The sequence below is a fragment of the Lipophrys pholis genome, assembly GCF_963383615.2.
Source record: "Lipophrys pholis genome assembly, chromosome: 1".
Classification (NCBI taxonomy): domain Eukaryota; kingdom Metazoa; phylum Chordata; class Actinopteri; order Blenniiformes; family Blenniidae; genus Lipophrys; species Lipophrys pholis.
Window position 1 is genome coordinate 15,756,531 of NC_137635.1, and position 106,852 is coordinate 15,863,382.

At 43.8% G+C, this 106,852-nt stretch overlaps 5 protein-coding genes across 11 annotated transcripts; 1 reads left to right on the plus strand and 4 right to left on the minus strand.

The window, feature by feature from the left end:
* Nucleotides 1–2,049: 2,049 nt before the first annotated feature.
* On the plus strand, nt 2,050–13,851 carry LOC308113016 (uncharacterized protein). Its single transcript, XM_080468895.1, has 6 exons — nt 2,050–2,287; nt 6,069–8,725; nt 10,346–10,439; nt 10,713–10,762; nt 10,856–10,925; nt 11,354–13,851. The coding sequence occupies exons 2-5, from the start codon at nt 6,074–6,076 to the stop codon at nt 10,901–10,903; spliced, it is 2,844 nt and encodes a 947-aa protein (XP_080325021.1). The 5' UTR covers nt 2,050–2,287; nt 6,069–6,073; the 3' UTR covers nt 10,904–10,925; nt 11,354–13,851.
* Nucleotides 13,852–17,133: 3,282 nt separating this feature from the next.
* Nucleotides 17,134–30,732, minus strand: bsk146 (brain specific kinase 146). Of its 2 annotated transcripts, none has more exons than XM_080468909.1 (5): nt 30,554–30,732; nt 20,213–20,480; nt 19,923–20,125; nt 19,289–19,480; nt 17,134–19,213 (listed from the first exon to the last, which is right to left on the minus strand). In XM_080468909.1, exons 2-5 carry the CDS (start codon nt 20,382–20,384, stop codon nt 18,422–18,424), a joined length of 1,359 nt encoding a protein of 452 aa, XP_080325035.1. In that variant the 5' UTR covers nt 20,385–20,480; nt 30,554–30,732; the 3' UTR covers nt 17,134–18,421. The 2 variants fall into 2 exon arrangements, with proteins under 2 accessions (XP_080325035.1, XP_080325036.1); XM_080468910.1 differs by lacking the exon at nt 30,554–30,732 and adding an exon at nt 26,409–26,462 and having other exon boundaries at nt 17,140–19,213.
* A 536-nt stretch (nt 30,733–31,268) lies between these two features.
* On the minus strand, nt 31,269–63,811 carry LOC308114341 (uncharacterized protein). 4 transcript variants are annotated; one of them, XM_080471147.1, is made up of 47 exons: nt 63,463–63,811; nt 59,661–60,419; nt 59,316–59,508; nt 58,887–59,230; nt 58,629–58,748; nt 58,347–58,544; nt 58,100–58,240; nt 57,396–57,659; nt 56,701–56,881; nt 55,895–56,061; nt 55,655–55,798; nt 54,893–55,071; nt 54,631–54,806; nt 53,964–54,188; nt 53,716–53,825; nt 52,902–53,117; nt 52,536–52,662; nt 52,251–52,464; nt 52,003–52,150; nt 51,257–51,434; nt 50,995–51,172; nt 50,210–50,336; nt 49,292–49,417; nt 48,837–48,987; nt 48,647–48,759; nt 48,409–48,559; nt 48,068–48,316; nt 47,674–47,886; nt 44,861–45,042; nt 44,555–44,738; nt 43,887–44,029; nt 42,474–42,655; nt 40,748–41,007; nt 40,430–40,667; nt 40,183–40,357; nt 39,541–39,667; nt 39,270–39,356; nt 37,708–37,890; nt 37,344–37,603; nt 37,056–37,204; nt 36,139–36,223; nt 35,673–35,787; nt 33,240–33,362; nt 32,964–33,152; nt 32,612–32,768; nt 32,374–32,521; nt 31,269–31,901 (listed from the first exon to the last, which is right to left on the minus strand). In XM_080471147.1, the coding sequence occupies exons 2-47, from the start codon at nt 60,411–60,413 to the stop codon at nt 31,500–31,502; spliced, it is 8,775 nt and encodes a 2,924-aa protein (XP_080327273.1). In that variant the 5' UTR covers nt 60,414–60,419; nt 63,463–63,811; the 3' UTR covers nt 31,269–31,499. The 4 variants fall into 4 exon arrangements, with proteins under 4 accessions (XP_080327273.1, XP_080327272.1, XP_080327271.1 ...); XM_080471146.1 differs by lacking the exon at nt 63,463–63,811 and adding an exon at nt 61,910–61,964 and having other exon boundaries at nt 54,631–54,803; XM_080471145.1 differs by lacking the exon at nt 63,463–63,811 and adding an exon at nt 61,910–61,964.
* An 8,252-nt stretch (nt 63,812–72,063) lies between these two features.
* On the minus strand, nt 72,064–75,727 carry LOC308115457 (sulfotransferase 2B1-like). 2 transcript variants are annotated; one of them, XM_080472993.1, is made up of 7 exons: nt 75,466–75,717; nt 73,563–73,774; nt 73,329–73,455; nt 73,158–73,252; nt 72,904–73,084; nt 72,478–72,622; nt 72,065–72,324 (listed from the first exon to the last, which is right to left on the minus strand). In XM_080472993.1, exons 1-6 carry the CDS (start codon nt 75,602–75,604, stop codon nt 72,513–72,515), a joined length of 864 nt encoding a protein of 287 aa, XP_080329119.1. In that variant the 5' UTR covers nt 75,605–75,717; the 3' UTR covers nt 72,065–72,324; nt 72,478–72,512. The 2 variants fall into 2 exon arrangements, with proteins under 2 accessions (XP_080329118.1, XP_080329119.1); XM_080472992.1 differs by having other exon boundaries at nt 72,064–72,622; nt 75,466–75,727.
* Nucleotides 75,728–77,386: 1,659 nt separating this feature from the next.
* Nucleotides 77,387–102,593, minus strand: radil2b (Ras association and DIL domains 2b). Of its 2 annotated transcripts, none has more exons than XM_080459308.1 (18): nt 102,153–102,593; nt 100,854–101,032; nt 99,871–100,045; nt 98,209–98,441; nt 95,734–96,155; nt 92,887–93,183; nt 92,401–92,805; nt 91,299–91,336; nt 90,991–91,211; nt 90,217–90,329; nt 84,478–84,745; nt 80,903–81,075; nt 79,911–80,055; nt 79,661–79,839; nt 78,671–79,082; nt 78,366–78,589; nt 77,962–78,101; nt 77,387–77,867 (listed from the first exon to the last, which is right to left on the minus strand). In XM_080459308.1, the coding sequence occupies exons 1-18, from the start codon at nt 102,269–102,271 to the stop codon at nt 77,774–77,776; spliced, it is 3,837 nt and encodes a 1,278-aa protein (XP_080315434.1). In that variant the 5' UTR covers nt 102,272–102,593; the 3' UTR covers nt 77,387–77,773. The 2 variants fall into 2 exon arrangements, with proteins under 2 accessions (XP_080315434.1, XP_080315435.1); XM_080459309.1 differs by lacking the exon at nt 102,153–102,593 and adding an exon at nt 101,877–101,934 and having other exon boundaries at nt 77,393–77,867.
* Nucleotides 102,594–106,852: the final 4,259 nt, after the last annotated feature.

Here is a 106,852-nt window from a genome sequence, read left to right on the forward strand (position 1 = left end):
TGAATCACAATTTGTTGACAATATTTTATAACCGTTCCCATAAATATTTATCACTTTACACTGTGAGACAGTCGTACTGAATCAGATATGTTAATATTTTAGAACTTGCAGTGTGAAATGCGTATCGTACCACCCCAACATCGACAGGCACATTTCAAGCTATGAATTATGAACTATGAGAAATCTCTAGAAAATCGTTGGTATAGTTGTAGTTTATTACCAATAACATCAATTTTTCCATTTTGAAAGTCATTCGGCCAATAATGTAATAAAAGATTGTTTTACAGCCATGATTGGAGGAGAGCTGCAGAGTGTCCTCAGTGAATGAATCTTGTCTATAGTATGTCAGTTTTAGATAGAAAAAAAATGCAAAAATGTCCAAGAACTGCAGCCCTGTTCATGTATTACTACATTATTGCCTGCATTTATTTCATTTTGCAAGGATTTTTTTTTTTAACGCTGCTTCAATCCTGCAATGACTTAAGATATTATTGGTTGTTACATGAAGTATAAAGACTTCAACTAATAGTGATAAATAAAAGGTTTCTTTCTGAGTTCAGATCAAAAGGATGACATGAAGATTAATGCAGATGTTTACAATCAAGACTTAACATTTTATTAGTTTAGATGCAACCTCATTATTTTAAATCCAGCCTCTCGCATGTGATTTCAAAAGTGTGGGTTGTGGCCTCCTGGTGGTCCGCAGTGGTACTGCAGTTGGCCCATGATTGAAGTTGGGTATAACGACACAAATATATACTTATCAATATAAAAAAACGTTTTAACTGATACTACTGAGTGATGCAATAGTTCATATATATGACCGATATCCACCCAGTTTGGAGTTGAAGTTGGTTTCCCATTAGAAGGTTCAACACTGGACTGAAGGCAGCGAAGGTAAATGAGGATATACTTTTTATCACTATTAGTTCCGGAAACAGAAAAACTTAATATGAAGATGGACTGAGTTGAGAGAGACTGATGCAGAGTGACATTTGCTCGTCATAATCATGTTGCAGCCGCTTTATGTTGGAAGTTGTTTTTGATTTATTGCGCACTGTCAAAGGCCCCCTGACATACTCCATCACTGTGTGGTACTCTGGACGATCCTCTGCAGAAAAAGGTCAGAGAAAACCATCCCTGTGAAAGTCCCGCCAACTCACATTACCTCAGTGGAGCGAACCAACACCACGAGAGACTCTGGCACCTTTCCCACCACCCCTGAAACGTGTAGCAACAGACACTTCCTTCTTTGAGTGTCAAAAGTCATGACAAGAACAGGTCTCACCACTTGACTCCCATACTGGAGTTCTGTTCTCTGTGCAAACTTGCTCTGTCGTGTCAAGTCACCTGGCGTTAGAGAGCGCGCAAGGGAGAGTACGACTGGAAAAATAAAAATAAAAAAAAAGAATCCATATTACTATTACAAAATACAGCTCGATCGTTTAAAATGTATTATGTCTTCTGGAGCAGAGTTCTGATTTCTTGAGCAGAAGAGACATTTATACAAACAACATATTGGAATGTTTTAGTTTACTTTTGCCAACAAAAGTTGAAGGTTATGTTTTCGTCTGCGTGTAGTTATTTATTTAGTGGTTCGTATGTATGTATCAGTGGTGGCGGGTGGTACATTTCGTAGGTGGGGCTCTTGATTATTATTCAATTTCAGCCTCTGTTAACTTAATTTAAATACAGTGCATTTATAAACATGACAACAATCTTGCCATTTTTAGATTGAGAGAGGCCTAAGTTATGATAATTATTGTACTTTTACCCAGTGAATAGAGAGCACTTATTAGGATGACTCTTTTATTGACATACTTGTAAATAAACATAAGCAGATGCTTCATTAGTCCCTTTTAAAAATGTAATGTGTTTTGGGGCTGGTTTAATTGAAATGTTAGTCTAAGTTTAGTGAAAAGCTAAAGCCAACCTCAGGTGGATTTTCAAACAACACATTACGCGATTTAATTTAAAAAAACAAACAAAAACAAAGCAGCTTATTGACTGGTGCTTTCATTCTGAAGACCGGAAGTGAGACGTGTTCACGTGTCTAACTTGATACGATCAGGAGTGTGTGTGCATGTGTGTGTATGTATGTGTGTGTGTTTGCGTGTGTGTGTGTGTGCGTGTTCCTAGAAAGTGTGTGTATCTGTATTTAATTCGGGGGTCTTTCTTCTCTCTCAACACTTTTCACGGGCTCCCCCCGGAGCCGACCCGCCGCGGACGGAGGATGTCCGGAGGCACGGATTCCTAAAGGCCCGGCTCGTCCTCGCTCTCTGCCCGGGTAAGTGAGTCTCTCTCCGGCGGAGCGGCGTCTCACCTCCGCTCGGTCTTTGTTCCATCCAGCCGGGGCCTTCGCCCCGACGCGCGCCGTCCGCTTTCAACGTGTCGCCGAACTCCATGAAAAGTAGCCCGCAATTTAACAACCGCTCGTTCTACGTTTTGCTGCGACACCTCGTAAACACACAACTTTATTCCTTTTCATTAATGGCAACAATTATTCAATTCGGAGTCGATTCGAGACAACAAAGAAGACGATTTAACCCGGAACGTGTCATTATTTGTTTTTCTTTGGCCGCCGTTCAAACGTCAAACTTAATAAATGTAATAACGAGCAGCGTGTGTCACTCAGCCGTATAAGTTGACCTTTTTCACGCAAAATAATCAACTTTACACGAAGAATGTAACGCCGAATTAAAGAATAGTTGTTTTAAGTCAGTTTTACTTGTAAAGTTGTGTTTTTGTGTATCGTGTGACATTCTGTCCGGAGCGAAAAAAGCTTAAATTAGTGAAAAGTTAAACGCAGTTCTGCACAGCCGGAGCTTAGCCCGGCCTAGCTATAGCCTGCTAACGTGGCTAAAGCTAAGCTACCTGTCGTCAGCGAACCTGACCTGTCAAATAAAGTGTTCCGCTTTCATGTAGCGGGTGAAACAACACAAGAATTCTCTGAATGTTTCCATAAAATCTGATAATCTGTAAACAAGCCGACGTGTCAGTTGTCATTAAACCTCCCTGTTAATGAAAATCAGCATACGTCAGGTTTCTAGCTAATGTCAACCTCAGCAATGTTTCCCCCCAAAAAACATAAAAATATAATACATTTATCCTAAAAAAAAATCGTGAGCAGCTGATTGGCCAACTTAAAACTCAGAGGGATAAAACTGAATGGTCAAAAGTTGAACTTTGACTTAGAGGAGTTTTGGAAGATTTGGAAATCTTCTCTTCAAAGCTTGAAGGAGGTACAAAGACAATATAGGAGGTTTTTCTTTGTTTGTTTGTTTACGTTTTAACCCAAAACTACGGATTTTAAGTCAATTCAGTTAAATACACTTCATCTAGTTGGTTGAATTCATGTAGATTTCGTCTCAAATAATGTTCACAAAAGAGTTTGGAATTAAATCAGAAGAGTCGGACTCCATTCAAATATCGCCACCAAACTTTTCTGGAACGGACAATGCAAAAACGATGCATCTTCTCTTGAGCTGGCTGTGAAAACGCAAAACTTTTCCAAAGCCAAGTATATTCATTTTCACATAAGCACGGACATTTTCAAGCAAAAATGATGCAGTTTCCCTTGAAATGTTATGTCAATGTGAAGTTTTTCTGAAATTAAAATGCCAAAATGACACGTTTTCACTTGGAAATGTTTCCGTACACACAAGAAAGGAAACGAGAATCGCTGCAAAAACGCAGCTGGCGATTTAAAAAAAAAAAAAAAAAAAGTTAATTCAACACTAAACCTCTCCTCGCAACTTTTTTCTTTTTTAACTTTGTGGTCATTTTGGCATTAATAAAATTTTCTACACTCTTTCTTGTCATTTTTATTATTCAACACAATTTAGTCGTGGTCGTAGCCATAAACAGAAAGTTGCCGATAAAAGTTGCATTGTCTTGTGATTGTTGTGGTTCAATTCAACTTTATTTACATAGCGTCAAATGCAACACAGTCATTTTGAGGCACTCTTACAGCAAAAACCCCAATAATTCCACATGAGCAAGCATAAGCCACTGTGGAAAGGAAAAACTCCTTTTTAAGAGGAGAAACCTGCAGAACCAGGGTCAAAGGAAAAACCTGCAGAACCAGGGTCAGATGAGAAACCTGCAGAACCAGGGTCAAAGGAAAAACCTGCAGAACCAGGGTCAAAGGTGGCCAAATTACGAGAACAAATGCAAGTTTTGATGAATTGGTTTGATTTCTTCCTCCTTTTTTTTTCTCACAGTAATTCAATATTGTTTGGATAATGAGTAATTAACATTCTGAATTAATGAAATGCTTTCACTAAAGAACAAAAACACTGAAAACGGTCCTTTATATTACTTTAACATGACGAACAAGAGATTACCAGGTCTACGAATATGTAAGGAAATAAGCTTTACTGAGGCTGACACAGCTTCTATATTTTTAAATATACAGCAATTTTGAAACATGTACAAAAACTAACTTGTCGTATTTTTGATGTTTCTATGACAATTTAGGATCGTAAACATTTTATTACATTTTCGCCTGTTTTGGTACCTGTTTTGGTACCTGATTTTAGTGCGTTCATCCTTGTTTTCCGGCATTTTTCTGATGATTTCGGCAGAAAAGATTAGAAATACTTTATTAATCCTAGAGGGAAATTCCTTTAAGCATTGTTCCACACTGAATAAATATAAAGTTTGATATCAAATAAGGCAGGTTAAAAATTACATAAGTAATTTTAAATGTTATGAACAAGGCTTATCCTGACTAATAAGCACGGAGAGGATGAACTTGACCAAAACAGCAATCACTATTTCCCGGTAGGAGTTTCAGAGTCTTATGGCCACAGGAAGGAACAATATAATTTGTATCTCCTTTCTGAGCAGTTTTGATTTTCCTGCTATTTTTTTTTAAATCTTTCATCTGCGAGCGACACACCAATACGCTGCACCGCTCGTCTGCACACTGCAGTGTGGCAGCAGCAGCCAAACGCATTCATGCAGAAAGTATAACCGGCCTTCAAAAGTACATAAAACACACCACAGTCCCCCCCTACTCTTGTGTAAGAAAGACATTTAGAAACAGTTTGTTATCTTTGTTGATAAAAGCCAACGTGAATGCGGAAATAGAAAAAAAGCTTTTCAACGTCACGGTCTTAATCGCATGACGATTGGTCAAAATTGCTGAAAAGTTGCAGGGATTGGTTAAAGTTGCTGCGAAAAAATGTGGCCTGCAATTGTTGAACTTGCATTAATAGTTGTGATCGCAACATCATGAAATCCTGGAGGGTCTGAGAGACACACAAGAAAACTGACAAACAATCAAGACGGACCTTTTTTTCATTTCCAATGGAAGAAAAAAAAACAGAAAACATTTGACACTGCTGTAGGACACTAATATACTGTGTATGTGGCGAGTGTGATTTTACTCAAGATTCCTTTATAAATTGATTATATTCAAACTGTACCTTCCTTGTATTGACCCAACATTCAGTGATAACAGGTTATACAAATATAACTTCATTATGCTGACAATCTTTTACAATCAATGGAAATGAGGCCACTTTTATGTACAAAATAAGAAATGCAACAGCAAAATTTCTCTTAAGTTCAGATCTCTCAAAGTTTGTTTTATTACACATCTGTCAGTTCTGTACGTCACATTTCTTCTTAATGGGACAGTGAATGAGGAATTTGTTCTGTAGTTCCTCTGGAAAGCAGAACTTGCACTGCTTTTCACGTCAACTTGTATCCAACATCGCAGAATTTCATTTTCATACTGAAGAGAAGTGACATTGAAAGGAAATGTGGTTTAATGGAAGATAATAGGGTTGACATTGAGTATCTAGTACTACATGAAAAATACGAATGCATTCTAATAAATGTTACTTTTAATATTTGACTTATTCCAGATTAAATCCACAGCAAAGTCCCATCCGCCGGCTATTTGTTTCATGAAAAAAAGAAAATCATCAACGAAATAACTGTATTCTACTATAATAATTCTCATTTACAGTATTAAGTATCAAAATCCTCAAATGTTTGGTAGTTGTGGAAAAAGTATCAGTAGGACATTTAGTAAACCCGCTGCTTTTCTGTTGCAGCTGTTATGGAGCAGCCACCCGGGAGCTTCGATGACCTGCAGCCTCAAGACCTCTCGACCTCCGGCCTCCCCGCAGTGATCGACCTGACCAGGAAAAGAGGGGAGGAGCGAGTCCTCAACCCCGCGTCCCTCGACGCCCTGCGGATGGTCGGGAGCCCCGGCTGGTACCCGAACCCCGGGGCCGGCGAACCCGGATTACCGTACTCGGAGAGCGCCTCCTCGGGTGTTGCGCTCCAAGCAGGGGATCAAATTCAACCAGACAATGCCTTCTCGCACACTACAGTCACCCTCTCCTACGTGAGCAGGTCTCACGTCTTCTCTCCTCACAACTCCCTATCTCGCTCGCCCCTGTACAGCGTGCCCCCTATCAGTAAGTTCTCCCTGCACCCTCCCTGTGATGCAGATAAAAGGCTCGGGGAGAGTGGCTATGCACTTAGCCAGCATTACTTGGCTGAGGAGGAGGCGCCCATGGACCTCGCCACCCAGACTGGGCTGTTTCTTCCGCTGTCTCAAACTCAGACTGGAGAGCTTCTGGTCCAGGAGCCTCACGAGTTGAACGGTGGGGTAGTTTCTAGTGATCTGGACATAGAAATGTCTGCACACGGCAATGATGAAGACAGAGCTTCTCTCGAAAAGAACGAAGGCTTGGAGAATGGTCAGGGTGACAGATGGTCCAGTTCAGGCGTTTGTGCCGATTCTTCGCCGGAGACTCCCGCACCAGTCGCAGAGGAAGAGGAAGTGCTTTTCCTCCTGTCGAAGAAAAGCGACCCTGGATCAGAGAGCGTGGGCGCGAGAGACATTTGTTCGTTGCGCAGGGAGTACATCAGTCCTTTGGAGGACCCGGTCTCTCCTTCCGCTACCTCACTGGGTGATGTAGAGGACGTGTTTGTCCTGCCTCAAGCTTCTTGCTCGCCCAGCGGTGACAACTCTTATCTGGAGGAAGTAGTTTGTGACGGCTCCGCTACAGAAGGGGGCATTCAGTCGAGCGCTGGCATTGATGACAATGAAGTAAGATTAGATTCAAGTGAGCAAAAGAAACAGCCCACCAGAAGACGGAAGGCCTTGTTAGCGCCTTTGATTGACCTGACAGATGACGTTTGCCTGTCGGACCTTTCAGAGAACCAAGCAAACATCTCAAAAGTTGTACCTCACGTTAACGGCACCGCAAAAGTGCTGGAGAAAACTTTTACGGCGAGAAAGCTGCCGATGCGTTCTGGAAGAGGGACGCGATTAGAGGCAATAGTCATGAACATAAACTCCAGCAGGTATAGAGTGTCTGGGTGTGTACGTTCCAGTAAGAAAGCCAATGCGTCCCAATCGGCAAGTAGTGATTCGTCTTTCGCCAGTCCTAAAAAAAAGGATTCTCCATCGGTAGTTAAACAGAAAGGCAAAGTCAAAACTTCTCCTTCAGTTAAGACAATAGAACGGAAAAAGTCAAGAAGACGCCAAACTAATCACATTAACAATGACTGTTGCAAAAGCTCTACCTCGGATTCTGAACCCATCAACACTGCTAAGAAGCCACATAGCAGCCCACCTCCAAAACGTTGTACGTTTACAGTGCACACGAGGTCAAAGAAAGCCCCCGAGAGCGTTCCTCCTCCTGTGACCCCGCCACGGACCAGCCCGCTGAGGCCCAAGAGGACCCCCTCGTCGCAGTCAAGTACTCCAGCCACCAAGAACAAATCAAACAAGGAGCCAGAGCTGAAAGTTCTTCCTGAGCCCTCTGTGTCGATTAACGAGGGAAGACCTTCCTCACCACCACTGCCAACAACTTCTCCAAAGAAAAGCCCGGGCAAAGCCAAAAGCAAATCTCCTCGTAGCAAATCGTCTCCCCCCGCCAAGACGAAGGCCTCTTGCACTCCCAGGCGAAGGCGTAAGAGACCGAAACCGAGCCTCGCCTCCTCCTCCATGTTCTTCCCCAAAGAACCGGAGATCAAGCTCAAGTACCTCAGCTACAAGGAGGAGAAGCGGGACACCAGGTTGGACAGTTTTTCTCCGTTCGTCCATGTGGAGCGTAAGCAGACGTCCCCCTCGCTGTGTACTGTGGTCAACTACCCCGATGAGGTGCGGATGCAGCACAAGAAGGGGCAGCAGCCGGCTGCCGGCAGCAGCTTCATTTCTGCGGTGATTCCTAGCACCTCCTGCTTGCGGCTGGGCCGGGTGTCCATGCACAGCCAGCACCAGCGAACTCTCGTCTGCTGCATTTGCGGGCAGTCGGCCAACGCCATGGACCTGGGGGACCTCCACGGCCCCTACTACCCCGAAGGGTACCGGCCAAACACCAAAGCACCGGCGAGCGCGTCTGGCCTCAAAGTGGAGGATGACTACAGTGACTCGGACTCTTCGTCCTACAGCATGAAGGGCCGGGGAAGGAAGCGCGCCGCTCCGCCCACACCGTGGGCCGGCCGGCCGGGGGCTCAGCTTGAGACGAAGGGCGTGTGGATTGGTGAGGGTACCGGCAGCTCGGCGGCGAAGCAGTCCCGGTCCGATCCCGGTTCTGCCAACTTGGAGGACTGGTACAGCCCCCCCGTGCTGCCGCTGGAGCCCTGCGAGCGCTGGCTCCACGAAGACTGCGGCATCTGGTCAGCGGGCGTGTTCCTGGTGAAAGGCAAAGTGTACGGGCTGGAGGAGGCCGTCAAGGCGGCGCAGGAGACGGTAAAGACAGTCACTGATACACAACAGCACACGATCGAGATGGCGAGGAACAAAACGTTACAGGTGTTAAAGCGTCACTGTTGGCCAGGAAACATGAATAATGTGCTGTAGTGCAAGTCGGATTAATTTGAAATCATCAGGAAGACGCAATCATTTGTGTCGTAGTCCAAGAAATACACTGAATCAAAAGATAGCAGACAGCAGGTACACATTGAAGACCACCTCATTTATTTTTATTTACAATCTAATTTTAATCGGTGAAACAGTTTTGGCTCAAACCAGGGAATAATTATGGAGGGAGGCTTTCAGGTACAACCCATCAACAACACTGCAGTCTACGTGTAGAGTCTACTGAAGATTAAATTACGTCCAAAGGTCTGCAACATAACTGAACAACACTGCATATTGATGAAGTGGCTTTTATCCATGTTTCAGGCCTACAAAACAACCGGCATAGAAACATGGGGCTTAACAAGTTCCTGCACAATCCAAAGAGCGTTTTTCTGCTAACGCGCGTTTGATTCCACCACTATTTTTACGGTTATGTCTTAGAATATTGTTGAGTTCGGTTCAGTTCAAACCGCATTTATCCATAAATCTATTCCTGAATCCAGTCACGCTTCATGAAAGTTTTCTCCCGAAATGAGGATGAAAACGAATAAGAGGAGTTTAAAACAAGTAAACACCTTTTTAAAATACACATTTCGAGAACTAAGTACTCGAGTACCAAAAGGGGACAAAACTAAAGCCCCTGCGTAAGGAGAACATGCAAACCCCCAGACCCAACCCTGGAGAGCAATCGTCAACTTTTCATCAATATTCAATCCTTCGAAACGTATGCAAAACTTACTGAAGACACGCAAATGATGAATGTTTTTTAAAAACAAAAAATCCCAAGAATAATAACAAATAGAATGAAGATTTATCAGCGTGATCATTCAGTTTTCATTTTCAAGGAAGCTGATTGGTCAGGAGGTGGTGATTGTACTTATTGTAGTTGATGATCTCAAACGCAAACTTATTACGAAAAGGTTAGTTATGCCGCTTTGGTTACCATGGCGATCAGTCTGTAGAGTCACTGTGCTGAAACGTCCTCTTGAACCCCAAATCCTGCTTTATTATGCGACATACAAACTTTATGTACAATGTTAGTTTGACGGTTGCCTTTAAATACTGAAGCACGCAAGGCTTCTGTCAAAAGAAATCAGAAGACTTCTTTATAAAAATCGACTTGATAAGTAAATGACTGCGACCCGTTCCCACACCAGACAGATTCCCACCAGCTTTTCTCTGTGGAGTTACTTCTAGCAGCTGCCTTGCGATCGTACTCTTCTTTTCCGTCCTCTGGTTCTGTGAAGCTCCATGTTCTCCCTACAGAAGTCACGCCAAACTTCAAAAACTGCTCTGAAATCAACATTTCTGTGAAGCTCGTCTCTTTGTCTTTGATTCCTTCTTAAGCTCTCTTACTAAAGCGCCGGTTCCCTGGTGAATATGGCCTCTTAAGGTTCCACTGTGTTCCCTTGTGAGCTACTTTGATACCGAACCCGAGCCTCCATCTTTGTTTGTTTGGGTGTGAAATCGGTGGAAGTGTCGGTCCTGACCGTTTCATGGTGTTTGCAGGTGTGTTCAGCGTGTCACAGTCCCGGCGCCACTCTGGGCTGCCTTTTCAAAGCCTGCCCCAACAAGTACCACTACAGGTGTGCTCTGGAGTCAGGTGAGGAAAAAGAAGACGCTCGAATGAAAGGATCTATTTTCTCACTTGCACAGGAGAACATTCATGTTCCTTTTGTCGCTTCCCAATTTATCCTTGTTGGACCCGAGCTCGGGTTCTGTGTGAGTTCATGTGTGTCTGTTGGTGTGGAAATGGCTCTTCAGTGTAGCGCTCTCAGCCTCCACTCGGCTTGAAGTTGCACGTGTGGGCGGCGGAAGCGTTCAGACGAACCAGTGGCAGCGTCTTCACCTCCTGTTCTCTTCTGGTTCTCCACAGACTGCGTCCTCATTGAGGAGAACTTCTCCATGAAGTGTAAGAAGCACAAGGTGAGCGGCCACGGCAAGCCGAACTGCACCAGATCTGTCTGCAAGCGCGACGCTCTGCCGGGTTTCTGGTTAATCTGCTGCTTTACCTTCCAGAACAAGACATTCAAAGGTCCTCCAGGGAGCCGGTGGAACGACAGGTGACACTGAGATGAAAACTCCCCAGGTCAGTACTGAAGTTAGCGCCCCGTCCCGTCTTGTAAATGCAGCAAGTCAACTGTCAAACGGTGTGTATCTGGAACTTAAAAACAAAACGCAATCCTGCTCTACAACGTGGAACTTTACCTGAGGAAGTTCCTTTTTACAAAAGACAAATATCAGACCTCAATCACTGCTCGGTCAGAGTGGCGGCCATCTTGGATGAGTACCCACATCTCCTCCAGTGCCTTCACCTCTGTGACGGAAGGAGGTCTTTACATGATTAAAATAATCAGAACTGACTTTACAACACGCCTTCGTGGGATTTTCAGATAGAGAACGAGGCGTTTCACTATCTCAGACAAGCAGCTTTACAAACTTCACGTGGACTCATGAAATGTCTCTTAATGTTTTTACCACATTTTCACTTAGCCTGTGGTTTGCCTTCTCTTCCAGATGATCTCCTCACCTGTTCTCTCCTCCTCCCTGCCGGTTACCATGGCGACAGTGGACCAGAATTATTCTGACTGACAGCTAGCACCCGCCAACCTTAACTTCACCCTCTGCTCTTCAGCTGCACTGTTATTCCAGCGACGCTGTGACCCAGAGGGGAAGAATCGCTCCTCCCGGTCCGGTCCTGACGGCACCCATCAGCCAACAAACACCATGACGGCCTGAGGAACTCTCCAAGTGCTTAATTAGTCCTTCGTAGGGTTATTTATATGGGATCTTTTCCTCTTTTTGTTGAATTAAATATGAGTAACAATCAAAGATATTTAATTTTTTTAAAGATTTTTTAAGTATTTGATTATATCTGATTTATTTATTCCTGGACTGTTTATTCGTATCAGCGCCTTTAGATGGTTTGTGTGTCGTCGTGTTTTTTTCTTAAGTTATTGGTGTAACAGTTTGATGTTGTGGGGGGGGGGCGGGGGGCTGCAGTCCCCCCAGCAGGGGTCCTCATGAAACGGCTCCTCAGATCACCCGCTGTGACGGCGTGTCATCGGCAGCACGGCCGTTGGCGAGCGAGCCGAGCGCGTCTTTGAATGTATCCTCAGAGGAAGCACTTTGTTCCTCGGCTCCAGCTGCAGTATTGGCGTCTTTCAGCCGGCCGTTGTTAGCCTGTCACGCCCTCGCATGGGGCCACAGCTTGGTGAAACGTGGTCTGCGTGTGTGTTATTTGGCTTACAGCACTTTGCCCGTCAGGTCATTTACGTTTGATATGAGGCTCTTTTCCAAGCACATATCGGTTTGTTTACTTATTCGACATCAACTGAGGTTTAAGTTTGGATCATTCAGCTGCAGATTCTGAAGGTAGAACCAGAACGCCGTTCACAAGGAGACCACAGAGGTTACGGTCTAACGCACCGCCTCCAGATCAGGAAGTAGATCCAGATTGAAGGGTGAAAGTTGGAAATACAAAATTGTGAGTATAAAGTCAAAAATGCAAATTTCTGGTTTACAATAGAACACTTCTGAAAAAAGTTTTCTAAAATAGTTAATGCTCTGGACGCTTTGGGGTTCACTGCACTGCGACGTTACTTTGAAACTTTAGCTGGATGTTCGGAAGGCGCGTTGACACGCCGACGTCTCTCTAGAGCGCCCTTCAAGGGTATCCGCTCTCAAACGCATCTTTGTCGTGTCTCTCGGCTGTGCTTCGATGCTGAAGCGTCCTCTAGAGACGCGTCACAGTAACGATGACGCGCCGCCAAGAGATGCAACAATGTTATTGACTCTTAGGCGTAACTTTGTCGTGTCCCTCGGCGACGCTTCATCGTTCCTCTGATGCGTCTCGGTAGGATGTTTTGACGCAACCTTCGCATCTTGGTGATACTTCAACGTTACTGACGCCAAGACATAGATTTGACGTTCCTCTCAATGTTAAGGAGTGTTCTGCGTTGCGTTAACGAGGCTCTTGGCAACACTTTGACGCTACTTTATCATTGAAGCGTCACTGCAATGCTTTGTGTCTCTACAGGACTCTGACGTACCTTTGACTTTATTCTTTGGTTTTAGGTTAACTCTTGAAGTTCCGTTTCTGCATTAACTATTGTTCTCAACTTAACATTTTGACTTCATTCTCAAAATTGTAGTTTTGACTTTGATTGCTGACATGACTTTTCCCGCTTTAATCCCTTTTTCCCGCTTTTTTGAGTTTACTGACATTTCGAATTTTTCATCGTATGAAAATGTATTTTAACTTCAGTCTCAACTATTTGGGTTTTTGCTGGAAACAAGAATTGCTCTTGTATTTAATGCCTGTACCATCGGAGGTCATGAACGTTCTCTCCAGGCCTTATGGACAGTGTTTTATTTCTTCACCATCTTGTGGAACAAAGACAAATCAACTGGAGACGGCTCACATTTACTTTTTTTTTTTTTTTTTTTTTTTAAGAGGCTCTTGTGTTTCTCAGCCATTCTGCTTTTAATTCATTGTTTTGTGGCCCATCATCCACTGTTTCTTTTCCCTCACAGCATGCGTGTTTGTTGTTCCCCATAGGGCCACTAGAGGCAGCGTTGCTCCGTCTTCAGGCCTTTAAGAAGCAACACACACACACACACACACTCACACACACAAAACCTCCACAGCTGCTCTGTTTGTGCCATTTCTGTCCTTTTTAGTTGAATAACAAAACGTACTTTGTTTTTACCAGCAGCTGCATGAAATGCAGATCCGTCAGTAAAAACTGCATTTTCAGTCGGTGTGTGAATCTCGGGGCCGAATCTCTGCCGCTCTGGGTTGATTTCTCTCTGGTGTTGAGCCCATGTGGACTGAATGCATGTGGTGGATGTGGTGGAGATGAGAACCCCCCCCCCCCCCCCCATGAAATATAATCCTCAAACGTCACATTCCAGCTCCTCCTCTGTGTCCATCGTGTCTCTGGTGTTATAATTTGAAGGTTTGTAACAGACTCTGACTGCCAATGTCACATTTCTGTCTGTCTTACTTTAATGGAAGCTCTTTTTTTTTTTTTTTTTTTTTTTTTTTGTACCGTCTTGATCGCCTCGCCGTGTGTCGGAGGCTCATGTAATTGTCGGACATTAAATATTTTGTTGAGCCTTGTTTTTTCTTTGGCGACTCATTGGGAAACGTGGGATTTCTGTTTTCTATTAAAACTTTTAATTTGACCTAAAACTCAGAATATTACGCCAGAATGATGAAACAGAGGAATGAAAAGACAAACATTTCTATGGCCGTTGCTCGTCAAATCGTTGTAGCGCTAGATTTCCTTTTGAGAGGTACATAGTGCCTGAATAGAAACAGTCAAAACCATATGAATGAAAACATTCTGGGTACTTTCTGTCAATGTTTTATCACAACTCAAAAAACCTTAGGTGAAGCTGTGAACATTTTAAATGGGATTACAATTACCTAATTAGTTGCTACATCACTCAGTGGGAGGAAGATGCTCTACAAGCTGGATGTTTGCTCAAATTGGTTAGTGAGAAGGAGAGTCGGTATAATCCAGACATTTGGTCTTGGACGACAGTAATTTATGAACCAATGATGGAAACTAAGCGACAGCTGATATTTATTTTAGGTTACGAATGCTAATCACAGCTAGTCTATACAGGCTAATGCTAATGCTCGTCTGTCTTATTGCTCTGAGTCGGGTGATTGTAAACAAGAGTTTAGTGCCAAAGTCGCCATTTAAACAGCTTTGGTTGAAACCAGTCAGTTCGGTGAGCGGGACGAGAAGTTCAGGTTAGTCGGAACGAGTTCCTCCGTTGTGGAAACTCTCCGGGAGAGAAAGAAACGACAAAGATCCCAGATTCACTCCAACAAGACTTCTGGTTTTATTGACTAAATCTCAGCTTACAGGAAGACAGTTGTATTGCAAAGACGAAACCGCATACGAGTTCTAGTGCCGTGGTCATCTACTCACTAAAACTCCACAAATAAAAACCCAGGGATGCTCGGAGTAATGTCACCGGACAGAGAGAGAGAGAGACACCGAAGCTCCATCACAACACGTCACGTTTATGGATGAGGAGGAGAGGCAGCAGCGACCGGCTCGGACACGCGACGTTCCTAAACTCTTCTTCACCCTTTTCCTGACTGCCGGCTTTTTTTATTTCACTCGGAAGACCTCGACGTGCCGCCGAATATCTTCAAGTTGTGTCAACGACACTGATATTACTCCTGGATGTAGTGACGCTAACTCACTTTGGGCAACTTCGTGGAAACTGTTGAATCATTTACTTAGTTTTGTAGAATTTAGTGACTCAAGATGGTGATAAAAGGATATTTCTCGCCCAAATATGGACGTATATTCTTATATCCATGGAAACGTTACGTAAATTGAAATCAAAATCACGTGTGAACGTTAGCTGGCTACGTTAGCGGCAGGCAGATTTGGCACTTTAAAAGTATTTATCTGTATTTACCAGGAAACAAATATATAATTCTGGAGATGGCTGATCAAATTCAAATTTAAGTGTTTGAATATTATAAAACTGGTTGTTGTTAACGACTGTCGGACTCCATTATCTGTTGTTACCTAAATAGTAACCGGTACTTGGCAAATACTAATTATTAAAGTTTAAACTTTGACGATACATTCTAAAGAAAGTTGTAAAAATGTGGTGACTCAGACACAAAAGAGCGTTTTAAACATGTTTCCGTACAATATATCAATGAAAAGTATATCATATTTGTCAATGAGGTCTGGAGGTAGGCTAGCTGTGGTAGCTACAGGCAGAAAGGGTGCTTTGAAAATAAAATAACCTGCAAGAAATGTGAAAATAGAATCTGAAAAACAATTTCAAAGGAATTTTGTTAAAAGTACATGACGGTTGTTATCGTAAAACTGAGTTATTCTTCTGGACTATAATCAAATTTCTGTCAGTGAAATGAGACGTCGACATTTTCAGTTGGTTTTTCTGAATATTTGATAAGGGATTGTTGAAAAATATTCTAACCTCAGTGTGTCACAAAATGGAACTTTCCAAAAACAAACTCAAAGGTTGTCTAGTTTGCAAGCTAAGCCAGCGTCTGGTAGAAATTCCGTGGGAAAAAATGTGGGAATTGATCTTATTTTGGCTGAAATGATCAGAATTATTGTGTAAAAAGAGTTATTATTTATTACTTTATGTTTTATGTGGACAGTTTAGATAGATTTCATCATTAGTGACACAGAGGTGTTAGCTGGAACCGGTTTACCCCGATTCAGGAAATTTACAAATCTGAAACTTGCCAAATGGTGTGAGCCAGCTGCCAAACTACACACCTATCATCAGTTTTGTAGCAAGTCTTGATTGACCAACTTAACTTGAGCATGTGGCCTCGGTTGATGGTTTCTCTGATTGGATTTTCTTTTCTTTCTTTTGTTTAACGGTTGTTCATTCTAGCAGCCGGCACAATGATGAGGCTGGTGTCAAATTACAAGCATGCGATGTAAAAAAAGAAAAAAGAAAAAAATTGTCTCCCAGAGACAGAAACCAATAGTTATCATAAATCTTCAGTTCTGACTGAAAGAGGTAAACAGAAGCGAGGTTTTATGTGGTGGATTGACGACAGAAGGCTGGCTTTGGAGGCGAGTACTGCGAGAAACGCCATGTACGGTCATGTGAGCGAGTCGCCGGGTGTCACGGCGCCGCTCGCGGCCGGCCGGCCGGGGGAAACAAGCGCGGCCACAGTTTCCTGGATGAGGACTCCTTTGTTCCGGCTGCCGATGAGCTCAGAGATTGTCACAAGACGTGGTCGTCGTTCGGCGGGGGAGGGGCTGAGTTTGGCGATTCCTCGGTTGGGGGGGCGGGCGGAGCGACTGTCGCGGGATGGACGAACGCGACACTACATCTACAGCTGGCGAGCGGGTTTTTCCACGACAGAGCATCGGCACATACAAGTTCATGCAGGCTTATGACTGGAAAGCACGAAAACACGCATTCAAAGGGTTTTTCTTCTCAAAAGTATTGAGGGGTTCGACTCAAAATGAAATTTTTCTTTGCTATTTTAACTTAAATTAAAAAGAATCCAGGCCACGCTACTCAGTTTAAATCGGCCTGTCAGAAGAGAAAATCTTCTTTAATCTTCTCCTGACCTTTGATTGCAATTCAAGCCTCTCAAAACCGTAACGTCCTCATGCTTAGCTAGACTTTTTTTTTTTTTTGGTTGCTGAAGGTGGTGAGATGAGTACACAACATTAATAGCACTACAAATACATCACACTGAATAGAAAGTAATTCTTCAGATTTTTTTCATCTTTTTTTTTGTTTGTTGTTTTTTTTTTTTTAGCCCTAGGGATGTCTCGAGAGATCATAACAGCAAATATTCACTCTGGGACTGAATGCAAGAAATTGTGCTACTGCAAAAAATTCACATCACGACATTTTACATGTTTTTTTTTTTGTTTTTTTTTTTAACCTTGTCGTCTCTTTTTTTTTTGTTTGAGCTACTTGTCATGCAGTTGTTTACAAAAGGTGACTCCTCTGTGACTCTTTTTCTGGGCTGAATTGATCTTTTAAGGGGTTTTTTGCGAACAGTTTCAAAGAAAATGCGTCAAATGAAAACGCTAGCAACGCAAAAAAAACGGAATCATTTTTGGGGGGGAAAGAAAACCCAGCTTCAACAAAAACAGAAGCTATAGAAACAGAACTTTGAGAGCAAGTAGAAAAAAGTCTGTGAAGTAGATATGTTTTTCATAAACATTTGTCATGTCATTTTCCAGAATATACAAGCGTCCACACAGTCCTGTACAGCAGCCCGCCGCTCGTGTCGCGCAGAGAAGTGGATTTATTTCCCCCGCTGCGCCCGAACGCCACACGCGAATGGAAAAAAAAAAAAAACCCAATGAAAGCTACTTTACAAAACACAAAACAATAGAAAAAATAGAGTGTGGTCTTCTTAACAGAGTGAAATAAATAATACAATCAAATCACAAGCAAAAGAAAATCCACTTCGTCTCGATTCACACGGACGTAAACAGACATGAGGACACTCGCACCGTCACATTTTTTTTAGTTACACGTGAAACACTTAAAACCAGCGTTCGCTGTTTTTTTTCCGCCTTTAAATCTTACAAGGCATTTTTTTTTTAAACTCTTCCTAAAAAATAAAAATCCTTTGTCCCTTGGCTTCGTGAAAACTTGAAGAGATCACACAGCGTCCTGCTGCCGCTTTTTCACATTTGTTTTTTTTTGTTCTTTTATTTTTTTTGCTGGAAGTATTGCTTTAAGAACATTTTGGTCTTCTTCTCAGATGGTATCAGTGACAGAATCTCTAATGGAAGCAATTTTTTTCTCTCGCCTTTTTTTCCGCCCCCCCAACACTCGTTGGATTCAAAGTGTAAACGGGGTTTCGCCTCAAGGTCGTGTAAACAAAAACCCTCCTTCGTCGTGGGGAATGTTTGCATTCTCTGGTGAGTCCACCGTGCGTGTGCTCCTCCTTCCCTGGGATGTTTAAAACAGGACACGTGTTAGTACTCTTTTTTTTTTCTTTTTTCTTTTTATTTTCTCCATGCATGCACATCTACTTGGGTGGATGAGAGGTATAAAAGCGTGTAACCGGTGAGTCTGTGACGCTTAGACGCAGATTTCGATGGGCGTGGCCACCAGCATTCGGCCGCCCGGCGAACTGTTCTCCCGCGGCATTCGGTCGTAACTGTTGGTGGACGACACGGAGCTGTTGGTGGAGACAGAGACAAAATGGTGGCCGCCACCTGGCTCCATTATCCCCCCTTTGGCCCCGCTCCCCCTCTCCACCGCCATGGGCGACATGGGAGAAAGGGGCGACAGCGGCGAGCAGGGCGACAGAGTCTGCTGCTTCATCCTCTCAACCAGAAGCTCCTCATCTTCCTCTCCGGATGAAGACGACGAGATGGTGCCGTTCACGTCCCCTCGCCCACCTCCACCACCTCCACCACCACCACCACCTCCTCCTCCTCCTCCTCCTCCACCTCCTCCGCCGCCCCCGCTGTTACCAGATATTCTGTCTCCTCCGACTGCCGTGTTGCCGTTGTTGTTGTCGTTCTCCGCGTCCAGCATCCAGGAGTGGCTGAAGTATCCGAACACCTCCTTGACGGAGCAGCGGCGGTCCTGCTCCACGGACAGCAGCCGGCGGAACATGCGGAGCGCCTGCTCGGTGAAGCGCCTCCACTGCGACGGCACCGTGTTCGTCCTCCTCCTCTGCCAGCGGATGAACTCCTGGTAGAAGGAGTCAGTGGGCAGCGCCTTCTCCCAGGGGAAGTTGCCAGTCAGCATGCAAAAGAGCAGCACGCCGAAGGCCCAGACGTCGGTGCTGTAGTCCACGCAAAAGCCCTCATGGCGCGACACATCGCAGAGCTCCGGCGCTGTGTAGGGGATGGTGCCGCTCACCTGGAAAGGAGAACCCGGCCGGTCATAAAAAGTGTCAAGAAACCGTACGGGTCGAGACGCAGCAGGGATACTCACTCTCTTCACCGGCGAGCCGGCCCGACGTGTCATACCGAAGTCTGACAGCTTGACCTTGCGGCACTCTCGGTCAAAAATGAGGATGTTCTCAGGCTTGATGTCTCTGTGGACCAACTTCTTGCAGTGCAGGTAGTCCAGAGCGATCGCCACCTGGTGCACACAGCGTTTCGCCACCGCCTCAGGAAGACCAATCTGAAGGACCGGGCAGAGGAAGACCAGGCATGAGTTTATGGTCAAGAGAAAACTGAGGTTACATTCAGAATACGTATCTCATGAAACTACTGTTGGTTCCTTTATGGGTCCAATGGTGAAGCTGTATTGCCTTGAAACATTGTTAGAATGAATCTATTGTAGTCATGCAGGACAGATTATCTGCCACTAAAGTGGATAAAGGCGACTAGAACCATTTCTAAATGCATCACTTCAGACTTTTGATTGTGTGCTTTTGATTGGTAGACTAAGGCTTTGAGTCTACAAACTGGCCTATTGAGCTTCCAGCTCTTTATTATCGGCAGATTACTATTAGCAGTGGCAAAATAGTGTCAATTAATTCAAGAAATGAATTGAAAATACACTGAAAGAACTGCTGACAAGACAAAATTTGATAGTCGGGAAGGTGATTTTGAACTGGTACCTGTGGAGGAATGATGTCGAAGAGGTCCCCTGCGAGAGCGTACTCCTGGGCGAACACGTAATAGTCGTCCGTTTCGAAGGCGATGCCGAACATGTTGATGATGAAGGGGCAGGGGGACAGGTAGAGGGAGATGCTGTACTCCCGCAGGAAAGACTTCAGCTTGGTCGTCTTCTTCTTCAGGAACTTCAGTGCCATTTTTGTACCTTTTGGAGAAGACGTGTGACAGAGCTACCTAAGTCCATGTGTCTTATATGTCTGTAACATGTGTGATGTGTCTTTCGACCCCTCACCTCTGATTTTGTGGATTACCAGGTCCACCTTGCCGTAGGTGCCTTTGCCCAGCTCCCGGATGACCTCGTAGTACTTGTTGACCTCCAGCCTCTCCAGGTTCTGAGCAGCGATGAGCTGCAGCTCGTCCAAGATGTCCATGTTGGCTCGGGAAACCAACGGAGAGGAACTCATGCTGGGGGGACAGCTTCAGGGGACGAACCGAGCGGGAAAAAGAGCGAGGAGCCGGAGCTCAGGTGAGACGGGAGCAGCAGCTATCAGCTGGTGTCACTGCAGAGGAAACACCAGAGTACGTAGACTTTAATGAGGTTTGCTCATTGGAACCATTTGGGTGGTGCCCCTAATGTTAAAATAACAATAAAAATATATATATATTTCGAGAAACAAAGTGTAATTGGCTGTGTAACCACATTAAAAAAAAAAATAAAAAATGGCTCATGGTGCTCTTTAGACAGACATGTTGTGTTTGTGTCTTTTTTTTTCGAGGTCGGTGTGTGACAACAACGTGTGCAGGCTCAGATCTGCAGTGATAGTCACTGAAAATGCTAATTATCTGCAGTGAGGGCTTAAGTCATTCGAAATGCTACTCGCCAAGGGGAGGGATGCGAGCTGAGTCACACACACACACACACACACACACACACACACACACACACACACACACACACACACACACACACACACACACACACACACACACACACACACACACACACACACACACACACACACACACACACACACACACACACACACAAGCACGCACGTACAAAAAGCCGATAGCAGTCCTCTCTAGCAAATGCATTCCCTGCTGCAGTGTGATTATTCTTAGTGATTGCTTTCCCTTTTCTTTGCCTCTTTCTGAGCAGCCCAACCTGCCAAATCCTGACCCTCCCTCCAAACCTCCAGGCACACACGTGGAGGAAATATCAGCGTTTGCACATCATCACACACACATACACACACACGCTCATTACATAACCTACAGTTTCTTTCTAATAAGAGACGCATTGGTATATTTGCCCCTTTGCAAATCTTCCCCCCTCATTCAGTTCCCACGAAGGGTTAAATTTCCTCTCTGCCATTTGGCTATGCGATGCAGAAAACCGTTGCGAGTGCAAAGAGACATGAATAGAGAATGACAAAATTTCACATAAAATGCAATATCTTTTTGCTGGCTTTATGCAAACGCCACAAAGTCAATAAGGTAGCGAGCTTCCACTGCAGCGTCACCGATCTGTCGACTCAGGCCTCCGTCTTGAGTTGCTTCTGCCACTCTCACTAAAACACTACAAATCCCCAGTAAAAGAAAGAGAAGCAGTAGCTAGTTTAATAGAAACATTGCAGAAAATGTCTTTCTGCGTTTCTCAGTGAAGTGTCCCAACGGGCCGGATTGGACCGTCTGAAGGGTAGATTGTGGCTCACGAGTCATACGTTTCACACCCTGCAATTAGAGGCTCAAACTACGTGACAAAACAAAAAGCAGCTTAGGTAGATTGTTCACTTTCCAGTGTTCCTCAGTGGGGGTGTAAAATGTGTGTGTGTTTAAGGTGGATGCCAGCAGGTGAGAGAAGCTGAGTCAGTTCGGGTGATAAATGTTCAGACAGGATGTGCTGTGTCCCCGATTTCACACGTGTGTGATACACACACACACACACACACACACATCGAGGACAGGACGTTGTAAACAGAACGGTTCAGTTTCTGCTGCCCTGGATCACAAGTGGACACTGTCGCAATGCAGAACCGTGTGTTTGCATTTTAGTATGTTGAGTCGGCTTCTTGTTCGACGTATCACGTTTCTCAGCTCATGATCTTAACAGAAAAACAGCTCAGAGTTCTTACTGCATTGTTGTAACGTCACTAAGATAATCTGATCGAGGTAGTATTGACGGCACAGCCTGAGCTTCTATCGATATGCAGACGACACTTCTCTTTATGTGTGAGGGCGAATAAAACCAGTCCAGTCTGACAGGTTGCTTGTGCTCCACATTGGCAGTTTGGTTTTGGAGTAAGTACGATTCGCTATTGCCCCTGTGGTCTACTTATTCATTATTTTCTAAATATTTACCACAAAGAGGAAAAAAACATTTACCCTCTTCATAGTGACTAGATCTACTTCACCATTAGACGTCCTTAATGAAATAAAAAAAATAAAAAAACCTTCAAGATAAATGTACTTTGATATCTAACCCAAATCGATCTGCCAACTCTCACTGGATTATCTCTACACTTCAAACCTTAGTGAAAGCCGGTCAACTATTGGAACGGCAACTTTTGGTTTTTGTCTTCAGTTGCACAAGAAGGAAGTTCAGCTTGCATTTGAAAGAAAAACGGCATAATGCCATTGCAGAGAGGAACACTCTCCTGGTGGAATGAGAACTTTGAAGATTACCATGGCTATCTTGGAATAAATGTGAGTCACCAAGCTTGAGGAGGAGGCTGAAGACAAGACAGCAACAGTGTTTTATAACAATCTGTTAATGTGAACGTGGTGGAAAAAGACCCGACAGAACCAGAAGATTGAGATTGTTCTTCTTAGAAAAGAAGTAAAGAGACGTTAAGAGCGAAGAACTCAGAAAATCATTGATGTGAACCGACACTGGATGATGATATTTGGCCAACAGAACAACTTTACAACTTTGTGTGAAAAAGCACAGAAAGTCAGACAGTTCGCTTTAGAAACTCAATCTCGACTAATTCTCTAGACCCAGAGTGCAAAACTTGCAGATATGGGAAATTATGAAATCTGTTGAGAAAACCATCATGACAAAATAACAGCTTACGAGGGGTCGTTCAATCGTACTAGAACGAGGTGGATTTAAAGAGTGAAAACGAGCCAAAAGAGGAGCTGCCAAAGAGGCCAAAACCTGATATCCAGGTCCAAACTGACAGGATCATCAAGGTAAGTAACCTGTCGTCTAAAAGCGATGAAGAGATAAAAAGAATATAAAAGAGAGAAGAAAGCCAAGGAAATGCCTGCCAAAAAAAGAAGGGAGGAGCGTGATGGAGGAGAGAATTATTGAAAGGGTACTTGAAGAGGAAGAAAAAGAGGGAGAAACGTGTCTCACGTCCCTGAACAAATCTACAAAATTATATTGGTCACATTGTTCCACTGCTTATCCAGGGTTTACAAACTGTAAGGACTTCATTTAATAGAGATTGACGTGTTATAAAGTCATCTTTTGATAAAAGTAGTTTTGTAGGTTTGATACTTTTATTGCTATAATCAATAACATACCTAATAATAACTTACCAGTGAGACCGACATTTGCTGAGTCATCATTACAGTCTCATAGTTTTTTCTGTTTTGGACTGAGGAATCAAAGTTGATTTGGATGCTTCGCTTAGAGGCGATAATTTAAACTTCGTTTACTTCAGTCCAATTTATACATTTTATCTCAAACTTTTGACTTGTTGACTTAGTCGTCAGGAAATGTTTTGAACTAAATGGTTCCATTATTATCATATTCAATCATCAATTCAAATTTCACATTAACAACAGAAAAGCTTCTGAAGTTACTGGGTCAGTATGAAAACAGAATCAGAAGACAGAGTTGGGCTTCTTTTTACACATTCACCTAGTCATTAATATATTGACGGTTACATAAAAACAAGGGCTGTCAAACAACCCTGGCTTCATCCAGGCATGGCCGTTCTTAGTCTTTACATGACCCAACTTTCTCAAAAAAAACTCTAAAGATGTTAAAAGTTCCGATGTCAGGTCAGGACTGAGGCTGCCAGGAGGCGAAGCCACATCACAAACTGGATCGTCAACTGACCTGACTGTTTTTACTGGCAACGATAACGAATATTGTTGTGCTCATTACAATATTAGTTAATGTCTATTTGCGCAGTCAGCGGATCTGTTCGGACCAGGTCCGGAGCAATACTGGCCATATCACAACACTGAGAAATCTCAGGACGGTAATGGACTAAAATGCCTGATTACAATAATCCAAGACTTCTTGAGACTGATTCATAGCTCAATGACCAATCAGGAGCAACACACAAAATCACATGACTGCTGTAGACTGACAAAGGAAGAATCACGTGGGATCCCCGCTGAAACAAATACAGTCCTTTCCTCAACCTTGTCCGGGTCCCGGGGAGAGTGCAAGGCTACCCAGGACATTTAGTCCAGTCCAGCTCTACAGAATCTGCTGTTTGGAAAGCAAAACCCAAACTTAATCCATATCCATTTTGGCCATCATCTAAAGCAGGAAAACTAATCAGCGCTTTCATTCTGAACGGTTGTGTAAGCTTGTTTGGCTTCACTGCAGCGTTTCGTCGAATCAGAGATCAGAGAGTGAGTCTGCAGCCCGTCTTAGAAGCAATCTGTGGGCGCGGCGAGAAAAAAACCAGGGAGGGAGCCTCTGATGTGTTAGACACCCCCATCACCTGAGCCAGGCTTCATCAAACACTCCCCGCTGTCAGGTCTGTGTCAGCACCTTCAAGGGATATCCATCCATCCATGTGTGTGTGTGTATGTGTGTATGTGTGTATCTTATTTATATAGATGCAGCCAGATTAGACTCATTGCTGGATGAGTCATCAGGTCAGGATGAGAGCTCACGCTCCATGGGGAGAGGAAGTCTGACATCCCACCGTGTGTGTGTGTGTGTGTGTGTGTGTGTGTGTGTGTGTGTGTGTGTGTGTGTGTGTGTGTGTGTGTGTGTGTGTGTGTGTGTGTGTGTGTGTTAACAATAGAAGTAACTTGATGCACGATTAACTGCACTCCACATGCAGTAGAATACCTGGTAGGAACAGGTGTGAGGCTGCTGATTGGACGGCGGAAATGAGATGACCGTTTGAGATTCTGGGTGTGACGAGTGTTAGAAGGTGAAAGTCTGGTGAAGATCGTTGGTCATCACAGACTTCTCATCAAACATTGAAACCCATTGAAAAACCTCTTCAATACCAGGAGGTCAGAACCAAAAGTGCATAACTGCTGGTTTATCTGTTTTAGGTTTAAAACTGTTTCCTGTTACCACACAATTCATCAGACCCTACTTTACCCAAAGCGGTACCTGCCTCCCGCAGAGCAGAGACGATGCCATGAAGCCAAATATGAGTCGGAATGGACATAGAATGAAATGCTCATAAAGATTACTGAAAATATGACTAAGTGTGGAGCAGAGTACCAGGGGAGTGGGAGTCCCCATGGAGGAGCAGGGGCACGGGGCCTTTTTGGAGTACCAGGGGTACGGGGGTCCACTTGAAGTACCAGGGGCACAAAGCTTTACCTCTATGTGGCAAAAATTGTTAGCTACAGCATGTGACTGATATCAGGTCACCTATTCATTTATACCGAGAGTGAAATCAGGTCAATCGCCCGAAAATTTCCAAAATTCAATAAGAAGCAATATATTGTTAATGATTGTTTGATTTCCATCAGCAACATTCACAAACTGAAACCTAGACATACCCTGAAATCGCCCAAAGGTAACAATGAACCAATCAAAACCATAGTAAAAGTACCTAAAGACCTTTCAGATATTGGTGCCGCTAAGTTATTAGGCTCTTTTTAGCTCACCAGACCAGAAAGATGATTTGCTGCCAAAAACTCTTGACTGCCCCCTGGTGGGCTCCAAAGAAAACTTTTCTCGTTATTTATTAAGAGGGTACCTGTTTCCATAAAAGAACAAAAACAGAGCAGAAAAGACTGAATGATGATCAACATTCCTGATTTACGCTTTAACATTCTCTTGTCAATCAGGTCCAAACTAAGTAGATTCTTAAAGTGAAACCTGAACACTTAACATGACCCGGACTTTAAAACCACACATGGACTCTTTCAAATAGACTCAGACTTGATGTGGAGTCTATAAACTCAGCCCGGATATTTTCATAAATGGTTACAAACACCTTCAATGAGGATCCACCGGAGTCTGGACACTTTCTACCAAACGCCTGGATCGATAGATCGACACCTGGACAACTACAACTGGACCCAGACGCTTTCTACCAGACTTTTTAAACTTATTTGACTTCACCACGACTCCTTAAACAGAACCCGCTTTTAAGAAAACAAGATGACACAGACTCTTAAAACCAAACCTGGAACATTTTCAATCACCTGAACTGATCAAACCACAGCTGGAATCCACAAAACAGATCCAGAACTAGTTCTCGTCTTTCAACCAAACACTTAAACAACTGAGTTTCTGGTAGTTTTCTAGTGAAATCAACACTCACCCCCCTCAGGACTGTTTTCCCTTAAAATTCAACGTCCTCTTCCTCCTCCTGTCTGAGCACTGTCACTCTGTGCCACCAGGTTTAATGCTGTGGTGGTGGCGGTGGTGTGAGGGGGGGGTTACATCTGACTAAATCCCAGTGGGCTTACGCAACCGGCGGGCAGCATGGAGCGGCTGAGCACATCCAGCCTGGCAAGGCGATGATCGCACCCATGCCAGGTGCCCCCCCCCCCCCCCCCCCGCCCATCGATCACAGTGCCATCTTCTTATGTTTCAGTGACCCACTGCTCGTCCTCCAGAATTTTCTAGAAACAGGTACACACTCTTTCATAAATAGACTAGAAAACTGTTTAAAACACACACACAAGTAATACAAATCACATTAATTGAATAGTCTTTGTTTATTCTGTCTATTCAAAACAGCTTTGACTGGGCAGTTTGTTGTTTTGGGGTTTTTGTGCTATTTTTTATTTTTTTTGCTTTGTGTCCAGGAACGATGTAACATTACAGTAATGAAGTTATATACAATACACTTCCTGTCTGTCTCAATGGCACTGCTCCAGATGAAAACAGGATTTTTTTGTCAAAAAAAAATACCATAAATAACACACCCTTCGTCTCCACCTAGTGGACATTTTGAGCAGCAGGACTCAATCCGATTAAACAACTATATTGCTATGAAGCGCATAAGCGTGAAGTGTAAGGTAACATCAATTATCAGTCTTTAACTTTTTTTTTCTCTCTCGTCTCTGTACCTACTGATGTAATAACCACTCAGATGATTGGCCAAAAGATCAAACATGAAATGATTCAAATCCAACCGACTTTTGACCTTAACCAGAGTTAATGGTCTAAAAATGTACATGAAGCTCATTTTAAAAGACCGGGGAGTCAGTGTGGATTTTATACTATCGAAAGGATCAAAAGACACTAATTAAAAAAATGTACGCAAACGAAGAAGGAAAAAGGTCAAGAAATCCTCCTTTTTTAAAATAGAGATGGAGCAGATTGGCGTCCTGCGGACTCCCGAAGAACGATAGGGTAAGTTTGTTGTAAAACGTACTAGAATACAAAAAGTCATTTTACTCATCAAACATCCTCAATTACTGACACCATAAACTACTCGTTCCCAACCTGGGGTTTCCTCAACAGCGTCCAACTGGGAATTTCCCAGTTTTCCACTGGAAAAGTGAAACAGTTCCCAAAACTCAGTGGTGAGTTTTGGGAACTGGTTAATGTGCTTGTAGATAAGAAATATCCTTTCTGAATGGCGTAATCTGGAATACAGCAACGTAGTTAACAAGCTTTAACTGGGAAATGAGGCTTACTCAACTGGTAATTCCCACCGATATCAATGTCCTAAAAGCTCTTAAGACGTCCCGTTATGAACGTCTTAATGAATTTAGCATATTTACCAGTTTTAGACCTGAAAATAGCGTTCACGTGAAGTTATATTTACAATACAAATGTTTCCTAAAACTTTAAAATATTTCATGTATTATGATTAAATGCTAAAAAGAAATCTTTAAGATTCATTGGAACTTGATGATTATACTATATTGATTATGATGATTGGTCATAAAAAAAAAAATGATTACATGTCAGATTAAATCTGCAAGTCGAAGTTGATGCATTGAATATACAGTATGCACAATAATTAAAGCAAATTTACATGAACATGTGTATTTTGCACTATACATATGTGTAAACTTTTACAAAACTAAGACAATAAATAATGGGAATGAGGAATTATAGACATCAATTGAGACATTTGTCCATTTTCTAAGACAGATGTGTTGATTTCCGGTCAGTTTGATGCTTTTCAACAGACTTTCCCATTAAGAAATGACAGTAAAAGACGTTTAACCGACTTTAAAATCGCTACGGTGTTTAAATCTGCAGGAATTCTCGTGAAATGAAGTCATGTCACAGTCTGTGTCAGAGACAAAAGTTAAATCCCCTCACTCCTCACACATTTCAAACAATCGTTCAGCTTTTCCAAAATAAAGCGTCTTTGTTTCCTGAATGAAAGTTTGAGGCGTGGGCGGATTCTCAAAGTAACACCAGATGAGATAGAAGACCGTGTCAGACTTTGATCGGAGGCTGGTTCAGTACTTTAAATTGAGTATAACACGTGATTGAAAAGCATCATATCGACCCAATTCAGGATTTTGACCTTATAAAGACTGAATTTGATCGAATTCTCACTGGATTTTAAACTATTCCATGTATTACTTATGATATAAGCATTAGAGAGCACTAATCTCCCTCTGACTACTTAATTACATATTATATGACTATCATTAATTATTACTTTGAAATGTTACCCGAGTTGGCTAATCAAGGAATAACTCGTGAGACAATCCGCGTAGTTACAACAACGGAAAAAAAGCAGGTTGGAAACATTTTGTGAGAAAAATCAACAATACTGACGTATTTCGTTAGGTCAGTCTGATACAGTAGTAATGGAAGTTTTCCAGGGATGAAGCATCTATCCGTTGTCATATGGAGACATCTAGTGGTCAAACATGGTATGTACCGCTTTATTTCCATATATAGGGCTCATAAGTAGCCAAACAATATAAAAATAGAACTTAAAAGTTTAGGCTCATAGGCCCAAAGGATTCCGTCTGTACTCAACAAAACATCTGAGAATGGAACTGCTGCTGCAGTACCTGTAGTACCAGCAGGAACCATGCAGGGGCAGTGTTGAGGTTAAGCCAATGAAAAGCATCTTTGAGGTGTTTAACGGAATCACACGCCACCCGAGTGTTCCTCTTTCTTTGTCAGCATTAGTCCGACTTCTCTCTAAAAAGACGAGTGTGTAGATGCGGAGCGACGCCCTCTAGTGGACGAAAGTGAAGGCATGGAAGTCGTTTTTCCCTCTACGACACAGAATTATACCATTTAAGGTCATTCATCGTCTTCACTGGTCCAAACCAAGAACTCTGACCAGTGTGGGCAAACAGCAGCCATGTTTTTGTAAATATTTTCACTTGAAAACGCGTAAACGTACCATTATACTGCTTAAATAGAAGGAATAACTGGATCAAAGACACTTGACAAAGGAGAAAACTCACTACTCTAATAGAAATTCCGTTACAAGGCAACTTTGTTTTGCTTCTATAGAAAAAAACAGATACTGCTGATATGTAGTTCTGTGATAATGACCCCCATGTTACTGTTGGCATATTGATTATATGCATATTTATGGGGGGGGGGGTTACATTATATTTATCCAATTTGTTTTGTGAATATTACATTTTGTGTGTTTTTCAAAGAGTTTCATCTTGTCTATTCTTATCAGGAAACAAACCACGTGGGAAAGGTCCAGAATGACAAGGACCGTTAGAACTGTTCACTGAGGGTGAAGGTACCGGTCCATCACAGAGAACTGGTAACCAGAGCACAGGAAGAACATGCAAACACCTGTGAAGCTCTGGAACCGGAGCCCTCCTCACTGTGAGGCGCGAGCACCAACCACTACGCCACCGTGAACGAGCTCGGTGGCGTTCTTCTGAGAAAACGCCCGTCGGTCCAGTTCTGGTTGACCTACATTGATCTGTGACTCATCAGAGTGTGTGTGTGTGTGTGTGTGTGTGTGTGTGTGTGTGTGTGTGTGTGTGTGTGTGTGTAGACCCGACCCACAGCTTATCAAAGTGGGTTTTAAAAGCAGACATGATTACAGTCAGATGAATTAATTACAGGCTGATCTGCTTCCACGTTCACTTCCCGTTCTCCACAAGGTGAGATGATGACTGGATGGATGGATGGATGGATGGATGGAGGGATGGAGGGGGGGGGGGGGGGGGGGGGGGGGGGGTGTCAGATGTAAACATGATGTTCTGGTGCTGATTCCCGGCGCTCTGCGGGCCTGCGTCATGCCGGATCCCACCTGCAATGTGTCCTCGGAGCGCACCGCCGGGGGGAGAGTGGGGGGGGGCACACACACACACACACGCACGCACACACACGCGCATGCATCAGCTGCTGCAGAAACATGACAGCCCCCCCCCCCCCCCCACAAAAAGAAATAATCCCCTCCTCCTTCCAGTAAGACAGGATGCATGGATCAATAACACAAATACATGGTATCGCTCGCACACGCACCCGCACACGCACCCGCACACGCACGCACAAGCTCACCCTTCAGTCCGTCATCCTGCTGCAGCCGCACGCACGCACGCGCACATACTAGAGCAGCCAGCAGCTCACGCGGCGGTCACGGTCCAGCGGTGCGTCCTCGGCGGTCTCGCGGAGCATCCTGCAGCCTCCTCCGGCTCTGCGTCCTATTGTCTCCGCATCGCTCCGTCCTCCAGGAGGGGAGAGGAGCGGAGCAGAGGCCCGCCCCCTACCGGGCACAGCCGGCCAATCAGAGCCAGGCCCCGCCAGTTGCAATGAGTGTCATTCGCTGGATGTGAAAACGGAGTCCCGCCTCCACCTCGGAGATCCAGCCAATCAGAGCGCGGCTCTGCTCGGCGCCGCCGCGGCTCTGTCTCCGTACAGACTACGACGCCTTCATGGCCAGTCGGAAATAACACAACCACTTTCCATCAAATCTGATCATTCTAAACAACTGGACACAAAACAAATAAAAGAAAAAGAAGAAAAAAAGAGACCGTGTCTGACCAAACAAATCTAATGCGACTATAAGGAGTTAGAAAAATACAAGAAAACGAAGCAATTACAAAGAAAAACCAACAAAAAACCTCATCAAAAATATGCAAACACCCAAGAAATACAGAGACAAAAAACAACTACAAAGGAACAAAACAACTACAACAAGACAAAGAACAAAGACGGAGAGACACAAAAACAACAACCACCACCTGTCGTACCGAAGACGAGTCAGAGGCGAGTTCAGGATGCTTCAAGTTTATTTTATTTAAAGGAATGCTCCAGTACAGGTGACGCAGGGAAGCATACAAAAAGAGCTACAAATGTATACAACATTAAAAAAAGTGTACAATATTTGTCATTTAAAAACAATCAACAAGCAGGCAAAACTTAAAAGACGTCAGTGCACGTAGTTTGAACCGTAAAAGGCAGAAGTGGTCAGTGCGGGACGCCGGCGCTGCGAAGACCCTCGGTGCTACACGAACAGGTAGAGACCCACGTCTTTGGTGTGCAGGTGCTGCGCCAGGTTGCGGATGCGGCACAGGCGCACTCTGTGCGAGTCGCCGGCGCTGTAGACCCTGAACAGGTGGTAGCGCTCCTTCTCCTTCAGCGCCAGGTCCAGCTCGTTGGCCGACAGGTGGATGAAGGCCTTCTCCCGCTTCACCGTGGACTTCACCTCCACGAACACCAACGACTCGCCGAAGCTCAGCCGGAAGTCGTACGGCTGCCCGCTCTCGCCGCTCTGGTTGCACCAGCAGACCTCCGTGGGGCGCCGGGGGTCGGCGCCGTCCCGCCACTGGCACAGGAAGGAGTTGACCAGCTTCTCCCCCCACTCGCCGATGGCCGCCTTGTCCGTCTGGTCGTCGGATAAGATCACCTGCGGCAGAGCGGGACGCCAGTCAGTGTCAGGGTCTGCTCTGGCGTTCGTGTTCTTGGTTGTTTTGAATGATTGTTTACGGGATGTTTGTCACACCGGTTTAGTTCAGGAGCCACATCCAGTATTTGGTGACGTTTTGTTTGCTCTGCCTGCTGTTTTCTAGTTTCACAATCATTACTGTACTTCATTCTACTGTGTAAAGTTGTGTTAGAGTAAAAACACATGAATGAAGACAGATCTGTTGCACTTTTGAAAATTTGGTTTGGAGGGTCAGCCACTCGTTTTTACTGTTATTTATTTATTTTTTATCGTTGTGGCGTAAACAGGGACTAAAACAGTTCTGTTTGCGATGCTGTTGACGATAGTGTACATCTCTTATTGAATCAGGAGCTGTGTGTGTGTGTGTGTGTGTGTGTGTGTGTGTGTGTGTGTGTGTGTGTGTGTGTGTGTGTGTGTGTGTGTGTGTACTGACGGTGGTGGGCCTCTGGCAGGTGAGCTCGATGTCCTCCAGCATCGCCTGCGGAGGCAACAGAGGGAAGTCCAGGTTGAGGGGGGGGCGCTGAGCCGGGGCGGCGGCCCCCTGGAAGGTGCTGGGGAGCACGATGGCGTCTGGAGCGGCGCTGAGGAGAGGAGACAGGAAGCGTCAGGTAAACGCCGACATCAGTTCAGGAGATGAAAGTTTGACGGGACGAGGAGGAGCCAGGGCCTACAGGGTGCTCGCAGCGGGACGGTTCTCGGAGGCGTCGGCGGGGGCCGCAGACGGAGGAGGTGGGGGTGGCGGAGGAGGAGGAGGCTGGACAGATGAAGGAGTGGGCGGGGCCAGGATGTCATCTCCCGGCTTGGTGGTCTCTCTCTGCTGACTCAGCTCTGTCACACAGGTAGTTACTACGTTTTCATCGATCACTGGAAACAACTGGAAGCTTTAAACTGAGAACATGAACTCATTTGCTTCGGCACTTTTTTGATTTAGGTCATTTTTATTTTCTTTTTGTGCCAATAATGTATCGATTCCTGCCATTTTAGCTGGAGACGTATTGAAGGAATCTTTTCTTGAGGTGTTACCTGGAGGCCTGGGGGAGCTGGGGGACTCGGAGTGAGCGGGATGTCGGAGGAATGTGGGAGGATGTTCGGAGGGTCTGCTGCTCCTGATGTTCTCTCCCTCGTGGCTGTTCGGCCTGTCGGCGTCTTTCGGAGGAGCCGGAGGAGGCCACATCTTCATGACGGCCTCCACGGCGCTGTTTTCTGTGGGAGCTGCTCACAACCCAAAAAAAAAACATGTAGCCTCCACAACGCCACCGCAGCAACATCTCCCCAGATGTGTTTCTGATGTGGACTCACCTGTGGCTCCGGTGTTGTGGAGAGGCGCTCGGGGCGGCCAGCACACGAGCGTCTGCTCTCCGTCCGCTGATGGTCGCGGCGTCTCTTCCACCAAGCTGCTGGACGGCACCAACCAGGACGAACCTTTTCAACGGACACAGCTTGTGAAGATTCACCGGACGGCCACACAATGTCCACATTTCTCCCGGCGGTAAATCTCAAAATGTTGGTTTGACACAATTTTTGACATTTAGTTTTTATTCTTGACTTTACAACACAAAACCGTCTTGTCACCTAATTTTTCTTCTTTATTCTTGAGATTTTGACTGTGTCACGCTTTTACTTCATGATTGTCTTCTTTCCTTCCTTCATCACAGTTTCTGCTGCTGTTTCCACATATTTGATCATTTATAGTCTAAAATCTGTTGTGGAGCTTGTCAATGAATTACGGTAATAATAATAAAGATTTTTCTGTGGTACTGTAGCTGCATTCTGTTGTCATACAGTGGCACCTAGTGGTCACAGATGGTATCTACAAGTATATTTTCATATATACAAGTCACTTCTTAATAATAAGTCACATCAGGCCAGCTGACAGCTTTGCTGGGGCCCAGGGCGAGATATCTGAACTATTGTCATCCCATCTGTAGAATTTAGTTTACCAGTTGACTTTATCTCTAATTCACATACCATGCCTGGTATGAAGGCCTTTTTTGAGCGGCTTTATATTGTCCAGTCATCAGTTTTTTCCTCGTCTGTTGTGGGATGTGGAAAATGCACAGCCAAAATTATTTGGGAATTCCTTCGCCGTCTCAGAGACTGATGTTCGTTTTGTTATGACACATATGATGTCCACTCTGACTGTGTCGGTCACTTTATTTGGCAAAATGCAGGATCACACAAATCAAGTGTCTGACCGGGTTCTGTTCGGCCAACTCAGGCCCCGTCCACACGAGCCCAAACTTTTTTCATCTTTTGTCTCCCCGCCGTTCCGCCCACACGCTCCCTTAATTCGTCACCTGTAGTCTCGGGTTGCACAACGATGTAGTTCAGGTTAACGCTCTTGATTCAGAGAGAAAAGACTTTGTGCGTGCGTGCGATTGCAAACTGCCTTCATCCGCTGTCGACTCCAGGACTGAAGGAGCAACGATCGCAGTGAAAACACGGCCTGTTTCAGAGAAACTGAAAAGTCTTTGATCAAATTAATCCTCCTTTATGTGTGTGTGTGTGTGTGTGTGTGTGTGTGTGTGTGTGTGTGTGTGTGTGTGTGTGTGTGTGTGTGTGTGTGTGTGTGTGCATGCTCTGCTCTGCTGCAGTTGGGGATCTGCTCCTCTCGCTCTTTGAGCCTTGGCAACAGCTGCTCTTTTATGTCGCCACACACAGACGTGAACACAAACCCAAATTAGCATAAGCAAGAAACACACCAGTTATCTTTCTCCATAGGTGTGTGCGTGCACGTGTGCGTGTGTCTGTGAGAACATTATGAAATGATAATGGGAACGGGGGCAAAGTGTCACAGAGACTTGGAGGCGGTGCAGATGCAGGACTGAGGAGCCGTGAGGATTGATGTTCTGCATCCAGCTGTTTATTCCCAGGCAGCAGATGAGGGGGGTTTTGTTCCGTGTGTGTGTGTGTGTGCGTGTTTGTTTGTGTCGTCCAAATGTTTGATTGTGACCGTTTAAAAATGGCTCCTCACAAACACAACTGCTCCCATTGAACATATTCATGTGATTATACAACACTTGGATCTCACGTCACACTTGGCAACAAATGCCATTAAAACAGTGGGAACGGATCCTGCATGTTTACAATCTTTCTTTATTAATCTTCTATCACGTTTCTTCTCTATTGAGAGAAACGGTCTTCAGTAGAAGCACCATGATTACCGTATTTCCCTGACTAGAAGTAACTTAGGTTGTCTGGCCATGAAGTTTATATCAAGAGAAACGCATTACCGTATTCTCTGTACCATGACTCACACTTTTTTGTAGTTGTTTGGTTGGTGAGGTGACTTTTTATTAAGATAGCTTCACCTACCATCTGTGACCACTCCATGTCACTGTATGACAACAGAAAGGTGCTACAGTGCCACAGAAAATCTCCATTACTTCCATATTTGACTGACAGAGCAAGAAAAATTGTTTTTTTTCTAAAAAGAATTTCAAGTAAAAATTGAAGACAGTTTGTGAGGGACTGGAGAAAAGAGACTGTTACCGTGATGAACAAAATAGAGAAGGCTGATCGTGGGCTAACGTAACAAATTCATAGAAGGTTCTGGAACAAGAAAAATTAAATGTTCTCTTATACCAGTGTAGACTAACCTGCATTTTTGCCAAACATTTTTGAAGGATGCAACTTATAGTCCAGAACTTATGGTAATACAATTATGTCTAGAAGTGTAACAGTCACAGCAGAGACTGTTTAAACGGACATTATGTTATGAAGGTTCTGTACCTCTGTCCAGGCGTTCCTCAGACCTGGGGGGCTCCGGGACCTGCCACTCCTCCTCCTCGTCAGGAAGCTCTCTGATCTCCTCTTTATCCAGGAATCTGTTCAGGGCTCTGGAGTCCTACACACAGTTCAGACCCACAACCTCAGTCTGTGCAGAATTTCCAGTTGAGCTGGGATGTTGTCAAAACCTACTTGCCTTAAAAGAGAGACGCTAATTCTCATATCAAGCCTGGATTAAAGTGGACTCATTAAAATCTTTAATCATTCATTTGTTTTGGGGGAAATCCAGAAGGGATATTCGGGTTGAAGCAATCGGCGCGGTATCAACTGCGTGAGGCGGCTCGGAGCGGCGGCAGCTACACGGGGTAGGTAGTTGGCTCTGTCGCGTTGCAATGTAATAGAAATATGACCTTCCCTCCTCGTCACCCCCCACCCACCCCCATCATCCCGGTGTGGAAGAGTCACTCACGTTGAGCGAGGAGATCAGGCCGCTCACGAAATGCATCAGCTCTTTACTGTGGCTGCTCTCTTTGCAGAACAGTTTCACCAGCTCCCTGAAACACACACACGCAAACACACGAGATTACAAGGTATTGCAGGATGACTTGAAAGACGCGCAGTCAAACAGCTACAGGAGAGAGAATCAAAAGCCGACATCGATAAAAGGAATTAAACCTCGTGGGCTTAAAACGTTGATGGTTTTTTGCAAAAAGTTCTCGACCTGAACAGATTCTTAACGCTCACCGCACAGGGGGCGCTAACCCACTACTTCTACTGCAGTTTATGTTTTTTTTTTTTTATGTATTTAAGACACATGAATGACGGCAAATGATCCAGTCTGGTTACTGTGTTCACTGGATTGGTGTGAGCCTGGTGTCAAATTACAGCCACGTGTTCGGAAATATTTTGTGAGAAGAGGAGCTCATTTATTCATTGTGCATTTTCAAACTTTATGACTGACTGAGTTGTTTGTGCCTCTTTCCACCGGATGGCCGTGCGGAGATACGAAACATTTCAAATCAAAACTCATAAAGTTCTAAATACGTCATGTTGAGTTCAAGTTATTTTATCCAATTACTCCTAATCTCAATCTTACAATTAGAATAAGAGACCAGAACTCTATCTTAACCTAATAGAGCAGTCAGTCTTGATTCTGAGCCTAATCTTGGCTTTGGTTCTTCCTCTGATCTAAACCGAACCTGAATGACGGCGTTAATACTGAACCTTACATTTAGGGTTCAAGTCAAATCTCATTGTGATCTTCAAACTGGTGTTAGCGGTAAACCTAAACTGGGAGCAGAAGTTCAGTAGGAGCCTGAATGCTGACGATCTGACTCTAATACCCAACGGATCTCCATCGACCATGAAGGAGTCTCTGGTCCACACCTGCAGATGTCCAGCTGGGCCGTGAGGTGATCCTTCTGGATGTAGAGCTCCTTGTCGTCCTTCAGCAGACAGATGACGTCCTGCAGCTCCACGGCAGGATCCTCGCCTTCCGCTACGTCCAGCTGGTAGCGGATGTAGAGCCTACCCACCTGTGGAGCGTCATCACAACAACATAAACACACACTTGCTCCACCAGCGTCCACTTTATGATCTGTGTAGAATTCTGCCGACACTAAAGAGGGATGAGCCTCATGAAGCCGAGCTGAGCGACCTGGAAACTCTCCCCACCTGTCCGAAGGAAAGGTTCCTGATCTTGGCCGCGATGTTGCTGTCAGTCAGCTCTACGTAGAGTTGGCTCATCTCGTCGTGGTGGTAGAGGAACCTCTGGATGTACGGGACGACCGAGCGCACCAGGGCCTGCATGGACGAGCACGGCCTGAAGTCCTCCGTCTGGGGGTCCCGCGTCACGCACTGGGAGAGTGCACGGATCCCGCAGATCTCCAGGAACAAGCCACGGTGCTTCTCGTCCCAGAGTGGAGATCGATATCCTGCAGCGATCACAAAGTCATCAGGATCGTCTGCCACCGACGTCAGCATCCGACTTTAGAATTGCATTAGAAAAAAAGGAAAGACTGAGAGAGCAGTGACGTACCGGCGCCCCCAGTCCTGCCCCGGGGGTGTTCCTTCTGCTCTGCTCGCGGCAGGTTGAGCAGACACACCTTGCGAGGCTTGAAGATCTTCTCCAGCTCTTTGTTGTCGCTGATCATGGGTTTACGAGCCAGACTCACCCAGTTGTTGTCCTTGGTGGGGAAGACCCTCTTGTCGGAGACCATACCTTGGCGGAGAGTACGAGAAGGGACAGAATAAGCTCTTGATTTGAGAAATGTGTCCAGACAAGACTTTGCTGGACTGGCGGACACCTCTGAGTCCGTGACCTCGTCATCAGTAAGTAGTCCAGAGGATTTCTGGTGCTTGGAAAAAGAACGTCGGACGCCTTTTGTTAAATAGACCAAACATTCTCGCTCCTCGTTGCCTCGGTTGCTGGTTGCTTTGCCTCGAGGCAGCGGCATACACTCGCTCCTCATTACCGATCCAACAACCACCAGGCGCTGCTCTGCTTCACTGTCGCAGTAAGAAAATCAAATACTCTCATTAGGAAGATTGAAGAAAGGTTGCTGTGATTTTTTTTTTTTCTTTTTTGCCACTTACATCTTTTTTAAACTACTGAGACACAGATGCAGTGAAAGCTGTCATTGGATTATTGTGGTGCTAAAGATAATCTGATCATTGCTATGCGCGCTGTGGTTTAAAGCAGGTGGAAACATGTTTATTCTCTCAGCGTGCTCAGATGTTAGTTGCACGTCACAGTTTTGAGGTACATTAATTGTCTGATCACAGCTGCAGAAGCTGCTGAGCAGATTGCAGTAAATAACTGTGCTGTGTTTTTCAGAGCAGCGGTTTACACCTGTGCCCTTTAAAGCACCTTCACATCACACATCTGCTGCATCACTATTACAGGATTAAGCAAATTTTTTTGCACCGATAAAGAAAACCCCCAAAACTGATTGTCCCCGTCCAAGATTCTCTGATGGGAACGTTTTATTATCCAAGGATCCTTCTGAACTGAAAAAAATAAAAACTAAACTCACCTGCATCTTCTTGTTCTTACGGTTTCATTTTCACTTGAAAACGTTTAAACGGGGCCTTAAGAAGGCGGTAACACTTTTTCACAGTCATCTGTTCAATCAAATATGAATTCCAAAGTATTTTTAGGGAAATTTTCCTCCAAAAATAAAGTATTTTCTGCACTGAAGCAAATGATGGACAGACCAAAATCAACAAATAATATATATAATATAATAAAAACAAACTAAAAGCAGAATGAACCTAATTGAACTATTAAATTGGATAAATAAAGTATTTGAATCTTGAAGTCCATATTATGGCTGAGGGTTAATATAAAACTCTGTAACACGGAGTTTGGGGTGTTCTAGAAGCTGCTGCAGCCACTTCTGCGGCGCAGTTACCTTATGTGACTGCTTGTCCACTTCCACAGCGCTGCGGCAACAAATTCTCCCCAGCCGCTTTTAAAACTTCCGCCGCGCTGACAGGCGGGAGATGGAGCTCAGATTGCCAACAGAAAGTCTGTCAGAGCGGCAGATTGAAGGGGCGGCGAGGGCCGCGCGCTGCGCTGGCCATGCCAGCATTACTCACCTCTCAGAGTGGAGCAGTAGCTGGGATTGAGAGGAGGCTCAGAGATGCTTTCATGCTCGCCCGCTGCTTGGGGCTTACACTTCAGAGCTGGTAAAAAAAATAAAAAATAAAAAATTAGATGTTATTATATTGTAGGACATTGACAATAAAAAGAGAGGCAGACATAACGTTTGCTGAGCTTAACAAGCAGCAGACAGATGGGACGCGAGGAGCTGAGTCACCGGATGCGAGGAGATCGGGGACAAAAGACGGACGGTCTGAACGTCCTTACCGAGTCTGGCGTACAGCACAGACACGTCCTGCAGCACTTCGGCCGTCGGGATGGGAGACGACGAGGAGATCAGCTCCAGCAGTCCCACGTACTGCCTCATGTTCGGACCGGAGTCCACATTCAGCAGCTACGGAACAGACAGCGTGTAAATTAAGGCTTTTTGAACACATTTGAATAAAACCGTGCAAATTCAGGTAGGAAACGTGGTCTCCTAATCAACTGTTCAACAAAAACACAAAGTCGGCACTTTGGTCGCAATGACGATGTCGGCGGCGATCGCTGATAGCTGCGATCTGCTCGTGGAGCTCCCAGTGTCACAGGGAGCGTGATTAATGATTAGATTTCAGCACATATAAATAGCAGCAGATTTGTGTGATTCCAGCAGCTGTCTGAGGAGATTAGGTCTGGCTAAGCACCGCAGAGGACAGGAAAACAGGCCCGCAGGGGAAAGACAGGTGTATGGACACACAAAGGTTTCCCTGGGTGAGCGACTCCGGATGAAGCCTCATGAGAATGTATATTACAAAAAAACTGTAGAATCTGATCAATTTTTTAATGAAAGAATAACATTATCAGGCTAGAACTGTTAAACGGTCTATTTCAGACGGCTACTGTAGCATCAAACCAAACGGAGCGGCTCACCCTGAGGAAGAAATCGTTGAGCGGCCCGTAGAAAGGAGCCAGGACTCGCGGCTCCTGGACGGGGCTGTCCGGCGTTTGAGTCTGCGCTCTGTAGCGCTGGAACATTCCGGTGGCGTCGCTCCAGCACACCTCCTTCAGGTGGAAGAAGCGTCCCGACGTCCAGCCGTTCTCGAGCCTGAGGGAGCATGGGTGTCTGATCTGGCCTCTCGTCTCCGACACAAACATTGCGGTGGAGCCGACGACTTACTTGGTAGTCTCCACAAACACGGCGGGCGTGTGCTGAAACAGCTCCTTCAGGCTGCTCTGGGAGCAGTTGGCCTGCAGGTACGTGTAGACGTTGTGGATGTGCTGGACGGTGGAAGTGAAGCACGCCCCCACCAGGTCGTCTTCGGCCGACCTCGGCCCCCGGTCGTCCGGCTCGGCGTTCACACACCACTTCTTCAGGTAGTCGATGAGAATCTCCACCGAGATGGTTTGTCTCATCCCTGAGGGAGACAGTGAGGGTGCGTCAACGCTTTACAGTAGAGCCTCCGGCTCAGAGCAGCATGGCAGCTTGAGTTTATACCGAGAGCTCTGCTGAACTCGCTGGAGTCCAAGTCCAAGTAGTCCACGTGCGTCCCGAGCAGGTCGGAGACGTCGGGGGACATCAGGTACACCGAGCTCGGACAGAGGTACTTCCTCTCGGGCTGACCCCCCCGCTGGGGGCGGAACGCCGGTACCCAGTCCAGACGACACAGGAAGTGATGGAAGGACGACCGGATGCTTCTGAACGCTCTTCCATCGCCGTCAAGCAGCTGCGCTGTGAGGTACTGAGAGTAGCGATGTCTGCAAGAAGGAAAGAGACGATCCTCTAAACCCACGATCATGTTGAAGCCTGATTCATAGTACTGCATAACACCAGTGCCAGAGAAATAAACAGGAATTTAATTATTAAAGCATGTGACTGTAATAACATTGTTTTTGTTAAACAGACTAAATGGAATGAAATTTGAATGCGGAGGCAGATTGACAGCCAGTGATCACGAATCCTCTCATCATCACATTAAAGTGTCGTAACATTTTCAGCTGGAGCTCGCTGATCTCCAAGTTGCCTTCGTCACAGACGTGTGTGACCTACATTTATCTACACAACTTCACTCCCTCAGCAGTGCCGGAAGATCGAAGCTAAACGCAGTGAGAGAATTCTCCAGTCTCCTCTCAGTGCTTTAGATTCTGCCTTTTATCCTTCCATTCCATTGCAGGGTGAGAACCTTTCAGACGGTTTGTATGAAATGAAGGACAAAATGCGAGTGATGAAGGATGCCACTTTTGAATGGTATGATGAAAAGCTTGATCCCATTTAAAAAGGCCTAAACTATTTAGTTATTGACCATTATTGGTTGGTCTAACGTGAATAATCCACCAAATGACTGCAGACAGTTGATTTTTGCACATGAAGCCTTGTTGTTATAAAACATGCAGGATTCAGACTGTGGTTTGAAATACACAAGACTTCAGCTGTTGAAGAGCTCCTGTGCTGTATTTGTCTTTTTGCCCATAAATGATTGAGCTGGCTGACAAACAGAGGCTGCGAGCATTTCAGTTTGAACACCAACTCTTTCACAAAGGAGACACGCTGATAAAATGCAGGCTCAGAGCATCTTTTGATGCGTTTCTTTTTTCTCTATCTTGAACTGGAAGAACCTCAGTGAAGCGCCTAGAAACTTTCACTGAAAGTATCAACAACAGCTGGTGGCAACAGGCCAGAAGTCCGATGCACAAATAAAGCTGCAGCTGGTTGAATAAGGTCCAAGAAGAGAAAGGGCACTGTTACCTGGAAGAACAAATCTCGATGTTTCTCTCTAATCAGGGATCGACCGCCAAGCTCGACATTTTGTTTATCAATGAAAATGACCCTGTTGTTTATTCACGATGAAAAATGTGCGTGCGTGATTAAGCGCGCTGGGGTGTGACCTCCTCACCGACAGCGATGTCCTCGAGTCGCTCACATTCGCATGAGTCACCAGACGTGACTACACTAAAAGCCCATAAATCCAGATTATTAATCCGATCCCTCCAGGGTCGTCAAACCCAAACAAAACCCTGCCGTGCCACGGCGTTTTTCCCTCTCAAGGAGGAAAGTGTTTTTTATCAGAGTAATCGCTTAATGGCCACAGCAAAGAAATAATGAAAATTACTCCGGTGACCTGAACTAATCCCAGAGCCGTTATGTCCGGCTTCTCGGTTCCCCGAAGTGGATGCGCACCTTTCTAAAAGTGGGACAATGTTTGGACGCTGTGTGAGTGTGTTACCCCGTGTCCCAGTTGGCCTCCAGCAGCTTCAGCAGAGACGTCCGCTGCTGCAGGAGCCGGGAGCCCGGCAGGTCGGCCGTGGCCAGGGCGTGGAACTCCTCGCAGGGGTAGTCGTCGATCACGTAGCCCTCCGCTGGTTTCTGATGCCACATGGTGCTTTCCCTCGACCAGGGGCTGGAGGCCTGGGGGGGGAGGGGGTGGATTCCAGATCATTCTTTTCAACGGTTCTGGTTACATCCTTTATATTCTCCCTCTGTCATCTTTCCAAAGCAGAAAACGTGTCGTACAAGAGATCTGATCACGTCAAACCCTCCCTGATCTCTGCGCATGTCAGTGACCTTACCCTGGTAGAGAAGCTTCTGACTTTTTTTAAGCCTAATTTGTTCTCTAACGGAGACGTAGAGGTTGCGTGTGGCCTCAACCCACCGCTGTTGAGGCTGTGTGTCGACCGGCGCACACCTCCAAAAATGTCTAAAAACGTGTCGAAGCGGCACAGAACACACAGCAGCCATGTACGTTTGACACCCCTGCTCTCGAGCAACTTTGGTTTCAGCCAAAAAGGTTTCATTTTCACAACCAGGGGAAGACATTATAATTGACTATCTAGATGCTCAAATACACAGGCTGGAATATAACAAGTGAGGCGTTAAAAAAAAAAGTAAAAAAAAAAAATTGAAGAAAAGAAAAGGTTGAAAAAAAAAAACAAAAAAAAAAAGATTAAACCAATAGAAACGAATCCAAAAAGACAATTTTGTGTTATTATTGAGAAGACACTGATTTTTATACGTTCGTCATGCAGGTCCTCTACCATCCAACAGGGGGCGCTGCAGTAGCTCAACTTTCTACGACCTTGGTTACGATAAATAATTAAAATTAAATTTTTTATGACGATAAACATTTTAAATGTGTTAAACTCCAATGAGACAGAGCTGCTTTCATTAGACGATGATAAAGTTGTCTTCCTCTTTAAGATAAATACAATTGACAGATTGTAACCGGAGTGTATCGTTCAAGTAGGGATACTGTGGGTGACAACTTTCCAACACATTGTAGTGGACACACGATCAGTGCGGCCATTAAATCCACGCTCATCCCCTTTATCTGCAGCCAAGGCTAAAACAGGCACGAGGAACGTCGGTCCCGGCGACATCCCATCAGCACCTGCTTCTTCTGCTTATCTCTAAAGCACCTATTGATCTCTCCGGCCCTGGTGGGCGGCTCGTTATCGGCGGCCGCTTCATTCTTTAATCATCGCTTCATTGGTGGCGATGAGTCACGGATGCAGGGGAATGTTCGACTCTGCGCAACCGGTAAATATTGTGTTCTTACGCAATGACTGTGCCTACAGGTCAGTCTGAGCTGAGAGTGAATTCTAAACGGCTGAGGTAAGTGCGAGGGGAACGTCCCGCTCACCAGGTCTGCGGCGGCGAGCGTTCGCCTCTCCTTGCGGATGATGAGGCCGTCGCCGACTCCCAGCCTGCCGAACAGCTCCCTCCATCCGGCCATGTCGCCGTCTGTCTGCACGTAGCACGGACTCAGCAGGATCCAGTCGTGGCCTGGGAGGAAAGAAAGCAGACACTCTGTAGAAGAAGCACAAACTCAGCAAACAGGTCGCGCAATGGACGTTTTTGGTTTCCTGTGGGACAGTGATGGTACAAACGTCCATGAAACAGGTTCAGAAATGCTAATATAAGTATTTACAACGCTGTTAATAATTTGTTGCCTTGTTTTTAACTTTGAAGAGGTTTGTAAACACGTGATGCAATTCTGACATAATGGTGTAGATTTGTTTGCCTTTCTTCCCTATTTCTGTTGTTTTCTTTGTTCCTTTCTCTGGTCACACGTGAACGATACTACTCAACACTGGCCCCACAGGTCATCTGTGGTATTACTCTGTTAGCTACACATCCGTAAACCAAATTACGCACATACTGAACGCAAAAGATGGACGGAAGGCTCCATCTGTATCCTTGTGAAGGTTTGATAATAACAATGATAATGAAATTACATCAGTGAGAAAGCCCATAAGTGACTCTGGACAGACGGGTGTGTTTGTTCAGACTCGTGAGGTTTCTACCTACCAGGCAGTTCCTCTGGCAGGTCGATGTTGCCGTACTCTTTGGAGAAATGCACCTTTTGGCTGGCCGGACAGAGCAGGCCCCTGCTGGTCAGGACTGGTATTGCAGTATCTGAGTCCTCCTGAGTGGACTTGGAGTGTTGCTTGATGAAAACCAGGTAACTGACAACCACCGCCTCGGGCTTCGACTTGGGAGGGGAGTCCATCGCACGCAGAAAAACAGAGGAAACAGAGACGTTTACTTGGATGTTTTTTTTTTGTTGTTTTTTTTAAAAATAACTAACAGGAAAAGAGTCTATCATGTGTTCACCTTCCACTTGTTGTTCCGTATTGTGGGGTAGATGTGTTGCTCCAGCAGCTCCTGAGGCTCCAGTTCGTGAACCCCGAGTCTCCTGAGCAGCTCGCGAACCTGCTGACTCTCCAGAGGCTCCAAACAGTTCAGAAGGGACGGGTGAACCACGCTCACGTCCTGGTACAGAGCAGACAGCGGCCCTGTGGACAAGAAGAAACATTCAATCAAATGCTTCTGCACATATTCAGGAGAAGGTAGAAATTTAACAGACTTTTTTTTCCTTCTTCAAAACATTCATTCACTGGGACACGTCACTTCAACCCGACTGTTGTTTTATTCAGAAGAGCTGAATTGTGTAGAACAGTGGTGACGTTTAGTATGTCCGTGTGAATGTGTTATTTCTGTTTCATACATAATTGACTCCTTTCAGTCTTGCTTCATTGTAACCCAGTTTTAACAGAAACAGGCTCTAAAGTCAGCTGAATCGGTTTCATTTGCCTCTTTCACAAAAAGCTGTGCGTGTGACACAATTCCATGCAAAGATTCATAAACGTGATACCCTGCATTACCCTTCGGTGACCTACTTTCCTTCGTCTGAAGGGGATGCTTCCCCCTGGATCTCTGTACTGCTCAATATTTCAGAGGAACACTATGTTTAACTTTTCCGTCTCTTGGAAGCTATCGCTCTCAGCTCCGTCCACTTGACTTCACCTTAAGGTACGCGGGCTTTCGCTGGCTTCGAACCGCTAACCGCTGACCTGGAAACAAAGTCAAGACTTCGCTCTCATTGATATCATGTCCTGCCGACTCTTCGTGCTGCATCTTTCTTGTCGACAGTCGGCCTCCGCAAGTGTCGTGTCGAGCGTCAGGAATGCTATATTGTACTGCACAAATACAAGTACCGTATTCTGTTGTCATACAATGACAACTAGTGGTCCTAGATGGTATGTACCAGCATATTCTCATGTATAAGTCACTTCTTAATATAAGCTGCATGAGCAATCAAGTAACTTTAAAAAAAAAGTGTGACTTACATTCCAGAATATACGGTATGTAGGGGACACCAAATCAAACATTTCAATAAATCATAATTACATAATTATTGTAAAACCATCAAAGAATTGTGCTGCATGTGCCTCGAATGTGTGAATTACATTTGAGTATACAGTCTGTATGTTTGTTCCATATATTTATAATGCTAGTGTTTTCATTTATCTTGCTGTCATTCAGAAACAGCAGTAATGGAACTTTTTCTGTGGTACTGTAGCTGCATTCTGTTGTCATACAGTGACACCTAGTGGTCACAGATGGTATCTATGAGTATATTTTCATATATACAAGTCACTTCTCAATAATAAGTCACATCAGGCCAGCTGACAGCTTTGCTGGGGCCCAGGGCGAGATATCTGAACTATTGTCATCCCATCTGTAGAATTTAGTTTACCAGTTGACTCTATCTCTAATTCACATGCAGAAGAAGAGCATGCCTGGTATGAAGGCCTTTTTTGAGCTGCTTTATAATGTCCAGTCCTTCTCAGTTTTTTCCCCGTCCATTGTGGGTTAGGTTTTATTTTATTATATCTTACAATATCTTTATTGTATCTTGATTTCTTCTTCAAAATACAGTCACCCCAGTGAAAAGCACAGGTGGACACTTGATCCAACAAAAGCTTTTCTTTGATATGCAGAAGCTTGGTGTCCTCAAAGCTTCAGGCCATTCCCTAAGACTTCTGATCTCGCATCCCCAGCTGGGAGTCACGAGCATCCAAAACCTTGCGACCACTTAGACTCCTCGATTATTAAAGCCAACACACGGCGGCGGCGTGTGGGAATCCATTATTCATGCTTGCCATTGCCAACGTCTTCTTTGACTGAGGTTTCTGAATGTGATGACGCACAGGAAGCATCGTCTGCTTATTCTTAGAAAGAGGTCAGGCTGGACCGAGACCCAAATGCAGCTTTTGTTTTACACCCCCTCCTCGACTGACCTGGATATTGGACTGGGCCGACTCCTAAAAACAAAAAGCTGACGCAGAGCCTTTCGGAGGGTTTACAGTATTTGACCCACATTCTGTTTCTCAAGCAACTGAAACATCAGAGAAGACAGAATGATTTTCATAGCTTTTGATACCAAGCGTCTCCCTCTGAATAAGTCAGATCATCATAGCTGGATAATTGAACATAAAAGAACATTTATGATGTTTAACAGTGGCTGAGTTTCACTAGAAGTGTAGGTTGGTAGGTAGTGAAAACAACAAGTGCTAAAATTGCTAAGTTCAAATATGTTCGGTTGTTTACAAACGCAAGAAGCTCAGACACTAGCTTTTCTCTGCCTGTGGTGAAGCAGCACCACGCTGATTTCCAGCTTTCACAGGACCTCAAGCACAGATGGAGTGTTCCATGTGCACCTCGCACCATCACCAAGGTGATACATATTTATCTGGGTTTGTTGGTTTTGGTCACATTTTTAGAAAGTGGGCCCTGTGCTCTCCTCTCTCCATCTGCTGTGCCGGTTTGTTGTCGTCGCAGCGGGTTGATTTAGCACCGTGCTATCAGCACATGCGCGCGTCGGTGAATTCTCTGCAGGTGCAGAGTAATTACCTACAGGAAGTCACAGAAACTGCTGTGTGGATCCACGTCGTCCCTTCAGTCGAACTGCATACTGAGACTTATTCCTCTTGTAGTACGAAGCTATGGAAGTTATGATACATGTACATACTCTCACTGAGCTTTACGTTATAACTAAACGTAATAAGCACTTCCCTGAACTCTAGGCAACCACTTTCCCCAATGGCAGTCTGTGTCTATAACCCCATCGAGATTTCAAATACCTTTCTGGGATTGAGCTTTGTTTTTCTTGGTACCGCTTTCTTCAATTGGAAAGAAGACCCCTTCCCCGCTCAGTGTCACCATACGGCCGTCAGCCAGAGGGATTATGGGAAGATCTCGGAGGGTTTCCAGGACAGAGTCGGCCTCTCCGTAGCCGTGCTCCAGAGCTCGGAAGTTGCAAACCAGCAGCCTGGCCAGTTGACGGAGGCCTCCATCTAAGTAATAAAGGAAGAAGGCAAAAAAATTAAAGATTCAACTTTAGATTTGGGCTTTTCAAAATTGGGCTGCATCACATTTCGCACATGCTTTGTGAGGTCGTATGTAGGCAAGTGAAGCTGAAAATCAGTAAAAGTTAATCAAATGCAGCATGACATTTTATCTGTTGTGAAAACGCACCAGAATGGATTCCATCCACTTTCATCAGCTCCTTGGCCATGGCTGTGGTTACCGTGGTAACGTCCGACCCCCGAAGGCTTCGCACTCCCAGGTGGGCGAGCAGGGAGGCAGGTGGCGCGGGACTCAGGCCGGGGTGGAGGTAGGACAGAGACAGATGCCGCTCCAGCTCGGCACCGCCAATTACGTCGCGGATCACGGCGTCCTGACACACGGCCACCTGGGACGGAAACTTGTGCACCACCTGTCCGTCTGGGGGGAACGCTCAGAGTTTTACACTGGGAGGTTGAGAGGAAACGTTCAAAGCTGCATCTTCAAATCCAGACTGAGTTTGTGAGGAATACCTGAGCTCTGTGTGGGCAGGAAGGCCTTCCCCTTCAGTAACTGAATAATCTTCCCAGCAACCGGCTTGAAGAAGTCCAGCACCTCGTCAGGAAGGGGGACGAACTGCAGGAAGTGGCAGAGGCCCTTCAGCCCGTCAAACTCTGGGTGATCCTGGAACAAGGAAAAGCAGGATCACTTGTAAAAAGGCCAGAAAAAGACAATGAAATCTTCAAACCCTCAGTTATATATCAGTCTTACTGTAAATACATCCATGGCCTGGAGGAAGAGTTTTGGTATTTCAGAGCGAAGCCATTGGTTCCACGAGCTGTCTCGGTCAACGTCTTCCCGAGACGACGGGATGTCGAAGTCGGCTGGAGGAGAGACGAGCTTTCGTTAAGAATCGTACTTTAACTCTGACACCCGGAGCATCTGAAGGTTTTGTTCCCACCCTGGATGATGAAGCGGAAGCCGAAGCTGCGCAGGGGCAGGTAGGCGAAGACGGGCTGCTTCTGAGGCTGACAGGCCGTGTCACTTCCTGCGATCTCACCGCCGAGCTGGAAAGCCAGAGCGAGCTCGGTTGACTCCACATCCTCTTTGGTCTGAAGGAGGAGGGGAACAAATCAATGTCACAGCAGCTCCACACACCAGGAAACAGATATTGATCTGAATGTCTGTGAAGAGTGAGGCTGTCAGGAGAAAAGAACGGAGCGCTGAACTTCTCGGAAATGTTCCGCTCGCTCGGCTTTGTTCGTTCTCTTACGTAACCCGACTACAGGTAACGAGTGGCTGCCTCTGGGAGACTGAGGGAGGAAAACAGCTGAAGGGAATGTGGAGTCACTTCAGGACGGCGGGTTTTTAGTAAAGCCGACATCGAGCAGGATCGGACACTGTGAGATGGATCACCTTGGCTGCAGTGGGCCGCAGTGTGCTTTTCACCACCAGCCAGCGCTCCACGCCGTCCGTGTGCTCCACCTCCAGGATGTTGTGACTCAGGTCTTTACGGGTCATCGTCACCAGACGCTTCTCACTCTGCAGAGAGGAACATGTGGTTTAGGGCCCCGGTCTTCAAACCGCATTCTGGAGCCACATGTGGCTCCTCTATAATGGCTCCCCGAAGCTCTCAGAAAATTCTGTGTAAATAATATTTTATCTTAATTTTTGTATTATTTGCAGAGCACACTGGTTTTCAAAATTGGCCTAATCTCCAGGATCAAAACAGCTAAGTGATATAAAAAAGCCAAAACAGCCTGGACAGCAGGAACTGCTGAAAAAGGCTGAAATAGCTAAAAACACACACAAAGAAATTTCTGGAAAAATGGTCTAACTTAAAAGATTTAAACTGATAGAACAGCCTTTTCAGGAAAAGAAAGAAGGGAAAAGAAAAAAAGTATAAACAAAGACAAAGAATTCAAAAGAAACTTTCAAAAAGGAGGAAAATTGATAAAAGAAAAGAAACAAAAAACAAATTGAACAAAGGACAAAAAAAAAAAAAGAGAGAAAAAAAGAGCCAGTATCTCTAAATCTGTTCAAACCATTAGGAAACACACTGCGGCTTTAAACAGCCAAATAGCTAAAAAGGCTAAAACAACCAAGACGTACAAAATGGCTAAAATGGGAAAATCTATGAAATAAAGATGAACAATCTCTAAAAATGACACAAAAGATAAAAATGTAATACAATATTCTACACTGTAGCTTAGAAACTTCACAAAATCAACCTCAGTTTGACAGAAAATGGTGAAAACGGCTCTTTTGGTCCTAAATGTTGTCGATCCCTGGTTTAGCGTCACATCTCACTGTCCCACCCTGATTGGTCCTCACCTGGTTGCAGATGGTGATGGAGCGCAGGCGGTGCAGGAAGAGCAGCAGGGAGGGGTGCACGTCGTGGAAGAGGTTTCTAGTCTGATGGCTCTCAGAGCGCAGCGGCAGGCTGATCTTGGTGGTCCAGCTGATGAGAGGAGACGTCATTAATCCCGAGTCCAACGTGATCAATTCAAGATTCGTCATGATCCACAAAAGGAAGGAAAAGGCCAGATACTGAAGAGTTACCTAAGTTCATAGTTTCTATACTGACGGAGTCAACTTGCAATCGACTTCTCTTAAGGACTGTGTTTCTACTACAAGTCCAGGCCTTTTTATTGGAGGATGATTGATTGATTTATTTTTAAAGAAACGGAACATTACAAATAAAAACAAGTGAAATCTCTACTCCACAGTCATATCAACAGGGCCAGCTGGTGTAAAATACTGTAAGTATTTCCTCGATCTGCCTATTTTTACAAATTCACACCAACAGTATTGCTCCGATGCTGTTATTTCATTATTTCTCAGCGAGGTCTGCGTCAGTTTGCTTTGCTTGCTAATACTCAAGAATAAATCCTAAATAGCAGAGAATTTCATACAGTCATGCTGCAGGCTGGAATAGACGCTCTGACAGACTGGTAGAGGATGTTTAAGTCACGCTTCGGTCCACTTTGCTCTCTGAATGCAGATAATCCGTGTTTCGGAAAGTTAGGATGACTGGAGTTATAGAAATGAAGAGAACTTTTCTTTCGGCTCAATCTGACTGCTGTGGTCTCTGCCTCTCGATCGCTCGGTGGTCTAACCTGTGCTGACTTATGTCTTCCATCTGTGCGCCCAGCGGCCTCTTGTCCTCGCTCCAGTGGGGGAGGATGTATCCCATCGGGCCGCAGGTCTTGTCGAAGCGCAGGTGGAAGCCGTTGGAATGAATCTCGGGACAGTCGGTGACCTTAAACACCGACTTAAAGCCAATGCCCTTTTGTCCTACGGTGAGTACAACGGCCGCAATCAGTAACGGCAGAAGCGAGTTTGAGCTTCCCAAGGAAAAACGCTTTGATTGCGGGTTACCTATGTATCCAAATTTGTGTTTGCCCTTGGTGCTGCGGCCCACGTCGCAGATGGCCCTGATGTTCTTCTCTTGGAAGCCGGTCTCGTTGTTGAGTACGGTGATGCAGTCTTTCTCCACCACGAAGGCCAGCGCGGCGATGACGCCGGCCTCCGACGGATAACTGTTGTCGTCGGCGTTCTGAACAACAGAAGTCAAAGTTAGATCTGTTTTCACTTCTTACAATTGTAGAGTCTGGTTCTGTCAAAACGGAGTTTTTATCTTTCATTTCATACTTGCTCATGTGGAATTGTTAGGTTTTTCTCTGTAAAAGTGCTGTGATGTTGTATTTGGCGACAGAAATAAAATTCTATTGAATTCATATCAAAATAAAACCTTCATTGATTCATGGATAGTGGCTATTTTCCTTGAGTTTTTAAGAGATTCTCTCAGGTTTGTGTTAAACTTCCTGATCTGATCTCCTGCTTCTGGTAAAACTGCACCTGGTGAGAGACCGTGAGGCTGGTGTCAAATTACAAAAGGGACTGATGGGCCAGCATGGGAAATGATTGAGGCCTGGCAGGCATATCCTCGTAAGTGTTTTTAGGCCAATCAGATGGGCTTTCCAAGAGAAACTAAACCTGGGATTTAAAAAAAAAAAAAAAAAAAATATGACTCTCAAAAGAGATTCAACACTATAAGAAAATGTATTTCAGATCTCCTTCATCACTTGAATTCTTTTCTGTGTTTTACGATGTCTGCATTTCACCTGGATGAGTTCCAGGACGAAGTGCGTGTCTTTGCTGTAGAGTTCGGTGGAGAGACGATCCAAGCTGCGGCCCAGCCTCTCCTGGTGGACGTGCATCAGCTTCTGGCCTTCGGCGGTCAACTCCACTCCGATGCCGAACTCACTTTTCCTGTCAGGAAATAACGAGACACGAGGTGCAAGGTGCTGATTGAGTGAGGACACCCTTAAAGAAGAGTGCAATTGAAGGAATGCGGTCAGGAGGAACGAACCTGATGTCCTCGATGACGGCTCTGTGGGGATCGAACGCGGCCTCTGCGGCGTCCTTTTCATCGCTGTCGGACTTCTCCAGACTCTCTTCCTCGCCCTGCGCTCCCTCAGCTTCACTGCTCATATCCGATGTCGCGCCATTAGCAGGTGTGACCAGCTCGTACATCTCCTCTTCGTCCTCCTCCTCTTCAATCTCTACATCCTGCTCGACGTCGACTGGAAGCATAAAAGACATTTAGCAGAGGGGAATTAAGAAAACGCTCTATGCTCACCGTGGTGAGACTCACCTCGCTGTGTGCTCTGGTTGAGCTGTGAGGACGCGGAGCTGTCGTCCATGATGCTGTCCTCCAGGAATTCGTCTTCGCTCACATTCAGAGCGGATTGGCTGCTGCTCACGGAATCTATCAAGTTAGACTGAGATCACGACAATGAGGTCAATCAGAGGTCAAGAGGACAGCCGGTCGAAGTTGAACTTTTTGCAGATGACACTTTTTATTTATATTATCGCGTGACTTATGCAGACTATTGCTAGAAGTTCTTATGTTGTGTTTGACAGTAGAAACTAACTGGTTCAACTGGTTTGATTAGGATGAAACCGAACGTTGATGCTCTGATTGAACTCTGCCTTCTTTCTTTATCGCCTGGATTCTGACCTTGACCTGCTCCCGGCTCGAGCAGTAGGTGTCGTAGTTGTGGTTCCTCTCCGGGTCCAGCTTCTTCTGGTAGTCTTTGACCCAGTCAGTGACCCCCATGAGGAGGCCGAGTCGGTGCAGACAGTTGAGGTGCTTGGGGTCGGACTGGGCCGTGGTGATCAGGACCCCCTTCGACACCGCCTGGCCCACCACTCTGGAGAACGGCTCCAGAAACACCTGCCGGTCACAGTCCAGTCAGAAGGGTGGAGCCGTTCCAGTTCTGTGCATTTCCTGCTTTAGTACAGACAGCGGCCCCAAACTTGCACCGAGACAGAAAAACTGTTGTATTTAAGTCAGCGGTTGGCATGACAACTGTGTGACAGATAACAACCACCTCCTCAGCAATTTAGGGGAGCGGATTAGATTCGCCGGCGCTCGCTGCCCACTCACTTGGTCAAGGAGACACTGAAATGTTGTCACAGTTTTTATGTTTGTTTGCTAAAAGCTGTGCACCTGCAGCTGCTTGCATGAGAAGAGCATTTCCTCATTACACACTCCGAGTATCTCGCAGGAAGCTCAATGTCCATACGCTGCACACTTTCATTTTCTGACTTTAAGAGTTGACTCGGGCGCTCCTGCAATACCAGACCTTGAATTTCTCTCAAATTAAGCCTTTTTTTTTTTCTCTTCTACGTAGCCTCAGGACAAATTTGCAATATCCACTCCTGCTTTCACCATCTGTCCACTGAAATTAACTCCAGTGTAGCGTCTCTCCAGAAATCCACCGACAATGAGTGGCTTCTCTAATCTATGTGGTTAATCCGGTGAGACCGACCTGCTGCAGAAGAGCCTGGCATGTTCTGGCGGGGATCCGTGTCAGACACGCCAGAAGGAATTTGGCCACTGTGCTGTAACACAACACATCCTCTTCAGCCGGGGACAAATCTGAAAGAACACAGGTGCTTATTTTAGGCACAACGTCGCAGTCGGGCTGCAAGTGAAACTGACTTTTCCAGTCGTACAGATATTCTAGATTAATCTTCTGTTTCTTTTCGTGGAATGTTTGCGAATCTTCCCCTCTACCTTCTTTCGCCATGGCCGCAGCCAAAGACCTCTCCATGTGATTGGCCAACAGGGCCGTGGGAGTGTTGTCGATGCCGTCGGCCACCGCCACGGACACAAGGTGCCCGGCGGTGCCGACGGGATCCAGGACCTCGGTGGCTCTGGAGAAGTGCCTGTCGCTGGTGTGTGTGGTGATACGGAGCAGCGAACCCGGGGTCACTTCTAACGCCGCCAGGCCCGTGTTGTCTATGTAAACACACAACAAGAGAGATCAATCAAATATCGATATTATGATGACACATGATAAAGTGGAACACGTCATCATTCACTCACGTAAACATTGGATCAACATGTACATGTACATATACAACAACAATGTGTGGGCGCAGTGGGCCACACGACACACAAACAAGGCCGCAGGCCACAAAAAACTTGTGTTTATGCAACTGATCACCAAGTTGGATTCAAAGTATTAAACATAATGAACATTTGACAATATGATAATAATCTATGACAATCTCAACATGAAGCCAACTTTAATTAAACTTTCTGGTGCAAAACTCTGGGGACAGAAAGTCCGGAGGGTGAACTGAGTGCTCTGTAGAGTAACAAAGAGAAACAGCTCATGACTGAGGCTTTACAAGCCCTAAGTGGGTGTATGATGCCCCACTGTGGTCTGGGAGGGTACCTGCATTCCTCTCGATGAACTCTTTCAGGCTGCCGTGCAGGGGTTTGAAGATCAGCTCCCACTGGCTCCACTCGTTTAAGTCCTCCAGCAGAGGGCAGGACAGGAGGGCGGCGAGGGCTTGAGCCTTGGACACTTCACCCAGGTGTCCCACTGACTCGCTTCCACTTTCAGAACTGCTGCAAAGACACACAAATGAAGATGACGTGAAAATGGTGGTATACTTGGCACCTTTTAATTCCATCTTCTTTCAGACTTTTCCCACCTATATTTGCTCTGCTTGGCAAACATGGCTGACTCGTAGAACACCGGGCTGAGCCCGCCCCCGGACAGTCCTCTCTGGCGCTGCACCAGGCCGGCCAGCATGTGCAGGGTGCCGTAGCCCAGGTCCCGGCTGTCCCGGACCCTGTAGTGGGACCTCAGCGCCGACTCTACGTGGAACAGCTGAGGGACAGAGAGAGAGCGAGAGAGAGCGGGACGCATCAGTGCTGCTTCCAGGCTGAAACCTTCAGAAACCCACAACACTCACAACAACTCTCAAGCATTTCAAAGCAAACTTTTAGCATTCACGTTCCAAGTTTTAGCATTTGTGTTGTAACTTTTAGCATGTCTGTAGTAACTTTGAGCATTCGTGTTCCAAATTTTAGCATTCGTGTTACAGGTTTTAACATTTACGTTGTAACTTTTGCCATTCGTGTTCGAACTTTTAGCTTTTCAGTTTTGACATTTGGGATTGATTTTGGTACTTTTGGCCCTTGTGTTGCAACATTTAATTCTTGCGTTGGAACCTCCCACACCTGTGACGGGATTTTTAGTCCAGCCAAGTCAAAAACAAATGATTTATCATTATTATTATTTATCCCCTACGAGCAAATTTGAAAGCAGCACACTGAGCATTTGTGTTGCAACGTTTAGTTTGCTTTCGTATTTGTGTTGTAGCTTTCTTTCCGTGGAGGAACAGTCTTTTCTGACCGTACGAACAAGGACACATCATGTCTGAAAGTGTGCGTGCGAGATGGTGTCTCACCTCGTCCGGATCAGTGGAGGTCAGGTCCCCGCACTGCTTGATGAACTCGAACACGTCCTGTCTGGTGGGCTTGAACCCGGTGCCGGAGAGCTGCGCCCCACTGCTGCCCAGAATCAAAGCAGAGCCCAGCGAGTCCTGAAGGAGCTGCACATAACAAACCAGCATGTCAATGACTCCGTCATCATCATCATGGAAACATCAAGAAACTTTGAAAAAAAAAAAAAAAAAAAAAAGTCCCACCTGAATGTGTTTCACCAGGAACTCCATATAGCTGCCTTTCTCTAAAGAGAGGAAGTCTTTGACGTGGAAGTGTTTGGCCACTTTCTTCTCTAGAGACGCGATGTGAGCCAGGGTGATGGCCGAGTTCTGGACAGACAAGCTGTCTTTCAGGAACTGCTTCACTTTGGCTGAGAGAAAAAAAAGAGACGTCTTTCAGACGACGCTGGATAGACCCAGGGGTCTCTGACCTGCGGCTCAAATGATTTGTATTCCACAGCGATTTTCTGAATCGGTCTAATCTCCAGGCCATAAACGGCGAAAGGAGGTAAAACAGTTAAAAACAGCCAGGAGAGCTGGAATTGCTAGAAAATTTTAAAAAAAATTCAATTACAGAAAAAACAATCAATCCACAATGACTAATATACCGAGCACAGCTTTTTTTGTGAGAAAAAGGAAAAAGAAAAAGAAGGGAAACAAAAGAACTAAGGAAAAGGAAAAAACTAAGACAAGAAAGAAAAACAAGAGGGGGAAAGCTGGTAGATCTATATGGCTATAAACAGCTAAAATAGCCAAGATGCATAAAATGGTTTTAGTGGGAAATTCTATGACAAAGAATTTCTAAAAAAGGTAACTAAAAAGGTAATATATCTAAATTGTAGCGATGACACTTCCAGAATGCAATCAGCCTTTCTTTGTTTAACATTTTTTATCTTCATTTCAGATCATAAGCCTGTTTTTTCTGCTCCAGACAAACTGTATGAGGAGGCTGGAGAACTCTGGGATAAACAGCGACAGCAACAAGTATGTGAGTTACAAAGCATTGGCACCTTCACTGGGGAGCGACAAGGCACAGTTGTCCTCGGCTTTAGTTTGTTCCGTGCCTTTGGGGGTCTTTTCTTTGAGCACCAGGTCCTGTGGGGGGGCCAGGGAGCCCCCGCAGATTGCCAGCTGAAACAGGGCCGTCGACAGCCGGTCACCTGAAACCTCCAGCAGGAAGTTCTGGACGTGCTGTACGGGGGAACAAACACAGACATGGAGTCCTTTTTAATGCTGCCAACGCAGATCGAGCCCATCACAGCGTTTTATCAACACTATTATCCAGCTTGTTTATTACAAATGCTCTACAGATTAACTGGAAAACACACAAAACTGATTTTCCTTTTTCTATTTTTGCCAATTTGGACACATGGACTCCCAGCACAGCCTTGTTTCTTTGTTTTTTGTTCCTCCTTTAATGTCCATAGCCAGCAATCATCAGTTTAAACTACTTTGTTCTTCAAGAAGGCTGAGTGTTTTGAGGAGTGACGTTTCATTAATGAGTTCAAGAGTCCTTGACGGCTTGTGTTCGGAGGCTTAGACGAATTAACACCCAGCAGTCTGGAACAGTGAATCAAAGACATGAGACCAGAGTGTCATCGTCACTAATCCCACCCAAAAAAAAAAATGTAATTAAAAATTATGTAAGATTCCCACACTGTGCAGGTTGGTTAGCGCATGAAAGCCATTTTGTGATGTCACCCACCTTGTTCTTCTTCAGGCTGAACAACCCCTCCGTGTTGGTGAACACCTCCAGCACCACCTCTGCTGCCGTCATGGAGGCGTACTTCTTCCTGAGCTCCTGGTTGCCGTGGTGGGAAGAGAAGGAGGCGGCATTCTGCGCCGGTTCCAGGATGTTCTTCTTCAGCTTCCTCAGCCTCTCCATCGTCTCCTCCTGCAGCTCTCTCAGGATCAGCTCCCTGGCGCTCTCCAAGATGGCGTGCTCGTTGCGGGTCACCTTCATCATGGTCTGAAATGAACGGGCAAATGTCCAGACTGAGGATCGGAACAGGAGGTCAGAGTATGAACCATCCCACTCTGTGCTTGGCTTTTTTTCTTTTCAGGCAGGTAAGGTTTTTAAAACATACCGTTGACGTGCTTTACAAACATGTCAACGGTATGTTGTAAAAATAATGAGGTTTTTCCTCATTATTCCTCAAATGAACGGGGAAATTCAAAAAAGAAGTCCTGGGGGTGTGTCAAAACTGAAAATCTAATCAGTTTGCCTTTGAATTAAAATGAATAAATGCCGAATGTAAAGGAATCCATAAATGAACTGAGCGGATGCAGCGAACAAACAAATGGATGAACAATCCAGAGGAGCAATGCTTCCGTTTGGTCTTTTTCCTTTTGGAGACAGAAAAATAAAACATGTCTTCATGGAACGTAACCAAACGTCACATATTATACCGATATAGGCAGCGCGACGCCATGTATCCTGATGCCCAGCTCGTAGGGAGAGTCGCAGTCGTAGTGGTCGGCAAGGTGCTTCATGAACTCAGCCAGGTCGACCCGGACATTGGGATTCTTCCTCCTAAAATTGCGGAGTTGCTAAACAAGAGGAGCAGAAGAGATGCATTTAAGTACTTTGTTCACCAAGTCCAAGCTCCATGAAAGCTTAGACCCCGTTTACACGACAACAACACGTCGTTTGTACCTTTAATATGTCGACAGTCTCGATCTGGTGGATGTCATCGTCCTTCGTGTTGCCGTCGATCTTGAACATGCGGTGGACTTTAGGGAGTTTGCAGAGAGGGCCCAGGTTCAGCTCCTCGTAGCGCTTCTTGTCCTTCAGTCCTGCCAGCGATTGGCCGAGCTCGTACAGAGTGCAGATGGACGTCAATGCTTCAGTGCACTGATTAAAAAAAACAAAACAGTCCATTATGTGGTCAGCCGGCATTCAAGAGGATCAAGTCAGTGGTGACGTGTTCATGTTCACCTCGATGAAGGTGTTGATCTCTCTCATGATGTACTGAAGGTTTTTCAGAGCTGGACAGGTCTTGGGGTTGAGCAATCCTGGATTCAAAGAGGGATTGTGCCTGCACACCCGGGATATCACCTGGATACAGTCGTGGACGTCAGTGAGAAGACGAAACATTCTTGACAGTTATAAAACAAACAACCATCTTCTCTAGTAAGGTAGCATTATAATCCTGATCAACACTCATAATTTCTACGATTTAATCTCTTTCCTCACCTTCTGCTCTGTGACCAGATCTCCCTCGGCAGCGATCTCTCGAATCATGCCCTCCATCAGACTGTTCACCAAATCCATATCCACCCAGTTCCTCGCCCGTCTCAGTCCCCTTCGCTCCTCGTCCTCCACGGCCTCCACTGCCCTCATGTTACCTCCGAGGACCTCTCTCAGCTGGGCGTGATAAGCGTCTCTGAAGACGGGGAAGGGGGATTGTTTTCGTTCTTTCACTTTGTTCTTCTTCTCCGGGGTCACAACTCGATGTTCCTCCAGTGCTGGGAAGTCGGAGTCATCGAGGAAGACGGGTCCAGCTTTTACCTGCTCCTCTGTCGTAGGACCCTTTGTTGCTGTGAAAGACACCGTCACTGATGGCTCAATGGCAATCGTTTCCTGAAATAATGGAAGCATCTTAATGCCACTGCACTTGCTTACCTGCCGACACCGGACATGCAGCGTCTGCCCTGGCTTCTGCTGCCGGTTTGGGCTGCGAGTTCACCTTCTTGGCCTCCAGGCTGTCGTACAGAGACATGTACTGCTGCAGAGGGAACGTCTCACCAAACTGCCTCATGTAGAATTTTTGCAGCAGATCCATTGAAGGTGCAGTCAGTTGGTGCTTCTTTATCACCTGGAAGACGTCAACGTTTAGCATTAAAAGGAGGCGGACTGTTTAGAGAAGCAGGTTTTGGTTCAAATGATTTGCCGGTTTGAATCCCACTGCCAACAGGTTACCACTGTGGTTCCCTGAGCAAGGCTCTTGACCCCCAGCAGTTCACTCACCTCTAAGACTCTCTGGTGCAGCTCCTCTTCGGAGATTATCTTAGTTGGCTTGGAGGCCGATACCAGTGGGAATATAGTGGGAGTGGTCAAAGGAGTCAAAGGAGCGCCGACATTTGCGCGGTGAGGGCTGCCCTCTCGGACCAGGCTACTGGCACCAAAGTAGGGTGGCGGTGTTTGTGACTTGCAGGGCCTGTTGAACTTGGAATCCTCTGTTGGCACTGTATTGTCACGTTGATCCTGAGCCAGGTGCTCCTTGTGGAAAACCGTATTTCCATTCACCACGAGATCGTCCTTCAAGTATTCAATCAAACTGGCCATGGAACTGAATCCCAGAGAGGACACGGTCAGGTTCTTGTGGTACGTCTGGCTGTAGACTATGGCCACTTTAGGCAGAAGAATCCCACCTGGATGTTGTTTCACCATTTGCACAATATTTCTCAGAAACTTGTCTGGCTTTTGCGCTTTGGCTTTTGGGGATTTTGCCTTTGTTCTATCCCCAGTTGTTGGTCCCGCTCCACACTCCTCTCTGGCCTCACCCTCAGTGCGATGCTCTCTGTGGAACACCAGCTGTCCTTCCATGAACAGGTCCTTGTGCAGAGAAGCCACCAGGCTGGACATAGAGATGAAGCCCAGCTCTGACAGGCTCAGGTTCACGTGGTACTTCTGGCTGTAATACGTCGACAGCATTTTTAGTGGGATCCCAGCCGGGCACTCCTTCACCAGGGCCACAATGTTTTTCAGAACCTTCTTCATGTCTAACTGCGAGGCGAAAACAAAATAAAGAGATTATTATTATTATACTGTATAAACACTCGAAAGCAGATACTGAACAACAGAGTCTTCAGCTGAGAAAGGTCCTTTTAGTTCCCATCATGCGGACCACAGCTTCGCAGAACCGAGGAACGTTTCACATCAGAGTGTAAAAATAAAGGATGATATAATCTGTTTTTTTCTTCCTGGAGTTAATTATATGAAATGAATGACTTTAAGACCCAGCCCGATCTATTTTGATTATTTTCATTGGTCTCCGTTCGAATAAATTCAATTACTAAAAGGAAAGTCTCAATAATTAAATAATCATTTCAATACTAAGTGTTCGCGCTAAGTGAAATCGTTCGGGAGATTCTTGCCCATTTTCTTATTTCATGTCTTTTAAAGCGTCCTCTCTTTTAATACTGAACTAGTAGATTTAACGTGTAGTTTTATGTAGTTTTATGTACAGTATTTGCTTTGATCTCTTCGTATTTCTATATTCATACCCTTTTATTTGACCTATTTTGTCAGAAGCTGCAAAACATGTAAAGCAGCTCAAAAAATTAATAAAAAAAAAACATCTAATAAATTGCATTCATGAATTCATGCATTTCGTGCAAACGGACACCTAAGACGCAACAAAAAACTTTTTGGTGTGAAACTTAAACACAGTATTAAACACAGGTATTGCTGCAATTTTCTTTCCCTATTTTTCCTCTTTCTTTCCCTATTTTTCCTCTTTCTTTTCTTGTTTTTCCCCTTTTTCTTTTTTTCCCTCCATGAAAATAAAAAAAGCTATACTAGCAATTGTAATCATTTCAGTTTGACCACTTTTCCCTGTATTACTATTATTTTTTGAGTAGTTTTAGCGAGGGGGCTTGAGAAGTGGACTTGGAATCGGAGGCTCGCAGGTTCGATTCCCACAGTGGACAGGTCACCCTGAGAAAGACCTCTGACCCCCTCTGACCCCCTGCAGCTCTCTGGCAAATGCGAAAAAAGGAATTTCCCCAAGGGGATTAATCAAGTATCATTAGTTTAGTTTGTCCTGGATATTTTAACTGTTTTACTTTATTTAACAGTTATTAGACAGACTAGACCAAAGTTTCCAGGAATCTCATCGCCAACGACACGTATCACAACTCCTCAGCTTTATAAAACAGGTATGAATGTGGTTATCTAAAGAAGCAAGACAAACTAGTTTTAGAAGCTCGTATAGGATTAGTTTAGATCAGATTAGTATCTCTTTTTGTTTTGGTTTCAGCTCATTTTAAAGGGCACTGAAACCACTTTTTTGACTGAACTTCACATTATGATCAGAGAAAGTCGTAAAACCCGCTCAGTGACGTTTTCATCTCTTACTCGACAAATAAACAGCTGATGAAGGCAAATAAACAAAGTAGATTGAATTAATTCTTCAGAAGCCACACAGGCAAAGACACCATGAGTTTAAGTTACACTCCCACAGCTGAATAACAAGAAAAAGTAGGAAACGTTACCGGTTCCGGCCAAAGAAAAGATGTGCTATCCTCCTCCATCATAAAGCTCCTGAACAAGAACAAGGAACAGTTCCTGTTCCAGTTTATATACCGCCCCTCCCCTCCCCTCCTCCTCCTCCTCCGAGCCAAGTGCAGGAGAAACAAAACCGAAAGCCACACTCAGCCAAGTGAACAGCTGATTGTGGGCCTGGCATCACTCTCACATTCCTGGAAACGGTAGCGCCTGGACAGGCACAATGACGGCGCAGCATCACAGTGACGTCACTGTAGACGAAGTCTGAGTTTCACATTCCTGCTTTCAGCTGATTCACCTCAGTGAACCTAACGTGTGAACCGCCGCGTGACCTCGTGTCTAGGCCAGGTTGATTTGTCCAAAATAAGGGAACAACGAAGGGTCATAACCTCTGTGAACTTTGACCATTTACTGAATCATCCAACCCCAGCAGGAAACGTTTCCAGATAACCTCGCTACCCTTGTTCTTAAAGATAGAAATGTCAAATTCATTTTTGAGTTTGGTCTCAATTGGGCTGGGTACTGAACTGCACTTTTTTTGTGATATCTCAGATTGCACAAAATAAATAAAAAAAGAACTGCTTTCTTCTTTATAATATGGTAAAACATTGTCGTGCATCGAGATATGTATGGCTGACTATGTATGGCTGACTATAGACGACTGACGCCTTCGACACCTATAGTCAACATGTTTTCTGAGGCCCTCCGTTTACACGACAATGTTTCAAGTGAAAAACGCATCGTTTTGGGATTTTTGTGACAGAAATGTTTTGTTTTCACGGCAATGTTTAGGAAACAATATATGTTTCCAACTGCAAAAATGACAAATTCTGAGTTTTTATGTTGGGTCACTAGTTCTTGTGACACAAGAGGCGTACAGAAAACAATGTGCTATAAATACTAACAATGGCGAGTACACAGACAATCGTAAGGGCAGACTACCAAGCTGGATTTGTCACCGTAGGAGGCTGCCATTGTTGTTATTGTCCATCTACTCATGCATAAATAGGAGAGGTATTCACTACGACTGTGGTGCGCACGGTTCAGAAAAGTCCCATTTCCATGGATACGGAATCGGAGCGTTTCCATTGAGTTGCATTTCCCCCGGGTTTGAGACTTGGTGTTTCTGATAAGTTCCACTATGGGAGCAAATCTCAGTGACTGCGAGCGCCGTTGTCGTGTAAACAGACGCCCAAAACGTATCAATAGTTGTACATTTTCACTTATTACGTTACAGATAATGCACAATAGGGTCTGAATCATTTGATCATCCCACGGTGCAGGTATAACACAGATTTGTCGAATACGTGTTGACAGTGCTCTTTCTCTTGGCCCCACGACGACCTTGTTTTGTCACTGCCTGTAGTTGGGATCCATCTGATCTCGGAGACATACTGCAAATCTTTCACAATATGTACATTTCTATCGCGATACATGGTACCGTGTCAGATGATGGGGTGTGTCGATGCGCTGGGACTTTCCTGACAGGCGCTAACAGACCAGATGACTTGAGGTCGGTGGAGGGAGGGAGTGCAGCTACCTGTTCGCAGAGGAAAGCAGCCGTGCGGGGTCGGTGTTTGGCGTGAGAGTCACCATGTTTCCTCCTCTGCCCCTGAAGACATAGCGGCTGCAGGACAGCCGGAACTACCGCGGCTAACGTGGCTAACGTTAGCAAACATTACCCCAGTTTGTGGGATGTTTTCGCTCTCTAATTCCATAAACGCGTCATTAAAGGATGCCAAAAAAAGCTCCCGGGGAGCCAGCACTGGTGTACCCGATCTGCAGAACCGCCGTATCTCATTAAGACTTTCAACGTTTCACGAGAAACGAAACTTAAAAGATATTGCCGTTGTTGCCGGACGCGAGCTCAGGCTACGCTGCATTCACGTGTCATAAAGGCGGTAGGAAACCCCAATCTCCATTCTGCTAGTGGTATTTACTACGGCATGATATGGAATTGTTTTAGTTGCCATCAACCACTAAATGCTTTTTAAAAAGAAGCATAATGCCTGCATGAAATGTAAAAAAACAATAATTTTAGGTTCGAAATGGATTCGAACCAGTTAGGTTTTCAGGCCGATTGTCTTCTAAGTACCATGAATGCAGCACCATACTGAGGAGGTCATTAAGGTGAAAAGGTCCAAAAGTCAATAATTAATAGTTTTACTGACTTAATTTAATAAATGCCCGTTTATTTATGGAGCATATGTGAAGACAAACGACAGATCGACTGTTTTTTTACAGCTAATTCTGACTGTGTTCATGCATACTTGAAGCAAATGTGTCCTATTCTTTCCATCACTATTTATCTTCTGGAGTAAAAATAAGACTATAAGCGACAGCGTCAAAACATTGAAGGGTAATGTGATTAATAAAAAAAATCATATTAATAGCAACTTTACATGAACTACAGGGGAGATTCTTTACTGAGCAAACACTAGTGCAAATAAATTCTCATTTAATGGGTTAAAGTCCTGAAAATTATGATGGAAATATTTTCATGATCAAGATTAAAGATGGAAACAAGAATGAAGAAAAAAAAATTCTAATATTTATATTCGTATTCATATGTGATACACAACGTGTATGTGAGGGTCTGGAAAGGGGGAACAGTTTTGAAGATGCTGTATTAATTGACTAAAACCAGTTTATTTATAGAACATGTGTAAAGTCAAAAGTGCTGTATATTGGGGGACAACTTTTAACAAATGTGATAAAATACTGAGTAATAATACTTCATGAAGAAAACAGACACACACACTTATACACATATAAGCACATACACCCGTTGACAATCATTAAAGAAATGTGTTCGAGCATTCGTCAAGCTACAAATGACCAACCTTCCAAATTGGTAAGTTCCAAGCTGAATAAATGCACCATTTGGTCTATTTTTTTCCAAGTGTGTTCCCATTAGGCTCCGCTATAGAGAAAATATTTGTTGGTTATAAATTTTTGTCTGGGTTGAGTTTTCATTTTTTTAAGGAACTGTAATGATGTAATGTACTTAATCGGTTCCAGGATAAGGTTCTCCGATGGTAAGAAGATGTAAGATAAGGTAAAATAATATCTTTTATTTGATGCACAATCCAAAATGTTTTTTTGTTTTTTTTTAACAAGTCTTCTACTGGCATAAATTTATCATATCCCAGCTCCATATGTATTTGAAGCATGAAGGGCAACTTGTAACTCAGTGTGTTGTCAGCATCCGGCCTGAAGTCTGGAGCAGCATAGGATGGATTCAGGTTGTGAACGTACAAGCTGAATACAAATGGTCCGAGTATAGATCCCTGTTGAACACCACACAAAGGATCCGTTGAGAAGTTACATCACAAAATCATCGGCAGTCTATAACGTGAATACAAGTGTAGAAAGTCTTTCCAAAGTCAAGAATAAAAAAAACCTTTAGGGCACACCATGATCAGCTATTTATGTTTCGCAATGTTATGGTGACAACGTTGTATTGTTGTGAACCAAACAGCAGAGGGAGCAATCACACATCCGTCACTCTTCAAAGTTTAAGCTACATATTTCATGAGATGACCGTGTTGTATTCGGCATCGTCTTTGTTGGTGTGATGTTCAGCGTCAAGTCGGACAGCTCCAGTAGGTTGTGACTGTTTATTCGCGATGCGATCGTCTGATTACCGTTGAGCGGGAGAAGAAATGAACTGAACGCCGTGCGTCTTCTGCCATTCATGCCTTCTGAGACTTTCTCACAATGACTCACTGCATCTCTACTGTACCTGAACGCATCCTGCACACACACACAGACACACACACGCACACAAACACAAACACGCAAACAAAACATCAAAGTCGCCGCTTTCCTCGACTGTGGTCGTTGCTAACGTGCTGCCGTTCACGCTGCATCCTTTTTTGGTTATAGACAGAGCTCTGGGGAAACGGGTTCAACCTCAGCATGGAAAATAAAGCACGGCAGATGGCCTACTTTAAAACTGAGAAAAAAGAAAGATGGAAAAAAAAATTAAAAATGAAAGTGGGTGGTAACATCTGGATAGGTGCTTCTTGTATCCTGATCCAACCTGGTGGAGAAACAGAAAACCCGTTGAAGAATCCACGTCTGACACGTCAGATCACAATCGTCACATTTCAGCAGTTACCTTTAGTTATTTCATGGTAGCCAGTGTGCTGTACGTGGCATGTGTATTCGTCGCAGCAGGGACTCTCTAGACGTTTGAAAAAAGTACAGATGGAGGATTGTGATCTATGTCCATTGATGCACGTTTGGACATTTTGAGGTTAATCCATTAAAATGTGATGATGTGAAATGCGTTTCGAACTTTGACTTGAGTTGATTTCACCCACAATCGACTCGCCGAGGGAATTCCTTGTGAACCTGACCTCGCTGTACGTTACTTCTTCTGCAGCCTGTGATAGAGAAGACAAACACAGGTGGAGATCACGAGAACGACTCAATGAACAGTCAAAGATCACGTAAACCCCAGACGGGGACAAGACCAAGACCTTGTGGGGCAGAGACCAAACCAGGACCAAGTCAAAGTCTTGAAATGCCCCTCTAGGTATATTTGCCATTTTGGGTTTTATGAAGGTGATTCTGGCCAATGGTCGTCGTCATATAAGGTTCTTTCATTTTTGCACAAAAATTCATTTCGCCATTTGAAGTTACGCTCACAAAAAAAATCTGTTCTAACAAAGTTCTAATTATGTGTGTTTTATAGAAGTTTATAATGAAAATCCCACCAATTCTTCTCGATCACAATGCTGGGCAATAAAAAGATAATTTTAACATAATTCATCATTAGTTTCTATTTTAGTTAATTTTATTGGAATAATAAAATTTTATGCTAAATTTACATGTATGAATTTGAACATTTTACTACCTCTCTTAACAAATACAATGATTAGATACATCACAGGGTATAAAGATGTTTAGAATATGTTTGTGATATCATTAACGAATAAAGAATAAACCTCTGCAATTAAATTAAATTTACACAACATTAAAGTCACAATTATAACAACAAGGTGATGCCTACATTTAAATGATAAAATCAAGCACATTTATATGATATATTTGCTTGATATTCCAGTGTATTTGTCTGATTTGATGAAGAAGGCTTTAGTAACGTTTGCAGCCTTCCTTCTTCCTTTCCTATCATTCGCGAACATAATAAAAAATGTGAACATGATTTAAAATTTTTTTTAAAAATTGTCTGTTCTTACTGTTGTAGCTGGTGAGGTCCGGATCTTCTCTGAATATGAAAGAAAACTTGGTGGTTAAACTGTGTCATGACCACAAAGCGGCACACCTTTTCTTTTTTTAAACTGAATTAACGAGAGGAAACTGGGAACTTACTGCACTTTTTCAACACGAACAAGATGAAGATGGTCACCATCACAATGAGGGCCAGACTCACAGTGACGATGGTGGAGATGAAAATGATGCTCGGCGAGTAACTGCAGGTCGCGCAACACAAGTAAATACATGTTGATGGTTAAAATGCTACAGCGTAAGGGTTATGTTGACTTTTATGAAAAAGCAGCAACGCTGTTACTGTATTAGTGTGACTTCTATATTTATATTTTTATTGACGGATGTGACTTAAGGCCCAAATAGGACTGATGCTATATCCACAAACAGATCCAAATAAAGCCTTTTGTCAGTCTTCTGCCTTCATTACTGTGTGATTCGGTTCTTTTCTAGGTTCTTACAGATGTATAGCACACAGAGCAATACCACTGATGACCTGTAGGGGCAGTGATGTACAGCATAGCTCATGTGTGGCCAGAGAAAAGAAGGATGGAGGCCTCGTAAGGAGCTCAGTCTATCAGTGTATCTATTCACTGTCTTGCTCATTACTGAAAACTATTTTAAATACATTTTTAGGCTGTCAGTGATTATTATGTGCTGTTAAAATAACAAAAGCCTCCTATAATTTATTGGTACCTTCTGGGGAGTCTTCAAGTCTTGTATTGTAACTCGTGGCCAGAAAACAGAAGTGCGTTATTAGTTAATGGTGATAATTCATGCAAAACACTGATCGCTTTGTATCACATGAAATACTTTATATTTTAACTACATGATGAGGTTTGTGAATATAAATGGACTAATTCAATGCCAAGGGAGGGTAACATGAGCAAAAACGTGTGTTCTACATTGATTTACATTCCCTTGAAATGTGTAATGTCACGAGACCAGACGCTTCAGTAGTTTTGAGAATCCCCCTAAAGCTCTCATGCGGCCTTTCAACAGGCGCTATCGCCCTACACAACTCATCTGTAGTCACACGAGATGCTCACCTTTTCTCACTAGTTTGAACCGTGGTTGGAACTTGGCTTGTTGCAGAGACAGAGGTAGGGTTCACACGTTCAGACGTGGGTAAGAAGGTGCTTACCGTTCTCGAATCTGCAAAAGTAAAACCGCAGGTTGCCAGAAGTTTCATGCAAAAGGTTAATTCCATTTGTCTGTTTAACGCAGAGTGCTGCGCTCACTCTTAGGAGGCCTCTGCTCAACACTGATGTGCACAGGCATCTTCGGCGCGCCCTTGCTACAGAAATACCAGCCCCTGTTCTCGGTCCTCAGTGTTTTCATCGTCACAGTGAGGAAGCCGCTGTGGTGCAAAACGATCACTGCGGTTCCATCGATTTCTCCAGAGCGCCCGCTCACACAGGGTCCTCCGAGCCGGCACCACTGAGTTTCTCCAGTGTTGCTGTGGTGAAAGTTGATTGTCAGGTCTTCTCCTACAAACCCTATCACATCCTGATTATCAACACGAAGTCCGGGTACACCTTGACGAGAAAAAGACAAAAAAAAACAAAAAAAACCCTACTGATTCAGGGATGATATTCAAGTTTTTCAAGATTTTAAAGGAAGTTAATCTTCTTACCTGGTGTAACGATGAGTTCAAAAAACTGCTTAATATCGGAATCTATTTTCTCCACAGCACACCAGAAGTGGGTGTCCAGAGTCGACACATCACGGATGGTCACAGTGAAAACTTGTTGGCTCGGGTCATCGTTGATCATAAATCTCCCCAAGGAATTCCGTGCTTGGCTCGCTTTAATTCTATATCTGCACAACAGCCAATCGTAACCCTCACACAAGTATTTCACATGGTATCTGTACTTTGGCTCGTACAGACATGGGATGGTGATGGATTCTCCGGTCTTTACCGACACCCCGCTCACTGTCGTTAAGCTCCGGGTTCCTGCAACAAGAAACACGCTATACAGAGGGAATCAGCCTTGAAATGCAGCCTTGAAATGAGCGAAGTGGCTCTTCGCTCACGGAATCCGTGATCCAGAATTACGGCGGTTCTGTGGGGAGTTTGTGTGTTCTCCTTGAGCATACTGGGGTTTTCGCTCCCACAGTCCAAACATATGCAATTGATAGTAATTGATAACACTAAACTTCCTTCCTTGATGTGGCTGTGTGTGGTTGTCTCTTTACATATCTAAATATATACTACTTACCTAAATATAAATACACCTGAATATAAACATGCCTAAATACAAACCTACCAAAATATACACAACTCTAATTACAAATATAAACATACCTAAATATAAATATACATAAATACAAACATACCTAAACACAAATCTACCTAAATATACACAAATTTAATTACAAATATACCAAATATAAACATGCCTGAATACAACCCTTCCAAAATATATATATATACATATACACAAACCCACTTAAATATAAACCTACCTAAATATATACAAATCTAATTATAAATATACCTAAACATACCTAAATACAAACATGCCTAGATATATACATATTAATCATTTCATTCATTCATTTATTTGACCATTATTTTACCAGGTAAGTTAAGGTAATTTAAATATGAATATTCCAAAATGTAAACACACCAATATATTTACAAACCTAAATATAAATCTACTTAAATATGAACATACCTATATACAAACCTACCTAAATATATGTAATTTTGAGCATGCTTGAATTGATACATACCCGAATACTAAAATACTTAAATATATACAATATAAAAAAAAAAAAAAGCTAAATAAAAATGAAACACTACATGAAGTGCCACTTTTCGTCTCTTGCAGCTCTCTTCAGTCGGCACTCTTGCCTCTTCTATAGACTGCAGCAGCGTGCCTGCTCCCTCATGTACATCGTTAAGAAACAGAAGTTAGTCTCAGAACGCTCTTCTGCGCTCCAGATATCTGCAGAACAACTGTGTAGACCTGAATCGTTGCAGCTCAGCTGGACTGCAATGTTATAAGCCTACATACATACAAGGCGTTTCAATATTAAGGCCAACGTGTAAGTTACGTTGACAAAAAAAAATACACGGAATAATGAACAACAATTATCCACAATAACAAGCACAGCCACTGACCTGTGAGTGCAGTGAGGAGCAGGAGAAAGCTGAAGTGAAGCAACATGATGGCGAGCCGGAGCAACTCTGAGAAGCAGTGATTCTCAACTTCCTGATGGGTGAAGAAAATCTCTCTTCCTTCTTCTGTAAAGTGGCTGAGCAGCTACATTTCCTTCAGTTATCGTGAACATACTCAAAAATGCACTAACTGAAATTGTACAATTTTGTTGTTCAGTGTTCGTACATTAAATCAAAAATCTGAAACACATTTACTACTACAGATTTTACTACAAAAAGCTTTTTTCATTAAGCTTATTGAAAATGATCGAAAATGTTATCATTGAAAACCCTTTATTTTAAACATTCCTACTTGAATAGGTGACTATAGGCCAGACAGTTCATTCACATACGAGGTTATTAGTAACATCTGAGTTCATACTTTTATAGCAATGGCAACAAAAAAATAAACAAGACTCATAAGTATATATAACTGTGAAAATCTGTTTGAGAATATAAAACTATTCAATAATTGAGCCTGAGCACTGTTTAGTAGACCACCAATGACATTACAAATGGTAAAATACACATTTCAAATATTCTTAAACAAAGTTGTTTTGAAGATGTCGACTCTTTGACGTCTCAACAGTTTGCTTCGCACGGAGCTCGATAAAAAAAACCCTCGTTTGGTACCAATTTAAAAGTCAAATTCAAAGAAAAGAAACGATGTGGTGCAACAGGCAGTGGTGAAATGAGAGCATAGACAGGAAGTACAGGCGTTGAAAAGAAAGAAACAAATAGATCAGAGCTAAGTTAGTGAGGAGAGTAGTACTATTGATTGGAAACCCACAGCTCAGCTGATGTTGAGTTTAATATTACAACAATTTAAAAAGTCAGTGTACTATAAACCTGTATTGTCTATTTTTACTGTCGAACAACTTTTAGAATAATAATTAACCTGCCAGTACAACTACAAGTTGTGATGAAATCAACAAAGTTAAAGGCGGGCAATTGCATACACTTATAATGAAGTTACACCAGATCAGACAAAGTTTAAGCTGGAGAAAATTATTTTATCAATAAATTCAATAAATGAATATTAAAATCCTAAATAGTGTGAATGATCCTTTTTATGTAACATTCTCATTTCTTTACATTTTTTGAAACAAGCAAACAGAAAAAAGTCAGGATTCTGAAATCAGAACTGAGAATTATAATTTTCTTAAACTAATCTTTCCCTGTACTGCCTTGAGCTTATTTGCCGATTTAAAGAAAGGATCAGTAGATTTTTGGTAGGTTTTTTTTGCTATAAATATGCAACTTTTTTAAAACTGAAATCAATTTATATAAATGACCCACAATTTTAATAGTCAGCACTCTTGTCCCATAATGGAGTTATTGATCGGGCCTCCGCGTGTGTGTGTGTGTGTCCGTCCTGTGGTGAACTGGTGGGTTTAATACCTCTTGCAAATATAACTTTTTCCTTTCCACATTTAATATATCCATTTTTATATTCACATACTTTTAACATGCAGATCTAGTTTGTTTTCAATGTTTCTTTTTTGAAAACATGCATATTGACGTGTTTGTCTCCAATCGCCCGTCGGGGGGGTAAAGTTATGGAAACTGGATAGAGAATAGAGAAGTCCATTTCCATGTCCAACAATGTTCCATGTTCACAATTTTTTTTTCTTTCCTATCAGGGGTGCCACTTTTCTGTGACAGTTGACATGTGGGAACACACACACACACACACACACGAATGTACACTCTACTAATGTGAATAATCAAAACACACAAAGCAAACGCAGAAACTTTAATCTGAAAAAGAAGTACAGTATTTGTATTGAAATGTAATAGTCCCAACAAAAAAATGCAATCAGTTCAGTTCATCAAAAAGAAAGTCGGTCTCGGTTCCTTTCCAAACCATCTTTCTGGCAGGTGGGGTGAGAGGACGTGCCGTAGTGCGCAATGCATTCTGGGTAGTAAACAAACAAAGCTAACCGCACAAACAGAAGAAGCTGTTCACGTAATGGTAAACAGGTCTGTGTGTTGTGTGTGCTGCCAGGATGATCGTAACAAAAATCAAAAGACAAAAGAAAGATGTTAGTAAATTATATATCAGCACAGAAGCAATTATTATTGCAGCTGTTTTAGTCAGTTACTGTTAGCACCAGTTATATTCCAATAAGAAATTACTTATTAGACCATCACCATTTTTTTTCAAGCGTCATTTGGTAAAATGTCTTTTAGTCCCATGCAAATTTGTACTGGACATCTTTCATTTTTTCTTTATAAACTGCATCAAAGTGCTCCGCTTGCTCTGCAGTTAGCAGGTTTTTCCAGTCTCCGGCGATTCCTGGAGAGAGAACACACACCGGTTTTAAGCTAAATGTAAAGTTTTTATTGCTTTAAGACTCTGGAAGTCCCTTTAGTTGGATTTTATTCATTTATTATCATTTCCATTCATTCATTCATTAGTTTTTTTTTTTATCTATTTCAGGGGAAAGTCGTTTGCTTTGGGCTCGTTTTCAGAAGTCCGTTTCTCCCTTCAGGTCTGTCAACACTGTTCAGTGCTCATCATAAATAGATCCAAAGATTTGCACTAAAGTAAGATAGAAATCGATTGACTGAACCGACCTTTTCGGAGGAATGCGTTCTTGCTCTGGTCCATTATTTCAGCGGGAACCAGCGAGTAGTTGGACATTGGGTTTTTCTTCATGTTCTTGAACAGACACCGTTCTGCGATCATCTCGATGGCCTCAGAGCTCAGAGGTTTTTCCAGGAAGCCAGCCATCTCGGCCACCACGCCCTTCAGGTCCTGTTCAACACCACGATCCCGTCACCGATCGCCGCCGCGGGAATTCTCCTGAAGTAAGAAAGACGCTCCTCACCTTGATCATGCCTTCGTAGGCGACGTGCAACACGCGCTCCGTGGGCTCGGCGTCGAGCCAGCTCTTCAAGTGATCGAACCAGGAACCAAAAAGGACTGGAAGGGAAACAATACATTTAATTACTTGCTTTGCATCTTGAGGCCGTTGAGTCTTCTCGTGTTTGAGAGCAACCTTCTCCATCGAGGAACTTCTGGAGAAAGTCGCCAGTCGCGCCCGGGTTCACCAGAAAGGAGGCGGTCTGACTGTAGTGGTACAGAGATGTGAACACGTCTTTGGGGTTCCTCATGACGTAGATCACCTGCAGGTACGTAGTTTGATAAAGTATAAAGTCTTTTCACGCCTTTTTTTTTTTTCATATTGGCTGCAAAACATGTTCACAAGTCGATAAAAGGAAAACTTCAGCACTTTCGGCTTCACTTGGAAGTAGGACGCCGGCATCAGGTCGTGCCTGAAGTGTGTGGTGAACGTGCGTGGAGACGGCCTCTCCTCCAGGCCCAGGATGGAGGCTCGGTTCTCCTCCAGCCACGGGACCCGGTCCCAGTTGGGCACCGTCTCGACCAGAGTCGGATCCCCTCCGCTCACGACCTGGGGGACGATCTCCTGCGTCCAGGTCGTACCTGCAAACAGGAAAGAGAAGCAAATGCTTTGTTTGCAATGCAGTCATTTTAGCAAACCGTTCAAACACAACTGTTGTGTGGGAACAATGGGGCTCATTTACTAGTAGATTATGAAAGATTGTCACACAAAAATTGTAGAATGTGTGTACATCTGTGTCAAACAGTGACAACATGAAGTAATTCAAACAACTGTGACAAATGGAAGGAGTGGTGGATCAAATCACCTTGAAATCTATTGGGACAAATGCGGAGTTGGCGAAGGTTTACAAACGATCTACCAAGCTCTAGTTAATAACGTGACTAAATATAAGTGTAATGTTGACAAGTGTGAGACTGTGATGTTTAGTGTTGGCTGGTTTTCATTTTTACTCTTTAAACGTTGCTTGTATTTTATGATTTAAAAGAAACACTTTTTAAAAAAACACTCCGTTTGATTTTTTGAGGTATGGAGGATTTTTGTTTTCCTTGTATGGTAGGGTTGTTGTCTTTTTTAATCCGTTTAATTTGCCCTAGTGGCTCAAAATTAGCTATTTTAACTTCTAATATGCAAAGTTATCAGAGGAATTCTGAATTCGGTCTTGAATTTTGAAAAATTAAAAACACTGTATTCCAAATAAAAAATATCGCGGTCCATATTCTAGTTTTATCGTCCATATCAGTAGTCCTAGAGTTGAGACTCTCCCCTGATAGCATCCGATGCGTCATCAGTCCATGCGGATGTCAGGTTCTCTCAATGTTCTTCACATTTATAGCGTATTGTTCTCTGCACACAAATCTGTGTGGTTTTATGACAACGCAAGCAACAGCGCCCTCTTGTGGCCTGGCATACTAACCACATTGTTATTAGTGTGTCCGCTGCTGCAGTGTACACACTCTTTTAAACGATTAGGTTGTTATCTCATTACATCAGTTCAGAATCAATAATTTATCTTATTAATAATACATCAAACTAGTACAGCGTCTTTTTGGGCACACAAAGACGCTTTACATATAGAAACAAACAAAGAGAAAATAAAATAAAGCGTTTATGGAAAAGCCCGTTTATTTATTTTGCCAACGATATGACAATAGGTTCAATATGGTTCCATATAAAGCCCTAAAATCAACGAATGTTATCATGAGTAGCTACAGGAAAGTTTTAACCGATTATTTTTCATGTACTTATGTGATGGATGAACCCAATGCGCAGTCTCGAGTTTGTATACTGTACGTCGATGACGCTTTTCACTCACATTCTCAGCACTTCTCTGCCGAAGCCACGCCCCCCACCCCAGAACAGGGCCAGTTTGAACTTGAACAAATACGATCTGAGAGAAGGTTTTAAAAGGTGAAAAAAAAAATCTATAACCTGAGAACAGGTTTTGAACATTCAATCTGCAACTGGAAAAAAATAATTATATTCAAGAGTGAAAAAAATAAAATTCCCAAGAATTCCAGAGCTGAATCAAAATGATATTTAACTTGAAATAGCTTTATATACTGATCTTTATTGTTTTCGATCTTTTCTTCCTTTTTTTACATGAACAAACCCCTGGCCTGGATTTAGCGGCTTCAAAACACTGCGAACACTTTGGTGCGCCGTGCGTAAAGGGCGCAAAGCGCGCAGCGACTGACGCGTAAAAGCCCTTCACAGTTGGACTTTGAGCTTTTAATTGCGTCTCCAGCTGCAAACAAATCCGAAGAGAACTCACCCGACTTCGGGTAGGTAACGACGAGAATGTCGTCCGGGCGGAAAGTGAAGTCCTCGTAGAACTTGAGGCAATGCGGTGGATGCAGCTCCGCAGGGACGTAAACGCCCCTGTAGCGCGTGTAAAGGTCTGCCTCGGTCATGTCTCACGGGCCTGTCGGTTTACGTGTGGCTGCGATTGTGGCCAGCTCCGGACCTTCTTTCAAACCCTGGAGCCTCCCGAGCTCGGGCGGTCTCCTCCTCCTTCCCTCACTTCCGGTCTCTCTGCACGCCTCTGTTTTATATTTCTTTGTTTGTCTTTTCTTTTTTTGATTATTCTTTCTTTCTTTCTTTCTTTCTTTCTTGTTTTTGTGTATACTTATTGCATACTGCAAATATAGCGTATATAATATCTATCTATCTATCTATCTATCTATCTATCTATCTATCTATCTATCTACCTACCTACCTACCTACCTACCTATCTATCTTTTCTTATGTTGAGGGTTTGACTGACTGTCTCGGACTGCATGAATGCTGCCCATTTGTGTGCTTGTTTGTTTATGTCTTTGTTTGTTTTTTATGTATATGTTCTTACATTTGACAGAATATCGATATTTCAAATGTCACTATTTGTAATAATTGTGTCATTACACATTAAGGTACAAACAAAGCAAAGGTTAAAAACACTGCTGTTCGATTTCTCTTGACTCGCCGTCAACTGATTCTGATGGTATATAAAATATTCTAAGCAATATATCTAAGCAGTGAAGCTCAAAACTCAACTTTATTAAAGGAATAAAACTGCATAATTGCAAATGCTCTAATAGAATATATCAACACATTGAACTGAATGGCAATGTTTGTGGCACTACTAGAACATCATAGAAGACATTTATTTAAAGCCCTTAACCTGAGTAGTTATTACAGTTTTGTTAATTATTTGACTGTGAATTTCAGAAAAATCATGTCAATTAAATTACCCGACCAGTTGAGTACCAGCTGGTCATACTCGACTCTTACTAGTCATCTTAACCCTCCACATTTTGTATGTGTGTAAAAATGTGTGCGTGCATAATTGGATTTATGCGTCTTCGGGAACCTGTAAATGTCTCTGCTGGACTCTTACAAGTGGATTTTACTCTTCGACCAGATGTGTCTTTAACTTGACTGGAAGGCCTGTTTATCTGCTCTGTGCAGATTTCATGCCAGCAGGTGGCGCTGTAGCGGTCATTTCAATAGCTTCAGATCATTGAGGAGAAGACAAAAAGTGACAGAATGATTTAATGGTTCAACATATCCAGTCTGCATGAAGTAGAAAAAATAGAACAACAGTGTCAAAATCTCAGTTGACCAATGTTGCAGGCGCCTCAAACATATTGTCTGCTTCTTAAATGACATATATAGCCCAGAAAACAACAAAGTGTCATTAGAGCTCATGATTCTCTATGGAGTTTTATGCTGAGAACGTCCGAGTAGGCTTTTCTGGATGGTTGGTAGTTGAATACTATTGGTTCATTTGCACATGGGGGCGGGGCTTAGCCAAAGGTCACTCGTTAAATAAAAACAAAACAAACAAACACTGAGTCGTGAGCTGAGGTATCGCTGATGCTACAATAAAAGCCAGCAAACTAGCATTAGCCTCAGAGCCATGCTGTCAGGCCGAGTTTCTAGAAACACCCACAATGCAACAGCTGTAGGAGAGGTTTTTATGGGACATTTCACTGTATTTTGCATTCTTGAAATTGACTTTATAGTGATTTTCTGTAGTGATTGTTTGTTTTTGTGATGGTATATTTCAAAAATGTGTGCGACAACAAATAAAAACTTTAAAAGTAAAAGGTTATTATGGCACTAAAATGTTTGACACCCCTGGTTTAAAGGCACGGTACACACCTTTTAAAGAAATATGTAACACGATTTTATCTGGAAGAAAAGAAAAAAAAGAAACATGACGCAATGTTTTATTATTTCACATATAGAGAGTGCTTATTTTAAACAATGTGTCTTCGTAGGCATGGACAATTATGCCATATTAAGGTCACAGCTTCTATATAACCAGAATACCTTGTAGGACTTAAAGGTCATGCAGAAATGACTGAATGGACGAGTGTTAAGAAAGTTCAAATAAAACAAATCAAATAAAAAATGAACATATCAAGCAAACTCCTTCAAATCAGTATCTCCATCAATAACAATGTAAAAAAAGAAGAAGCTCTAAATCCTTTTTAACCAGGATGTGGCTTGTTTCATAGTGCATTTTGTCGTTAAGTCGCTGTCCACATCTTCGAATGTCCAACAAGCTCTCTTGGTCAGCGGTTCCTGGGGCAGCGTCAGCATTCAGCGCGGATCGCTTTGACCATCCACTCGGACCTGGAAACCAGTAACCTCAGCCTGGCTCCGGACGACTGGATCAGCTCCTTCCCACTGAGGAGGTGAAGCACAAGTCAGCGAAAATTAAAAAAGAAGAAGAAAAAGAAGAAGAAGGAGAAAATAAGACACTGAGCAGGTTTCTTTTGACCTCTGGTAGTCCAACCCAAGCAGGCTGACTCCGTTCACAGCCAGGATCCGGTCTCCTGGGAGCAGCTTCTCGCACCGAGCTGCAGGAGAGTCTGGGACCACCGCTCGGATGAAGACCCCCTTCACCTTCATCGACGTGTCCTGGAACCGTTGAGATGAAGACGCTGAGTCCTCAAGAAAACACTCAAGATGGGCACAAGTTAACGAGGAAGACATGGACTCTAAAGGTTTGAAATGAAAATCTTCTACAAGTTCTGGGGTTAAATTTGTTGGGTCCATGAAGTGGGACTGAAGGTTGCTCTTCATTTACCAGTCTGTCCAGATTCCTACCATATTTGAATGTCTTGAACATCTACATCTCTTGGGAAGATGCGTTTTCTCACTCTTAGGACTTAGTTCTCTTACCCTTGTGTCAACCAAGGCAAGACCAAGTCCATTTTGGCCTCGCTCCAGCTCCAAGCTGAAAACCTCATCGTTGTCCTCGTCATAATGATCATCCGCCACCTCCTCCTCCTCCTCCACGTCCTCCTCCTCTTCCTCCTTTAGCTCCACAAGTCGTTGCATAATGCTGGAATCTGACTTTAAGCGGTCGACTTTCAGTGCAGCAAGACATTCAAACACTAATCCGCCTACGGAGAAATCAGACGAGTTCCATTTAATTTCTTTATACTACAAACCCAAACGTCAAACACGTCAACGTCCTCCTGTACCTTCATCTTGCACATCAACAGCAGAGGACCAGGGAAGAGCCTCGTCATCGTCCTCCGTCCTCTTGTCATGGTTCATGAGATCAACAGGATCCTCTAGGCGAGGGGTGTTTGGGGGAGTGAGGAGACATGAAGGGTCCAGAGACGACCTGGTCACACTCACTCTGGTCTGCAGCTCAAGGTTTCTCAACTTCTGGGACAGAATGTTTGTACCACAGGAGTCAAAGTCATCCAGGTAGCAGGAGAGGGAGGGAGAAGGGGGTGAGGGGGGTGAGGCAACAGAGGCAGCACAGCTTGGTTGGTGGTTTTGGACGGATAGGATCACCTCATCTGGCGATGCATTCAAAGGTTCCAGAGTCGTGTTGAAAAGAACTTCTGTCCTAGTTGGTTTTCCCTCCGTCTGAATGGAACAACCCTGAAGGAAAGATAAGAATCCACACGAAAACCACATTTTACCATAAAGTGTTATTTTGACCTTTAATAATCATAACTATTAGCTGATTACGTCAAGTCAACAGTCTCCATTTTTAATCTATATTGGAATGCATAGCGACACATCTTCTACCTCAACCACTAATGAGCAACCTTTATGACTAAAAGAGACATTTTCCTTGTAATTTTCCACCAAATAAAATGTGTCTGAAGCCACAGAAAATGCGAACGATCGAAAACAAACAGCAGCATCAACTGGTGGCCTGGCATGCTAACTACATCGTTTTCAGCATGTCTGTCATTTCTATGTAACATGGTTTTGAAAACGCTGCTGTGTAAATGCAAAACTAGATGAATAAATGAGAAATTCAACAGTCGTGGCAAATCGACCCATTCAGTGATCTTCTATTCTTGCTTTATGCTGGAGTCTTGAGGCAGAACTTAATCTAACATGTGTCTCTTTGGAGTTGAGTTATCCGTCGAGAACCCTGGGAAAACCTATACACACAAACACAAGTAGAACATGCAAACTCCAACCCTTATTTTAAGAAGTAAATGTACATTTTTGTGTGGCGGGTTCTCCTCTGCAGCTGTGACGTTTAACTGGGATATAAACTCCCTCAGCACGTCCAGCTGTTCCCTCAGAGAAACATCTGCCACCGGCCGCCTCAGCTGGAGCTGGTAACCCCCGTCAGGCAGCACCAGAGGATGGTGGGTGTCGAAGCTCTCCAGGAGGTCGGCTGAGGAAGACATGAGTGTTAGAAGTGAGACGTTCCTCGTGTTTCGTCATGCAGAATGATCAGACGCTCACCGGTCTGGACGGCTGCAGCCTGGTCCGGAGCCGCCGGCGTCCAGGCGTGTCTGCAGGGAGACATCGGGCTGTACAGGGTCAGCAGGTGGTTGAGCTGAGCTGGACTCAGGGCGGGGTGGTCGGAGCGCAACGTCGCCCAGGATGCCTGCACAACAACCGGGATTAGAACTTTTAGTTTCGGCTAAGCTGTTATTCCACTAAACAATGTTTAACCTGCTGCTGCTATTTGCAAAAGTCACTCAATCCATCCTTTAGCAGCACCCAATGCTCATCATACCAGCAGCGAGTGGATTCAAGACTTTAGGATAATCTGTTTGATGACTATGGTCCACCAACCCGGAGGGGGCAGAACTCTCAGGCTCTATTATGCAGAGTATGGCCAGAAACCACAGGGTTTTCTATGCCTCTGGTGTAAAATCCTACTGAGTCACTCAAAGAAGCATCAAGAGGAACAGTAACACAACAATAACTGAAGCTTTGGGCTACTACGCAGTGGTTTAGTCTACATTACCAGCAAGTTTACAACATTTACCCACTAAACCCAATTCGATCCACTGCAAAAAAGAAAGAAAGGAAGAAAGAAAGGAAGAAGTGCCAAAACCATGAAAGGGAATGTTTACTTTGCTTTCATGTCTGTAAGCTACTGTTCCCCTCTCAGCTGTCTGCGACTGCAAAACGTCTCAAATGACTCCTTCAGTCCTTCAGAAATGAAAGTCTATTCTTGTGGAACTATAAATACAAAACCGAACAAGAGTAATTTATTATTAAAAGAAATAATTTTCTGTCCACTCAGCAAAAACTGTGTGATTCAGTGTCCAATGATGATTTAGAGCTGGATTTGTGTTGAATGTGTGTGTGTGTGTGTGTGTGTGTGTGTGTGTGTGTGTGTGTGTGTGTGTGTGTGTGTGTGTGTGTGTGTGTGTGTGTGTGTGTGTGTGTGTGTGTGTGTGTGTGTGCATGCGTGTGCGTGTGCGTGTGAGTGTGTGCTTTGCCTGCAGTAAATTCTTTCTGGGCGTAGCCAACAGATTGATGGCTGATGACAGAGTGTGTGTGTGCTCCAAGGCCAGTTCTCCCAGTCCGGCTGCGTGGGCCCAGTCCAGGATCAGGTCCAGGTTGGCCCGCATCCGCACGCCTCTGGACCACTGGTAGAAACCTGGCTCCGAGCCTGTGTGCACAAGAGAGTGTCTGTTCATTAAAATGAAATTACAGCAGCCATCCCCAGTCTGCTCATAAATCTGGAGGCTCAGTTCGCGGTGCGTGGGGTTGGAGCTCCACACGGCCTTTTAACCACCAAACTCTAATCAGTTAATGTTTGACAAAATTCAGACGATGCTGCATTCACAAAACCGGAACAAATGTGAGGACTTACCTTGTGATCTTTAACCAAATCAAATCAGTTCAGTTTATATAAACACTCACACATCTGATAGCTTTATAGATGTGTTATTGAAGCATCACACTCATAATAATTGGATTCATGGGTAGTTTGTGGCTGTTCATTTTCAATCGCCAATCAGTTAATTATTGTGTCAATGTGAAAATTCACACAAATTGTTCCCAAGTCTTTCTTGAGATGCAGTATTCACATAACTGGGAACAATTAAATTTACTTATGCTGTGATCTTCCACAACAAACACCTAATCAGTTTATTCTTGAGTCTATATAAACGTTCCGACCACATTTGATAAAAATATAAACGTCTTAATGCCTTCTTCGGACGTCACAGCTTTGAGAATGGGACAATGTGACGTCACAGTGAAGTAATCTTGTGACATGTCAGCATCAAACTCTAATCAGTTCATTCTTGAGTCAATGTAAAACGTCCCACAACTTTCAAAGACATTCACAAGCTTTTCTTCCGATGTAGCATTCATAAAACTAGGACAGATGTGAAGCCTTACCCTGGAATATCCAACATTTAATCAGGTCATTCTTGAGTTTATATAAACATTCCCATCACATTGTATTTGTAAACCCACAATTCAATTGCAACTTCTCACCACTCACAATCATTCCATCTTTGACTCCATGCAAACTTTCTTATCATATTTCCAAAGACAATTCCTAGGTCAGAATGAGATGCTGCATTCAAGAACACAGGAGACAAACCAATAAAATCGAATCAGTTCATTCTTGAGTCTATTTGAACTTTTTAACCTCATTCATGAAAATCCCACCGTGTAACTTTGAACAGTTTGGATCAGATCAGTTTATTTTCTATTCCCATTGGGATTTATCTAACTGACACTAAGATTGTTGCTGTGTTTGTTGACCGAAAGTCCATTTGAACAGTTTGTCCATTTATTTGCATCCTTTCAATTCCACTGGCATCTTTCCAAAACCTCCAGACCTGGAACCTCCTGAGTAGTCCTGATTTGTTTTTCCTTCTGGGTGGAACACCTGATCCGACAAAGAAAGGTTCTCACCATATATATTCCTACCTGCTAATTACCACCACAACACCTAATACTCCGAATACCACAAATAACTTATCGTACATTCTGCTCCCATACCCAGTAAAGATTCTCAGAATGTCTAAAAACACCTCTATGACCTCAATGACCTTAACACAGAACGTAGAAATGCTGTTTTCATTGCACATCAACTGTCATTTATTGAACTAGAGGATATATTGGGGGAGTGGGAAGGAAATAACACTCCTTCAGGAGGAGTGCTTAAGTTTATTACACTTTTGAGGTCATTTAAAGCAGAGCGGCTGTAAAACTGGATGCCCACAAGGGGGCAGGATGGTTCCAGCTCAGCACGCCTGCCCTTTGGGGTTTGAGCGAGGGAACATGTTTGAGGTTAGCAGCTCCTAATTGAGCAGGCAGGTATCAGACCACAGAGCCTCATGTTGGGCTGAGTTTCAGGACACACTGTAACTCCACACTGCACAGTTAAAGAGAAAATATCTGAGGAACGTTATTCTGAATCTACAAGTTCCCTCCGAGAATGATCATACATCATGCCAGACGTTTATCGGGTAATATGTGTATAAAGTTGCTACACACACACACACACACACACACACACACACACACACACACACACACACACACACACACACACACACACACACACACACACACACACACACACACACACACACACACACACACACACACACAAAGTGCTCCTGAATGTTTACTGAGACTTTATACTGTATTTGTCACCAGTAGTTTGCATGTTCTCCTTACATGCGCATGAGTTTTCTCAGAGTATTCTCATTTTCTCTCAAAGTCCAAAAAACATGCTTTTTACTTGAATCATCTAGGGTCTACAAGATTTACAACCTTTTTTCTTTTCTTTTCCTAATTTCCAGCAAACAAAGTGTCATCTGGGGAAACAACATATATTTATTCATTAAAATAGAATAACACAGCCCATGATGTCATTTGTTTTTACTACAACCAAAAGATATTTAGCTTTTTCATTACATGTTCCAGAGGTTTAAGTTATTTTTGCTGCAAATAGTCATTTTAACAATTTCAGCAATTTTGGGGTAGTTTAACAGTTTTAACTTTTTGAGTTGTTTTTAGCAATTTCAGCAACTTTACTTTATTTTGTTTTTAGAAAGGTGTTAAGAGTCCTTTTAGAATGTTGTCTGTGGTGCAAATATAATAAAAATAGCTATTTACAAATGATTTTTTTTGTAAAATTCAAGGTGCCACTGCAAAAACCCTTATTTTGCTCAAAAGCTGTGGGTTGCATTCTCCTAACTTAGAGTCTCTAAACTGGAACGTTGTGAATGAGAGTGTGGATCCCCGTTGGATTAAGTAATATGGGCAAGAGGCTCTGGTGCTCTCACTCCTGAACCAAGTGAAGCCCTCCGTTGCCTGACCGGTGGAAGGTTGCAGGTTTGATTCCCGATTTCATCCTGTCAAGGTGTCCATGGAAAGCATGCCGGGACCATAACCCGGAGGTTATTGACAGATTATGTTGGGGCAGTGGTGTCCCAGAGACCAGAGGCTAATGACCTTGGGATCAGGAGTTTGCAGGTTTGATTCCCACAGTGGACAGGCCACCACTGCAGGTCCCTGAGCAAGACCCTTGACCCCTATCAGCTCCGCAGTGCCCTAATGTGGTTCTGGATTACAAATCTCTGATGAAATAAGGCTTTAAATTCTCACAGGAATAATGTCATGAATTGTGAATCAGTATGAATTTGGTTTGTGCCGTCAAGTAATTGTTGTAATCTGTTGTATTTTGGGAATTTTACTCGATTTAGAACTTGTGCAGCTCTTTTACAGAGCCAGGACACAACATTGACAAGTTATCACATCATGAGATAATTAAAATAAAGACCCTTTCATGTCTGAGAACAATTACAGGTCTCTTATTATTAACCCATCGTGTTGTCGTTAGATTGAAGGAGGAATCAAACTGGGGTTTTCTTGTTGTGACAGAAGACCTGTCCCACCACTCTTTGGCCTTTTTTTCACAAAACTGCTTGCTTAATTTCTTTGGTAGAAATTAGTGGTAATTTCTTCGACTCACATGAGCCAAACTCAACATCCCGAAAGCACGGGTTGGTGCAGCTGACAAAAAAATAAATGTTGCTCGTACCTTTCTCCATGAGCGAGTTGAAGAGCGAGGCGTTGATGAAATAGAAGAGGTAGCCGAGGAGCTGAGAGGAAATCTCTGGGTGAACCTGGCAGTCTGACAGGAGCGTCCAGGTCTCGGTCAGAACGTCCAACACCCGCCGGATCTCCCCGGGGACCCACAGTCCACAGCTAGCCACAGGGAACCCAACACTTTGGACGGACTCTTGTGGTTCGGAGTTCTCCCTGAACGGGTTGCAGTCCAGCAGTCCTGGCAGGATCGGATACAAGAGCTGAGGGGAAGACATAAAAAAGTGAATGAGTCCATGTGGAGATTGTTGATGATTCCTGTGGGTCAGTTTGAGGTTGGAAAAGTTGACAATGCGCAGTGGCTGCTCTGATCACCGAACTAAAACATGAAACCCACCAAATGAGATTTCAGACCACCCATACAGCACATGCATGTCTGTCTCTGACACTGCTGCAGAGCTGATATAAGATTAATTTGACACAAACTGAAAAAAGACAAAGTCTTCCACATTTCCTCTAGCCCAACCAAAGGTCCACTGGTGCTCTTTAGAGGAACCTCGGACAAGGACACCTTTGTTCGGGCTAATTGTACACAGACATCCCCCCTTTCCCTCCGATCTCACTCTTACACCCACCGAGCATCCGAGGCCAGCGCCAGCCGGAGATCCACATTCCTGAAAAGCTGAAAGTGGCTGATGTGGGCTTGGCATGGTGCTGCAACAAGGACTGCTGAGTGAAGACTTCTGAAGGAATCAACCCCAGAGGATCGGTTTACATGTAGGCCAATGGGGCCGAGCCCGAACAGCAGAACAGCCGCAGCTCTCGCTGCACATGAGACAATGGAAATGGGTGAGCATTAAACTGAATAATAATGCAAGGGCTGCCAGTTTGGAAAATATCGCTCAGCTGAGCCAAGCTGGAGAAGATCCATCCACTCGACGAGAGCTGGGTTCTGGGATTACCGCATGCATCCATGTACTAGCCTCGGGGTCACAACATAAAGTGCTCCGTCTGCTTGTTTGTGCATTCATCGTGATGGACAAGTAAACACACAGTCTGCCCACAAGCCTGTTAAAGTGCGCCTTGATTCATCCCAACATGTCTTCAGCCGGAATAGCTGTTCACCAGTGGCGCCTTTTGTTTCCCGTCCCGGAGCTGAAAGACGAATATCGCGGCGGATGAGCAGGAAATCTCCCAACATAAACACAGATTTAGCAAAATGCTACCATTGCTCTTACAGTTTGGATAAAAGCTTGTTGCGAAACTAGTAGAGTAGAGTTTTGAAGTCTGATTTACTGAGATCTTGTATGAAGCATGCTGATTTGCATGCTCATACAAACAGATTACTCTTTTGGTTTTTCATGGAGTGATCAGATGGGGAGCTGAGCCACGACAAGCACAAACTGAAATGTGATTTTAACGTGTTGGTGAACGAAGTTATGCAACAGAGTGTTTGGGGGAAAAAAACAACAATATGGGAGATGATCTCTCACAGTCAAAGCTGTGGTAAAAAGAAGAGGAACTCACCCCAGAGTTTCAGTAACGATCCCAAGAACTAAGAAGGTTTATAATACTGAAAATACATTCTAATAAATTCTACAAATAAATGTCTTTCACCACAATAATAACAGCATCCCTGTTAAAATGCTGTTCGTTGGCTACAAGCAGATTTACTGCAACATCCAGAGGTCATGTTGAGATTTATTAGTGGGCATGTCCATTAAATCGAGGGGTCACAACGGAATCCATATATCGAGATACAATGTTCGCATTGTTTTTGGCTATATAGAGTGCTAGCATATAATTCCCACTACTGGGATTGAGTCAGATTGACTCCTCCACAAAAAGCTCAGCTACAAATCAACAAGTCCTCTGAACCCAGTGAACCCGGTGGGAGAGGACAGCCTAGAGGTCTGAAGTTTCTTCTGTCACATTTTACAACCCTTTCACATACTTTACACAAAATAAAGATTGCCTGTCTATGAACATGTAATCTGAAGACAAACTCACCTAAAATATTTCATATAAGCTTATTTGTATTTACAAGAAGAACTACAGATATGATTTGCTGATATTTTATGGTTTTTAGCTGTTTTACCACTTTTAGTGATCGTAGCCGTGAGCTGGCCATTCTGTAGCTGCGGTCACTCTTCACTGTTTGTGATAATGGAGCTGTTTTGGCTGTTTTTGGAATAATTTGCTATTTTTGTTGTTCAAATAGCAGAAACAAGTAATGTTTAAAGTATTTTTTCCATTTAGCTGATTTAGCCATTTTATTTCATTAACTGTTAGCTATCCACTAGTTACCTGCTACAGCCATTTTAACCATTTTTGTTTCTTTGGCTTTAAAAAAAAAAGGGGGAGGGGCAATTTTTTACATAATTGACTTTTAGTGGTTTTAACTAAAATAGTTTTTAAAAAATGAAATTTGAGGTAGTTTAGCCATTCACTTGGATGTTTTAGCCATTCTAACTATTAGCTAGCCATTAGCTAGCTGCTGCAGCTGTTTTCACAATTTTTGATTTTTGTTTACGCTGCTTTAGCAAATTTAGCTGCTTAAGCTATTGCTACCATTTTATTTACAATAGCTTAAACAGCTATTGTTTAAGCCAATTTAGCCAATTAGCTGTTTCAGCCATTATGGCATGGTGTTTTGTAAGTGTATACTGTTTTAGTGCTTAGAGCTGTTTTAGTAAGTTTCGTATGTTTAACCATTACTCTTCTTTTTCTCCACGCATCCAACGAACACGCAAACAAGGATGTTATATAGTGAAAGCATCTGTCATTGAATAGATTTCTTGTATTTTCCACTGAGACTTTTTTTTATTTTGATTTAACCATGGTCAGCATATCAATAGATGCATTAAGAAACTCCACATTTAGAGATAGTGCCAGAGAGGCACACGCACTACAGTCTCTACTATATTGTTATGAAGTGTTTACTCACACATAAATTAGTGAGAAATTCAGGAACCCAGTACAGAGGGCTTAAAAAGCCACATGTGGCTCTGGAACGGTGGGTTGCAGACCCCTGAGACCCCTGAGTGGGCAGCACAGGGGAACCACCTGGTTTTAGCTGAGGCTTTATAGATCTGGGTTTTCTGAGAAATGACAGTGGTGATGGATGGTGTGACACGCCTGGAAAAACCAAGACGAATCGAGACCATGTCCGAAGAAAACCAGCCGAGTGTGAAAACAAGCAAAACATGTGGATCAGTGGTCAGTGGGACAACTTTTTATGAAGGGACTACCTGTTCAGTTCCCCGTTATGTACTTTCTTTGCTTGATGTTTGTACTTTTTGTTCCCAGAGGTTTGATTTAGCTGCTAGCTTACACAGACACCTGCTCCGCACCACACACCACTTCGCTCATCCTTGTAAACTCATTCCTTTCTACCATTTCTGGTGCTTTTTCTCTGCTTCTTTGTTAACTTTTTTTTTTTCTGCACGGCCAAAGCTAACTTCTGCTTTTGCCACATTTCTTAGATAAAATGTGATGATGAGTGACCCTCTCACAACGCTTTACTTGCAGTTCTATGCAGATGACACACTACTGTACGTCTCTCTGAAATCTGGAAGAACAGATATTTATGTGAAACTGGATTATTTATTTATTTTATTTTTTTAAGATGAATGACTCCAAATCCAAAATCATCCTCTTCGCAGTTTCCTGACCCTGCACCGTGTACTTTCTTGTCATAGGCTCACGTATTCCTCCTGAAAGCCTCGCACCTTATCAGGAGCTTTTTTTTTTTGAATTAGACTTGCAACTGTGTAAATTTAAAAAAGTTGAATATTAGCCACAATGAAAGGTGAAATGTTCTTTTGAAAGCTTATTTTGATTAATTATCTCTCTGCTGCCATGTAAAAAGAATGAAATTCATTCTTTCAATCTTTTTTTATCTTGAAGTTGCCATCGGTGTCTTCATTCAGATTTCAGCTCTAAGCATCTCAGAGTTGCATTAAGACAAAATGAGTCATAAAATGTTGCATTTTTTTTAGATTATTTCTGGATTTGCTCACAAACGAGTAGTTAGGCGACCACTTCCTCCAGCTGAAATGTATGAGGAAAACTCCTATAGTTTCCTCTTCAGCGATCCAGTGTCTCCTCGTTGCCTTCCTTCCTGATACAGGAGAAGGATTTCATCAGGACGTGGACGTCCGGCTGGCAAGAACCAAACTCATGCTAAACTTCAGGCCTCAGACACACTGGCAGAAAGAACGAGCTGGATGTCATCGTATGATCGTAAATAAGCCGATCTCCTCATTAGTAGTTCTTTTTGGACCCACACCCGCACAGTTCCACTGGAAATCTGTCTGAAACTTTCCTGGGCTCGCTTCCATGGGTGTGGTGCACAACTGAAGGCTACCATGAAATATTAGTACTGTGGGAATAGGGCACATCGTACACAAAGACACATGTTCACCACTCACTGCTTAAACAGCTTCAGTAATGTGTTAACTGACATTTAGAACACATTCATTTAAATACAATGCACAAGGGTGTCATCGGAGGACTTCAAAGTTGCTTAAAACTTTTCTGAAACGAAGATGCAAAATCACTGCGTTTTCACAGGGAACACTGCTGTTGCCTCAGTCTGCTTACACACTTTATCGTCCTCTATCTGGATTTATCAGATCGGGCTACTGCTCGCGAACACTGGGCAAAATGCAGGAACAAGACGACCACGGACAGACATACTTTCACAATTATAGCCAATTTAGGGGAACTAATTCTACACTAAGGATGATGTTCTTGGACTGCGAGAGGAAACCAAAGAAAATCCATCCAGTACAGATACGATTTAACTATTGCTAACCATCCAATCTCAGTTGCACAAAGAGGAATGTGCATTTTGTGTACAATTTTTAGTCCGACTGTAAAATTTCATGTAAATTTGAGGACCATTTTTGTTCCCCTCCTTATCATAGATGCTGCTCTACAACCCAACATGTGGGATTGGTTTATTTGTTTGGGGTCTTTACATGGATAAACATACAAAAAGGTGCAATGCGAAGGTTGATGTGAACGGTATTCATTCCCCATCGCCGGCGTAAAAACACAAACACTGAGACTCCCGCTGTCCCGTCTGTCTGCAGTGCAACAAAGCCCCCCAGTGTGGACCTGCGGTTGCAGTTTGCTCTATTAGAAGCTGTCAATGTGACTCACAGGGCTTCTTATTCTCCACTCGGCTCGGATTATTTACTTTTCTTAAGCTACACATCATAATGGTCAGTGAGCGGCTCCATCACTGTGATCAGACTCTTCTCTGTTGGCTCTTTATGGTTATTTCTGGAGCTACGTGCAGCCTCTATATGGTGGTATCCTGCATGTTTAACATGTGTACCTTTACTTTGATTTTCTTGATTCATGGCAGGTATTTTAAGCAGAGCAAAATGTAAATTTCAGTGCATTCATTTCTTCCTCTTCCACTCTCGTCCAACAATCGCACCAACTGGTGCCTTTTGTATCTCAAGTTTGTGAGTACACAAGGTGCAGTTGTTCTTTCCACGCTTGCATCGCACCAGAGTTTGATTGGAGTAGCATGGTTCTCCTCTTTAATCCTGCTGCAGTGGGTGTGTGAGGTTATAAGTGTGTGTAGAAAGCTGAGTGAGCATTGTGGACGAGACAGAAAGAAGTGAAGTAATAATAATCCTGAAATCAGAGACACGTTGTCATGGTAACATAATGCTAACATGTGATCCTGGTTATAAGCTGCGCCTCACATACGAACCTTGGTGATGTAATAAACACACTGCTGGAAGGCGAGCATGACGACCTCCTCCAGGACGGCTATCGTTTCTTCATTGGCTGAACGGACACGGGAGAGATGAAGCTCCAGCAGGGCTGGAAAACACATTCACAAATTCATAAACATCTTTACTGTTTTATGCAAAAGAAATGTGAAATATGGACAAAGATACGCGGTAAATGTAGCAGTTTTTGGCAAAGAGAAGATTTTTACGAATAAGATAGTTTCAGTTTCTCGTCTTGGTCACAATTAGCTTTGAAGAGGATATTTTGCAGTCGTTTACGTTCTTAACGTGCTAGAAAATCACCAGAACCTCTTACTATTCACAGGTACCATATTTTCGGGCTTACAGATCACCCTTCTTTTAGTTTTGACTGATCATATGACTTATATTAAGAAGCGACTTGTATATCAAAATATACCACAATGTACCATCTGTTACCACTAGATGTCACTGCGTGACAACAGTATACCGTGACAGCACCACCGGTAAGCATAACCCTGCACATTTAGCCCAAACCGAACAGCAATACTCCGAAAGCTAATTTTAAACCTGATTTCCCCCAATAATGCAGCATATTTAATATGAGCACCTAAAAATATGGAGAAGCACCTTTACTTATTAGATCAAGCACATATTGAAGTACAGTTCAGAGGATGAGCAAACTCCCGAGCCAAAACGTAACAAAAAAAAATAAAAAGAGTTGCTTTTCATTAGTGACTGACTTTGAAAACCCCCAAGTCTATAAAACTAACCTAACTTCTTAGCTTCTTTCCTTTCTTCATCTTCCTCCTCCTCGTCCTGTTCCTGCTCCTCTCGGACTCTCCATTCCACAACAAGAGGCAGCTGGTACTGAACCATCTGCAGCAGCTCCAGACTGTTTGACATCCACACCACCAGAGGGCGCAACCCTGACGTCACCTCACCGAGGCTGAGAGCAAGGTGGTCCTCGGGGTTCGTGCTTTCTCCGCCGAGGCTGAAACACAATTGGAAACCATCCACATTGCTCGCTGTGTATGAAGAAGTGATCAATGGCTGCGGTGAAACATGAAGTTTAGCTTACGCTTCAGGCTGAACCGCAGCGAGATTCTTTGTGTGGTCCTACATGAAAACACAAACATTTTTCAATTAATCAAGCAAACAAAGAGATGGTATCTTATTCTGAAAGTGAAAATGACTAGCTTAATTAAAGAAATCTGCTTGAATATGTTGTGTGGCTCCAGTGAGATTTCCTTTGGTGGAAAGTGACCAAAGAAAAAGTTTCTTCTTTCTTACAGGTTGCAGACCGCTGTGGTCTATGCAGTCACAGAGTACTCTGCCCAGAAAACATGGCACCGTTGACTTCTGACTGAGACAGATTAGACGAGGCACAATATTTGTAACCGTCTGTTGCTTGAAGATAACAACATGCCCCCCGTGTGCTTGACCGTGCTTGACCATGCCTCATTATAGGACCAAAAAGCTGCTTTTACCTCATAGAACAGGGATGTTCAACTTGAGGGGGTCAAAGGTCACAAGATTTTCATCCTCTCTACCAGAATGCTCGTTTGAAACACATTATCTAATGATATATGGCAACTGAAGGTTTGATTTGTTAAGATAAAAAGCCAATTCAGGATGATCTACTGGGAATTTCAGTCAAATACCAACATACAACTGAATGCCATCTGGATAAAAGTATAGATTCAGGTAACTTTACAAAAGTCTACATTTTTATTAGCCTTCACTGAAATTTTGAAATATTGACATTTCAAAAAATTACAAAGAGATTACCATTTTTTGGCATCCCGAAGATTTCAGATATAATATACTGAAGAAGATCCAAAACTCAGCTTTTTCCATCAAAATACATTAATTTCATCATTTCAACTTATATAAATTTGAGGAATAATTGCAATTGATATTGGCTTCCAAATTTGGTCAAAGGGCCTTTTAATCCCAGCATCATATTTTTGGGAAAATTCCTAATGGCCTGCGAGCAGAGAGACGGGAAGTCTGTCGGTTGAATGTGTCTCCAATAGAAAGTGAAAGATTCTGGACACGATAACAGCGAAGACCAAACACGCTTTGCACACAATGAGATAGAGCCCTTAAACTTCAGCTGACTTCAAGTGTAAATTGAAACTGTTTCCTACAGGTGAAGTGGACCTTTGACTCTGACTTACCCACACGGCACTCTGAACGTCACTGGAAATCAGTAGCAGGAGCCTGCGGAGGCTCGACGCTTCAAGACATGCTGCTGAATACTGAACGCACATGCACAGCAGAAAGGAAACAGTCAACGGTGGCCGGTCGATGACGCTGTGGGCACTTCCCATAGCGACGATCTCCTTGACGACGCGGTCCTCGTACTCTGCTTCATAGTTTAGAGTCAGGCTTCGTCCTTCGGGGGAGGTTAGGAACGGAGCGGCGCAGTCGCTGATGCGCCGCCTGCAGTCTGAGCTCCGGAGGTCGGCGCAGGTCGACGTGCAGGTGCTGCAGACGAGTGTTTCTCCATTTTGGCAAGTATTGTGACCGAGCATCCAGGGAGGAGACGACAAGCCAGACTCAGGAAGAATGCCACTCACCCCCTTCATTCAAAGAAAAAAAAAAGAAAAAATCAAGAAACATGAAGTCAATGTGTAATAATCATAACTGGAGCAACGTCTTACCTTGGGGGTCGACGCGAGAGGATCTTTGAAGAGAAACAGGTAGTGCTGTCCCAAACCGATCACGTCGCCGGGGCTGAGCTGCATGTCGTTTTGCAATAATTCTCCGTTCCTGGTGACCACAGCGTTCTGGCCAGGGCAGAGCGTGGTGGGACCGCCACCGCCACCGCGACGGAAGCAACAGTGTCTGGGATGGATGTCGGAGGCAGATAGAAGAATGTCTGCTTTCGATGCGTCTTCAGAGTTCATCTGTTGACCAATGGTCATGTTTGGTGCCACAAGAAGGTAAATGACAAAATCCTGAAAGGAGAGACAGGGAGCAGACGTTATCCCTGGAAAGATTCCCAGTTCAGTGGATTGGTTTATTACAACGTTTTGAAAATGATGTCCTTTTGCACGGAAATGGCAGAAACGACAAAATGACGAAGCTGGATTGTTATTACAGGCGACTGTCAACTCTAAACTACCAGATCCCAGGACAATGTGGACAATATGGACACTGTGGAGGAAAACATTGTTGGTGTAGTTCATCTACTCGCACATGTGCAGAAGAACTATTTACTACGGCCGTGGTGCGCATGTGCAGTAGAAGTGTTTTCGAAAAGTTGCTTGTCATTTCATCATTTCATTTTACTTTCAAATTGGCAGAACTAAACTAACTTAGTTAGCATGATGCTCATGGACATGACAAAGTTACATTTCAATTTGAAACACTGGCATCAGCAGACTTGTGATAGAGTTGTGTGTACTCGTTAAAGAAGAACCTTGATTGAGCAAACTTTGAATTTGTCCCACAGTGTAGCTCCAAGTTCATGTTAAATATCAGGACCTAGGCCTGATGCAAGCAGTTTTGTGGTCTTGAGAAACAAAGGGAATCCGTCATCAATAGTCAAGGAAAACGTGTAACATCTCACAATTTTGTTAATACATAACAACGGTCCCTCTGAGCCAAAGCTTAGCAGCATGGTCATGTGCCCGTATTAAAATAACAGTCTTCACCCAAGCCCGATTAGGCAAACAATGTTTTATGAAACCCGGTGAGTGGGGGGCACAATGTGAAGGGATTATTGTGTTTGACATTCCCCTTGTGATGCTTTGTCTTTTCCAGCCGGAGAGATTTAACCGGCTGAATTAAGACAAACACGCTCACTAAGCCGTGTCGGGAGCGCAGGCCGAGGGTGTGATCGCATTTTGGTTATGGGTCTTTAGGGAAAACAAGTGTGACGCAGAGTGAAAATCAACTGTAATGTGTGAGAGGTAGCTGCTGTGTGTGCAGCAGTTGAAAAAAAAAAAAAAACTCCACGTAATCAGTCAGGAAGCAGTGGCAGGTTTGTCTTTTTCTGTTTCCTGATCGCAGAGTTTTTCTACGAGCAGCTCCCTGACCTCTGGCATCAACATTTCTGCTGTCGGTTTCTCTTCGCGAAACACCTTCTCTGAGTGTATTTTCACTGTAACTACAGGGCACCTCGGTGTATTTTGCCCCATTAATATAGTTCCAGTCTAATGCAAAGCACATGTGAACATTTGGTCAAGAAGCCAAAAAAACTGCATGTGAAGCAGCTTTCCATGGAAGCTGAATTAACTGTTACCTGTTCCCAGATCCGCTCGGTTTAGTTCCCTGTTATGGTGCCGCACACTTGCAGGTTGGGACGTACGGCGATGAGAACGAGAAGGTCTTGAGTTTGAGTTCCAGTACCTTTCAGCGTAGCATTTGCATGGGTTTCCTTCACAGTGTATGTGAATCCAGATTCTACTCTGCCTTCACCCACTGTTAGCTGTTATTGCCTCCAGCGCCAGATCACCACTTTTCCCTTGTAGTTACCCTAAATGAAGCCCCTTTATCTCTGTAAGGTGAATTAATCCATTTAATCCTGATTGGTCAGCTTCCAGGAAACCCCTCGGTCGGGATTGATGGATTTACTGAAAATCTGTGCTCACTGTCGTTTGACACCGGGATCATGGTCTTAACAACTCATTATCGTTTTTAATCATCTGAGGTGTTTGCCTTTTCTAAACTATGAATCAGCAAAAGCTGCCTCAATTATATATTTTAACAAATGTGTGACTATGTCTATAAATGGTCCCATTTAATGCCACATGGGCTGAAAGTCAAAACCACCAACTGTTTCTTTGGGAAAATGACCAACATCATTTCTATTCCCCTCAACATCACATCGTGGAGTTAGTTCAACGCAAACGATGGCACTGCTGTCAGGAAAGCTGACTTGGCGAACTCGTCAAATCATACAATGTGTTTGAAAATAGCACGATGATCATTGCCTCTTTTGAGACTGAAAGATTATTGTTTTTACAAGCCATTAAATGGTGACAAATTCCCAGGGAACAAAGCTCAAATGAGAGGAGCACACCTTTCCTGACACTTTACCAACTATCCATTCATCCATCCGCCTTTTACACTTCTTTCTTTCAACTCGGGTTGGACGGGACTTCAGCCAATCACAGCGAATAGAGGGGAACAGACAAGGTAATGCAAAAACAGACAATCATGACATAGACACACATATCAGCAGTAATGTTTGATCCATGGTGGTGATGATGGTCCATGGTGACCCATGGTGAGCCAGACATCTGGTGACTCTGATTCATGTTCATGTGGCATTAAAAGAACCAATTATGGTCATTTTTAAGGCTTTAACCATGTTTTGGAACTCCACAGATGTAGATCTTGATGATTCACAATCTGAAAGATTCTGATTTATCTTATTTTTGGGATCAGAAAAGTTGAGTATTCTCTTTGTACGCGAAAAATCTGGAAGATTTCAGTGACTCCAAACGTTGTTGTGTTGAAAGCTAAGTGAGTGTGACTGGACCCCTGGCGTGTTTGGATACCTGTGTGAGGCTGCGGCCTTGCAGCAGCAGCAGGTAGGGACAGTCACGAGGAGGGTGAATCGAGTACTGTGTGGTGTTATCATCGCTGCTCTCCGTCTCCTCCCGCTCCGACTCCTCTCCTTCATGCTCGCCGCGGGGCCCCGGCGGACAGTGGCTCTCTGTTCTGGCCGGCGGTCCGTTGTCCCGGACGGCGGAGGCCGCCGGTGTCTGAATGCCGTTCTGTTCCAGACGTTGAGTCAAACTCTCGCGCCGATCCTTGACCCCCCTGATGCCGCCGGGGTCCGGGCTGCCGTCTGAATCCAGAAGGTCCATCTCGCTCTTGCTCCGCCATAGTTTCTGGCTGCGGCCGACGGTCCTCTCGATGAAGGTGGAGGTCACCCTGGAGCGGCTCTTCTGAAGCTTGCGGGCCTGGGCGTTGATACCTGAGGGGGTGGGGATGGATAAACAAACACGAGGTCCTGGGAATGTAGTGAAACTGTACCAAGTGAGCTGCTATATAAACACATTAGGCACACTGGCAATGGAATGTGGTGACAGAGCAACACGTTTAATTTTTTTTCCTGAAGCTGGGTAAGGTTTGTGTGTGTGTGTGTGTGTGTGTGTGTGTGTGTGTGTGTGTGTGTGTGTGTGTGTGTGTGTGTGTGTGTGTGTGTGTGTGTGTGTGTGTGTGTGTGTGTGCGCGCGTTCGGTCAATCATACATAGAGTGCTTATGCCAGAGTCAACAGGGAAAGCTCTGTATAGGAAGCAGGCCTTAGTGGAAAAAAAGACAGTGCTAATGGAAATTTTAAAAAATAAGACCCCCCCCCCCCCCCCCCCCCCCCCCCAACAATTGGCATCCGCCATCTGACTCTGATAGAAGTCCATCCAATGTTTAAAAAAAAAAATCACGATCTACCTTATTATGGCCGTTTGTGAAGCTTCTCACTTCACCTCTGGAAGCAGGTGATTAGATTCTGTCTCTTTAAAAGTACCCTTACATACATGTAACCCCAATTCAACAGCTTTTAGTAGCAAACTGAATTAGTCTACAAACGGCATCAAGTGCCAGCATCGTCATCTTGCGAGCGTGACAGAAACAAATGTTTGACTGACAGATATTTAGCCTCTACACAGGTAACACTCTCTGTGAAACCATGCGTTTCTTTAAGGCCTGCCATCCTGAACATCTTCTTTTAATTCAATAACGCCCAACATGTCGAGAAGCTGCATGAAGGGCTAATTGTAGTTTGACACCAGCATCATCCTAACAAAACAAGTAAGAGGTTTTGTACAGAGGGGAATTCTCAATGAAAGAGGGGAAAATTTACCAAATCCACATGCTGACCTTGATGGAAGTCCATCACAAGTAGAAATAAATCTAAACAAAGGCAATCAGTTCATCTTTGTTCTAAAACCAGCTTTGCTCAGCATATTTAAGGCCTCGCTTCCTAAAAGCCTTCATCTAATCTGGATCGGCTCACTCCTTAAAAGCTGAGCCAAGCGCGCTCTGTAATTTGACACCAGTCTCATCATCTTCGTAGCTCTGAGTCTCTAACGGGAGCAGACGACTACAAAAAGGAGTGCGCGACGAGCTGATGCCGTCTCGTGCATATCTGGTCATAGACAGCATGTTTATGCTGGAGTCGACGTGCAAAAGGAAAAGTTTTGTGCATGAACAAAGACCTCCCCTGGAAAAAAAAAAAAGAACAGCTCATGGAAATGGGGAAAAAAAACAACAAAAAAAACTGAGCTCGCACAGAAGCAGGATTCCACAAGCTGACACTGATAGAAGCCCATCACAAGCAGAGCCATTCATAAAAACACATAACAGGACACGCTCTTACAGAGCGACCGCAGCTGTGTCAACCACGACCGGCGGCCGCTCCCCAACAAACGGGTGTAAAAGTGAGAGAAAGCGTCCCTCCCTCCAGCTTTACCCTTTGTGTCGGGCATTGAGGCGGAAAGTTGTGGGCGCTTTCTGTCACAGCACGCTCCAGAAACGCACAGTCTTCTGCGAGGTAGGGGTTTGCCCTGCAGTATTAAAAGAGGGCGTGCCGCCAGAGGAGGCTTAATTAACTCGCAGTGTGTCTGCAGCCTTCATCACATTTCAAGTTTTACAGGTCACGTTTTATGGCAGAAGGGGTGATACACAAATCCAAATTTGTAGCAGGAATTGAAAAGAAAGAAATAAGGCAACAGTAGACGTATTAAACTATAGTTTGGTCTGCGTGGCTTGGCTGATATTCATTGGAAAAGGAAAAAAACACAGCGTGCCAGCAAACCACATTTTTACTGTGAAAACTCTGAGGCTGTTCTTTTATTCTTACAATGCCTCATGTAATAGGAAAGATTCAGGCAAGCAGACAATCTCATTCAGGATTTCAAGACACGATTCTCATCGCTCCAGGTAGGAAGCGTCTCTCAGAAAACTTATGATGGAGCTCAGTTGACCAGATCCGATGGAGTCTCCACTCATTAGGAAAGTTCAAACGTACCAGCAGTGACGGTGTCCTTCTCTTTGGATGTCTTCTCCTCCACCGAGCTTCTCTTCTGGATTTCGAAGCGCCTTGCCAAACCCTCCCTGGGTTTCCACAAGGACTGCAGGAGGAGAGGCTTCTCGTGGTCGCCCAGCACTCTGAACCCTTCGGTCCTCCACTGATGGCTGCCGGTGGTGCCAATTGTGTCGCAGAGAACAAAGGCCTCGGCCTCCTCTTTGCTCTGGCCGTACCTGCGTCACATCCGATGGAATCAGAATGTAAATACTTGACAAAACAATCACAGTCAAAGACACGGTACCATAACGAACCAACTCCCACCAAGTCTGCCTTGGTTCTTGATTAAAGGAGAAGAAGGAACCCAAGATTTCCTCCATGAAGCCTGTGAATTCATTACGTATCAGTGCTGGATGCTGAACTGTACCAAACACCTTACTTGTAGATGTGTTAGTCTTCTGGTGGCAGCCAGGTGAGTTATGTGTTTGCAGAGCCTTAAGGCCTTGTCTACACTGCTAGAACCCATTTTTATATCAGAAAAGTTTCACATTCACACATCGTCCTACTTCGTCGTACACTTTAGAGGAGATGGAGAATTTATAAAACATTGAACTCAATTGAGCAATAGAGTATTAGACACTGAAGCCGTGTAAAACCCAATGGAAAAGTTTGAAAAACCTAAAATACTTTGTTCGGGTAAGAAAAAGTTGCAAAATCTGTTGGTTCCTCGCAATGTGCAAAAACCTTTCCCAATGCACATACTGTACAGGAGAGTATTATTATTAGTAAATGATTTTAATGATATGGATCAGATTAACTTTGTTTGGTTTCCAATTGCTTCATCATGGATTTTTTTTTTTTTATCTACATACATGCTGAATGTTACAGTACTGTATCTTAACCCTGCTGGCAACAGCCAGGTATAGTGGATAGTTGGTTTTGCAGAGCTTTAAACTGGAGTTGTCCTCATTATATTGAAGACAGTAAAGTTGCAAATTCCTTGTGATGTGTCATGCTCATCCTCCGGTACTTGAAGAACCCATGGTGTAACTCAAGAGTGCTCAAAACGACAACTCAAGAAATATCTGCCATTAATAAAGCCAACTGTATTATCTGATAAATAAACCTCAATACAACAAAGCCAGTAAACCATCAGGAGTCTGATTGATGGTTTTTTTTTTAAGAATGCAGCACATCTAACTTTCACAGTGAATTTTATTCATGGAGGGGAAAAAAATAGTCCTGACTTCCCCCTTCCTCTTCAAGCCGAATACCACGTGCATTAATCATCCCATTATGTTTTTGGCTGCAACGTAAGCTGAGACTGACAGACATGCACTCTCCAGAGAGGCCGCCTCGCTGGCTGTCTTCTCATACCAGTCTGTGGTTTTCCCTCGACCTTTTCAGTGCTGCTAAATGAAGAATCTGGCACGCACACACAGTCTGCATTGTACGGCAATTAAATGAAACACAACAACGGGTCGAGTCGGCTTTGTCGGTCCAAAACACAGCGATCGCAAACGACACGGAGGGCCCAACCTTTCACACTTTTACAAAGCGGTTTGATATTTGGACGACGTAACATCCGCTAGGACAGAACTCGCTCACATGGACACATGAGGACACGCACGCAACATGTGGCGCGCAGACAGTCCGCGTGCTCACCGTTCCAGGGCCTCCTTCACCAGTTCCTTGGCGCTGGAGTGCATGGTGGCCAGAACGCTCTTGTAGTGAGCCCCCTCACAGATTTCGTTGCCAAAGATCTTGAGAATCCCCGGCGCCGTGATCTGATTGGACAGCTCAGACGGGTCGTCCGCCACTAATGCATCCGTGGAGATCACTGCAGAAACAGGCTGTGGTTCATAAGTGACCATGCAAGAGCGTTTGGCACGTTAAATGTGTCTGTTCAGCAATCATGCAAAGCCAAAGAACGTTAAAAAAAAAAAATCACGTTTAGGACATTTTGACCAGTGATGTGCAAGATTACATAAACTAAATAAGTAACTAGTTGCAATAAAGCGGAACTTGTAGTTTGTGTTACTTTTAGGTCCTGTTTATATGACAATATTTTAAGTGAAAACCCTTTTTATGTTTTTATTTAAATAAAGATTCACGTTTACTTGCAACATTTTCAAAACAATGTCCTTTTAACTGCAGGAATGTTGAAATGAATGGAGTTTTCATGTTTTTGTAATGAACGCTATAAACACGAACAATGGGAGTACACGGACTTTCGTATGGACAGATGCTGAAGTTCCATTGTTATTCCAGGTCACTCTCAACTATAAAATATCAAGTCCCATGAGAATATGGACTGGGAGTCGTGACACTCTTGAAGGCAAACATTTGTGTTATTGTCGAGCACATGTGTATAAGAACTATTTACTGTGGCCGTGGCGGGCATGCACAGTAGTAGAGGTACAGAAACGTTGCATTTTCCCCCCGCTCACATGGAGACACAGTCAGAACTATTTTGAAAGGTTCTACTTTGGAGCCATTTTTAAAAAGTTGTGTATCCAGTGACTACTCCACATTCATGTGTAAACATGGCCTCATTTGTGTCCCTGGATGTTAGTTAAAGTTACGTCAGTTAGAGGGAGGAAGATGGTCTGGAGATGCTCTCTGAAATTAAAGTCAGAGAGACGTACTGCTTCCCTTCCTGGTCTGGACGGACAGGGTGGACTTGAGTCCTGCTGTCAGAGACATGGCGTCTGAGCTGGAGGTGGGCCGGCGCTGGAAGACCCCTGAGAGGCGGTTGCTATGGCGACGGATGCGGCTCTTGCTGGGCTGTCTGATGGCGACGGCCTCAGGCGAGGAAGACGCTGACCTGGTGAAGGACACCAGAGACACCTGGTCAGGTGGCTTATCTGTGGGTTAGTCAAAGTTAGTCAAACTAATTTGAAGGATTATGAAGATTAATCAAAGAAATCTTGATAAATCTGATCCAATAAACAGATAACAAACCATATTTTATATGGTAACATTAAAAGTGTGCAATTAAACTACAGTAAAACCAAATGAATGGAAATAAAGATTTTAAAGCAACATAAATAAAATAAAAACAAGTATGAAGTGAATAAAATCCTTTGTTAGATTTTTGTAATCAAATTGAAAAAAATGGGAAACTTTTAAAATGCAATTAATTAATGAAAAGAAAATGATCTATTTTAACCTAAAACAAAACCCCAACAAACTCAACCCAATAAATCCATTTAACATAAACTAACATTAATTAGTACAAAATTAATTTTGGATCTTCAATCATTGTTTATAAATTGCATAAATCCTAATAATAAAATCAGATGAAGTTATTTTTTTTTTTAATAAAATGTACCATTAAAGGATTTTGAATATACTGTTTCACAGTTCATAAAAATTAACAAAATATTATAAATTACAGTCAATGAGAAATAACATTAATAATATTTAAATGACTCAGACATCTGAAAAGAAAATAATTAAATTGATTAAAGAAAAAAAACACACAATAAATTAGATCAGTTTAAATTAAATTAAATCAGATGAAGTGAGATAAGATTAAATAAAATTAAACTGAAATAAATCAAATTAAACCACATATTAAATGAAAAGATAGAATCAACCCCGTCCCGTCAGTATAGATGCTGGATGATTAAAGCCTCCGTCCCCTCCACCCTGCAGTCTGTACATACGTGTCTGTGGCAGCTCTGAGCCCTCAGCTCTCCCTCTGCATGCCTCCCTGCTCTGTCGGAGGGGGAATGAAAGAATGAAGTGTTGTTTCCTTCACGGGGCTCCTCTAAGCTTCTTAACCCTCACACAGGTCCACAGCTTTCAGATTTACGAATCATTTGAGCTCAGACATGGGTGGAGCTGCGGGTTTTAATGAGCTAATTGTTCAGATTCATTTTGAAAAATGTTTGAAGTTTGCTGAGTGACAGGGGGAGATGCGGACTGTTCCATGTACTCACATATGAGAGCCATCACTTGTCTTCCTTCCCAGCCTGGCGAAGCGTCTCTTTGGGGGAGCTGCCGGTGGTCTCGGTGGGAGAGAGCGCAGGTCCTCGGAAGAATTCTTCATCTGACTCATTCCCGTCCGAACCTCGATCCCCTTCGATGTGTGTTTATATCTTCAGTTTCAGTCAGAAGTCCGAGTTCCCCCTCATGTTCTACTCCTGAGATGTCTCATCCAGTCCATCCCGTGTCATTACGCACTCCGGAGCAGATGTTTCCAGCCCTCATCCAGCTGCTGGAGCTGATGCAGACTAACAGCTGAGGCTCTGGCTACATCTGTACCCCTCTAACCTGTGTAAACTGTGTCTCGGGGGGGCTTTCAAAAAAGACAGAAAGTGGATAGATCATGCGCAAGGGATGTTTCAAATTGGTCACGAACCCGCTCTCTCCAGATGCGCATGCAACGCGCGCAGCTGCACAGAGGTGCCCAGCACGCGCACACCCGCCCACCTCCGTGAAAGTTCTCTTGAATGAAACCCCTCCTGTCTGGTTTGAATGCAGGCTACTACGATGCACAAAGAAAAAAATATATATAAATACATAAATACATCTCTTCCGTTAAAGCTGAAATCCACAGAGAAAAAAAAGCATAATTTGCAGTAAAAACGTGACTAAACTGAATGTTTCTGCACATTTCTGCGTCAACGACTCCATCTTCTGGCTGCACACAGATCACATTTCACTTTCCCTGTAACAAGTTATGAAACACGTGGTATGAATGAACAGAAAATACAAGCAGCTTATCTTGGTTTAGCTGGCATGTCTTAGGACATATTTCAGTTCAGGAGCCACATAGCGACAGTTTCATCCTGAGTGGCATAATACAGTGGCCATAATAACCTTTAAATTTAAAACTGGACATTTTAATGGCCAGTCTCTTTGTTGTGCTGTGTCCGCTCCTAGGACACGTGTTGTTGTTTTCTGAATCAATGTTTTCTTTGAGAATTTGACAATTTGCTTGGTGGATTGGCAACCCAGATTGGAGCCTCTTATATACATGGCATAAACAGTGAAATAAAGGTAACTTAAAGGTAAGCGTGTAACACCAAACAGTGGTTTGTTCTATAACAGGATTTCATGTTGTTTTTGTTTTTTTTGACACATCCACTCCCACCAATATACAAACGCAGGACTACTCAGAATAAAACATGGATCTATTTTTCCATTTTTGAGCCGTCGGACCAACTTAAAATAGTCAACTGCCTTTGTTGGACTTGTGACGTTCTATGAATCCACCCACTGGGTGCGCATACATACAAACATGCACAAGCAGGAACCTTTGAAATAAAAATAAAAAATTCCACTTCTGCTCTAGATTCTAGAAAGTGGGCAATGCTTGTGTGTGCAGCTCTACTTTTGAGAGCAGGTAAAGCCTTGGGGGCCCCCCTGTGATTTCAAGGGGGTCCCAAACCCCACTTTGAAAACCACTGCTATAGGGTAAGGGCACATTATACAATTGTAGGTCTACTATATCAGTTCTGTATTGTCCACCCAGAAGCCTATTTATCATCAGATTGCGTCCGTTCCCTTGCATCTGATGTAGACCTTATTGATCCCGGCGATGTCTGATCGCAAGACTCTATTTGTCTCATTCTCACTCGTGGTTGAGGTAGGCTGCCATAGCTTTGGAGGTCTTGCCAAAGGTCCCTTACTTGCTGATGTACGTCCACAAACCAGTGTGTCTTTGTTTTTTTGGGAGAAAGCAAAAACATGGAAGCTCCACAAAGCGATCAGCACAACAATAGATCTTGATCATGGGTGTTCAGCCAACAAATCTACAGCAAATATTCGATTTTGTCATGTCAATATGCAGAAAAGTCTGTAAAATATTACTTTTTGTGGGAAGAAAACATGGTAAGCTGCTTTGCACCAACTAACTTCTAAAGGCCTTAATTCAATGTGTGTGTTGCAGTACTTATGACTGACCACTAGATGGTAACCTGCCTCTGGAAACACTAACCACAACAGTATGGGAACACATGGCTATAATCACTGATAAAAAGAAAAGGATCTTTAAAATAGAGAAATGATAATGATTTACTACGGTATTAAAGAGATGCATATGTGACATGTTTTCTGTTTTTAATGACAAAATTCTGGTTCATTCGAAATGTTTTTATTGTTTTAAGTTCCCCTTGATTGCGATGTGGTGCTGAACCTCCTATGTAAGTCAAACAGCAGGCAGCAGTGAACCACAGGGAAATCCCTCCCGACTCGCAGAGATAAATAAGCTTACACTCATGCCTAACGGGACGCCGCTGACACCGGACGACCTGTGGCAGCCTCTGCAGGGAAGTTACAACAGACTGGAGGGCTTCCCTCCTACTCATCACAGCACGTTCACACCCTGCGGGTGCTTTATTTGCCTTATCAGATAGGATGTCCATCTAATCACCGGCAAAGAAAAAAAAAGAAGAATGTGTTTGCAAGGCCAAGGTCAGCTCGTCCTGGAACCGCATAGGAGAACAGAAAGGATTAACGCTGGGTAATCAGATCCCCTGCTGGACAAGGAGTGACACCTGGAGCAGGAGGACTGGAGACTTAAGTGACACACAGCTCCACTGTGTCGAGTGGTATTGCAAGCCCAAATACTTGATTAGATTGCTATAGATAGCAGATTTATGCAAGGTAGTTAAATGTAGAAGAAGACCTGGATCCTCCTTCAATGTAGAGAAGGAGGACATGGAGATATTTGGGGTAACAACAGAGGAATTAGGGTGCATGGTGAGAAGATAATCTGTTATGGAGATACCTGAAGGGAGCGGCTGCAAGACCAAAACATCAATTCTCTGACTTACAAAGGATTGTGTTTTCAATTATCTCAGGATATCCATCCATCCACCTTCTATCCCGCTTATATCCAGTTCAGAGTCACGGGATGCTGGAGCCTATCCCAGCCTACCGTGAGCGAGGGCAGGGTACACCCTGGACAGGTCGCCAGTATGTCACAGGGCTAACTTAGGATATCCTCGGATAGTTTGGGAATATTGAATATGCTATCCCACCTCCCGGACTAGATTTAATGTAGTAACATAGTAGGGACTCTGGCGTCACAAGCATTTATGTATCCCTATCTGCCATCTCTGGATTGTGGAAGAACCTGATGGAAAAAGGTAAAGCAGGTAAAGAAAGATGTGGCTCTAGACATTCAATTAGTCAGGCACACAAAGAAAACTCGTTTTTCAAACAGGTTGGGTGAGCTAAAAGGAGAACATAAATAGATAATTTAAGGTCGAAAGTAAGAAATAGTCCTTATGGATCTTTGTAAATTTGCTACATATTTAATGCAAAGAACGGCTTTATGGATCTGTCTCTGGGTTCTGGAGGTCTATATACACTATAATCACATCTCCCCCCACTTCTTCTTTTCCTTCCCCACTAACAGGGAACGTTTGCTGGGTTTGGAGTACCGTGAGACAGGTTGTTTTCATCCTCCTGATTATGTGTCGTTCCAATAGAAATCCCACTATTTGCTCCGAATGTGGGCAAAGCTGAGATATTTCGGTCAGCAAATCAGGAAGCACTAGAACCTCTGCTGCCTCTTTTTTTTTTTTTTTTTGTTTTCTTTTTTTTTTTAGACCAATCATGACATCTAAAATCACAGCACAATCAAAATGCTTCACTACTTCACCAACTTGTTTTACAAATAATTCATGGTTTCTGAGGTCATGTTGGCTTGTGGCAACCAGTAGTGTCGTAATGGTCAATAACGGAATCATTTGCCAATCATTTGATAAGTTATTACGGTATTGGCATAGTATACAAACAAATTTTGGAAAAAACGTGACCATTTTTCTTCTAAATAAATTACTTATTTTTGGCCATTTTTGAGTAGCTTGTTGATATAAAAATTAAAAGTCAGAGCCAGAAATGTGGTTTGTTGCCAGAGGGCAACGCAATGCTGTAGAGGGTAAAGTTATTGGGCATTTTTTTCATCTAAAATTGCCAGAAAGATCCCTTTATGAGCAGGTATAATATTATTGGTCGCTCTTAATAAGGACGGCAACGAGCATTAGTTTCGGCAATCTCGTTCGGGACTCCCGCGTGAGTGACGGTTCAATCTCTTAAAATTCAGAGAAACTGACGACCACATACAGGCATACATACATGAATGCATATACATTGATTCATTCATACATACATGAATGCATTATGCATACATATATACATGCATTCATTCATGCATGCACGCATTGCCGATGCACGGGAGAAGTCTTGCGGGCATCCGTGGCACGCTTCGATCATACTCGTTCGGTCATCTTCCAAACCTGCGTCCTGCCCTGAACACATGTTGGTGAACTAACTGAACTGATAACTGCAGCCCAGCATTAGTGTGCGAATGATAGTATGTGTGTGTGAAGTGGTTTATATAATGCACGTTGAGGCTGCTGCAGTGGTAAAATGAACCATCGCAGGGACGGTTATTTCCAGTCCTGAAATCTCTCAAGGATTCCATCATTACCGTCTGTATCTCATCCATAGGATGTGCTGTGAAAGCAGCATGGTGACTGACAGGGGTGTGTTTAATGTCGGTGGCTAAATATTGGATTGCCTGGTGCTTTGAACCACTGTGGGTTATTCGACCACCAGAGCTGGGATAACCCGGGCCTGCTTTCTCTATTCCAGACAAAGAAAAGTTGTGAGTTATGAAAAAGCC

What these genes read in the sequence shown, in the direction of transcription:
- LOC308113016 (XM_080468895.1), top strand. Translation starts at nt 6,074, where the DNA reads ATGGAGCAGCCACCCGGGAGCTTCGATGACCTGCAGCCTCAAGACCTC. An exon ending in TCAAGGCGGCGCAGGAGACG is followed by an intron (nt 8,726 to 10,345) that starts GTAAAGACAGTC and finishes TGGTGTTTGCAG; the next exon opens with GTGTGTTCAGCGTGTCACAG. An exon ending in CAGGTGTGCTCTGGAGTCAG is followed by an intron (nt 10,440 to 10,712) that starts GTGAGGAAAAAG and finishes GGTTCTCCACAG; the next exon opens with ACTGCGTCCTCATTGAGGAG.
- bsk146 (XM_080468909.1), bottom strand. Translation starts at nt 20,384, where the DNA reads ATGAGTTCCTCTCCGTTGGTTTCCCGAGCCAACATGGACATCTTGGAC. An exon ending in GGTAATCCACAAAATCAGAG is followed by an intron (nt 20,126 to 20,212) that starts GTGAGGGGTCGA and finishes CTTCTCCAAAAG; the next exon opens with GTACAAAAATGGCACTGAAG. An exon ending in CCGGCTCGCCGGTGAAGAGA is followed by an intron (nt 19,214 to 19,288) that starts GTGAGTATCCCT and finishes TCTCCTTTCCAG; the next exon opens with GTGAGCGGCACCATCCCCTA.
- LOC308114341 (XM_080471145.1), bottom strand. Translation starts at nt 61,951, where the DNA reads ATGATGGAGGAGGATAGCACATCTTTTCTTTGGCCGGAACCG. An exon ending in TGCACCAGAGAGTCTTAGAG is followed by an intron (nt 59,509 to 59,660) that starts GTGAGTGAACTG and finishes GACGTCTTCCAG; the next exon opens with GTGATAAAGAAGCACCAACT. An exon ending in CGAGCCGGGAGCAGGTCAAG is followed by an intron (nt 52,663 to 52,901) that starts GTCAGAATCCAG and finishes TCGTGATCTCAG; the next exon opens with TCTAACTTGATAGATTCCGT.
- LOC308115457 (XM_080472992.1), bottom strand. Translation starts at nt 75,604, where the DNA reads ATGACCGAGGCAGACCTTTACACGCGCTACAGGGGCGTTTACGTCCCT. An exon ending in ACTTCCAAGTGAAGCCGAAA is followed by an intron (nt 73,456 to 73,562) that starts GTGCTGAAGTTT and finishes ACGTACCTGCAG; the next exon opens with GTGATCTACGTCATGAGGAA. An exon ending in GAAGTTCCTCGATGGAGAAG is followed by an intron (nt 73,253 to 73,328) that starts GTTGCTCTCAAA and finishes TTTCCCTTCCAG; the next exon opens with TCCTTTTTGGTTCCTGGTTC.
- radil2b (XM_080459308.1), bottom strand. Translation starts at nt 102,271, where the DNA reads ATGAGTCAGATGAAGAATTCTTCCGAGGACCTGCGCTCTCTCCCACCG. An exon ending in CCAGAAAGAATTTACTGCAG is followed by an intron (nt 80,056 to 80,902) that starts GCAAAGCACACA and finishes GTTGTTGTGCAG; the next exon opens with GCATCCTGGGCGACGTTGCG. An exon ending in GGCTGCAGCCGTCCAGACCG is followed by an intron (nt 79,840 to 79,910) that starts GTGAGCGTCTGA and finishes TGTCTTCCTCAG; the next exon opens with CCGACCTCCTGGAGAGCTTC.